General features: G+C 40.0%; 4 protein-coding genes across 8 annotated transcripts in view; 1 reads left to right on the forward strand and 3 right to left on the reverse strand.

Moving 5' to 3' along the window:
• Positions 1-20,977, reverse strand: part of UGT3A2 (UDP glycosyltransferase family 3 member A2) — a 24,709-nt gene extending 3,732 nt beyond the window's left edge. The window contains exons 1-7 of one of the 2 annotated variants that reach the window (XM_004738018.3): positions 20,682-20,977; positions 18,174-18,275; positions 10,080-10,194; positions 6,669-7,200; positions 4,199-4,427; positions 2,460-2,679; positions 1-522 (exon numbers count right to left, since the gene is read on the reverse strand). The exon at positions 1-522 is cut by the window's left edge and continues 3,732 nt beyond it. In XM_004738018.3, coding sequence (XP_004738075.1) covers positions 246-522; positions 2,460-2,679; positions 4,199-4,427; positions 6,669-7,200; positions 10,080-10,194; positions 18,174-18,275; positions 20,682-20,802 — 1,596 coding nt within the window. In that variant the 5' untranslated portion in view covers positions 20,803-20,977 and the 3' untranslated portion in view covers positions 1-245. The remainder of the gene's footprint in view (positions 523-2,459; positions 2,680-4,198; positions 4,428-6,668; positions 7,201-10,079; positions 10,195-18,173; positions 18,276-20,681) is intronic. The other variant, XM_004738019.3, reaches the window with a different exon arrangement.
• Positions 20,978-33,987: 13,010 nt separating this feature from the next.
• LOC101670163 (UDP-glucuronosyltransferase 3A2) lies at positions 33,988-34,652 on the reverse strand (the record flags this gene model as incomplete). The annotated part of the gene is given in 4 exon segments (XM_013045377.2): positions 33,988-34,138; positions 34,141-34,335; positions 34,338-34,463; positions 34,466-34,652. Coding segments are annotated over 4 exon segments (588 nt in total), but the record flags the coding sequence as incomplete, so codon positions are not given.
• An 8,301-nt stretch (positions 34,653-42,953) lies between these two features.
• LMBRD2 (LMBR1 domain containing 2) lies at positions 42,954-86,385 on the reverse strand. Of its 4 annotated transcripts, none has more exons than XM_004738015.3 (18): positions 86,163-86,385; positions 75,918-76,154; positions 75,562-75,659; positions 73,920-74,015; positions 70,638-70,805; positions 69,169-69,379; positions 67,014-67,088; positions 65,887-66,000; positions 65,342-65,525; positions 62,102-62,283; positions 61,426-61,559; positions 59,815-59,920; positions 59,043-59,140; positions 55,327-55,430; positions 53,866-53,912; positions 52,586-52,691; positions 49,471-49,600; positions 42,954-48,573 (listed from the first exon to the last, which is right to left on the reverse strand). In XM_004738015.3, exons 2-18 carry the CDS (start codon positions 76,089-76,091, stop codon positions 48,489-48,491), a joined length of 2,112 nt encoding a protein of 703 aa, XP_004738072.1. In that variant the 5' UTR covers positions 76,092-76,154; positions 86,163-86,385; the 3' UTR covers positions 42,954-48,488. The 4 variants fall into 4 exon arrangements, with proteins under 4 accessions (XP_004738072.1, XP_004738071.1, XP_004738074.1 ...); XM_004738014.3 differs by having other exon boundaries at positions 86,005-86,385; XM_004738017.3 differs by having other exon boundaries at positions 42,954-48,549; positions 86,005-86,384.
• Positions 86,386-86,466: 81 nt separating this feature from the next.
• Positions 86,467-120,186, forward strand: SKP2 (S-phase kinase associated protein 2). The gene is made up of 10 exons (XM_004738013.3): positions 86,467-86,723; positions 87,207-87,478; positions 97,934-98,045; positions 100,425-100,568; positions 102,475-102,609; positions 104,282-104,380; positions 105,485-105,615; positions 112,686-112,737; positions 112,927-113,034; positions 118,306-120,186. Exons 1-10 carry the CDS (start codon positions 86,680-86,682, stop codon positions 118,517-118,519), a joined length of 1,311 nt encoding a protein of 436 aa, XP_004738070.1. The 5' UTR covers positions 86,467-86,679; the 3' UTR covers positions 118,520-120,186.
• Positions 120,187-131,148: the final 10,962 nt, after the last annotated feature.

Consider the following 131,148-nt stretch of genomic DNA (forward strand, 5'->3'; position numbering starts at 1 on the left):
AATGTACTTAATGCCACTAAACACTATACCAAATGGCTAAAATGGTCAATTTCATGTGATGCATATTTTACCACAATTTTTTTGAAAGACCCTCAAGAGTGCTTCACAAGAATTTCTAAAAAGAGGCAGAAAATAGTGTGCCACCTTAAAGTGCCAGTATGGAGAAGACACCAGGGGAGCCCTGTGCTGGGGAAAGCCTCCTATAACCAGTGGCTCTCCAAACACCCATCAAGGCAGCACCTCCATCAAGCCTTCTTCAGCTTCCTGACCCCACACAACCACCTAACCACCATGCCCAACAGCTTCCCACAGAGCCACAGGGTGCCCAGGGTGACCACCAGCAGGAACAAGAAGACGTCCAGCAGGTACTGCTCATGCCACGGCTGCTGCAGGCCATGGACCTTGAGGTGCGCGGCACCCCCTGTCTGGAGGATGTGGTCTATCCACCCCACCAGCCTCTGGGCAGGGGTCAGGGGGTGGGAGCGCCTGATGATGCTGGCGGCCACAGCTGCTGCCTTGTACCTGTTGGCAGAGACAGAGGTTGGGCGTTACTCATGTGGTCTCAAAACTCTTAGAGACCTTGTCTCTCTCTCTCTCTCTCACACACACACACACACACACATTTTCATCCATATGCACAAAAGACTCAGTTTCAAGGAAAGGTTGTTGGCCTGGTCTTGCCACAGTCTAGCTGGGTCCCATGGAAAAGTTCAGATTGAACCCTCCATACGAAGGTCCATGCTTTGTGCTAAAAGTGCTAAACTATAAAAATGACTTAGTCTATAAGGGCTAGTTCTCCCCAAGAAGGCTTATCACATACTATAGAAAATTATATGTATAAGCAGCTATGTTATGCTGGTATCTGGGCTAGATGTCAAACAGGACTGTGGGGACTGGGGCCCAGGACGAGTCTATACTTTCCTACCTCTTCAGAGGTAGGAAATATTGGCCAGATCTGGCTCCATGGACTACCTTCTACACTTTTGCTCAGCACCCCACACTTAGGTCCTATGCTTGCTTTAATTCTCTGCTGCCATTGTCTTAAACTTTATAACGATTGGCCCTACATTTCCATTTTACTTTGAGCCCCACAAATTATATACCCAGCCCTGATGCATAATATGTAGGGACCATCCCAGCCTAAATGATTCCATCATAGGGCCAGCAAATGATGGGCATTTCGGGTCTAGGTCTTTGAATAGCCAATGAAATTCACAAGCTCATTCTTCAGAAAGCAAACATTTGCTATTCATGAGATACCAAACATAATGAAATGTCTGAGGTTATCAGACCCCCAGAGTTTACAGTTTTTCTAGGATTAAGAATCATATGCTGGGGCGCCTGGGTGGCTCAGTGGTTTGGGCTGCTGCCTTTGGCTCGGGTCATGATCTCAGGGTCCTGGGATCGAGCCCCGCATCGGGCTCCCTGCTCCGCAGGAAGCCTGCTTCCCTCTCTCTCTCTCTCTCTCTCTCTCTCTGCCTGCCTCTCTGCCTACTTGTGATCTATGTCTTTCAAATAAATAAATAAAATCTTTAAAAAAAAAAAAAGAATCATATGCTATGTGGTGACTTTTAGTCATCTAACAAGAACACCTTTGGGTCTCCTTTGTGCAAGGTAAAATAAGTCTTGAGGTCTGCATCAGTTTATGCCCTTGAAACTTTAAGTTTTTCAGTTCTTCTTATCTTTGAGGTAGAAAGAATAAATTTTTCTCTTTATATGAGATCTTTGTATTAGGTGGAAATTTACCCAAGAGAATGTAGGCACTTTTACTGACTAACTTAATGGAAATTCATCCAAACTTACTTCAGCAGGCCCTGTGCTAGGCCCTGGAAACACGAGGGAAAACAAGGCTTCCTTTGCTATCCAGGGGAATTAACTCTCTACTTTCTAGTGTGAGGAACACACAATAAATTAAAGCAGAAAGAACTGGGTTAGTTACTGATCCTAAGAAGTGTTAAGAAGGAAAAATGAGTTGTGATTGAAAAGGGTGGGAGAGAGGAACACATTTAGGCATGTCAGACAAAGACCACCTGCCTCTCTGAGGAGAGGATATTGGAGGTAAGTCTGACTGTCATAAAGGAGCCAGCACTGTAAAGAGAAGGGAAGGGTGTTCTAGCAAACAGCACTGATAAAGGGCCTGAGGCAGGAAACACTGTGACATATTGGGGGACAGAAAGGCAACCTCTGACTCATTTGGAATTCCACTATAAGCACCCCCAATACATAAGACCTCTCAGAAACCCTGTGTATGTAGGTCACAGAGTCTTCACAACACTTGTTCTCAACATCTAAATTGCTGAGTCTTGTTCTCAGAGGAAACACGTCATTTGTAAACATCAGCACATATTTTTCTGTGTCTTGGATGTTTTATCTTTTATTGCAAAAAGTGTCAAACATTGCCCTTTGTGTTTGATATCTTCATTCAGTCTAAGTGACCATAAGCTTCAAGAGCTCCATACCTCTTGTCTTCTATGACTTGCTTCATCTTCAGAGCCAATGTCTCTGCCTTGATCTGCTTCAGCTGGATAGAGACACCAAACTTTTTGGCTTCGACATGGTTCAGGTTTTCAGGCTGGTCTCCAAAAAGAGGAATCCCCACCACAGGCACACCATGTTGGATGGCCTCCATTATGCTATTCATCCCACCATGGGTGACAAAGAGACGGATGCGTGGATGAGCTGTTCCAATTAAGAAGTAGAGCAGAATATTTCAGATCGAAAATTTTCAGAGTGAAAAGTTTCAGAAAACCGTGGAAAGCAGAAAAGGCAGAAGAAAATACAAAGGGAATTTCAAAGTCTGTCGGAGTCATTATAAAGATATTTTGCTTGGACACATCCAAGGTGCATGTTATTAACATACAAGATTCCAAACCTTGCCTTTTTATGGAAATTCCTTGACCCAGCCAGAACCCAGCTAAGACTCAAACCCAGAGGACTCTCCAGACAATACTCCTAAGCAAGGTGTATATCCCTCTCCATCCACCCATCCATCTTTCTCTCTATCATCCTAGTAATTCCCTTTGTTTCACTCATCTGTATTTTCTCATTGTGTCTCTCTGTCTCAGTGTCTCTCTCTTTCTCTTTGTCTTGAGCACTCTTCTCACCCGCCAACTTATTTCCCTCTTCTCTGAATTCCTGACCATTCATTAGCATCATAACTCGTGTGTCAATCATAAAAATTATACTATATGCATTTTCTCCTCAAACACATGATTAGCCTCTTGCAAGCAGAGACTAGACCCTACGCTTGAGTATTTCCATTTACAGCATTTCCACCCCACCCTATTTAAAGCTAACTAAGATTATTGTTGAAAATGAAGAGTTTGTCTCAGCCTGTGTCACTCAACTGGGATGTGTGTCAGAATCTCCTTATCTCTTTCTTGAAAGAAGCACCATATGCCCACTCCAGACTTAAAGAATTAAATTTGCAGAAGTAGAGTCAGGAATCTGTTCCTTAATTCCCCAGGTTATTCTGAGTCATTGTCTTAATCATGAGCCTTTGATGCAGTCAGTGGCTATGACAGTAAGGAGTCGGTAAAAAGCAGCACTGAGCATGAAGAAAACCTGTTGGTGGGGGTGAGGGCAAGGAGAGAACTCTCTGGTACCAGAGATGAAATGGACCAAATAACTGACTATGAGCTTGTTCATCTTGGCACTCAGGTATTTTGGCACATCCTAAAAAACACTATTGACATCAAATGCTGTAAAGGTATGAATTGCTCCCTCTTTAATAGCTAAGAAAGGTGTGTTTGTGGGAGAAGTAAGTGTATATATACATGTAAGTGCACGTGGATGAACAGGCACTCTTAAAGCCACTAAATACAGTGGCGACATCCTTCCAGTATGTTTTCTTTAGAATCCATAGGTTTTTTTGGATTGTGTTTGGGTGACCAAGGTGATTTGATGTGGGCTGACATTTGGCCTCAAATAGAAAACAATGAAAGGGAGATGGCTGTTTGGGCACTGATCTCATTAGAAGTAGGGTCTGATGCCCCAAGAACTCCAGCTGGCTGCTCTGTTCCTTTCTTCTGCAGACTTAACTTTAGCTATTAGCAGCTCCTTCTGGTACAAATGGGATTGCCCTACTAGAGTTCAGAGCCTGGTGAGTTTTAAAAATATGTAAATGAGAAGGGTCAGAGCCTGATGAGTTTTAAAAATACATAAATGAAAGGGTGAAGCAGACGTGAGCAGCCCTTACCCAGGAGATCATTCTGAGGAAGCCAGTTCACAATTTTCACATTTGATGACAATCTGATGTCTTTGGGCCAATGAGATGGCTTATATTTCCATATAACTCCTTGAGAGAGACGAGCAAAGGCACTGTTCATCTCCCTGAGAAGATCCACTTGAAAGTTGCTCACCATGGAGCCCATGGCCACAAGGATAAAACCAGAATCTCCAAACTTGTTGATGAAATTCTCAAATTCCTGGAGAAAGGTAAGAAAGGAAAAGGAGTTGAACAAAGTTGTTCATGAAAGCCTAGACAGCCATGAAATGAAAGCCAGATATTACCAAACTTTACCCTCTTGTCCTTCTCTGAGTTCATAGCCCCTGGGACAGTGCCCTGTGCATGGTGCTTATGCCCATGGTGTTGGGGGGAATATCTTTCTTCTTTAAAATCTAGATGTTAGTGTCAGGGTCATCCTAGATCCTCTGTTCATCGTAGGTCAATGGAGAGACATGGTTACTTGGGAATTTTCCAAGGCCACCAGAAAATGGTAGGATAGGAAGAATACTGGTGGGGTGCTAGGGTCCAGCAGAGGGAGGTGCTATACTGGAGAAGTCAGGAGAAAGCCTCTAGTGTAAGAAGTGGAAGAAATGGAGAAAGACTCCTGACCACTCACACTCAATGTACCACATGGAGTGCTTTGCTCTGATACATTGTGATATTCTTATTAACTGATCTTTGTAATTCATCTTCTACCTTAGTGGCTCACCCACATGACTGCAAATTATATCCACATAAGAAGACAAAAAATGGTGGTGCCCAGTACTAACTCTAGACTCATTTTTTTAAATAAGTAAAAATGGTAGTGCCCAGTCCTAACTCCAGCTTATTTTTTAAAATCCTCAGGCAATAGTTAAGAAAGGTTGAGATTTAATGTTGCAGTCTTGGCTTTAACCCCGTTTTAGTGAATCTTGCTTCAAGTATTTCTTCAGACCCTGACTCTGGACTGCTGGAGCCCTCCTCCCCCAGCTTCTAGACTCTCATTCCTAGATTGATTCTGTGCAGCCTAACACTGCCTGATTTACCACCTCAAAGGACCACTTTGACAAAAGCTTTGTTGTTTTTTTTTTAATTTAAAAAGCTACACGACACACTATATAAAAACTAGAAAATAAAGAGAAAAAAATTTTTTTAAAGTCTCTATTATCTCACAGCCATTACAACCCTTACTCCCATTATGTTCCTGCTTGACAATCCCCTCCCCCTACCCTCTAACCAAGGCGTACCCCAACTTGTATCAAGTAAAATCTCCTGCAATCTGGTCTGGCTACATTTATGTAATTGAATCTTCTAGTCTAATCTAGCTAGAGTCACCAAAGGAACCCAGAGTCATGCCTGTCTTACTTTGACTTTGACACATTCAGCTATTTGTTCTTTCTAACTGAAATTCCTTTCCTCCCTAGCTCCATCCATAAAAAATCCTGCCACCAACCTAAAGCCCATCTAGCCCATGGATCAATCTCCCTGCTTACTCATTTCAAGGTCAGTAGATAAAGGATAGACACTAGGGTGCCTGGAAGACCCAGCCAAATCAAGTCTTCCTAAGTCTGAAATAAATGGCAGTGGGAAAGTCACTTGCTCCACCTGAAACTCTGTCTCCTCCTGTATAAAAATGGAGATCATCATACTTCCTTCCAGGTGGTAAGATATTAAATAAGATAAATTCCTTAAAATGTCAACCAGTGCTGATAGGCAACAGGAAGCCAACTCAGCTGAGCTCCTCTCCATTTAAAAACTTCTATTTCAGTAGTTCTGACTTTAAGCCTTCGAACCAACCCAGCAGCTTTCACAATTCACAGTCCTCAAGACTGACCCCAGATCAATCAAATCAGAAGGCCTCGGTGGAATTAAGAACTAAGGCTCTGCAGGCTGGGGATGCTGGTGATGATGCCCACAAGTTCTTACTGTCAGTCCCACCACTCCCACCTCGGTTTCATAGTGTTGTGTGTTTCATTGTGAGTAACTTGTCTTTTCAACAATTCTCGCATATAATGGATGCTTGCCACACAGTTACTACACATATGTTCATGTTCACGGGACATAAAAATATTAACTTACTAAAATGCTTATCCCAGGGCACCTGGCTGGCTCAGTGGAAAGAATGTGCAACTCTCAACCTTGGGTCTTGAGTTTGAGCCCCATGCTGGGTTTAGAGTTTATTAGAAAGAAAACATTTTTTTTTTAATTTAAATCTATCTCACCAGCACCAGAACTGGAGAGGACCCTGGGTATACTATGTAAGGAAGTCCTCAATCTCAGGGTTATACAAGTCCTAACAATCCAATTGCATGACTCTGAAAGTGATTCATCCTTAAAAGGTATGTCTTAGGTGCAGTTGCCTCACCCTACTCTGTCCCAGTTCCCACTGACAGGGGAGCCACCAATTCTGCAGTGCAGAGCTCTGCATGAAGTCCATACTGAGACCTCAGGTTTTACTTACCTGTGGTACTGCTTTAACAGGTCTCACCATTAAACCACCAACATACACAGTGTTGGGAAGCAGGGGCCGAGCAAATTCAAGGGCAAAATCAGAGTTAACAAACCATAGCTCTGCTTTCTTTAGAAGATGACACAAAACTGGCCTAGAGCCTTCTGGGAAATGTTCCTTGATGGTGTTGTCATATGTAGACTGGATTTGCCATTGTCTTATGGAAAAATCAAAGAACATCAGAAAATTCTTCACTCGACCCCAGAAGTCCATGTGGTCACTTAGGAAGGAATGGAATACTGGAACATAAGACAGGGGGTTTGGTAGCCCAATATCTATAGCACCAAACGAGGAAGAAAGAATGGACACAAATGGTTTTCCAAGCTTCTCAGCAACCAGGAAAGGACAGTAGTCAAAATTTTCAACTATCACTAGGTCAAAGTTCTCATTCTTTAAGGTGTCCATGATATCCTTTCTCCTTAGAAAATGACTGCACTGAAGCCCCAGTAGTTCCATAAAGCTTAAAAAATTTCCAAATGTGAATCTGTAAGAAAGAAGATAAATGATTAATATTCACTGGAGGTGTTAACTTCACAATACATAAAGGAGTCTTGGGCTAGAAAGAAAATACCCGATGAGAAAGACCACATCAAGCAGTAGTGTACCTGTCCTACCACTGTCCATAAATACCCTCACAGTCACTCTGAGCACACATTCTGCTCTGGAAAGTGTTCCCTTTCTCCCCTCCTCTTCCCTCTCTCATCCAAATCCCAATGCCACATTATTCAAAAAACTATAACTTTGAGTTATATGCCACATTATTCAAAAAACTATAACTTTGAGTTCTTAATTCTTGAAATCCATGGACACAACTGAACTATGTTAACTGAAAACAAATTGTCACTGTTGGACCTTCTGCTCTGGGAACCTTCTCTGACCATAGCAAATCTCACAGAACTCTTTCTACTTGATAAATTCTGTAATGTTCTCATTACTTTTCTTTTACATACTGACTTTTTATGAGTGATTTTCTTGTTTACTCAACCAAACTGTGGAAGTCCCTAGATGACACAGTTCCATAAATATTGGTCATATAGGCTATTTTTAAAAATCACTGTGTAATCTAGGACACATGATATTATGAGCGCTGAGTGTTATATGCAACTGATAAATTACAGAATACTACAAAAAAATCTACTGAAAAAAATCTACTGAAAAAAAATCACTGTGAATTCTGAATATGATAGATAACGTCACTCAAGGGATTATTTTATCACATTAGAACTCAAATCTCAGCTAAAATGGGAATTCCACATTTCAATGCCCACGAGTTAAGCAATTAAAGAAAAGAAAAGAAAATAGAGAAGAAAGGAAAGCAAAGCAAGGCCTGGTTAATAATAAACATATTACTAGTTTTTCTTTTTTATATATTTTATTTATTTATTTGACAGAAAGAGAGGGAGAGACACAAGTAGGCAGAGTAGCAGAGGGAGAGGGAGAAGCAGGCTCCCCACTGAGCAGGGAACCCGATGTGGGGCTCAATCCCAGGACCCTGGGATCATGACCTGAGCTGAAAGCTGTTGCTTAACCAACTGAGCCATCCAGGCACCCCTAGCTTTTCTACTACAGTAGATTGACATGTCCAGAGAAGATAATAGAAGATAAAGATAATAGAAGATAAAGAATACTAACATGTAATTAAGACTTGGTGCATGGGACTATTCCAGGGACCTATCTCCTTACAATACTTTCCCATCACTGCCTGTATAGAATGTGACTCTGTTCCCTTCCTGTTTGTACACCTATGGGGAAATAGATAAGAATGTCCACCTGCACTTTAAGGTATCAAAGGTAACAAGTGCAAGAACTCAATACATCATTGGCCTGCCGGCTACATGGAGGACCAAGAGAATCAATACCCTGGAACCCTGTAATTGTTCACTACTGTACCATTGCACCCCAGATAAAGAAGGACCAGAAATGAAGAACTTATTAACAATATACAGATCTCTGCCTGGTGTTTAGGAACAACTTCAAGTCATACAATGGATGTGATTGGCAGAAGTCACCCTTGGCTGTGTATTTTTGAAGATTTCATATAACAAAAGAGTGTTATTGTCAGATATTTTAGATAATTTCAGGAGTGCTATAAAAATTCCTAGAATATACCTCATTAATCATATTTAAAATTGAGCTAACAAATAGAAAAATTGTTTAAGAATACATGGTTACCTATGCCTATCTCCAAAACTATTACATTAAGGGAAAAGAGACAAAGCATGTATTTAAAATATGTAACTAACCATGCAAGATAATACAGACTAAGTATCAAATGAATAGGTTACATCAGACTTGACAGGGGGGACTGTGGTTTCCCAATTTGAGTAAGGAAAAAGACTTTCTGAAAACAGGCAAATGTAAGCAAACCTTGACTAGTAAGTAAAAGTTTGAAGGTAAAAAGAAGGCGGGTGCCTGCATAGCACAATTGGTAAAGCATCTGACTCTTGATTTCAGTTCAAGTCATAATCTCAGGGTTATGAGATCCAGCCCTTCATCAGGCTCAGCAGGGAGTCTGCTTGAGATTCCCTCCCTCTCTCTCTCTCTCTCTGCCTCTCATTCCACCCCTTCCTTCACTCTTGCTCTCTCTCTCTCTCTGGGTTGCCCCAGCACATAAATCTTTTTTTTTTTTTTTTGCTTAAGTATTTTTTTTAAAGATTTTATTTATCTATTTAACAGACAGAGATCACAGGTAGGCAGAGAGGCAGGCAGAGAGAGAGACAGGAGGAAGCAGGCTCTCCATGGAGCAGAGAGCCCGATGCAGGGCTCAATCTCAGGACCCTGGGATCATGACCTGAGCCAAAGGCAGAGGCTTTAACCCACTGAGCCATCCAGGCGCCCCATTGCTTAAGTATTTTAAATGACCAAAAATTTAAAAAATAAAATAAAAGAGCTTTACATGGCCAGATGTTCAATTACTACAAAATCAATGTTCATAAGTCTTCCCCCCATTAATAGAATATATGTGAAGAAAAGAAGGAAAATAAATGGAAGAAGGTCACTTTCATTTCCCTATCAACAGTGAGAGATTGAAGTACCTATACTTCTGTGTTAGGGAGGTTATAAATAAAGATGTAAGAGAAGTGTTGAAAGGATGTCCCAGAAGGAACAACCTCTACTTTCTACAAAAATCCATTCATGGAAGAGGGACAGTACAGAACAAAGAAGACTCTCCAGTGACTGAACTGGACAATTTGGTGTGAGTGCTTGTTTCCCCAACCATTCACTCATCATGAATTCCGTCATTTATCCACCCATCCACCCATCCCTTCCTTATGTCTTCAATCCAAACATCCATCCATTCATCCATTCATTTGTATCGCTAAAATAGTGACTCTTTGGTTCAAATAAAAAAATAAGACTTACCTGTCACCCAAAGCTTCTTCCATAAAAAAATCAAAATTTTCCTTTAATTCTTTGTTATAATCTTCGGGTGGAAACCAAGAAATAACTTGGTATGATTTTTCCTTCTCTTTAAAATCTAAAAAACACCCATGGGTTAAAAATGTTAAATATGTCACAAAACATGGATTAATATTAGCGTGAAAAGATCAATATTTGTTTGCTCAAATAATTTTTATTTATTTGAATGTTTGCCTTTTGAACTATTTTTATGTGCTTTGGTTGCGTTCTCATTCATTCCGTCTTTTAAAAATGATAGCATGTATTGAGAACCTTATACTAATTAAGGAGTGCTTCTCAATTTAAAGTTACAGAAGTTTCCTTTTTTTTTTAAGATGTATTTTTTTTTTTTTTTAGATAGAGCACATCGAGAAAGGGAAAGAGCAGAAAGGGAGAGAGAGAGGGAGACAATCTCAAGCAGACTCTTCTGAGCATGGAGACCAATGAGGGGCTCCATCTCAGGACCCCGATATCATGACCTGAGCCTTAAACAAGAGGTCATATGCCTAACTGACTGAGCCACCTAGGCATACTGGAAGCCTCCATTTCAAGTTTCCATAATGGGGCACTTGGGTGGCTCAGTTGGTTAAGCATCCGCCTTTGGCTCAGGTCATGAACTCAGGGTCCTGGAATGGAGTCCCACAACAGGATCTCTGCTCAGCAGGAAGACTGCTTCGCATTCTCCCTCCACTCCTCCCCTCTGCTTGTGCTTTCTCTCTCTTTCTCATTCATACTCTGTCTCAAATAAATAAATAAAATCTTTTTAAAAAGTTAAAAAAAATAAAGCTTTCTTAAGATATAGCTATTTGTCTCATTTTATGGGTGAGAAAACAAAGGCAATTGAAGATACAAAGGTAATTATCTTCAGCAAATTAAGATAATTTGTCAAAATTGCACACATAGGAAGTGATAGAGTCTGGTTGATTCCAGAGCCTCTGCCCTTTTTGTTTTAGAAAAGCTCATTTTCATTATTTAGAGTGATAAATCCAAATAGTTTTTTGATTCAGTAGAAAGTAGGAAAAAGTACTGAGAAGCTTATATAAAATAATAGACCTCTGTACCTCTACTTACCAGCATAGCCTCTCCCACATATCCATGTGTAATGAAAAGTCTGAGTCCATTTCTGATGTATGACTGCTGACAGTTTTCAAACCCTATCTCCCACTCCCTCTTAGTGCTTCACCTGGGCAAACTATTAAGAAAGTCAGCATGCTCCTACCTTTGGCCATAGTGGGAATTTCAAACCATGCAAGTGAAGGCCAGTGACAGGGAACCCTGAACACATCCCAACTCTCCACCCACAATAATAACTCATCCCTCCCTCCTCTGGAAAGCCATTTTTCAGATTTGCTTAGGAAACCCTGTCCAACTCATCTTATATTAAAAAAAAATAAAGCTTTATTATTTGAATAACAAAAATTCCACGCTCTTATACATGTATGCTTTCTTCAGTCATAACCTCCAATCAAATTGTGTGTAAACTGAAGATAGATTAATGCACAGCCTTACATATTAAAACTACCGAGCCCAATCTTAGTGAAATTACTGCTATCCAAGTACGTACTGGCAAATACTTTGCAATCATAGATTTGGCAACTATGTTCTTCTGTACCATGTCAACAGGCTCTCAATGTTAGTTTCTTCACTTTGGAAAGGACACAGTACACATTTAACTAATTGTCCATGGGGTATTTCAACAGTCCTACCATTGGCCAAGATTTTTTTTTTAAGATTTTATTTATTTATTTTTGAAAGAGAGAAAGAGAGAGAGACCATGAGAGGGGAGAGGTCAGAGTGAGAAGCAGACTACCCGCTGAGCAGGGAGCCCGATGTGGGACTCGATCCCAGGACTCCAGGATCATGACCTGAGCCAAAGGCAGTGCCTTAACCCACTGAGCCACCCAGGCGCCCCATTGGCCAGGATCTTTCCTGGCAAGACCTTAACCACATCCGACTTTCACCAGGAGCCCAGGTAAGACGTTGTATTGAAAATAGCCTGCTCTAAGAAGATTCATTTGACATATTCATTCAGGACAGAGAAATCTTCCCAAAAGAGCTCACACAAAGGAATGTGCCATTGCCCAACACAAAGCTCAAGTGATAAGACCTGGTTTAAATTCCTGGGAATTATTTAATCAGTTAAGGCCTCTCTATCCATGACACTATTAAGAAACAACTATTGGGTCACCTGGGTGGTTCAGTCGGGTTAAGCATCTGACTTCAGCTCAGGTTGAGATCTCAGGACCCTGGGAATCCAGCTTCAAGTTGGGCTCCCCTTTGAGGAAGGAGTCTACTTCTTCATCTCCCTCTCCCTCTACCCCTCCCACTGCTTGTGTGTTATCTCTCTCTCTCTCTCTCTCTCTCAAATAAATGAAAAACAAAATCTTTATTTTAAAAAAAAGAAACACCTATTGACTCACAACATCATAATGTCTCAACAAGTCCAACAACTTTTTGCAGTGTATTGGAGGCAATGTATTTCTGATTTATACATTTTCCTTTAACCCATTTATACTTATTTTTTAAATCATCCCACCTTGAATAAGGCCAAATAACAAAAAGTTCTAGAATCTATCCAAATTGCAACATAATAGGCACTGTCATTAGTGCCTCCCACATTTGCATTCATTATGAAGGCTTCAACAACCTCTTCCCGTACTTCCCGGAGTTCTCTAAACCACCTGCTGATAGCAGTATTAAGTCTCCAATTGCTGCTGTAGTAAATTACTATAAACTTAGTTGCTTAGAACAGAACAAATCTATTATCTTACATTTCTGGAGATCATAAGTCTGAAATGGGTCTCACTAGGACAAAAACAAGTTGTGGGCAGGCCAGCATTCTTTTTGGAGGCTCTGAAAGATATTTCTTGCCTTTTCCTTCTTTTAGTGATTACCTTCATCCCTTGGCTCATGGTCTTCTTTTAACTGGCATTGACATCATCTAGCATCTACTTTCCTTCCATTATCACATTTCCTTCTCTTATTCTCCTGCCAACTCTTTTTGTTAATCAGTTAATTAACATATAGTGTATTATTAGTTTAAGACACAGAGTTTAGTGATTCATCAGTTGCATATCACACCCAGTGCTCATGACATCAAGTGCCCTCCTTAATGCCCATCACACAGTTACCTTACCCCCTCCACCTACCTCCTCAATCTCCTTTTTTGTAGAAGGACTCTTGTAATTATATAGAGCTTAAATTAATAATCCAAGACAACCTTCCCATCTCAAAATCCTTATTTAATCACATCTACAAAGTCCTTTTGCCATGTTAGGTAGAATATTTATTGGTTCTAGAAATTACAGCATATCTTTGAATGGGGCCATTATCTTCTACCCATGTTCTGCTCCCCAGACCTCAAATACTCATGTCCATATCACATAAAAAATACAATCCCTCCATCCCAACACTCCCACAAGTCTCAAACTATCACATCATCAACTCATAGTTCAAAATTTCATCTAAATATCATTGGCTCAAATGTTCCAAATTATATTATCCAAATAATTCAATCAAGTATGGGTGGGAGAGTCCAGATATGATCCATCTGTGGACCTATGAAAATTAGGAAACAAGTTTATCTAGTTCCAGGAAACATTAAAATACCAGTTATAGATATTATCGTTCAAAGTGGAAAAAAAATGGAAGCAAGTTATGAATTTCTGGTCCTAAGAAATGTTGACATTCATCTGGGCAGACAATGTTAGGTTTCAAAAACTGGAAATAATCTGCCATGACTTGACGCTCAGCCCTGTAAGCTTGAAGTTCTACCCTTTATGTGCACTGCTTCACACTCAGACTTTTCATTTGTTCTTCATGAAAGGTCGCATGAGTTTACAACTAACTAGTTTATGAGCATGTTTCTTACTTTGGCAGAGTCCAATAGCCTTCTTTTATGTCACTCTTTCTCTGTCCTTTTAGTCCAAATTGGAAGTATTTATCCTGTATAAGATGCTCAAGTACCTTATAGATCTTCTGGGTATGTCATGGGGATTCAGTGTGCTAGACAAGACTGCTACACAGATGTTTAAAATGATTTCATCTCTACTTTTGGCTTCAGCCAACAAGGCTGAAGGGACTCATGATTCACATACCCAATATTTAAAGAGTTCTGTGAGACTGAATATTCTGAGCTATTCAGAGACAACAGCAAGAGGTAAACCAGCCACGCCACTAGTTTTATCTTTCCTGGCAGCAAATACCCTAGTTTTAGAATCTTTTGCAATATGGATAGGCTGAGAATTTCCCAAATCATGAAGTCTTCATTTCTTCATGCTTAATGGTTCTTCCTTCAATTTATCTCTTTCCTCTCACATTTTACTATAAGAAGCAAGAAGTCCTTACTACCTGTATTTTTACCAGAAGTGTGTTTATGATGATTTACATATTGTCTCAGACAATAAAGATTTTTCTCTACCATGTTCCTTACTTCCTTCTTAGTCCTCATTAGCAGAGTTCTTATATTTTTTATTAAGACACAAATGACATGTAACATTATATTAGCTTCAAGTGTAAAACACAAAGATTTGATGTTTTTATAAATTGCAACAGAGTTCTTAAGAACCACATTTCTAGCAATAGTCCCTTCAAGACAATCTAGACTTATTCTATCATGCTCCTTAATATTTTTCCAGCCCCTATCAATAACCCAATTATAAAGCTAGATATTGTTTGGAGCAATAGTTTATGAGAATATTAAAAATCTTTGCTTCTTCAATCTGATACCATTTCTTTATTAAAGTAGTAAGTAAATGAACAAGATGGGAAAGTGTATCCAAACAAGGAGTTAATAAATGTTACAATATACAGAAATGGGCATCAGGTCAGAAATAATAACTACATCATGTGTTTTCCCCATTTGCAGACATCTAGTCAGGCTCTATTTCTAAGGTAATGAATTAAAATGCTGTTTCAAAGCCTTGGAAATCCCTGTGATTGGGGAGTATTGGAAGAAACTCTAGACTTTTGAGCCTGGAAACAAAGGATAAAACCGAAAAGATCCAAAAGAAGACACTCAAATAGCCAACAGACACATGAAAAAGTATTGAACATTACTCAATATCAGGGAAATACAAAGAAAATACAAAGAAAAACCACAATGAGATACCACCTCACACCAGTTAGAATGGCTAAAATTAACAAGTCAGGAAACAACAGATGTTGGCAAGGATACAGAAGGAGAACCCTCCTACACTGTTGGTGGGAATGCAAACTGGTGCAGCCACTCTGGAAAACAGTATGGAGGTTCCTCAAAAAGTTAAATTAGAGTTACCTATGACCCAGCAATTGCACTACTAGGTATTTATCCGAAGAATACAAACATAGTGATTCATAGGGGCACATGTACCCCAATGTTTATAGCAGCAATGTCCATAATAGCCAAACTATGGAAAGAGCCCATATGTCCATCAATAGATGAATGTATAAAGAAAACGTGGTATACACACACACACACACACACACACACACACACATATACACAATGGAATATTACACAGCCATCAAAAATTTGAGATCTTGCCATCTGCAAAGATGTGGATGGAACTAGAGGGTATTATGCTAAGTGAAAAAGTCAGTTAGAGGAAGACAAATACTATATGAATTTACTCATATGAGGAATTTAAGAGACAAAACAGATGAACACAGGGGAAAGGAAGGAAAAATAAAATAAAATGAAAATAGAGAGGGAGGCAAACCATAAGAGATACTGAATTCCAGAAAACAAAATGAGGATTGCTGGAGGAAAAGTGGGAGGGGGAAGGAATAATTGGGGGTTGAGCAGTAAGGAGGGCACTTGAAGTAATGAGCACTGGGTGTTATATGCAACTTATGAATCACTAAATTCTATCCCTGAAACTAATTATAAAAAAAAAAAAAAAAACTGATGGGAACCATGAACTACCCAAATTGTTTATAGATTTTTATGTATATATATTAAAGGGGTAGAAGATCTGTGGCTTTTATTATTTTCTCAAAATCCATGGAAACTACCAAAATTATTTTCAATCAATCTAAAATTTTAATACAACTTAATTTTATTAAGAATTTTAATTAAATTTAATTGCAATTTCAAAATTAATAATAACTACTTGAAAATTAATGCACTGCAGCTATTTAATCATGTCTGTGGTCAACACAGATTCAAAACGATATGTGTATAAATAATATTCAATGAAAAATGGGGAACCTAATCTGGAAGGTGATTAAAATGATTTTAAGCAGAGATTCAAATAAATATTTGTACACCAGTTTTCATAGCAGCATTATTCACAATATCCAAAAGGTGAAAACAACCTAAATGTCCATGGACAGATGACTGAGTTAACAAATGTGGTATACACTTACGATGAAACATCATTCAGTCTTTAAAAAGGAAAGAAATTGTAATCTACACTACAGTGTGGATAAGCCTTGAAGACATTATGCAATGTGAAATAAACTAGACACAAAAAGACAAATATTGTATGTTTCTACTTAATGAGGTATCTCCAAATTATTAGAGAAATAAAGTAGAATAATGGTTACCAAGGGCTGTAGGCAAAGGAAAATTGGCAGTCACCATATAACCAGTACAGAGTTCCCATTTGTGATGATCAAGAGCCATGATGGTTACATAACAATATGAATGTACTTAAAGTCACTAAACTGACAAAACAAATGTGTAAGAGATCAATTTTATGCTGTATATATTTTACCACAATAAAAATCGTAAAAGAAATTTTCACAGAAAAAATTATTTTAATAAAATCTGAACAATAACAAAGCCTGATTACCTTCAAAGTTTTATAGTTTTTCAGAATTTTATTCCTCAAAAATGCTGCTTAAAATTGCATCTTTTTTAATACCAAAGGCTAAGATAACTTCAGATTGAGCAATCCAGAGCTTAAAGTCCTAAATCCTCCCAAAACTCTTATTAACCTGCCACATCATCTTGTGCAAACCATTTCAGTACTCTGGGCTGTTTTCTTGTCTGTCAACAGAAAAGAGCTGATAAGGTTTATTTGCTCGTGTCAGCTGAAATACACTGGATTTGATGATTCAGTTAAGATTGTCCAACATCATTATACACAAACTGTTGGTCAGGCATTGATTTTTCTAGAGAATAAAATCATCTCAGGGACGCCTGGGTGGCTCAGTTGGTTAAGCCGCTGCCTTTGGCTCAGGTCATGATCCCAGGGTCCTAGGATTTTGTCCCGCATCAGGCTCCTTGCTCTGTAGGGAGCCTGTTTCTCTCTCCACCTCTGCCTGCCACTCTGCCTGCTTGTGCATGTGCTCTCTCTCGCTCTCGCTCTCTCTGACAAATAAATAAATAAAATGTTTTAAAATCATCTCAGTGATAGATTCTGATCTTAGCTAGATAAATAACAGACTTCCTAAGAAAGATTTCTTTCTTAGATTTCAGATATCAAAAAAGGAGAAAGTAACCTATGATATATAAAAAAAAGTAATCTGTGATATAAGAAAAGAAAATGGTATATTTGGCTGAACACTTCTGTTCACATGTTTTCAAGCTGCTATGAAGTACTGATGAAGTCCCAGAACCTAAGTCAGGTTCTTCTTTGTTGTGATCTGAAGGACATTTGCAAACCAAGGAAGACTCCTGCCTTGCAGGATTGTGATCTCAGCAAGTTAACTATTTATCATTTTATGGCAGTCAAGGGTGCCTGAGGAATGCTACACCTATGGAGGGGAGCGGATGAAGGGGGGGGTGCAAGGCGTCAGCTCTTGCTTTGTCCTCAGCCAGCCTCCTGCTCCCTCATCAGTACCATGTACCAAAATAATCTGTAATATATGGAGGGTTGCTGGGGATGAAGTGGAAGGCAAGGTAAGGGAGGAAAATATGGGACTACAGAGTGTGGAGTGGCACACTTGGCAGACAGAGCCAAGAAATGTTCCAACACCTTACATTAACACACACACACACACACACACACACACTTTTCATTCTTTCACTCCAATTAGATTTTGAAAACAGTTTTCTAAGCAAAAGACATTGTTGCTTCACTTTACCCTTTGCATAGGTAGAAGAAATAAAGAATTAGTGAGAAAAGATACCTGATATAAATGAATTTCCTCTCTGGTGAAGCATGGTGACATTGTGACCATGATCTTGAAGAATCTGAGACACCTGGTCCAGCAGCAGATGATGGCTTCCACCTAGGAACAATGTACAACTTCACTTCTGTAATGATGATAATAGAGCCCCTGAAGCTGATACGCGGAGAGATCCAGGAGATGAGAATTAGCAAGCAGAAAGCTGACGGTGAGGAGAGGAAGATGAGCTTCATCAATCGGTCTGTCCATCTCCATTTGGATAAGCCCCAGCCACTCACTCAGAGCCCATGGCCCCAAATCTTGACTTTGGCAAACCTCCATCACGTCCTCTTTGTGACTCTGATCACAAAAGTGACCAAACATCAGTGTGATGGGCTTCTCTGCTTATGCCTTAAGGAATTCCTGATCTTAAAGATATGCTAAGTTTAGCCAGACCTCGTGGAGACAGTGTAACCTAAAGAAATAACTGTAACTGGAAGAGATTATGCTGAGTGAAATAAGTGAAGCAGAGAGAGTCAATTACCAGATGGTTTCACTTAGTTGTGGAGCATAACAAATAGCATGGAGGACATGGGGAGTTAGAGAGGAGAAGGGAGTTGGGGGAAATTGGAAGGGGAGGTGAATCATGAGAGACTATGGACACTGAAAAACAATCTGAGGGGTTTGAAGTGGCCAGGGAGTGGGAGGTTAGGGTATGGATTGCATGGAGCACTGGGTGTGGTGAAAAAATAATGAATACTGTTATGCTGAAAAGAAATAAATTTAATTAAAAAATAAAATAAAATAAAGAAGAATTAATTCCTATTCTCCTGAAACTTTTGTAAAAAATAGAAATGGAAGGAATACTTCCAAACTCATTTTATGAGGCCAGCAGTGCCTTGATCCCAAAACCAGACAAGGATCCCATCAAAAAAGAGAATTATAGACTAACATCTTTGATGAAGGAGAAGGTAGTTGGGGGAAATTGGAAGGGGAGGTGAACCATGAGAGACTATGGACTCTGAAAAACAATCTGAGGGTTTTGAAGGGGCAGAGGGTGGGAGGTTGGGGGAACCAGGTGGTGGGTATTAGAGAGGGCACGGATTGCATGGAGCACTGGGTGTGGTGCAAAAATAATGAATACTGTTATGCTGAAAATAAATAAAAAATAAATTTTAAAAAAAAGAACTGTACTGGTGGGAAGAGTGACACAGTGCTCTCTATGAGCGTGAAGGGTTCCCGATGGATGATCACTCAGAGTTCGTTCTGGAGTCCTACTCTTGGAAATTTAAGCTAGTGTAGGAGCCAGAAATATGGAAACTTGAGTATCAGTCCAAGAAAGAGCCACTGGAGCAGAAGGAAGCTGAGCCATGACTTAGAACCAAGAAATTCAAATATACATATACTTGGCAGGGTATTTCTCAGTTAGGGTCTGCATCTTGCTGAACATCAAATTAAGGCATTCAGAACAATGCCTTAATTTGTGCACCCTTGGGGTGGAACTACAGGATCCTGTATGCATGAGAAGACATCACCCATCCTAGGAAAATCCTGGGATCCTAAGGAAACAGAAGCATGATCATCTGGGGAGGTACAGGTTCTATTTCACTAAATCTTATCCAAAACCATATGCTCGGGAAATCCCTTGGGGGGTGGGGGGTGGGGAGAGGGCTAAATGAGATTACTTATGGTACCTTCCAGCTCACGATTCCCAGTGTGATCTACACACAGTAAGTGACCTCAAAGAGCCCACTGTGGGTGGAAATACAATCTTGGGAAAGCTGCATCTTATGATGATCCTTTCATCCTGATCCTTTTCCCTTTATCCCTTTTCCTTTTCATTTTCTATTCCCTTCGGTGGAAAAGTAAAGGAACTAAAACTGAGGCCACGAAATGCAGAATTAACAGTTCCCCGAATCCTTCAAATATTTCCAGTCGCACGGGTGACAGGAGCCGGCATAGGCAAGACCGGAATTTCCAGGATCCAGTCTCCAGCCCTGGCCAGTTCTCCGGGTTTCCTCTGGATAAGAGCACTCCACCCCCACCCCCAGGTGTCACTGAAATACTTTCCCTGCTCTACCTTGGCTCCCATGCAGTGTCAGAAAACTAGTGCTTTTGCCCCCCACCCCACACACACATAAGCTCTTTTCCCTGGTCTCCAAGAGCCTGCAAACGCTCCCACAGCCTCTACTGGAAATTGCTGCACACCACCCAGAAGTTTAGGGTGAGCCTCTGAATTTGCAGCCCACTCCCCGGAGGGAGGAGGCAGCCCGGGGTCTCCAGCACTGGGAGGGATCCCAAACCTTGTGGACCCATTCCGCGCCTAGGAGAGCAAATCTGAGCAGGCAGAGGGAGGAAAAGGTATTCTATTTTCTCAAGAAGTTTCTTCACCTCTCGGTGGTAGGGTCTCCTCATTCCCCCACACCCCCATCCTGCCTCTCCCCACCCCCTAGCCTGGGACCCAAGCCCAGTAGTGCTCCCCTGACCCAGAGCTGTCTGACAGCCTTCCCGCGGATGTTGGAACTGTACCTATCTGGTTCTTCCGCAAGCACTCACCCACCAAAGACAGAGTTAGAATTTTGGCGGCCTCTGAGAGCAGGAACCCAGGCAGAAGGAAGCCAGCTAGCAGAAGCGCCCGCTGCCCCGCCATGCTTGCTTGGGTTTGAGCTGGGAAGCCCAGCCCAGCGCGCAGAACCCTGCGTCCCGCGCCCGGCAGAGCGCAGCGACCTGTGCGCCCTGGGGACGCCCTCCGCTTGCAGCCAAGAGTGGACCCCGCCTGTTGTCTTTTGTTTGCGGTTTCTTGCCCTTCTGCTACACCTCCCAAGGTAACCTGCTCCACTGGCTAATTTGTCCTCACCCTCCCTAACCCCGAACTTCGGGAAGGAGGGGGTTACTGAGCTCTCCTTGACCCCTCTCTGTCCCTGTCCTGACCGCACTCTCCGCAGAGAAGGTGCTCTGAGCCAGGAAGGCAGGGAGCTTAGGAAGTTGCTTCCAAGATAGTTCCACCTGCAGGTGACCCACGCCCATTCCCGTTTTAGGGACCCCTCCATGAATTTCCCCACCTCCTGTTGATCTCATACCGTCATCCGCATGCTCCATTTCCCTAGGTATTTGCTTAAAATCTCTGAGACACTACTCCGGGGAAGGAATGTCTACACCCTGGGAGTAGCTTGTTTCTAGAGTTAGGTATTTGCTTAAAATCTCTGAGACACTACTCCGGGGAAGGAATGTCTACACCCTGGGAGTAGCTTGTGTCTATTCTCTAGAAGCAAACCCCCAAGAGAAGTAGACCCACCCTTCCTGGATTGTGTTCCGAAGACCTCTGAGGGAGGTCATTTATTCATGAAGAGATGCTCGAGTCCTAACTCCAGAAGTCCAAGTGTTTGCGGAGGTTTGAACTTCTAAAGCCGAGACCAGAATTCTGAATGAGAATCATAAACTAGGACTGGGAATCTTTCCACTGTCTCCTCAGGCACAAACGGAGGACATCTTGTAATTCTGCCTCTTTGTAATGTCGGCCCTGACGGCGGCATCTTTGCACACTCTATCCTCCAAGCAAGACTGCTACTGTAAACGTTTTCAGTTCAGCTTTCCTTACAGCCTGTTACAGGTAACAGAATTCTGGGGCAATGAGGACAGAGTCACTTTTCCAGGAGGAGGGGGAGGATAATTCTGTGAAAACTTTTACTTTCCTGATCAAGAGCTATATTTCTTTGAATGCTTATATAGCTTTCAGAGCTTTGACAAGAGTTTACAGGAAAGGCAAATAGAAAACAAAGGGATATGTAAAGTAACCATTTTAGGGGTGATTCCAAGTGGTAGAAGCAGGAGTGAGGGAAACAGGCTGAGAAGATACTGGACATGGAGGTTGGAATGGTTCAGGTCCATTGCCTCAAAGAGGGGCATGACAAGGAAAGTGTCCTCAAGGCTTAAAATATGAAGGTCATTGGTCCAAATTACCCTGGGACAGAATCACAGAACAGCCCATGCTGACTGGCAAATGAAGAAGTCCATAAGGGCTGAATAAAGAATTCCAATTTTAGGAAGAAGCCAATGAGCAGGAACTTGCAACAAAATTAGCAAGTAGATATGATGTGGGGAATAGGAATTGCCAGAATTCCTATTCAGTGGGAATTTCTTAAGAAATGGTAACACCGCACCCCTCCCCCCATTCTCTGTTTCCTAAGATACACTTGGCATCAGGCCTTCTTCAGCTTCCTGGCCCACACAGCCAGCTGACCACCACACTCAATTGTTTCACATATTGCCAGACATGGTCCAGGGTGACCACCAGCAGGAACAAGATGTTGAGAAGGTACTCTTCATGCCACAGCTGCTGGGAGGTGCAGGGGCTTGAGGTGTGCTGTGCCCCATCTAGAGGATGTGGTAGATCCAGCCCACCAACCCCTGGGTGGGCCAGGGGGTGTCAGGGGTAGAAGTGTCTATCTGATGATGCTGGTGGCCACTACTACTGATCTATACCTAATAGCAGAGACAGGAGGTGACAACATTGGATGACAGGTTCTCAGCAGCTTACACAGGACAGAGAAGACTGGTTTTCAAGTAATTAAAATCTGGTCCTGAAATTTACCAGCTGGATGCCTATAAACAGTTTAATTTTATAAAGATTCTTGTATGCACAGAATCCAAATTAATGCCGAAAGGTGAAGTTGTGCCTAAGTCAGTCCCTGGACTCATGGAGCTCATGACCTACTAGACCGAAAGATACCTGTGTATCTTTTGGCTAGGTGTGCTTTGGTGGCTAGGTGTGCTCATTGCTAACAAAGCACCACTGTTTATAGTCCTTTCAGTGGACAGAGCTAGGAAGTATTTGGTTATAGACATAGATATCGAGATCCCATACTTGTTTCCCTAATTATAGATGCTGTAGCTGTCTATTACCTAGTGACAAAAAATCAATTTATAATTTATACTGGTATCTCAATTCAATAATCACAGAGGTTGTTCCAATTGTCCCCACTTCCACATTTGTAATTTTCTTTTCCAAAAGTAAGAAACAACATCAATACATTTACTCATTTGCTTGGTCCTATCATGCATAGAAAGTGAAGTCAAATATACTAACCCAAAAAACTGTAAAGAACCTACTCAATAAATAAGCTTTGTTTGCAGTTCTTTTTATCTTTATATTGGATATACATAGCTGATCCTTGAACAAATGGGTTTGAATTGTACAGGTCCACTTATATGTGTATTTTTTTTTCAATAAATATGGTACAGTACTGTAAATATATTTTCATTTATTTTCTTAATAACATTTTCTTTTCTCTAGTTTATTTATGGTATATAATACATATAAAATATACATGTAGTATATGTAATACATGTAATAGTAATACATATATATCTAGTATATAATACATATAACATACAAAGTATATGTTAATCAACTCTTTATGTTATTAGTAAGGCTGTTGGTCAACAGTAGGATATTAGTAGTTAAATTGTGGGAGAGTCAAAATATATGCAGATTTTTTACTATGTGAGGGATTAGCACTCCTAATCCCATGCTCTTAAAAGGTCAACAGTACTAGCAAAACAAATTCAGCAGCATATAAAGTTGATTACACACCAATACCAAGAAGGATTTATCCTGAAATGCAAAGAGGGTTCAACATATGGAAACTGATCAATGTAATACACCACATTAACAGAATGAAAGAAAAAAACTACATGATCACCTTAATTGATTCAGAAAAAGCATTTGACAAAATTCAACACCCTTCCATGATAAAAAAACATTCAACATAATAAAAGCCATTAACTAAAAACCTACAGCAAACATCATACTCGATGATAAAAGACAAAGCTTTCTCTAAGATCAGGAACAAAGCAAAGATGGTTGTTTTTATCACTTCTCTTCCACATAGCACTAGAAGTTCTATCCTGAGCAATTAAGCAAGAAAAAGAAATAAAAGGCACCCAAGTTAGAAAGGAAGAAGTACAATTATCTCTATTCACATGTGACATGATCTTACATGTAGAAAATTCTAAAGATTACACACACACACACACACACACACACCTGTTAGAATTAATAAACGAATTCATCAATAGAGCAAGAGTACAAAATAAGCCAAAAAAATCAGTCACATTTCTATACTGACAGTAAACAATCTGAAAAGAAATCTACATAACAATTCCATTTACAATAGCATTAAAAAAGAATAAAATACTTGGGAATTAACTTGGTCAAGGAGGTGAAAGACTTGCACAATGAAAACTGCAAAACATTGCTGAGAGAAATTAAAGAAGTTACAAATGGAAACATACCGCATACTGGTGTGGATCCATAGCACTGATCCTGTAGCTCCTTCCCTCTTCTCTGAGCCCTGGGACAGTGCACATGCAGCTCTGTGATAAAGAAGCCAACTTCTCTTATAGGTCTCCTGGGGCATTGAGACTGGAGGTATGAGAGACATACATGGGTTTTAGTCCTCTCACAAGTCCTAGTCATCCTTGCCAGCTCTAGTTTATTTCTGCTTTCATTCTCTTCTACTTTATTTTTCCTCACAGCCAGTCTAGCTGACTTAAATTTCAAGAGTAGAACCTTACATGGGCTGTTGCACCAGCTGCCACAAATATGTTAAGGTCTAGACCCAATGATAATTCTTTTTTTCTACATAATTCATATTCATATGATCAAAGCCTGACCCAATATTCCTTCTCCTATTCTGCTTTACTAACCAAACCTCAATTTTATTTGTAATAAAACTTACAAACAAAAGGAAAGCCTCTACATTTTCCAACCTCTATTGTAGATAGGAGTCATCGTGTGACATAGTTCTGATTAATGAAAGTTAAATGGGAGCCACTGAATAGTTACGCTTTCAAGGGGGACATGCTCTATTAGGTTTCTATTTTCTGTTGTAAATAATTACCATAAACTTGGTGGCTTAAAGCAACATGACTTTATTATCTCACACTTTCGTAAGTTAGAAATCTGTTGTTGGTTTTTTGGGCTAAAATCAAGGTGTTGGCCTGGCTGTTCCTTTTGAGGACCCTAAGGATGGATTCATTTCCTTGCCTCTTCAATTTCTAGAGGTCCACCTTCCTTGGTTCAGAGTTCCTCTTCTGTCTTCAAGGCCAGCTACATAGCATCTCTCTCGCCATTCTTCCATGGCCACATCTCTCTCTCTGCCTCTCCTCTCCTTCAACTACAAAGAGCCTTTGTGACTGTATCAGGCTCATCTGATAATGCATGATAATTTCCCTATTTTAAGGTTAGCTGATTAGCAACCTGAATTCTATCTGCAATCTTAATCACTTTTGCCATGTAATGTAATGTATTTACCTGTTCCAGGTATTAAGACATGGACATTTGTGGGGAGCCATTATTCTGCCTGTATCACATATAATTCTTTTTTCCTCCTTCTTCCTTGCCTAGAGCACATATATCCTGGCTCCAGCTACAGCAAGCATATAGCACCCATGAAAATATCTTGTGATGGAAGCAACTGGCAAGAGTGACTAGCCAGAGAGGAAAGAGGGGACTGGAGAACTGTTGACATTAGAGAAGTGCCATTCTAATCCCACATTTCCACTCTAGCCATCTTTCATGTGAGAAGGAAATAGACCTATTATATATTTAAGGCATTATTTTTTGAACTTCTATGACTGATCGTCAATTTAATTTCCAGTGATACATAACATATAGGAAGGTCCATTGCAATGAAATGAAAAGGGGATGGAATTCTTTTCCTGAATCAAAGTAGTCTTAGAAATCACCACATATCCATTGGGGATGGTATGTGCTATGGTGAGTGCTGTGAAGTGTGTAAACCTGGTGATTCACAGATCTGTACCCCCAGGGCTAAAAGTACATTATATGTTTATTAAAAAATTAAATAAATAAAATAAAAAATAGAATTAAAAATAAAAAAAAAGAAATCACCACATATCTTGCTGCCTGACTCACAAAAACATATTAAGGCTAAACACAACTTTCATGGTCCTGTTTGACTTTCTCATAACCCCATGTTAGAAAGCAGGTGTCATGGAAAGATTTCATGAAAGAAAAAACTGTAGAACAACCTGTGAGCCCTATGTGTAGTCAGCAGAGATTGTGCTCCCTGCAGGAGGGGATATTGTAGCTGCAGTGGAGTTCTGGGAGGGAAGATTATGGGAGGGAGGGTCTGCACATATTTAGGGGGTTGCTTTCTGGAACCAGAACTTTGAAGGGAGTTCAGAAAAAGAGGCAATTTGGGTTTGTCTTACTCAGTTCTGGCTACTATATCAAAATACCATAAATCTAGTGGCCTATAGACAAGAAATTTGGAATACCTTGGTGGCTCAGTCAGTTAAGCATCTCCCTTTGGCCCAGGTTATGATCGCAGGATCTTGGGACCAAGTCTTACATCGGGCTCCCTGCTCAAGGGGAGTCTGCTTCTCCCTCTCCCTCTATCCCCATCTCATGGTCTATCTCTCTCTCACACACATTCCCATTCTCTCAAATAAAGTCTTCAAATTTAAAAATTTTTTTAAAAAACGAAATTTATTTCTTACAGTTCCAGAGGCTGGGTAGTCTGAGATCAGTGTGCCAACATGGTTGGCTTTGGGTGCGGACTCTTCCTGGCTTGTAAACAGCTGACTCCTCATTGTATCCTCACATGGTAGAGTGGACTAAAGAACTAGCTAGTTCTCTGGCCTCTTCCTATAAGGGCATTAATATTCATGGAGACTCTACGCTCATTACTTAATTGCCTCTCAAAGGCCTCACCCCCAAATACCATCACACTGGAGTATGGTTTTCAACGTATGAATTTAGGGGAATCATTCTACTGCAGTCCCAGTCTACTGCAGTCCCAGAAGCAGACCCTGAGATAAAGACTTGAGTACAAATAGTTCATTTGGAAAATGCTTAGGAACACTGGTATGAAAATGGGAAACTGATACAGAGAAGGGAAGTAAGCCAAAAAAGTGTGACTCAATAAGCCAGTTACCATAGTTTAATTCCATAGGAAAACTGAAAAACAGTGCAAAGACATGACTTAGAATTATCCCACAAGAGAAAAAAGGGAATTGGGCTATTTACATGCTAAAGTTCAAGACCATTGGTTGAGGGTTGTTCCCAAGGGTGTTAATTAACAGGAACTTCCATACTGTTTTATACGTGGGCAGCACAGCCTCCCACAATTCTGGGGAGAAGATCACACATGCTTAGAGTTGCAGGTATGGACCTCTGGCACTTGTAAGAGCACACTGGAAAGTCCACAGCAAGAAGCAGGATTTGATAGCATCTCCTACTGGGATGGAGGCAAGAGTGGGAGAAAGAGACTGAGAAAGTGGCTGAATCAGAAGACTGGAATCATCAGAGCAAAGTGCCTAGGAGAGAAGAGTGATAAGCTAGGGACAAGGTTTTAAATCTGAGAAGTCGGTCAAATCACACACAGGCAGAAACACAACATAGCCCCAGCTATTCAGTAAGCCAAAAAGCCAAAGAGCTCTGGCAAGACAATGTTAATAGAGAAGGAAGCACCCATGGGTGATATATGCAGCTAATGAATCATTGAATACTACATCAAAAATATTGATGTACTAATGATCACTATAGTGGCTAAATGAACCAAATTTAAAAAAAAAAAAAGAAGAAGAAGAAGCAGAAGCAGGTTGTGCTAATATAAACAAGAGGAGTTGAGATAAAGGGAGCCAAGGTAGTGGGAGACCAGTATGGTCTATGCAAGTGTGAGGCATACCAAGAAGCAGTGACTTCCCAATACACCCAGACCTAGGATGCATCCGTGTCACATCTGCTTCAGCTTCCTGGCCCTACAAAGGCCCCTGACCATGTCTAGCAGCTTCTCATACAGCCAAATAGTACCCAAGGTGACCACCAGCAGGAACAAGAAGACGTTCAGCAGGTACTGCTCATGCCACAGCTACTGCAGGCCATGGGGCTTGAGGTGGGCCACACCCCTTGTCATGCTGAACACCATACAGTAATTACTCCAGGCATGGAATGACTCCTCCAAGCAGCAGTTCGTGGCCCTGCTGGGTTTTAGATCCCATTAACAGTCTGAGGAACATCATAAAAATACATTCTAAGAAATGTAGATATGCAAACACATACCCTTCACAATTTTACCTTTCTAGGGGTTCATGAGGCCCAGGAGCATCACTGTGTTGCTGAGCCAAGAACCCCTGATGTAGAGGACTAGTATTTAGTTATTCTTTACTTGTTCAACAATTACTTATGGAGTGCCTACTGTGTGCAAAGCAGTGAGAGAAGCCAGGATAAATAAGAAAGATATGAACATACTATCATGAAGCTTACATTCTAGTTGGAGGAAATAGTCAATAAACTATAAACTAATGAAGAGTAATTACAAAGTATGACACGTGTTGTGAAGGAAATTATGTGGAATGGCTGGCAATGATCAGAGAAGGCCTCTCTGAAGTGATGACATTGGAGCTAAATGGAAAGAATGTTCCAGAACAGCCAAAGGCAAAGACCTCTAGAGGAAAGAATGACATGTTTGAAGAAGTAAAAGGACAGGACGCCTGGGTGGCTCAGTTGGTTAAGCAGCTGCCTTCGGCTCAGGTCATGATCCCAGCATCCTGGGATCGAGTCCCACATCGGGCTACTTGCTCCACCGGGAGCCTGCTTCTCCCTCTGACTCTGCCTGCTCCTCTGTGCCTGTGCTCGCTCTCGCTCGCTCTCTCTCTGACAAATAAATAAATAAAATCTTTAAAAAAAAAAAAAGAAGCAAAAGGACACCCCTGTACCTGTCCAGAACCTTTTTAAACCTCTCAAGAGAAATAAAAACTCTAAAAAGAGAAACTTGTAGAAGTTTCTTCTAAAGACACAAAGTTCTTCCTATCATCTGCCTTGAATTTGTCTTACTGAAATATAAGACTCATTCTTTAACTTGATATTCAGTAAAAATAGGTCAGCTGATATCTTAGTTTAGCTGAGTTTTAGCTTATATGGGGGTGGAGGGGAGAGACCTTCCAGCCAGTTCCCCTAGTGCTACTCTGAGGCCTACATACATATCTTTTGTCTCCCATGACTTGCTTCATCTTTGGAGCTAGGGCTCCTTTGGAGCTGCCCTATCAGAATGGAGATACCCAGGTCTTTGGCTTCTACTTGGAGTAGGTTTCCAGGCTGGTCTGTGAGGAAAGGAATCCCCACCACAGGCACACCATGATGAATAGATTCCATCATGCTATTCTGCCCTCCGTGAGAGACAAATAGGTGAATACTGGGGTGAGCTTGGACAAAGGAGAAAGAAAGAGAGAGAGAGAGAGAGAGAGAGAGAAGGAAGGAGAAAGAGAAAGAAAGGAAAGAAAAAGAAAGAAAGAAAGAAAGAAAGAGAGAGAGAGAGAGAAGGGAAGGAAGGAAAGAAGGAAGGGGATGCTCGAGAAAGGATTTGGTGAATCTGGAAAAACAGCAATGTCAGGAAGACATGCAGGGGATTCTAGAGGTGTTTAGGAACAATTTAAAGAGTCAGTTACTTGGAAGACACTCTGTGAGCACTCTCAGAAATATGGATCTAACACCTGAACCAAAGAACAGCTAAAGCTAAGAATGCAGAGAGAGCACTAAGTTCAGCATATACCACCATTCATCCATTGATTCCTTCATTGTGTCTCTATGTCGTTTTAAAGCAGGGCTTATGCCTTATACTTTAACACTGCCAGATCCTGTCATACTGTCTCTCCCTTATTTGTAGCAAAATAAAATGTTGAGGAGGAGCTTATCCAGCCCAAGGACCTAGAAACCCTTAAAGTACTTTTGGTAAATGCAATTTGCTGGCTCTACGTCTGGCTACTGAAATACATTTGCAGGGACAGAATCAAAAATGTGTATCTCCAATTCACTGAGTGGTTCTGATCCAGTCTGCAGCTACGCACAAGGAGCATCCCCAGAATGCAGCAGGGGCCAGAGAGAGAAACCCTCTTGGAGATGTGGTAGGACAGCTCAGACAGAAAAATGAGGAATTTTAATCACATTAGGAAGACACCATGGCCCCTAGGTCTCTCGCACTCCTGGTGAGAAGGAACTGGGCCAGTGCCTGTAGGGGTCTGTGTGTAACCAGCGGGTGGCTTCAGGCCACTGCACAGCAGCGACATCCTTTCTGCTCTGCATACTTATGTCTCAGAACATTTATAGGCATTTCTTGGAAGGTGTCTGATCCTGATCACCTACCAATTGCAAGAGGCCACAGTAACCCCTCTTGACTATCACTTGTGGCTACAGATAACGGGTCTGGGTTACAAATGAATGAAATGACCCCAAAGTGACAAGCTCTTCTGGTGCTTTGACTTCCGCTCACAGATGCTTTCGTTTTCAAGGGTGGTGTAGTGCCCAGGTAGGGGTGACCGCTGCAATCAATGCTAAAGAAAAAGTAACTGGAGAGAGAGGGGGTCAGAACGGCTGCTGCCTGTAGAAGCAGGAAGTCCTTACCCACAAGGTCACTCTGAGGAAGTCAGTCTACAGTTTTCACACTGGCTGCCAATTTGACACTTCCAAATCACCCCTGGGGAAGGTGGGCAAAGATAGTATTCATCTTCTCTAGGACTTCCTTCACCTTTTGGTGTGTACCATGGAGCTCAGTGTCACAAGAACAAAACCTACATCTGCAACTTGGCAGTGAAGCTCTCAAATTCTTGAGAGAACAGAAAAAAAGAGTCATACCATTCATGCAGCACATCTCTGAACTCTCTGGGCTTCCCTTGTTTAGGATAAATTAAAACCTTTCTTTTCCCTAGGATAACATGTGCTGGATGGCCTGGAAGAAAGTGATTTTTCTGAGCCTTGATTTATCCTTTTTCTCCAGGATCACAGCATTGGTGTTTCCTTTCCCTGCAGGCTCTACAGCTGGATGAACTGTATTTCAATTTCCTCTCTTGTGGGTTAGGAGGGAAGACAGGGACAGTTTTTGATAGTATCCTCCAGAGGACTCAGTGAACACCTTCCCGCATCCGGTACTATGGGCTTTCCCCAGAGAAGAATGGGAGGCAGGCAGGATTCCCAAATGCTCAGGAGCTGGATCTCCTCCACCCTTGTGAGGGAGGCAGCTAGAAGATGGTCAAAGAGATGCATGTCTTCAAGTGATACAATATCGTCTCAAATTCTCAGCTTTCTTTTTTTTTTTTTAAGATTTTTATTTATTTATTTGACAGAGAGATCACAAGTAGGCAGAGAGGCAGGCAGAGAGAGAGGAAGGGAAGCAGGCTCCCCACTATGCAGAAAGCCTGATGTGGGGCTCAATCCCAGGACCTTGGGATCATGACCTGAGCTGAATGCAGAGGCTTTAACCCACTGAGCCACCCGGGCACCCCTCAAATTCTCAGTTTTCTAAAGGTTTACAGTGACCTATGTGGGCTTGGCCACCAGGCAACCTAAGTTCATGGGTATGTGTGCCCCTCCCAGCTTCCAGTCTCTCCATGATGTTCTGTGGGTACACTTTTGAGAGGGTCTGTAATCTCTGCTTTCTCCTTTTTCTGTGCTTCCGAAGTCAGCCACTCCTCATGCACTTGAGCTCCTTGCTTTCCCCCATGGTAGTGGTTGCTATAGGATCAGGGAGGACTTAATGAAAAAGATGGTGGTAAATCTCTCAAGAATGCATAGAAAGCTATAAGCCAGACTGAAATGTAGAGCATCAAAAATACAGAAGGAGCTGGATCTTTGCCTCCCAGTTAACACTAGCCAAGAGGCATGTGTCTGGTTTTTCAGTACTTGTTAACTGAGATGTAACGATAATAATAAAAAAGACCCGGGGTGCCCAGGTGGCTTAGTCGTTGGGTATCTGCCTTATGCTCAGGTCATGATCCCAGCATCCTGGGATCAAGCCACACATCAGGCTTCCTGCTCAGCCGGAAGCCTACTTCTCCCTCTCCCACTCCCTCTGTTTGTGTTCCCTCTCTTGATGCCTCTCTCTGTCAAATCAGCAAATAAAATCTTAAAAAAAAAAAAAAAAAAAGACCCATTCAGTCATGCCTAACATGTGTCAGACACTGCAATGGAACTCTTAAAAACATATATCCAATCCTGTCAACAATCCTGAGTGCCAAGTGCTCTTTCACACCCCCAGAAACTGAGGCTGAGACCCAAAACACTTGTTGGAGAGAATATATGAAATAAATGGCAGAATCAGGATTGAATTCAGACTGGGTCTGACCCTAAAGTCCAAGTTTTTTCTATTACACAACATCAAAATGGACTAACATTCGGAGAAAAAGATGATTTCCATATATTGCTTTTAGAATATTCATAGGTGGACTCATAATGAAAATATCTTTCCTTTTGCTGTCTCACTTTGGGGTTTAGCACAGACTGTGGAGGGAAAGAGTTAAAAATAGAGGTTGCCTCACAGTTTTATAGACTCAGTCAAATATTGAGTCAGTATAAATACAGTTTGGATGTGCTGAAAATGCAAATTATGAGGATTCAAACCTAGAGATCCTGATTCAGTAGGTCTAGGGTGGGGCCTGGAATCTGTATTTTCTATAAGTATCTCAGGTGAACCTGACAAAGATAAACTAAGAACCACACTTTGAGGAAGACTAATCCAGAGCATGGCTGGCATAATCCTGAAGCACCAGGGTAAAAGGGTACAGCTCCCTAGAGCTCTCTATATCTCCTGGGGCTGGACTGGGAAAGGCTCTGACAAGGCAGCATGTATGACTGATAAGATGCCTATAGTGGAGAACCAATTGTTTCAGAGCACCCAGTGCCCATGTGTCTCCTTGTTTCTATGAAAAATGAAATATCCAGTTGTCAGATATGTGAATTGAGCAAATTATTTGGACAAACACAACTTATCAAAACTGGCACTAGAAAAATTAGAAATTTTAAATATCTCTAAATAGCTTTAGATTCAATTTTTTTTTTACAAAAATTGATTTCCGAACCAAAAAGCTTTCCGAAAAGAATCTTCTAGAAACATAACCTCTTAAAATACAAGAAGAGGGTACAATTCCAATGGAGTTTTATGAGGCCAACCTATCCTTCAAAATATTTTTAAATGGAATCCAGCAATAAATAGAAAACGTAGTACATCGTGTCCAATTCTTCTATCCAAAGATGCAAGGTCAATTTAAGTCAAAAATTATCATTATAATTCACCTCAATAACAGAGTAAAAAGGAAGTTTCATATGATCTCCTCAATAGATGCAGAACAAAACTTTAGCAAAATTCAACGCCATTTTATCATAAAACTCTCAATATGGCTAGGTATAGAAAGTAATTTCTTTGGTGTGATAAAATGCATATATTGAAAAAATTCTTGATCTATAATAATACTTTAATGGAAAATACTGAACTCTTCCCACCTAAGATAGGAACAAAGTAGAGAGGTCTGCTCTCACCACTTTTATTTAACATCATGGTATAAACTCTAGCCAGAACAATAAAACAAGAAAAATAAGTAAAATAAATAATGATTAGAAAGGCAAAAGAGAGAGTTGTTAGTTGTATGAGACACCATCATCTATATAACCCTGTGTGTCAGGTTCTGCACTCGGTGCAGAATCTGCTTGAGATTCCCTTTCCCTCTCTCTCTCTCTGCCCCTCCCCCTGTTTGTTCTCTTGCTCTCTCTGTCAAATAAATAAATAATAAATTCTTTAAAAAAAACCCCACCCAGGGGCACCTGGGTGGCTCAGTGGGTTAAAGCCTCTGCCTTCGGCTCAGGTCATGATCTTAGGGTCTTGGGATTGAGCCCCACATCGGGCTCTCTGCTCAGGAGGGAGCCTGCTTCCCTTCCTCTCTCTCTGCCTGCCTCTCTGCCTACTTGTGATCTCTCTCTGTCAAATAAATAATAAAAACCTTTAAAAAAAATCCACCTAGATTTAACCTTTGTCTGAGCAATTTCTATCTGTGCACTAATGGCACCATCATGAGAGAGATTCCTTACATCCAAATGGAACACAAAGGTTTTACTCACCTGAGTATTGGTTCAACAGGTTTGACCATTAAGCTTGCAATATAAACAATGTAGAGAAGCAGGGGCCGGGCAAAATAAAGGCAAAGTCAGAATTAACAAACCATAGTTCTGCTTTCAGTTAAAGATAAAATAGGTCTGGCCTAGAGCCTTCGGGGAAACATTCCCTGATAGAGTCATCAAACTGAGCATGAATATACAATTCTCTCAAGGTCAAAATGAAGAACATCAGAAAGTTTTTCTCTTGGCCTCAGAAATCCATGTGATCTGTCAGGGAGAGTAGAATGCTGGAACCTAAGACACAGGCCCAGGCAGACCAAAATTCATAATTTCAAATGTGCTAGCAAGGATGGTCACAAATGGCCTTCCAAGTTTCTCAACAACCAGGAAAGTGCAGCAGTCCGTAGCATAACCAGCCCTAGGTCGAAACTCTTGTTCTTTAGGGAGCCCATCCTGTCTGTCCTTCCTAACACATGACTACACTGAGTTGCATGTAGAGCTTCATGACCTTTAAAAGCTTCGTAAATGAGCTCCTGTGGAAAAGGGAAGGAAAGAAGGAAGGGAGGGAGGAAGGAGTGAGAGATACTCGATATTCATGGACAGCGTTAATCTTGAAACATATGAAGGAATCTTGGCACCAGAATTGAATACCTTGAAAGCACTTTTGGTAATAACCTGTCCTATTGGTCTCTCCTGAGAGCTTTCTGCTCGAGATGCTGGTTTTTTCTTGATCTTCATATCTACCATGGCATTTTCTTGTTTTTTTCTTTGCTACAATTCTTCCTGATGCTTAGAATGTCCCTGTTTTCCTCCCTCTTCCTTTCTTTCCCTCATAGAAATCCTATCCATCTTTTTTTTTTTTTTCAAATTTATTTCACAGACAGAGATCACAAGTAGGCAGAGACACAGGCAGAGAGAGGAAGGAAAGCAGGCTCCCTGCTGAGCAGAGAGCCCGATGCAGGGCTTGATCCCAGGACCCTGGGATCATGACCTGAGCTGAAAGCAGAGGCTTTAACCCACTGAGCCACCCAGGTGCCCCAATCCTATCCATCTTTTGATGCTCTTCCTTCCCCAGAAGATGTTACCAGCTATAGCTGGTGCATATGATCTCTCTCCACTGGCTGAATGCTGGAGCTCATCCGTGATGCTCTGTATGACCTGCAATTATATGTGAACTTTGCTCTCAAATGTACATGTGTGTAGGATTTATTTTCCCAGGGCTGTAAGCATCTTGATGTCAGTGTCCCATGAACATAAGTGGAAAACCACACTTTCCATTGGAGAAACCACTGTAGAAGCTGTGTGCCTGTGATGGCTGCTGGCTTGCTTTCAACTACTGGGCCAATGGATGTCTTCACACTCCACTGGCAACAAATCGTTCAAAAAGATCACTGTTGCTTGGGCTTCCCACGTAAGGGTCAGTGAATAAGGACTTTGAACTTTTATCTGCCTCTAAGGGCCTCTTCTTTGATACAAATTCTGAAATCTTGCTGAATATCAATGTTCCGTGTTAGTTTTTTGTTTTTTTTTTTTTTTTTTTAGATTTTATTTATTTATTTGTCAGAGAGAGAGAGTGAGAGCGAGCACAGGCAGAGTCAGCGGGAGAAGCAAGCCCCCCACGGAGCAAGGAGCCCAATGTGGGACTCAATCCCAGGACACTGGGACCTGAGCCAAAGGCAGCTGCTTAACCAACTGAGCCACCCAGGCGTCCCTCCATGTTAGCTTTTACTTGAGCATTTACTGTATTTTATTGAAGATTCATTTACTTTTCTTCTAATAATATTTGAACATTTGCTAAGGTGATTCTGTACTGGTGATTCAGGATCCACAAAGTGAGCTAAAAAATGAGATTCCAATGAGGATACAGGCAGTTGACTTATAAATTGAAGATCAGTCATCAGCTGCTTGATTTCCTTTTGTTAAAGTGAAGACCAAATACTTAAGGAGAACCCATAGCCCTGCCCTATGCCCTCTGGTAAGCGGTGAAGGGAGAGAGAAACATGGCTCCACAGGGAAGGTCTCTACCCTGATTGTGTACTATAATTCCTGGGGAGTTTACATAATTTATGTATAATTTACACAAGACTTTCTGAAAGTGGGACCCAAACATAAGTATTTGTTCAAAGTTCCTCAGGTGATTCTAATCACCTAATCTTTTCAGCCAGGGTTGAAAAGTGCCAACCTGAGAGAGAGAGAGAAAGCAAATACGCATTTATCATAACATAAGGACACAGGGTATACCACTATTCATGTATATTTAAATGGTTCAACTATTTTTAAAAAAATATTTAATTAATTTATTTATTTGAGAAAGAGAGAGTGGTGGGAGGGGCAGAGGGGTTGGGAGGGGGTGAGAGAGAGAATTTCAACTGATCTCTGTGCTAAGCACTGAGCCTGACTTGGGGCTCAGTTTCACGACTCTGAGATCATGACCCGAGCTGAAACCAAGAGTTAGACCCCCTTTTTTAAATTTAATTTTACTTTATTTTGTGTGTGTGTGTTCCAAAATTCATTGTTTACGCACCTCACCCAGTTCTTCATGCAATATGTGCCCTCCTTAATACCCACCACCGGGCTCACCCAACCCCCCACCACATTCCCTCCAAAACCCTCAGTTTGTTTCTCAGAGTCCAGTCTCTCATGATTTGTCTCCCCCTCTGATTTCCCCCAAGTGAGTCAAGAGTCAGAACCTTAATGAACTTAACCATCCAGGTGACCCTGGTTCAACTATTTTTAAAAATTTGTTCAGGACAAAGAAGAAGATGTAAAGAACTAATGTTGGGACTAATGTTGTTAAAAGTTCACTTCCAATAGAGAAAATTCTTTCCCTGAGGATAATTTCTAACAATTACTGGGGACAAGAGAGAGGAAGTTGTTTTGTCATTTCAGCAGTGCAATGGGCAGGGCAGGCTTCTTCCAAAAGGACAAGATTATGAGGAGAAAATCAATGGGATCAAATGGGCAGTCGATTTAGTAAGTTTGACAGGGTGTTCTGATTAAATCGGAGAGCAGGCAGACAACTACTTTAAGCCAGAGAGGAAGCCAAGGAGGCTTCTTGAATTCAATGATCAGGATAATCTTCCTAATTACATCTGAGGCAATAGCAAAAGTTTCAGTAACTATAAAAAACTAGTCAAGTAAGATGTAACTTATTATTTGACCTAGTCTTTTCATAAATCTTCACCTTTCAGTAATAAATGTTTACCTTCTGTCTTCTATGTGCTATATACTCTAATAGATTCAGTGGATCCAGTAGTGTGCAAGGAAAACATGATCTTTGCCCTGATGGAGCCTACGGTTTGCCAGGAGCAGCAGATATTGAGCAAATCATTACAAGTAAAAAATTATCAGTGTGTTAAGTGCTTCAAAAGAAAGAGCTAGGCATTTGAAAGTGTACAAAAAACTACGTACTTAACTTAGCAATTAGTACCATGATTCTCTCTGTGTGCTACGACCAATTACCCACATACATCAGAGGGGATATATTTTAAAAATTAAGAATTTTTTAAAAAATGTTTAAAGGAGCACTGGCTGACTCAGTTGGTAGAGCATGTGACTCTTGATCTCAGTGCCATGAGTTCAAGCCCCACATTGGGCGTGGAGCTTAGTTAAAAAAAAAAAAAAAAAAAAATTAAGGTAATACATGGAATAGCTTTGAAAAATTCAATTCATCTGGTATAAACTTTTGAAAATTAGCCAATGAAAATATAAACATCAACTTAATATGAGAGAGAAAAGACTTGCAGAAACACACTGCTAAGACTTGAAGGTCACACTCTGAAAGTGTATGTTCCCATCTAGTTGGAAGACGAGAGAACAGAGGGAAGACTTGAAGATTTTTTGTTTGTTTTTCCAATAGCTTTCATTCTCTGCCCTGTCTCTAACCCCTACATTGCCTGGCACATATTAAGTCCTCAGTAGATCTTTTTAATGAAAAAGAGAAAGCACAAAAGTAAGTGCTAAGTCAGCTGTATAGATAAGCTTAAAGGAAGAAATGAGGTAGATAAAATAGATTTTATGGAGGAGGCAGTATTTAAGAAATGTGACTAGTGAGTCACATCTTTTCTCAGAAATAAGGGAGGAGCAAGGGCATGCTACTTAACAGAGAGCATGATTTTCCTCTCTGTGATTTCATACTTAAGATAAGTACTTTCTTGTCATTTTGAGTTTCAGAGGAGTGGAATTTCCAAGAGTCAGTCTCATGACTTACAGTCTGCAAGGCTGAAAACGAGTCTTAAATAGCCAGATTCCAGTTCCACTGTGAATGAATCTTAATGGCCATCTTGAAGTTCTGCAAAAAGAAATCTTTGTAAGTGACCCCCATCAACAGAAAATTTATGAAAAGAGAAAGGAAGAGAAAGAAGTGAAACTGAGTGACTAACTTTATCCAACAATGAAATGGTGAGCTGTCCATCACTGTCCCTAAGCTGGAGACAATAAAGGCAATCAATTGAGGGGAGTTTCGTAAGGTGAGATTCATCCCAATTTCTAAGAGTAATATCTGCTCATCAGGTTTGGAAGCTGAACAAGCTAGGAATGTTTGCAAGCATACCATCTCCACAGGACTGTCTGGTGTGATCAGTGCAGAGATGAATGAAATTGTTTGATTGATTCATTCATTCATTCATTCACTTACTCACTCATATTTCTCAAAAAATGATTGCTTTATTTTTGTTTTAAAAAAAACCTACTACATCCCAAGCAAGGCTTCCTTTAAAAGGTAATCAGAATTAATCTTGAATTCCTATTTATAGTCTTCTGGAGGAGACCAACTGAAAATTTGGTATTTTTTTTCTCTTTCTTTTTAAAATCAAAGAGACAGAAGAGAAAAACTAATCAAATATATCACAAACCTAGATTAAAAGAAATGTTAAGGGACCCAATTTTAGTTCTTTCCCTTATTTATAACTCAGAATTTTTTTTCTTTTCTCTCTTTAATAACATCTCTATTGAGTGATAATTCACATATCCTAAATTTATTCTTTAAAAGTATACAGTTTAGTGGGTTTTAGGATATCTGCAGAGTTGTACAGCCAACATTTCCTCACCCCCAAAAGAAACTTCATATCTATTAATAGTCACTCTCATTGTTCTCTTACTATCACTTAGTTCTTTAGACACAACTGCCTTTAATTCTTTGAATACATTTCTAATCACAGACTTAAAGTAGCTGGATATAAAAATCAATGCCCAGAAGTCAGTTGCATTTCTATATAGCAACAATAAGACAGAAGAAAGAGAAATTAAGGAGTTGATCCTATTTACAATTGTACCCCAAACCATAAGATATCTAGGAATAAATCTAACCGAAGAAGCAAAGGATCTGTACTCAGAAAACTATAGAATACTCATGAAAGAAAGAGGAAGACATGAAGAAATGGAAAAATGTTCATGCTCATAGATTAGAAGAATAAATATTGTGAAAATGTCTATGCTGTGTAGAGCAATCTGCATAGTCAATGCAATCCTTATCAAAATACCATCAACTTTTTCCACAGAACTTGAATAATCCTAAAATTAAATGGAACCAGAAAAGACTCCAAATAGTCAAAGGAATGTTGAAAAAGAAAAGCAAAGCTAGTGGCATCACAATTCCAGACTTCAAGCTCCATTACAAAGCTGTCATCATCAAGACAGTATGGTACTGGCATAAAAACAGACATATAGATCAACGCCAGAATAGAGAACCCAAAAATGGACCTTCAACTCTATGGTCAACTAATCTTTGACATAACAGGAAAGAATATCCAGTGGAAAAAAGGCAGTCTCTTCAACAAATGGTGTTGAAAAAATTGGACAGCCACATGCAGAAGAAAGAAACTGGACATACCTTTACACCACATACAAAAATAGACCCAAAATGGATGAAAGACCTTATTGTGAGACAGGAATCCATCAAAATCCTTGAGATGAACACAGGCAGCAACCTCTTCAACCTCAGCTGCAGCAACTTCTTGCTAGACACGTTTCCAAAGGCAAGGGAAACAAAGGCAAAAATGAACAACTGGGACTTCATCAAGATCAAAAGCTTTTGCACAGCAAAGGAAACAGTTAACAAAACCAAAAGACAACTGACAGAATGCGAGAAGATATTTGCAAATGACAAATAAAGGGCTAGTATCCAAAATCTATAAAGAACTTCTCAAACTCAACACCCAAAGAACAAATAATCCAATCAAGAAATGGGAGAAGACATGAACAGACATTTCTCCAAAGAAGACATACAAACAGCCAACAGATACATGAAAAAGTGCTCAAAATCACTCAGCATCAGGGAAACACAAATCAAAACTGCAATGAGTTACCACGTCATACCAGTCAGAATGGCTAAAATTAACAAGTCAGGAAATGACAGATGTTGGCGAGGATGCAGAGAAATGGGAACCCTCCTACACTGTTGGCAGGAATGCAAACTGGTGCAGCCACTTTGGAAAACAGTATAGAGGTTCCTCAAAACTTGAAAATAGAGCTACCCTAAGACCCAGAAATTGCACTGCTGGGTATTTACCCCAAAGATACCAATGTAGTGATTTGAAAGGTCACGTGCACCCCAATGTTTACAGCAGCAATGTCCATAGTAGCCAAACTATGGAAAGAGCCCAGATGTCCATAGATGAATTGATAAAGATGTGTTACACACACACACACATACATACATATATATACATAAAGAAGATTCACAACACACACACACACACAGAGGATGGCTTGTTACACAGCCATCAAAAAACAAACAAACAAAAAAGAAATCTTGCCACTTGCAACAATGTGGATAGAACTAGAGGGTAATATGCTAAGCGAAATATATCAATCAGAGAAAGACAATTATCATATATGGAATTTAAGACACATACAGAGGATCATAGGGAAAGAAAGGGAAAAAATAAAATAAGACAAAACCAGAGAGGGAGAAAAACCATAAGAGACTCTTAATCTCAGGAAACAAACAGGGTTGCTGGAGGGGAAGAGCGTGGGAGGATGGGTAGACTGGGTGATGGACATTGGTGAGGGTATTTGTTGTGGTGAGAGTGTGTTCAGACTGGTGGAATCACAGACCTGTACCCCTGAAACAAGTAATACCTGATATGTTAATAATAATAATAAAAAAATAACAACAACAAAGTCTTTGTCTAGTAGAGCCACTATCTGGGCTTCCTCAAAGATCATCTTTGTTGCATAGCTGCAATTAACTCATTTTCGTTTAGTTTTTCATGTATATATCCATCATGTTGGATAAATAAATCTATTGTTTATTGAATTGTTTATGGTTGAGGCTATTATGAATAATGTGGCTATGAGCATTCTTATATGTATTCTTGTCCACATAAACACATTCTTGTGATATATTCATTGCTAAGCCCAAAGTCTATTTTTCTACGTTATCTTCTAGAAGTTTTATAGTTTGGTGCTATAGTTTAAGCCTTATGATTCATTTGGAGTTAACTTTTGTAAAAGGTGCAGTGAGCAGTGTCTAGATTTTTTTTTTTCTTTTGGCATGTGGCTGTTCAGTTGTTCAGTTCATTTGTTGAAAAGACTATCCTTTCTCCATTGAGTTGCCTTTGTTCCTTTGTCAAAGATCAATTGACTATATGTGGGTCTATTTCTGGACTTTCTGTTCTGTTTCACTGCTCTGTCTACTCTTTTGTCAATCTCACAATGTTTTGATTACCGTAGTTGTATAGTGAGTTTTGAAGTATAAATTCTCTTTGTTCTTCTCCCTCAATATTGTGTTAACTCTTCCAGGTCTTTGGCTTTGCCATATAAACTTTGGAATATTTGTCAATATCCACAAAATAACTTATTGGAATTTTGATTGGGATTGCATTGACTCTATAGATCAAGTTGCAAACAACTGACATCTTGACAGTGTCAGGACCTTCTGTGAACATGGAATTTATTTAGTTCTCTAATTTCTTCCATCAGTTTTGTGCTTCTCATACACATTTTATACATATATATGTATATATAGATAGATATATTTATTTTATATATATTGTTACGTTTATACCTAAGTATTTCACTGTTGGAGCTACTAATGTAAATGGCATTGTGTTTTTAATTTCAAATTTCACTTGTCCATTTGTTATATACGAAAGTGATAGACATTTGTATATTAATCTTGTACCCTGCAACCTTAGTATACTTGCATACTCCTTGAGTTTTTTTGGTCAGTTCTTTCAGATTTTCTACATAGACCATCGTGTCATCTGCTAACAAAGAGTTTTAATTCATCCTTCTAAATCTGCATCTCTTTTATTTCTTTTTCTTGTCTTAAATTGCATTAGCTAGGACTAATATAAATGGTACTGTGTTGTGTGTGTGTGTGTGTGTGTGTTTAATTTCAAACTTCCATGGTTGCTTTTGGTATAAAGGAAAGCAACTCTATCTTCTTAGCCTGGCTAGGATTTAACCAATTTTATTGATATTTTCAAGCACGCAGCTTTTGGTTTTGCTGACTTTTATTGTTGTTCTGCTTTAAATGTCATTGATCTCTAATTTTTGCAACAGTTACTTGTTTTAATTATAAACACTGGATAAAGTAATATAGAACCTAAAGTACACACATTTAATTATTTATCTTAAAACATTTTGTTTGGGGTGCCTGGGTGGCTCAGTGGCTTAAAGCCTCTGCCTTCAGCTCAGGTGATGATCCCAGGGTCCTGGGTTCAAGCCCCATATCGAGCTCTCTGTTCAGTGGGGAGCCCGCTTCCCCCCCCCCCATGTGTCTGCCTCTCTGCCTACTTGTGATCTCTGTCTGTCAAATAAATAAATAAAATCTTTTTAAAAAATTTTTGCTTCTAATGTCCACTATTTGTAAGGAACAAAGAAAGCCTCAGGGTCCTTAGGTGTTTAATCTCAAAGATGGTATGAAATGAAACACATAATCAGCAAAATTCTTAGGAACTTGTAGAAATGTACTTTATTTCATGCAAAGCCACATAATTTCCTATATTTTAATAGCTAATCAAATAAACATTTCAAAAAATCCATTACATCACAATAAGTTAAAATACTACAAAGCAACTGCAATTCCACAAGTTTATCAAAACCAAACCGAGAGAACATTATGCACAGATAAGGCCAAAGATGCTAACTTACTTATAGGTAGCACTTTGCAGCTTTTTCCTATTTGAAAATGTAGTGAGAATCTGCAGAAAACAATAGTTAAATCTAAAACCCATTGGTCAGATACGAAAACATTTGTCATTACGTATCAGGTAGTAATGGCTGATTAAAGATAAATTTGGCATCATGCACCAAAGACGAATATAATGAACATGTAGAAAAATTATGATCAGATGCACATTTGAAGACAATCTTCTATTTCATCTAATCCACTGAATTAGATAAATAACAAGTACTTTATTAATGCAACACAGAAATTGAGCTTTTGGTATACTTCTCTTGGGTACTGACATATAATATATAAAAAGACACTGAAGGGGTGAAGGAATATTTCAAATTCACACTGCACTATTCAATTTTAGAGTATTGCCCTAAGGAAACACAATGTGGGCAGAACTTATCTGAGAATGATTTTTAAACTATTATAAGCACTACAATTAGTTACTACAAAAACATTTTATAGAAATTAAATATCAGAAAGCAATATCAATATTAGAGTTCTTTTTTCAATACTATAATTTATAAATATATATTAGATTACAGTAATTTAAAAGACATGTCCACATGTTCTCTACTTTCTAAAATGAGAAAAATCCTTTTAGGCTGTTTTTAAAGTATGGACAAAAACAAATCCATTGGATTGCTTTTAATAAAATAAATACAAGTCTCTCCCCTACAACTTGGTGTACTAAGTAGGGAAGATGCTAGCCAGCATTCTTTTGAGAAATTCAGCTCTAAATGACTAGGTTGATACGATTTATATCAATAATATTGACTCAAAATGGTGTTGTACAGTCAGAGTAATAAATTAGGATTTTATATATGTCTGCCGTAGTAAACCACTTTTTCTATTCTTTTGCACTAAGTACAGAAAAAAAAAAACTTTTATAAAATGATTTGAGATCAAGATACTTACTCACCAAAGAAAAGATTTTTGGAGAAAAAAGTTAATTCTCCCCAGGGAGTGTATTAAAAACAAATGTCTTTTAGGTTATCAGTAAGAAGAGGAACATGTCAATATTCTTGCTTTATTAACAAATTTAAAAATTAGAGCAAGGCTTCAATTAACATCAACAGACAAATCTTTTGACAATGATAATAAAATTTTAGGAAGACCAGGCTGAGTGTGAGAGGAATTAGAGGTGAGGTCATGTTCCCATTGATGGGGCTGAGGATGGGGCAGGGCTAGTGCCTGCTTTGCTGGGGAAAATGATCACAGGGCCTGGTCTCCAGCCGTTGGGATAGGGGAAGATACAGCTTTGTCTTTAAGCTCTGAGCACGAAAAAGTCCACTAGGAAAAAGAATCCTACATGGATGGAGGGAATTCGTATTTTAGAAGGCCTCCTGTAACCCTCTTGTATTGTTCTAACCTCTCCTAATGAAAACTTTGATAATCATGTAGGTTATTTACAAATTCCTTCTCATAAAACGGTATCTGAAAGTTCTTAATCTTTCTGGTTTGGTTTTGTTTTTAACAATCACTGTTTTTGGAAATCCATTTTTATGCCAAAACCTTACACTGAGAGTAATTCATTTTAATGAAGTGCCCTCTTAAGTAACCTAAAGCCAAGACACTGAGCCAGCATATGTCACATTTACATTCAGATATTGCTTCCTTGTCTAGAAAAATCTGTTTCACTACTTTAGGTGCACTATTGTTATTCAAGCAGTGGAATATGAAATCAGAACTAGTTCCTTTTGAGTGTACTGATCAGCAGAAACAACTGTGTACACACAACAGGAAAAATCTGTCAGCACATTAAAAGTCGTACTGTGAAGAGAGGCTTCAGAAAGGAAGGAAGGTGTAAAAGGAATGAGGAAGGAAGAAAAGAAAGGAGTTTTAGATAAAACTCTAAATCCATTTATTCCTTAACATTTAGAATTTAATGTAATGTGATCCATTACATTTTGGAGATTCAAGTATGTTAAGATTTTTCAGGGACATGTTTTGCCTCTTTAGTGCAAATATCCTTGTGATTTTCACGCACAGTCCACTCAAATCACAAGTATAAAACTCACATTACTGAACAGTGTGAACTATAATTATGGAGAGTTTACTTTCCTTTAAGATGGTAATCAACACACCATTAAGAACATTCCCTGACTCTATTACAAGATAAAAAATGAGGTTTGTTATTGTACATAAATGAAATTTTTTCATCCATACACTGCAGTATACTTAAAAAACACACACACAAATTAATGTCCTATCCACACTTAATTTCGTTTGGGTACACGACCAGTGTAAATTTAAGAACTGATACTCTAATAAACAGTAGAGCCCAAAATAAATCAATTTGTAGTATTTACTTTTGATGGCATGGATTGTCCAATTTTCTGATCTATTTTTTATAAATGGAAAACCCTTGATTTTCTGATTTAGCTCTTACCACTCTTGTGAAATGAGGACCTCTTGTGTGTTGAAAGTACCCGAAAGCCCTGTATTCAAATGGTAAGAGAGCGAATTCTAATAATTAGGCTTATACCTTATTTCTTATTTTAATAATGATGTTTATAAAAAAGCTCCACTGATAAGAACAAGTTATTGATGTAGCAACAAAAGTTAATTAGCAACGTACAGGTGATTAGTAAAATTAACAGATTATTAATAATTACTTTCTGCAATGGTTATTTTTTAATTATTGGCTTACTGAATATCCTTACCTAACAATTATTTAGAAAAATAATTTAGAAAATTTAATCAGAGACCTATTATTACATAAGAAAAACATCAAAAGCAAATTATCAGAAGTAATTCTTTAGGAAATTACTTTGCATTTAAGGTATATGAATTTAGTAGTAATGTTTTACAGTAGATGTCATTATATTTTAATAAGCTTCCCCAAACAGAAAACTTCTGTTCTTACTCCACCGTTTTTTTACACAAGGTGGCTTAAAAATTTTTAATTTCATTCCCCCCACCAATAAACTCTTTTTTTTCATGGGTTAAGCCATTACCTTATGAGCTCAAATTTGCCCAGCCAGGTAACCTTCCTATATGATCATCTATTCTGCTTAAAAAGTTGCACTCTAGACTTAAACAACTAAAAATTATTTTGCAAATAACTCAGAAGTCACAAAAGGAGCTATGTTATTTGTACTACCTATACTTCAATTATTATAACCATAAAAATTTCAATAATAAAGTCAAGTAGTACATTCCCTTACATTGTCCTATCAGTTTATTTTAGGGCATTATAAGTTATAAAAGTGACTGGATAATCTCTTTTTCTGCTTCTATTTCTTCTACAGCATCTGGGTTTCATGACAAAACCTGATAAGAAACAACATTATACTTAAGGAAAATATTCTAAGTTAAACCCCAAGACCAAATACACAACAATATACTCTTTTCAAAGGATTTTTGATTAATCAGTCCAAAAACAGTTTTTGCTTTGGGGACTTAAAGTCTTCTCTGTAATTATAAGAAACTGAACCCCTCTCTGGGCTGATCATTTCTCCATCCACCACCTTCAAGTGCTACCAGGAAAAGTAGCACAGGTGACTGTTTTTTGTTGTTTGTTTGTTTGTTTTTTAAACTCTGGCCTATCAACATCAACTCAATGCCCTCACAATAGTTTTGTGAGGTAGATCAGTAGGTAAATAGCAAGTATCATCTTCATTTCACGAATGAAGAAACTGAGGCACTGAGAGGTTACATAATTTGCCGGAGATATTCAATGGTCAATCATAAAATTACAAAGAGTACCAAATGATTTCTGCGTCTGGCCTACAGTTCTCTAACCACACGTTAGAGTGAAAGGCTGTGTGTATGTGCTCAAATGGGCAGCCTGTATAACCTTTGACAGACAATAAAGTCTATCCATTTATTATTATTTTAAAGGGGATCTAACCTCAAAGATCATAAAACTGAACAAAATCAGCTATTTAGGATGATGCACCATTCCTTTCGGTATCTGCATAGAACTGTCTCTTAAAAATGTGCGTGATAATACTAAGTAAAAAGCAAAATAAAAAATTTGAAATTATGATTCAAGGGAAGATTGACTTCAAGAAACATACAATCATATTGTTAGGGTAACCAGATAATTCATTTTCAAACTGGGACACTTCAGAGTGGAAGCCAGCACTAATAAAAGTTACACAGAAGAGCAGGTTAAGCTAATCTGAGACTGTTGGGACAAACTCACCGAGAGTCACCACAGCGGGGATTCTCTGAGCTGCAAACATTTTGGGGACATAAAAAACTCTCTGCAATCATGCTGTGCTCAACTGTGCAGTATTCACTGTGCAATAAAACACTGATGATTTAACATATACCCAACTTTGGTTTCAACACAAAAGTTTAAAAAACCCATTTTAAAATCATAAGCATGTTTAACAAAATTATTACACATAAACCACAATTTGAGTGTTAACAGTAACAGTAAGTGGATTCACATTTTACCTTTAAATAACCAAATGTTATTTGCCACAAAGCATCAACAGTCACCTTTAAAAATCAGAGAATTTCATGGGGACTCTTTGGCTGCTTAAAAAAAAAAAAAAGGCATTATTTACCATTAATGCTTTGGATTCTCTTTGAGTGGAATGATCAATACTTAAATCAATATACTGAATGATAAAGGTGAACATTTCTCCCTGAAATGAAAATTTTTACAAAGCAATACCAAAAGCGTAAAGCAATTTCCAGCTACTAGCCAAGACTGAAAGAATAACACATCACCCGATTATAGTACACATGCCAAAGATACTAACGTTATCACTTGAAGTATAATCTTAATTATACATGCAAAAACCGCACTAATTTGCATACAGAGTTGAAAAAGAGCTTTCTACATTCAGTTATGTCTGGTAAGTAAGCCTTGTTTTAAGACATGGGTTCTGTAAATACCATCGTTATTTGAGGTCTCCATCTCTTGGCGAAATACAGAATTAACATATTGTTTAGAAAGAGCAAAAATGTAAATCACAAAAATAAAACTGTATGATGTTATTTTGGCTTTCTTGGATCTGTAAAACAACTTTCCTGAAAAAAATTAACCTCAAACAAACCAAACTACATGTTCTCAATCTATACTGATCTTTCTCATGAACTGAGTCCTTCCACTACACTCTAACTTCTAAGGCAGACGCTTCAGGAATCGTGTATAATAAAAATGATGACACTCTATTCGATGGCCAATAAACTATTATTACTAAGATGTGAGTAACTTCCAGTGCCTTTTTTGTCCTGACACTTTTTACTAAGAGTACATATAAATTCTAGGGCATACATATGTTCGTAAAGACTGGATTGATGTGTTGATCTTGGTCAGTTGTTCCAAAAATTCTCTCCGACTTTACACATCATCAAATATTCCGGTTCGAGACATGGAAAGGTATCGTCCCCCAGGCTGATACCTGAAAGGTGGATAAAGAAATGATCTGAGGTGTCAAAAATAACAAAGGAGGAGAGAAAAACAAGGACACATTAAAAGGAAGTGGCTACATAATTTGTAAGCATAATTTGTAACATCTATTCAGTAGCTGGAAGTGGAAACTTACAAAGATATTATCCCAAGGGGACTTACTTAACTATAAATTAATCAATAGCTTTTTTAGAGCCTAGAAGACACGTATGACAAGGAGAGAGATAAAAAGAAAGGGACAGGGAGATGCAAACACATCATGGAACTGAAGATTTCATAATCACTCTTAATTGTTCAACAGAAATAGAATGTTCTAGGGTTTTTGCTGTTTACAGAAAATACTGCAGAGATTTCATCATGCATTTGATATTTCGTTTTTGCTTAATTATTTTCACAGAGCACAGTGGCTAAAAGCACAGACTCTACCGCCAGAGTCCTGGGGTTTGAATGCCTGACTTTACCATTTGCAAGCTGTGTTACTCTGGGTAAGTTATTAAGCCTCTCTGGATTCAAATCTGATTGGATTTACAACCATAAAATATAGTATTGTTAGTGATGTGCTTAGAATAGTGTCTGACACCCAGTCACGGCTATGCAGCTATTGCTAAATATGATAAATTTCATAAATGGGTTCATTAGAAACAGGCAAGAGTAAGATCCTTACTCTCAATTTCAATTTTTCTTATTTAGAATACCACTAGTAGTTTATGGAGATAGCAATTTCAATTATCACCATAGGATGATATAATTTTTGAAATATAAAAGCATCAGCAGATATAAAAAGTTACCAAAGTTGATTAATATGGTGAATATTAGCAATAAAAATGAATATTTTCCTTATGTTTATCTCATCAAGTTGTATGCTAGTAAAATTTCAGAATGCTGGAGCCAAAATGCCCCAGCCAGAGCTTACCTTTCTGCTTTAGATTCAAGAGGATCATCAGTAAATGTTTCTGCATTAAAATCCAAAGGTTCTACATCTTGGAGGAGTTCTATTCGGTCTCTTTCAGTCCTATTATTGGCCCTGGTATATTTGGATGTTGCTGTGAATGGAGGAGAAAATGTATATCTACTTTTCTATTGTCTTTATGGGTCAGTCTATGGACTCATGAAAAAAAGTCAAGATTATAAACAATCTGAATTTTAATTGTGAAGACAACAATAAGAAAAGATAACTACTTGATTCCTTTAAAATCAGATTAAAATGAAAAATAGTATGATAGGAAATAACACAGAAAAGTTTCTCCCTTGTAGCTAGTCTAAGCTCAGAAGCAGGTACAACGTAAAGATTCAATTATTATGAATCAGAATCAACATTTAACATATAAATTATTTCATTCTCAAGTTTCAACTGGTTTCATGGTGAATCCAGTCCTGTATCTCAGCTCTCGGCTAGAATTTCTTTAACATGTACTCAACTCAAGCTCTTCAAGAAAGGCCTGAGTCTTCTTCCCAGGAAACAAGAGTTTAGGCAAGCTAAGTCCAACAGAAATAAAATGCAAACACAATATTTACTTATAAATTTTCTAGTAGCTATATGAAAAAAATAAAAGGGAACAGGTGAAATTAATTTTAACAGACTTAATTTAGTTCAATATATCCAATACATTATCATTTCAACATGGGGCACCAGCCTCATTGTAATTGCTCAATGGCCACCTGTAGGTAATACCGATCATCCTTGTCAGTACAGATCTACTGAATTCTCCATTCTCTCTATGTGGATGGGCTGGGTTTTCTTCATAAACAAACCAAATTTTCAGGAAGTTCTTCTGAGCAGTCCAATAGCTTCAAAAGAACTTTGTGATATAGCTCTTTTTGAAAACTTGAGACAAGCCAATTCAATTCTTACACTTTCGTCATCTTGGACTCTGACCTTCATCTCTTCTCTCATTCATTCAGCAAATATTGGTTGCCTCCCACATTCCAGGTTCTCTTCAAGTCAGCATCCTAAGGCATTGTGTTTCCTTTTCTCTTGAAGATTCTCCCACACTCCCACATCTTCCTACCATGTTAACCTCTACTTAAACTTCCAAATCTTTGTAGAGTCCCCTTTTTTCCTAGTTTTTTTTTTTTTCCCCAAAGATCTTATTCATTTATTTGACAGAGATCACAAGTAGGCGGAGAGGCAGGCAGAGAGAGAGGGGGAAGCAGTTTCTCCGCTGAGCAGAGAGCCCGATGCGGGGCCTGATCCCAGTACCCTAGGATCAATGATCCAAGCCAAAGGCAGAGGCCTTAACACATTGAGCCACCCAGGTGCCCCCCCTCCTTTTTAAGATGTTATCTGAAAGAGAGAGAAAGAGAGGGAGAAGCAGGCTCCCCACCGAGCAGGGAGCCCGACACAGGGCTCGATCCCAAGGCCCCGGGATCATGACCTAAGTGGAAGGCAGACACTTAACTGGCTGAGCCATAAGGCGCCCCTCTTCCCTCGTTTTAACTAAACCTTTAGCGCTCTCCCATGTCTTCTACCCTAAATCTCATTCAAACACATCCTTTCCTCCTCATCTCCAGGATCGCTGGTTATCTTGGGCCCTCATTTCCTTTTTTTTTTTTTTTTTTTTAAGATTTTATTTATTTATTTGACAGAAAGATAGAGAAAGCACAAGTAAGCAGAGTGGCAGGCAGAGAGGAGAGAGAAGCAGGCTCTCAGCTGAGCAGGGAGCCCAATGCAGGGCTTGATCCCAGGACACTGGAATCCTGACCTGAGTCGAAGGCAGCCAACTGGGCCATCCAGGCGCCCCAGGCCTTACTTATAGATCGCATTACCAAAACAGACATTAAATTGATTCCTTTGTCTCACTTCCCTGGAAATCATGCTTGATGTTCAAATTCACCTTCTGAAACCAAAGATCTGAGCATGCTCCTTTCCCGAATGAAATCTTAACTTGATTTGAAAGGCTTCACTCTGAGCACGGTAATAGCTACTGCCCAGCTGTCCCTGCAGCTTCCCCCTCATCAGGCCCCACATACTAAATTTAGGATCTTGTGACAGAAACAAACCTGCATTCTCCCCAAGGTTCTCTTAAGTCACTCATTCATCTTTCTGCCTAAAACCCCTTCACCCGGCAAAGTACCATTCACTCCCAAATGCTGAGTTAGTATTACTCTATCACAAAAATCCTTTCCCTATAAAGAACTCTTTTTCGGGGCACCTGGGTGGCTCAGTTGGTTGGACGACTGCCTTCGGCTGAGGTCATGATCCTGGAGTCCCAGGATCGAGTCCCGCATCGGGCTCCCAGCTCCATGGGGAGTCTGCTTCTCCCTCTGACCTTCTCCTCGCTCATGCTCTCTCTCACTGTCTTTCTCTCAAATAAATAAAGAAAATCTTAAAAAAAAATAAAAATAAAAATAAAGAACTCTTTTTCTATTCCCTCGGTTGAGTTCCCTCAGCATTGGGAGTGTACCCTTCTACTCTCTCAGCATTCCTGCATCTCCCCCAAAGTCAAACCTCCTTTGCCATCTACTCTGGGCAGAGTCATGGGCAAAAACAGGTTTCTTACCACCCTCCCAGGGGCAGATGGCAGGGTCAAGGGATATGGGGGGGGAGGTATCTTAACCCACTGGCAAATGTCTTCTACTTGGTTATCAGTCCCTCACAAAATTAATTGGCATCCCAAGGACAGGAAATTTATCTTCGCTATATCCCTTATACCTGGGAAAGTATCTGACATAAGGGTCAGTCAGAAAATGCTTAAAAAATGACTGAATCGCCTACATCTACTACCAGAAAAGTAAAGAACAACAACTAGATAAATCGTAGAAATCAACATCTGCCTACAACATGCCTGGGATAAGTACTGGTATTATTTAGGGTCGTAAGATTACAACTATTCATGCGTTGTCCCAATTCTCCATATCTTATCAGAAACGCATACTTGAGTTTCCCTTTCCTTCTATACACTGAGGGATGAAAAAGGAAAGACCATGCAGAACCACCTCTACAGCTCTGCATGGATGCCTTCTCAGTCTCTATGCAAGCAAGTATTAGGAAAACAACTTCTAAGGGAACTAGAAAAGAAATGACTTACATCGGGTGGTACTAAGATCTGAGAGGCTTGACTCTTTCGGGTCAACATGAACATTTCTGTTTCTGGTAGAATCTTCTCTACTGTGTCCATAACGTTCTTTCCACTCCTAAGACAGAAATGCAAATAAATATGTAACAGAGGAACTCACAGGCAGAAAGTAATTCATCAGTGCCAACAGACCATAGACCAATTTTATCAGAAATTCACCAGATAATCAATATGATTAGCACAGTACTGTGAAAATTTTCAAAAATAATTTTTGTCTCCGAACTTTTTTCCAAATGAAAATTTATAGACATGTTTGCTAGCTATAATTCACCTCTTTAGTTCTTCTGTTTAAAATGTCAAAACAACATGACAGCTACAACTGGCTTACCTTGACCACATAAAAGTTATGCGAATTAATAATTTATGAGATAACAAAATTCTCTCCAATATAAATAAACTACAAATATCAGAGACTTGAAAAATCACTTTCAAAAGCAAAAATTAAAGTTGTGTAAAAACATGGTTAGATAGGTATAATCAAACCATATGAAGTGGGATGCTACTCAGTCAATTCTTAGAACTGAAAGGAATCTTAGAGGGCACCTTGTTCAACCTCTCCTGACATGTAGGGTTTCATTCTAAAACAGCCATGCCATTGGCTCTCTTATTAGATGACATGGAAGTTTCTATTGCAAGCAGCCCATCACAGTTCTGATAAACTGAGGAAGATAGAAATTTTCACCGAGAGGTGAAATCTATCTCCAGTAACTTCCACTCTCTGGTTCTAATTATGTCTTCTGAAATAAAGAACAAAGCTCCTTTTTACACTGACATATATGAACACAACTATCATGTCTCCTTCTCTGAGTCTTCATTTCTCCAGTATAGATATACCCCAGTGTTGAAAATTTGTAGTAACTGTTGACTAAATTTTTCTAATTTTCTGCCTTTTCACTCTCTAGGAGGAAAGGACTGAAGAAAAATTGAAGAGGAATACAATTAATGTCATATGACCAAAAAAGTGTAACAATTTCAAAGCAATCAAAATGACTTTAATAGCAAGATTGCATGAATTTATTAATTCTCTTATTAAGTATTCACACAGCACTGACCTTAGGCAAGAAACTGCTAGATGATGGACACAAAGTAATTTAATACTAATGACTTTTTAGAACAGGTCTACACTGTTCCCACTGTTCTTTGGTCTTTAGCCAATTCTAAATGAGTAAAATTCTTATAATTACTTCACATTAGTCTTTAGGTTACAGCAAATTAACAAGTACTATACTTACTCTTCTTCGATTTTCACCTTCTTCTTGCCTTTGCCTTTTTCTCTTCTCTAGAGAGAGAAAAGTGATCTCAAATTTGGTATAACATGGTTTAATTAATTATGGAGTAACTGCAGTAAAGATATAGGCTATGACCAATTTCCTTTAAATTACTACAGTCAAAAGTAATAGGTTATTGTTGGAAAGGACCTTAGAGGTGAACTAATCCACAGAGAATACCTCCCATATTTTTGTTGGAGATGACCTTTAGGCCTTGTCTAACAATTTTAGTGAGGAAAAAGTTATTCCTCATGGTGATCTCAAATTCTGGATAACTTATTTTTCTCCGCCTTACCTTCAAAATGAAGTTGAGACTTCTTTCTGCATAAAAGTCCTTTCCCTTATTCTCTTCAGGCTAAAAACTCAGTTTTGTTTTTGGGGGGGGTTGTTTGTTTTTGTTTTTATTTTTGAATAAGATACATTCTACGACTGCATAGTTCTGGCTGTCCTTCTCTAAATACCTTCTAACTTATAAGTTCTACTCTTGAAATCTTACCCAGGACTGAATATGATACTTCAGATGAGATCTAATTAATGTTAAAGGCAGTAGAACCATTATATCAACTAGACCACACCTTTCTAGGATAGAATTTGAAGGATACAACAGCTTCTATTGAAGCTACAACATATTTTGGCTTACATTTAACTAATGATCACACAAAAGCTCCAGACCTACGTAGGGGAATGTCTAGGAACCAATGTCCCCACACTTGAGTTTTGTTTTCTTTTTTCCCTGCCATCACTCAAACACCAGGAATTTTGATACATTCAGGGATTTTGATACAATCAGGATTAGATTCTAGTGGAGGGCCATGTATTCTAACAGGATGTTAATGTTCATCACATTCTCAAACCCAGCCTTGGCCTGAATGATTTCCTGTGCAGTATCAAACCGATAATTCTTTCAACTCATGAATTTTATAGTTGTACTGAGCCTGGCAAAGCTCTTTCCACAAAAACACCAAAATGACTCCAATGCCATCCAAGAGCATTATTTAGTTAAGGATAGACTAAATTTCTGCTGCAGTATTTCTTAAAGAAGGCTGAAACCCCCATTTGTTTTCAAATTATTTTTGCTATGAAGATTGTACATAGATTTTTAGCTAAAAAACATTAATTTCTCTTTCTTTTAATATTTTTATTTATTTGACAGAGAGAGAGCATGCACCCAAGCAGGGGGAGCAACTGAGGGAGAGAGAGAAGCAGGCTTTCCATTGAACAGGGAGCCTGATATGGGGCTCGATCCCAGAACCCTGGGATCATGACCTGAGCCAAAGGCAGATGCTTAACCAACTGAGCCGCCCAAATGCCCCCCAAAACATTAATTTCTTAAGAGAGATTAAAAATTACAAATTATACAAACACTAATGTTGTATTTTGAGTCTTAGTGCTTTCCTTTCATTAATTTTAAAAGACAAATCTTACCTCGTCTGATTAATTCTTTTCCTTCATCAACCAAGTCTGATGTCATATCATTATCTCCCATGAACTGCTGGAAACCAAGTAGATTCAAACAACGGGTTCCCAAACTAATAAAAGTAGATTTTTTAAAAGACATGCATTATTTCTCATTGTAAATGTTTAGATAAAACATTCTTTAGTACTGTCACCCCAAAGAAGCCTATATTTTATTATTAGTTATCATAGCAAGTTACATAGTTATTCTTGTCTTTCTTCAAGAAGGACTTACTTCTCTTTCTAACTTTATATAGCAGGTACTTCCCTGACATGGTGTGCACCATACCCAGATTTCTTCCAAAAATAAACTGATTTGGGCCATTAGTATACCTTCAGAAAATTATTACACAATACAAAACAATGGCTATAATACAAATGCAACAGATTCTTCTCTTATATTCGAACAATTTTAATGCTGAAAATACACAGACAACCAGTATTCCCAAGTGTAAAATAATCTGGTTTAGAAAATATCAATTATGCAAGTTGATTTTCATGTTCAATTTTTTTTAATAACCTGAGAGCTAGTCAATTCCATTTAAATAACTTTAATTACACATTCAGAATTTATCACTGTATCTTATCTTATTATTTTATAATCACTATATCTTATCTTATTATTTTATATTATTTGGTATTTACTTTAAACCTCACTGTTGTATAGGACAAGAATACTCTGAAAATATGACGTGCAAGGAAAGAAGCAATGGCTGGATGGGCAGTATTCGTATTTGTTAAGGTCCTACTATATACATCAGCCAATTTACAGATACTCTCTTATTTTATTCTTACTGTAATCCTAAGAAATAATCACTTTACAGATAAGGAAACAAATGCCCAAGGGGTTAATTACTTGCTAATGATCATTTAGTAAGTTTTAAAGCTGGGATTTAAATCCAAGACAAAACAAAGACCAAGCTCTTTTTATTGCCTTAGTTTTCAGATGTTTTCACTGATGTACTCCTAATGGTATAAGCCTGAACATACACGTGGAGCAAGAGGGGGAGAGAGGAAGAAAGAGAAAGCAGGGAACGAATGTGTGTGGTTGTTGGGGTGGGTGGAGCTTGGGGTGGGCGCACGCTGGGAGGAAAGAAAACAATACAGCAGCTACAAGAAAGTGAAGGTCTTCCATTTTACATGACCAATATGTAAAAAATCTGACTGTGTAAATCTGATGATGTGGAAAAAAATCATAATGTATCTCCATGCTTTAATATACCATTTACCACTGAGCAACACTGGGGTTTGGGTAGATGGTCATGCCAATTCAGTGACTTTAAAAATTCCCTTACTATTTTCATCCTTGTGGGAATATGATACCCCAGGGTGAGAAACCCCAAACTGGATCCTTGACTGTGCGATGGTCATAACTTTTTCTAAAGTGTCAGAAAACAGCCTTATACTCTCCAGGCAGTTAAATCTGGATATTAACTCTGGGAATGGCTGCGTTGTTAGTAACATGGAATTAGTAGGGTGCCTGGGTGGCTCAGTTGGTTAAGAATCCAACTGACTCTTGATTTCAGCTCAGGTCACAACCGTAGGGTGGTGGGACCGAACCCCTCGCTGGGCTCTGTGCTCAGCAGGGGGTCTGCTCATGATTCTCTCCCTCCTCTCTCTCTCAGCCCCTCCCCCACCGTGAGTGTGTGCAAGCGCTCCCACTTTCTCTCTCTCTCAAAAAATGAATAAATAAATCTTAAAAACAAAACAAAACACGGGAATTGTCTAATTATGGTGGCATTTCAAAAGAAAATGAAACCTATGAAGAAAAGAAACCTATGAAGCAAGTTACCATTAAAGTGTCACTAAGGCAATTGCTTCATATGTCTCTATTAGAGTATCTATTTTGGGACATAATTTGAAAATTAAAGAATCTGGCCTTTCTTTTCCTGAAAGACAAACTGGCCCTCAAAGTTTATCCCATTTAACTCTAAAACAAAACCTTTAATGGATTAATAATTTTCCTTTTAGACGTAATAAATCTTTATATTTAAGATTTTATAGTTGATAAAGCACAATCCCACCCATCTATCCCTTGATCCATATAATAATCTACTAATGTAAGCAGAGATGCTAATCTTGCAAACATAACTACTAACATGTTAAGTCCTAAATCACACATCACAAGCACCTAATGTTTCATTACTAGTTTTGTAAACTTTAAAAATAAACTAAGTTTTGGACATGTGAAATACGGTCTCTTCCTTTACTACATCATTTTCACAATGATGACACATTTTCACAAACCTGTTGTCTTTTCTATCTTCAGAAAAAAACTTGAAAGTTAGATGTACTATCATCAGTTCATATTAACAGTTTTATTTTTTTTTTAAAGATTTTATTTATTTATTTGACAGAGAGAAATCACAAGTAGACGGAGAGGCAGGCAGAGAGAGAGAGAAGGAAGCAGGCTCCCCGCTGAGCAGAGAGCCCGATGCGGGACTCGATCCCAGGACCCTGAGATCATGACCTGAGCCGAAGGCAGCGGCTTAACCCACTGAGCCACCCAGGCGCCCCAACAGTTTTATTTTTAAATGTAATCTTTTATTTTACTCACAAGAAGGTAAATTATCTTATTATTTTATAATCAGAAAAAAATATTCAATAAAGAATTTATTTCAAATAATACTTGTCTGTTTACTCAATAGCTTCTTATTGAGTATACATATATTATCTGTAATAACTATATAACAGTATTAGAAGATATAAATGAAAAGTGATGAAAATCACTTTGATGAAACATTTTCATCAGAAAAACATACTGACTAACATCAACAAATTAATTTTTAGGGGCACCTGGATGGCTCAGCTGGTGAAGTGTCTGACTCTTGGTTTCTTTCAGTTCAGGTTGTGATCTCATGGGTCATGGGATCCAGCCCTGCCTCAGGCTCCACATTCAATGTCGAGTCTGCTTGGGATTCTCTCTTTCCTCTCCCTCTGCCCCTCCCCTACTCGCAGATGCTTGCACACTCTCTCTCTCTCTCAAATACATAAATAAATAAATATTTTTTTGAGTGGTCTTTCTGGCGTGTCACGGAGCACTGAAGCAGTCAGTGAAGAGGGCACACCCAGCACAGGATAAGGGCCCCTGACATGTGCAAGGAAGGAAGACAGGGTGTTAGAAACTAAGCACATCTGTCTTTACCTGCTTTTGAGTCAGACCCTAGCCAACAGTCAATCACTTTTTTCTAATCCTATAAAAAATAGTAGCCTGTGTCCTTTTCAGCCTTGTATGTACGGCCTAATTACAATTGCTCCCCATCTGATGTTTGGTGCTGGCGAAGGTCTGAGGCCCCTAGAAACCCAGCAATGACTACGGGGAAAACCCTAAGGCTCATTTATATTACTGGATAAAAGATGGGCATGGGGGTATTTTATAAGCTACACTGCCTGTCAGTGTTGAAGGCCAGGTCTTAGAGTTAACATTCTGTAATCAATCCTACCACTTTGTAGCCTAAATACTTGTAAAAGAATGACTATACTTCTCTTAAAAATACCTTCAGAAGGAGAGCCTGACTTCATCACTTAAACAAATCCTTTAAACTACATCTAGTACCCCCAAAGCCACAATAAAACAAACAACAGCCAAAACCTAACCAGTAAATATTTTTAAAAGTTTTAAGGAGAAAGGATATCCAGATTGGACAAGAGTAAGAGAAAAAAAAAAGTGATGTTAAGCTTCTTACCTAAAGTAAGTAGCAATGCAGAGAATTACCACCAACATGGGATAATATATGTAGAATCCATCTGCAATAAAGGATAAAACTTTCATGGAACCCATAATCTAAAGAGAAAAAAAAGAAGAAGAAGAAGAAGAAGAAGTTAAAGTCATATAGTTCTTTATTTTTCATTCCTTTCCACCATTAGAAAATTCACTCATAGGCAACCATATTAACAAATTTGGACTTCTCACAAAGTAGAAATAAAGCACTAACTGGACTGATTTTTAAGCTCTCATCACAAGAAAAAAAAACTTGGAAGTATATGAGGTAATGGATGTCAACTAAAGATACCGTGGCAATCATTTCAAGATAGATACGTATATCAAATCATTCTGCTGCACACCTTAAACTAATACAATGTTATACGTCAATTACATCTGAATTTGCTTATGTATTAAGGTTTTTACCTAATTAATATTTTGTGAATATTATTGAAAATTATCGAGTACTGAAGATGATAAATATAAAAGCTAATAATGAGGTCTACTGATACTGCTCGGCTGTACAACCTATGTGAACCAAAAAACTATTTTTTATAATAAAAGAGAGCAAAGTAATTTTTATCGTGTCATTAGTATTACATATACAACTTTTAAAAGAAAGTGTGATATTTAAAAAAAAAAAAGATCCTAATCACACTATAGAACTTCTCCGTTGGGATTTAAAAAAAATTCCACAATAATACATCTCATAGAGACAACGACTCTAAAAAAAACTGTGTTCTGACTGTACTTACAGATGTATAAGCAGTTGGCTGTGTATTCTGGTGAGAGATGGACGAGTCCATATGAGTCAAACCCAAGAAATTAAGACACAAAGGAGGAGTCAGGCGGCAAAATAACCTGTAGTAAGCGTTGATAAACAGAGTATATTAAAAATATGGTAGCAAAATTCATTTTATTATATTGAAATATAACTATTGTTTTCATCCTTCTGTATTGTATTTATCTTGAATTCTTAACGTGAACTGTCCTTACTTGAGAGATATTCTGAAAATCCTATTAATTGCATCTCCCTAAAACATCAACACCTAATGGCAAAGTTCCGGCTTGAGACTGCCTCCTTCGGTGGTGTTTACCACTGCTTTAGCCTCGGAACTTCTGGATGCACTTCTTCCAAGTCTTTCATCTGTGTAATCTGTCTCAGTATGACAAGGACAGCAATATCCTCAAGGGGAACTATACTCACAAAACAAAAGACCTGAAGTTGTATCAAAGTACACCACTCTGACAAGTTCAGGTACAAAGAACTGCGAGAGCTCAGTTTTGTCCAGCCTCTCAGTACTAGACTTGGAGAGTGGGGGGGAGAGGAAAATGGAGGATGTGAATACAAAGAGGCAGTATGAGGAGTTATTTTGTGTGATTGAACAATTCTGTATCTAGATTGTGGTGGTGGGTACATGAATCTACACAAGCACACACACACACACAGATGAAGGATAAAAATGGTGAGAACTGGGCGTCTGGGTGGCTCAGTGGGTTAAGCCTCTGCTTTTGGCTCAGGTCATGACCTCAGGGTCCTGGGATTGAGTCCCACACCGGGCTCTCTGCTTGGCGGGAGCCTGCTTCTTCCTCTATCTCTCTGCCTGCCTCTCTGCCTACTTGTGATCTCTCTCTGTCAAATAAATAAATAAAATATTTTTTTTAAATGGTGAGAACTAAATAAGGTGTATAATCTAATTAACAGTAACCTCTCGGTGTAAAATCCCTGCTTTTGATATTGTACAATGGTTATATAAAATGACTCCATTTGGGAAAGCTGGGTGAAGGTTAATAAGACTCTTTGTACTATACTTGCAACTTCCTATGACTCTATAATTATTTGGAGTAAAATGTAAAAGAAAAAAACCTTCAAGATGCTTCAGACATGGATTCCTCTGTGAACTTCTCAAGGTCCACCCTTTATAAATACCGTTATGACTGATTAAACAATAGGGACAAACAATAGCCCAAACTAGAGCTGTCACTCTACTCTCTTGCTAAATCTCTTAGCAAAGACTATTCTTGTTTATTTTCGTAAGCCCTTCATGATGCAGTTTGTTGCCATGGGATCTCGGAACTCTCTAGGTCTCACTTCACCTCTAAACTCTCAGATGGTCCTAGTATTTACTCATCTATTTATTGAATCTCTCATCTGCAAATCCAGGCTGTCTTTCCTTTCCTCCCTAACCTAGTAAGCCTGGATTTAGCTAGTAACCAGACATCTAACTAATGCTTAAACCTAATCAACGAGCTCACATAAACACAGGTGTCAGTGGAACACCCGTAAAGGACAAGAAATAAATGAGAGATCCAAAGAATGCGTGCAACGGAGTCAGTCCCATGTATCCAAATACCATTCCACTTACATGCCACTGAAAAGAAGGCTGTAAGCATCAGTCTGGTGATGTGAGGCCAAGTAATAATAGTTAAATACACGAATCCTGAACACAGTAGAATAAACACAGATGCTGAGAAAGAAGATGGAAAGGAAGCAAGCAATCTGAAAAACAAGCAAAACCAGTTTAAGACGAATGGACTCGAGCACTTTTGTATGTCCCCAAGCATTATCCTTTATTTCCAGCTAACATTTATTGACAGTCTAAAATTTAAACACAGTAACAGTTTTTCTTAACCACATAAGAAAATGAATTTATGAAAAAAAAAAATCTGCATCTCAACCCATTCAACATCCTGTTCATGAGTTTCAAATCTACCTCCTGAAGTGCGCCCGTTCTCCCTCTCCCTCGGCCATTCTCCCCATGAAGACTCTAAGTTATGTAGCTTCACTGGCATAAACAGGATCAAAGTATTCTTAGAAAAGAATTTTGCACTATTTTGTACCCTATCATCTCTCCTCAAACACAGTTGTAAGTTTTCATAGTCTGGGTAAATGGATGAAGCTTATTTTTGAAAGTCTGAATAGTAACACTGCAGGGAACTTCGCTGCTTTCCTCATTACTATAATATATAAAGAAAAAGACAATAGTTAAAAACTATACTATGAACTGACACACATTTATGACAGACATAAAATCAACTGACCTCGATATAAATATAGTTGTAAGTTTTTTCCGCCAGCTGTATGAAGACTGCAAAGAGGGATAAGACAGGTGTCGTGCTAAAGAATGTGCATTCTGACCACACAACAATCACAGAGAAGACGGACAAAACCACGGCAAGTATCCTATAAAACCATGGTCGCAAGAGACATTCCCAGTACCATTCTAGAAGAGAAAAGAAAAAGATGATTAGGAAAACTATAAAGAGGAACACAGTATTCATCCTGTTTCAAAATATTCCGTACAAGATACATAACTGCAAAGAGGAAAATACTAAGTTCATAGGGTAGGAACCCGGCAGATCTCCTCGTCACCCAATAATCACCAGGAATGCGACAAACTGACATCACGTGCCTCCGGTCATGGAACACTGAGAAGAACGCCATATAACTGCAGCAGTATTCCCACCAAAAAGGCAAAACTTGCATCCAACCAGAGGAAGTATCACACTCACATTCCGGGACACCCCATAAAACACAGGCCTAGAGTCTCCAAAAATACCAATGTCATAAAACAGAAAGAGGCACTGAGACTTTGGTCCAGATGAAAGGAAATTAAGGGAACATGACACCTGAATGCAATGCATGATCTGGGATTTTCAAGAAAGAATATTTTGGGACCACTTGCAAAATCTGATTAAGGTCTATAGATAACAGTTGTTATCAAAGTTCTTTTCCTGATTTGGTCATTGTATTTGGTTATAGAGGGAAATGTCTCTTATTTTAGAACATAGATGCTGAAACATTTAGGAGCAAAAAGTCATCATATTTGGATTCAACTCTGAAAAGATTAAGGAAAAATATATACACAGAGAGAAAGATAAAGCAAATGAATATGGTAAACCATTAACATATGGAGAATGTGGGTGAAGGATATACAAGAATTCTTTTTACTATTCTGGCAACTTTCAGTTCAGTCTGACTTTAGGTAAAAAATAAGACAAGAAAAAAAAGTTCCCCAAATTGAAAAGCTGTATTTTCAGTTCATTCACGGAGGTGTGGAGCTCTTGGCTCACACTCTAATAAATCTTTCAACCCTACTCTCCGCACAGTTCCTGGTGAGTTCAAGGTCCACACTGGTGATCCTTTTTTTCAGTACCCTGGGGGTCTTCTTTCACATCCTTGCCCTCCTGTCCTCCTGTGATCTCATCCTCCACTGTACCTTCACAGCTCAGTCCCACGGCCATCCCTAAACCTCTTACCGCCAATAACTCCTGCCCTTTTAATCTCATTACAGTGGTCCTGTTTCCAGGCAATATCTTCACCTAATATTCCAATTCCACTGACTGACCTTACCTGAACTAATACTCTATTCCTTCTCCACCTTTTGTATTGCCGCCTTAACACCTGGTATCCTATTGCTTTCTTTACCAGCTCCGATTCCACAATCTTTGAGGATAATTACTCTCCAACATTCCAATTTCTTTGCCCTCTCTTCTTCTCTGCCCTTGCTAGGTGAAACCACACCCTGGTTAGATCCAACCTTCTGGCTGCTCTGGGAGCTGCATCCTGCAGAAGACTGTTTTCACTCTAAATGTTTAATCCCCAGCTTCAGGTGGACCCCGAGCACTGGCAGACTAGCTTACTACAATTCACCAATCCTCTCCCACACCTTCTCTCCTTAGCAACTATTTTGGACCTTTTCTTCTTTCTTCAAATCTCCAAAATTTCTTCCCCTACACTCATTCTCAGCATTTCACTGAGAAGCTGGCAGAAGGGAGCTCCCCAAGTCCTCACCACTACCTCTTTTTACCTGCTCAGGTACATTTGTGCCTTACTTCCTAATCGAAGGGCATTCTCTGCGCTGTTCACTATTTTCCATTTCATCTCTCCTCCTCATGGACATCATCCCAGCCATTCTCTTCTCTCATTACATTTCCTCTAAGGTATCATTCCCAAATCATACGCTATAATTGATCTTGACCCTGCCATCCTCCTTCAGCTACCACCTCTTTTCTCTACTCCCATTTGTAAGCAAAACATTTTGAGAGTTTTCTATTCTCCCAGCTTCTAATGGCTCTTTAAACTCCAACTGGGCTTTCTTATTCCCTCCGCCTCCACATCACTTCTCTGAAATCTAGCAGTCAAGGCTTCATGGGCATGACAGTAGACCCATCCACATCTGGAAAGGTACTTTACATACCCCTTGCCGCAAGACACCCCACCATCCCGCTTTTCCTCCTACTTCACTGGCCACTTCCCATTTAGCCTTTTCCTGGTTCCTCTTCATGAAGCTGGAGTCTACCTTATGTTGTGCCTCAGCTTGGTCTTCAGAGTTTGTCTTCTCTCTCCCAATCACTTTGTTGATTTTATTCTGACCCAAGGCTCACCGATACACTGATGACACCCTGATTTATACTTGTAGACCAGACTTCTCCCCTGAACTCCCATTTCTACAGCCAACTACCTACTCAGCACCTTCTTCACACCTTTATGATTACATTACCTGTTTTTCTCACTCCATAAAGAGGAAGTTGTCTTTACATTTATTGACATATACCAAGTGCCCAACAACAGATAGCATATATGTTCTCAAATATTTGTTAAATGAATGAAAACAAGTATTTCTTTTATCCAATTAGAAAAGATCCTTGCTGAAGTTTTCCAAGATATGTTATGACCATTATGTCTTTGTACTCAAAACCAAACATGAGAAAGAGAATCAGGTGAACATAATTGTTATTTAGATAAATAAGGTAAATGGAAGTTCTAATACTATGACACTTTGGTATGTTTTCATTAAATTCTTCATATTAAATCTGATAATGTTTGAAGAGTGTCATAAATAATCATTAAAGAAAATGAAATAATTATGTCTACTTAGTGCAGGTCATGTAAATAGACCAACAGATACAAATAAAGAGGACTTCTTAGGGGAATAGTTTAGTAGTATATAAAGACTGAAGAAGGGACCCAAGCTTGTGATGTAAAATTGCTTAAAATTCTATTTTAAGTATATATTATGAATACATAATATTCCTGATGTATGCATATATTTTTGCATAGAATTTTGACTAACTTTGAAGTAAGAGTGCAAACTGACAGATTATCTGTTAATATAACCAATAATTTTAGAGGGGGATGTTTATCAGATATATAATATTACCACATGATATATGTCAAATAATACAAATACAATTTAACTCTGCACTGGTGAAAATATATACTTTTTTCCTTTAGAAAAAATTACCATTAAATTTTGAAATTTATGTCAAATTACATACCAACTGTAGGATTATAAAAATACTGGATAAATTTATTTTCTGGCTCTGGTGACTGGAAGGTGTGAACAAACTGATGAGTAGCACTAGTTTCATTTTTTGCTACATCTTCTAGATAAAACGCTTGCTCTAAAAGAATCCGCCACTGTACTTGCGTTCGACGGTGCCTCTGAACTGAATAAATCACCTATAAAAGAGAACGGAGGCGGGGGGAAGGGGGCAGGATATATCGGTCAGTGTTCTGATCCAACAGTGTTTCAGGAAGATGCTGGTTATCGCAACAATGGCAACGTGTTAGTGGCATTTGCTGGGTTGGGCCAAGGATGTTAATATTCTAGGATATATGTAACAATTCTGCCCAGTGAATAATTCTCCCTCCCCAAATACCAAGAGTACCCCTGTTGAGAAATACACAGTTAAAACACAGGATCAAAGCACAGAATCAAAGAAAGTTTCAAATATACATTTATTCCAAATTCCCTTTTTGTGGGCAGTAATCACAAAACTAAGATCTTAGCAAGCAAAAAAGCTATTAATAATAAAGTTACCTGCTTATGTAGTTTTACCAGACTCTTTTCACTTGGGTAGGTATTATGCTTTTCATCAAAATCTTCATAATCATCCATGTTCCTACCCATTTTTTCCTGATACTCTGTAGGGCACTAAAAGGGACAAGCAGATTTTAAAATTTCATTTGCAAAAAACTTAAAATTTTATTTTTACTATAAAATCTTCCAGTCCTGGGCATAGCTAATTTACTCAAAAACATATTCCTCCCTTACTGGCATCTCTAAACAGCCGGATTTTTAGTTGCTGACATTTCCTTCAAAATATTTCCGATGTATTGAGTATCTTCTTACCCCTATTAATATTAACCTTTATGATCAGATATACTTGCTATGGTAGGGTAAGGGAGCTAACCTACATGAAGCAACTAGTATTTGAAAGGATTAGGCTATGTAGGCATCTGATTAATTATTTTCCTACCTAAAATGAAGACAAATCACAACAAATCCAAGATGCTGAATGTTTAAAAGTGTGGTACAGAAAAACAAACACATATATGATTTGGAGTCATCTGCCCTATCAGTCATTCATTACTTACCTGAACTTGGGCAAGTTACTTAATCTCCCTGAATTGATCTCAAAAGATAGCAATGTAAGAGAAATGATGAGAGAACTTATTCTCATGACCATTATCTTAGCTGAAGGGAACACTAGCTAGTAATAGTATAATAGATTTAATGAGCAGCCCATTTTGGAATAATCATTTTGGAAATATATAAATAGCCCTAATTCAACCCCAATGCAGCAGAACCTTAATTGCATTGTTTCCTGTTAAATATCTGGGTTAAATATCTCATAGGGTCATTCAGTTTACAAAGTACCTCATATGTCATAAAATGGCACAAAGGAAGTGAGTGAAAGAGAACATTGAGGCCCTAGTTTATTAAGGAGATATGCCTGTAGTGACCACATTCAATGACACTTAGAAACTGTAAAGGTCCATCTCCATTGCTGAGTCATAGCAATTACTACACATCATTTACCATAACCTCTACATCTACATTTCAATGACAAATATTGCCAATAATTAAATGTCAAACTTATAATAACAACTGGAACAAATTCTAAGTGCAAATTACTACCGGTTTATGAGGATATGCTTAATTACCTTTTTAAGTATTGTATCCACACATTTTCTCAATGGGTGATTATACTTGATGCTTTCATTCACTTTGCGAACCTCCTATAAAAACAGTAAGAGGAGTAAAAATATTTCCATTTCTATACATCATACATTTCAAATGAGACTATTCTAGGTACTATATATGTTCTCACAAGTTTAATTCTAACCCAGACTACTCAGCATATACATGAAGCTCCATTCACTGAATAAAAGTTCTTAAGAACATAAGTAAAAATACATAGTTCTAGAATAGCAATACCTATACCCTGAGGTTTTTACTACTTTCTAAGATTTATTCCCTTATCATTTGCTTACTTGGCACACAAAGATGAGTAAACGTTATAAAAAAGTCATGAAGGACCAGAAAAACTGTGATGCTGTGCCCCTCCACCTTGCTTAGGAAGTTCAAATATCTCATTATCTAAAACACACTGAAGAAACCAGAGGAAGCAACAGGCAACAAATGTCACAAAACACCTCCTCCTTTCCAACGACTTATTTGTTCCACACTTGTTTATTAAGAACACGCTAGATGCCAGCAGTCACCACAATCCATGCGGGAGGGTGCGGTAGGAAGACATGATATTACAGGTCTTTAAAGACTGTCTGCTGGTGGTGTGGTAATAAGCAATTTAGTGAGTATGAAAGCTATAAAGGTATAAAGGGGGGGGTCGGGAGGGGAATCTTTAGAACCAGTAGTTCCCAAAGAAGAACAATATTCTATAATAGTAATGAATTTTTTTACACAAAGTGAGCACCACTGTTTTAGACAAAAGAAATGGCATGTTCAAGGGCTGGGAGGCAAGAGAACTGACCAGGGTATTAAAAAAAACATTCTGATTGTAGAGGAGAGAATGGCCCTATGGGATACAAAACTGGAGGTAGGGAACCCATCTGGCATATAGACAAAATTATGAAAAAAAAAATACACAGATAACAAAAAAAAATCACCTCCCTTAATATATGGAAAGTGCTTACAAATCAAGCGAAAATTAGGAAGACACATAAGAAATACTATTGGTCAATAAATGTCTGGAAAGCTAGTCAAGCTCACTAAAAACAACCACAAATTTTAAAAATAAGAACAGTTTTCTGGCAAAATTATATAGCCTCTTTGAGTGGTAAATTAGCAATACCCACCAAAATTTAAAATACGTAGACCTTATGAATAATCTGTACCAGTAGACATTGCTCCTGTTGAGAGCTTAGCTTAATGAGGAAAACAGACATTATTCATAAAGAAACGGTATGGAAAGCGCTGTGTAATCTAGCAGCGGAGGCCTTCTGATAAACTGATGACTTAAGCTGAGATACAAAGCAGGAGGAGTAAGGTCAGCCAACCAAAAGAGGGAGCAAGAATAATCCAAACGGCCTGTCTAAGGCTCCAAGCAGAAGTGCACAGGGAGTTTCAAGGAACCGAAACAAGTACAGTGTGACCGCGGGAAAGGAGGGTGAGCGCCTGAGCAGCACCCGATCAAGCCGAAGAAAAGCAAAGTGCTCCAGATGGCCTTAGTAACAGTTTACCGGAGGTCAGTGAGTGAGGCCTAAATGTGGGAATGACAGGAGAAGACCTGGGTTTTTAAAAGACGCTTGAATCATCACTGCATTACAGTTTTCTAGTATGAAATTGCCTTGAAGTTTTGTTGACTTGTTAGCACAACTCTGAATAGGAACCACATAGTCTGGTTATACATTGTACACAAAAATACTGTATCTTTCCTTAAAATTCTTAAGCTATATTATATAAAATTAAGTACTGAAATAGTTAACTATTGATATTTACTATACCTGTTATAAATTTAAGGTTCCTTTAAAAGTTCCTAACTTCTATGAAGTGTACAAAGTATTTGAAATATTGCTTATTTTCTTCATGTACCTTTAAGAGTAAAAGAGGGGAGCTAGTCAAAGTTCCCTAGATGACAATCATAATGTTGCACTGTTGAACAGATTCGCACCGAATCTTTGGTGGTTGGAAGATGGAGGGGACATCTCATGAAGCTGAACAGCCAACAGGAAGTCGTGCTAATCGTCTGGAAATTCTGATGGACCAACACATGACCACAGGGTAAAGCCCACCAATGTGCTAACAGCAGCAGCAACCAACCAACCATGACTGGCCGTAAGGTTTAAACTTGCATACCTCCATGACATCTTCTAAATTCTCTTCTGCATCTGCTTTCTCTGTCATCAGTTTGGCAGCCTTAAAATACGTTTTCATAAGTAGATAACCTCTTTTTGCTCCATTCCAGTAAGACCGAGGAATTTCTACCAAACCATACCCTAGCAACAACACGAGAAGGAACAGGCCCCACGTATTTGCAGCAGCTATCCCAATTGTCTGAAGCTGGTTCCTAAGAGAAAACATACACAGATAGTGTGACAGATAAATTTTTCCAACAAAATGTAACATAAGACTAACCAGCATTAAATGATTTTTTGAGAAAACGGCCCTAAAGGATGGCTAGGGTTTGATATGAAAAAAATTGTATCTTCCAAGCCTCAGCTACTCTTTTAGCAACAGCCAAAAGATAATCTGTGTGTTTTAAGGGGAAGTAAGAGCGTGACTGCAGAAATAGACTTTAACACAGGAAACTCTGCTTCCATTATAGTTAAAATTAGAATGTAGGATAATTCCTGGCAAAAAATATATGTATTTTGTTCAAAGAAAAGATACTTTTTTTCATTAGGGGCTACCTTATTCACCATTAAACAATAGAAGGCTGAAAAAATTTTAAAGCCTAAAAATTTTTTAACTTGCTTTGAGGCACACCTACACAAACCTCAGGAATGCAATAGTGAGAATTATCACTTCTGCTCTATTCCTAATTTCTGAGATCTCTTCATATGTATTATATAGATCACAAGCATAATATAGATTTCAATTTTATTATTATGTCTGAATCTAAGGTCAGAGAGAAATATGCCCTCAAACTACAGTCAGAACAAAAGAAAAAAATATTCTCAAGTTCTGAGGCACTTAGGTGGCTTAGGCAGTTAGCGTCTGACTCTTGGTTTCTGCTCAGGTCATGATCTCAGGGTTGTAAGATCGGGCTCCACATGGGGCTCTGGCTCAGCATGGAGTCAGCTTGAGATTCTGTCTGAAGTCAGTTTGAGATTCTGTCTTTCCCTCTCCCTCTGCCCACCTCCCTCTCAAGTTTCTGTGCGTACTTGCTCACTCGCTCTCTAAAATAAATCAATAAATCTTAAAAAAGAAATACTCATAAGTTCCAATGAAAAAGAAAACTAGTTATTTTGTCATATACAAAATCATACACCTGAACCTATATATTGCATACACCATACACCTGAACACTGTATGTTAACTAACTGGAATTTAAATAAAAACTTTAAAAAATTCATAAGGGTTAACACAGAGCTATTAGATAAAGCATTAGTTCTTCATCCAATAGCTATATTTAAATATATTATTCCATTTTTTCTTCTTAGTAATAGAGATTACTTAGATTTTCTTTTTGGGGAATCTATAAAACACATGACTTAATATGTTTATCAATGAAATGTCTGTTTATCAGCATATGTGAGATAAAAATAAATTATAAAAAATGCAAATACACACAGAAACAATGTTAAGAAGACAACTTTTCTTACCATTCTAAGTGTAAATGTGGGTTTACAGCTACATAAATTAAAAATGCTCCAAAAATCAGCAAATAGGTGCCATAATAGATTGCATTCTCGATCAGTGCAGTTTTGATCTTTCCAGTGATGGAAAACCCTCCTGATCTTGCATATGACTGCATGAAAGGCAACAGAATCCTAGATAGTTGGAAAAAATATGATTAAAGAAACAGCTGATATGTCTGTTTAACCTCAAAATAGCAGGATTATGTGAACCTCAATTTCAATGCGCAGTTTTCATAAATAGGTATGATTTTTAATAATCATTAATAACATGAACTCTAATAGATGACTGAATATTTTTGTAATATTAAATTTTGGAGAAAGCAAAGCACATTTCTGGGAGCAAAACAGGTCATAATATACAGTACAACAGTATAAGGGACTTACAATGAATCTTTAAAAAAAAGGCTTTGAAGTCTTGACTTTGGACTATTCAGACAATGAGGAATCTTTTTCTTTATAGGGGACATGATCAAATTGAAGTCTTCTATAAACTGATAAGGCTTCGGCAGGAAGAATGGATTGAAAGGGAACAAAACGAGGACTATGTGGGAGAGGGTAAGGGGTGGAGATGTGATAAGAACCAGAAGGGGCGAAGACTGGCTGTGAATACACGGATTTGAAGTACTTAGGACACATCTCAAAGGAGCTGAAAAACAATCTGAGGGTTTTGAAGGGGCAGGGGGTGGGAAGTTGGGCCAGGCTGGTGGTGGGTATTGCGGAGGACATGTATTGCAAGAAGCACTGGGTGTGGTGCATAAATAATGAATTCTAGTACACTGAAAAGTAATTTAAAAAATTAAAAACATTTTTTAAAAAGGAGCTACACAGGAAGTAGTTGGCTATCCAGCTTCAGAATTCAGGAGAGAAGAGTGGAAACACAGATAAATTCAGGAGTCCTCACCACATCAGTGGTACTGACATGACACTTGTAGATGACATTTAGAAGGGTGAATATGTAGAAGGAGAAGGAAAGAGCTGAGGCTGAGCCCGGAGAAAAATTATCTTTTAAAGGACAGGGAGAGAAACAGGAGGAGAAGAAGCCAGCAAGGGAGACAGAAAGAACAGCCGAGAAGGATGGAGAAAACAAAGCATATGGAGGAGAAAACAGGAGAAGGAAGTATTTCGAAGTAGAGAGAGAAAACAATAATTAAATGCTGCCAAGAGGTCAAGTCAATGAAGACTTGTGTGTGAGAGGGAAGTGGGGCTAGAAAACAGGCTTCAATGGGTTGAAGAAAGAGTGAACAATGGGTAAACGAAGACAGTACATGTAGACAATTCATTTGAGAAGTTTGGCTGGATAGGATAAACTGTGGCACGGTCATATCAAAGAAGATTTTTCAGAAATGAAAAAGAATACTGATACACACAATACAACACAGAGGAAACTTCCAAATTTGTGAGCCCCAAAAGAGATGCAGAAAAACACATACCATACAACTCTGCATTTACAAAGCCCCAATTGGCAAAGCTAACCTATAGGGATGGATGTCAGAATCATGGCTACACATGGGAGGATATGCCTGGGAGAGGCTATGAGGGAAGCTTCTAGATGTAGCATAAACATTGTTAATGTTCTATAATATCATCTGAGTGCTGGCTATCCAGGTGTATTCACTTTGAAAAAAGTGAAACTAAACACAACCTGTCACCTTTCTGTACCAATTTTTACTTCAATAAAGTCTCCCTCCAAAAATTAAGCTGTGATGAGTAGATCGATGAGGTTAGAAGCCAGGAAGTTGGAAAGGGTTGCATTTGAGAGATTTTTTTGGCTTTTTCTTTCTTTTTCTAAAAGGATGAGAGAACTCTGTATTCTTTTTGAAATGGGACGCTGCGAGTATAGGTAACAAGAGCTGAAGGAGATGGGTCCATTTCAGGAAGATGGATTTCACTCTGAAGTCACTTTGAGAGTGACTCATTCTTTGAGAGGAAGGGAAGAGGTTGGGTTGGTAGGTGTGCTGGTGAGAGGCTGAAAGAGCTGGCATCCGATGACTTCTAATTTCACTGTGAAGTAGAAAGCAAAGTTCTCTGCAAAGGGAACAGGTGATTGATTCTAGGACATAAAGCAGAGAGAAAGAGCCACAAAGAGAATAGCAGAGGTCTAAAGTCTTACTATAGAGAAGGAAGAGCAAGAGGACTAGAGACACAAAGGAGGAAAGTCGGGCAATGCTGAGGGCCCAGATGAGTTCAATGAACATGAATTTACAGGGGCACTACTCTACTCTACTGTGTGATTTTTCTCTTGTGATGTTCAGTAGCTTCAGTTTTAGAGCTTAGTTGCCTGCAGACTATCTGAAATGCTCAGTACATAGTGAATAATGTGCTTGGAGCACAGCAGAAAGACAAAGTTTCGGTGCACCTGGGTGGCTCAGTTGGTTAAGCCTCTAACTCTTGATTTTGGCTCAAGTCATGATCTTGGGGTCATGAGATGAGGCCCCACCATAGGCTCCATGCTGGGAATCTTAGGATTCTCTCTCTCCCTGTCCCTCTGCTTCACCCACCACCCCCTCTCTTAAACAAGCAAACAAAAAGACAAAGCTGTAATGGGTGGAAACACTGGGAATACATCGGTGGCTACAGCTAAAATTAGAGCTATACAGGAAGGGTCAGGTAACAAGATGACCAAAGATGAGATCCTAGGGAACACCAACATTTAGGAAATGGGCCACAAAAATAGAACCCGTGAAGAGAATTCAGCAGGTTGGGCTAAGCAGACAGAAAACCGGGAGACAATGATGACCTTAGCAAGAGCAGATTCATATAAAACTGGGAAGAAGACTGAATTGAAGAAGGTCAAGAGAGAAGGCAATAACTAGAGAGGAATGGTGGCAGCAAAAATTTTTTCTTTCTGTTCTCTAGTTCTTGTTTGTCTGGTTTTTTTTCCTTTTCTTTCAAGATGGGAGAGAACCAAATGAGCAGAAAATAGAATATACAAATTTAAGCGGCCCCTGGGTGGCTCAGTGGATTAAAGCCTCTGCCTCTGGCTCAGGTCATCAGGCTCTCTGCTCAGCAGGGAGTCTGCTTCCCCCCCCCCCCCCATCACTGCTAGCCTCTCTGCCTACTTGGGATCTCTGTCAAATAAATAAATAAAATCTTAAAAAAAAAAAAAAAGAATACACAGATTTAAGAAAAAAATAAGTAACATTTGAATAAATTCTAAAATATGAGGATTCATGAAGAAAACATAATCTTTTTTTTTAACTTTAGCCAAAATTTTAAACATTTTTTTAATCCTTCACTGCCACTTACCATGTCAAAAATTGTGATGTCCAATACACTACCCTCCAGAAAATTGGCATGATTCCATCAGGAATGTAACTCCATGGCTTGAAACATGGATGTTGGCTGTTTAATAACAATTTAAAGCCAATTAATAAATGATGACTACTGAAATTACACAATTAATTTGTGCATGGCAAAGTTCATTTACATTAGATGTTAAATTACTGATTCTAACTTTTAAAATTTCATAGAAAACTTGTAATTCAAAGCTGACTATCAAACTAAAAAAACACACAGAAAGGAAACAAAACAGTTTGTTCTAGAAGAGGAATGCCATTTATATTTTCAACTTTCAGTATATTTTTAATTCTTGAGCAATAAGAAGACATAATGTTCACCTAATAGAAAATGTGACGGTCTTTAAAAGTGACAGTCTTTAAAAGTGAATGCATCATGAAACTAAATCTCTGATTTGATTGCCTTTAAAATACATACCCCCTAAAAAAAAGAAAAACAAAATAAAATAAAGAAAAAATAAATAAATAAAATACACACCCCATTTGTGGGTTGGTTATTTCTTAGGGAGGAGGGAAAAGGGAGGCCAAAGACATTAGGTGATTAACTTCTGAAACTAGAGCCCTAAAAATCAGTCACTGTAGCATAGCTCCTATGGAGAGAGATACCAGCATTTGTATAATTCTGTTTGAATTTTCTGAAGATATGTGTATCTGACCATAGATTCTTTCATTAATATCGTAAGGATATCATTTAGTCCAGGAACTTCCAGCAATTCACAATTGTTACTGATCTATATCCAATTTTTAATGTGCTTTAAAGGATAGTAACATCTACATTTCAAATTTACCCTTATTCAGGTTCAAAAAATAATAATAATAAAAGATGCATGAAGAAAAATGCACATATCACTTAAAGCACTGGTAAAATGATAAAATAGTCAACATTTCTCAAACTTTTTTACTTGGAAGTTTGATATGAATTTAACATAACCTTTCATAATTTAGCTTTGTTTATTCTCAGTTTAAAACTATAAATGATTTTGGGGTGCCTGGCTGGGTCAGCTGGTAGTGCCACTCTTGATCTTCAGGCTGTGAGTTTGAGTCCTATGTTGGGTATAGAGATTATTTAAAAATAAAATCTTTAAGAAAGTAAAAATTAAAAAAAGCAATAATGATTTCAAAGGGTGCACAATATGAAAGGAACATCCTACATACAGAATAATCTCCCTACCCTTTATTCAACCTTGTAAATAAGGCAAAAGAGAAAATGAATGTCCCGTTTTTTCAGACCAGAGAGTGGCTGACAAGAAAAATAGCCCCTGGAAGTCACATTCTTAGTAAGAGCTAGAACGAGGGCTATCTCTTAGTAAGAGGTCTTCTAGAACTTTCTCCTTAACATCTACTAAAAGGCCTTGTGTACCAATAAATACTCAAAATGTATTTAAGATTTAAATTTAGATAGAACACAATGTAATTAAAAGTCTATTAGCACAGGACAGAACTGGAGTAACTGGAGTAGGGGGGATGAGCAGAGAATGAGGATCAACTTTTATAAAATCCAAATGGTAAGAACTGACAATGTTAAAGCAATTTTTCTCATCTACCCTAGTTTTAAAAACAAACAAACAAACAAACAAACAGGAAGCAAATACCTGGGACCTGGGGTAGCAGTTGCGTATAAGCCCGTGATGTTGCTATTCTCAGGAGGGCTGGAGTTTGCAGCAGCATGCTTGCACCGGTTGTATATGGTCTAAATCAATGAACACATGGTTTAAAAATGAAAACCAGAAGGTTGTCAAGTACTTAAGGGATATGGGAAGGTATCAACCCACCCACCAATTACCTTCCTGGCTGTAATTTTTAATGATCAAATTCCTATAGTAAGATTGAAATACAAAATATTCAGTATAACCTTATATACTTTAGCTATCTTAAGAACTAACATATCTCAAATATGCTATATGATTACAGTTGCCTCTGGATTGCAAAACTCAGTTTCACCTCTTACCGTACTAACATCCAGAGGCAGTATGAAGACGATAAGAAAGCAGAGATACCAAGCTAGCAGTGTTCCGACAATTACAAGTCTGTGCTGTTTCTTGAAATCTCCATATCGATGAAGTAGGAATAATGCCAGAAAAAAGACAAAAACAATCTCGAGTCCCAGAGCTGCACCACTCATTATTGAATGTTCACTCTGACTAACCGAAGTCACTCATGTACAGATCTGGGTCATATCTGTAAACTGGAAAAGAAAAAAAAAAAAAGGCAGCATTAACAAAGGAAATAACCACTTGGAAGTGTCCTAAAAATTTGCTTATTAATGTATTAATAAGTTCTTTGGAAAATTGTTAGGCTTTTACATTGAACTACAAATAAAAGGAAAAGGATAATTCCTATTCTCAAATACACATCTTATTTTTTTAAAGCCGATTTTAAAACTTTCACGTAAACTATATCTTCAGGAAAAAAGTTAACTTAATGAAAATTACACTACTTCTAAAAATATTATAATATAAGTATACTATATGAGAATAGTTTTAATGGTGTCATTTGGAGTTTGTTCCTTAGGTTATAAGTCCCAACAGAGATTTTATATAAATACACTACTGACTAGATCCTAGAAAATTAGGTATTTTTAAAATAAAGTTTTCTAAGTCATCCATAACCCATTACTTAAAATATTCCAAAGGAGGGAGAGAAAGCATGAAAAAGAGCATTTGAAAGTAACATTTCCTTTGTTTGAAACAGTTTTATTTTTTGGTGATAATCTTGTCTAACAAATGTAACAACTTGAAATTCTGATTTATTTACTGCTTCACAAAATACAGTTGACCCTTGAACAACATAGGTTTGAACTATGTGGGTCTGCTTCTATGTGGATTTTTTTGATAGAGTACTATAAATGTGTTTTCTCTTCCTTATGATTTTCTTAGTAACATTTTCTTTTCTGTAGCTTACTTTATTGTGAGTATACAATATATATACAATGTATATTGAATCATTATGTTGTATACCTGAAATATAGCACTGAATATTATTATATTTCAAAAATACTCATATTACAAAATAAATATCAAGTTCATCCAGTAAAACACACACACACACACACACACACACACACACACACACATACACACAGAGTTAATCAGCTGTTCTTGTTATGGCAAGGCTTCTGGTCGACTGTAGGCTATTAATAGTTAAGTTTCCAGGGAGTCAAAAGTTATACACAGATTTTCACCTGGACAGAGGATTGTCACCTCTAACTCCTGCATTGTCAAGGGTCAATTGCATACTTACCACTTTCCATTTATCTATCTAAATCTTATTTTCTTTAAAGAAAGTTACCATTAAATGCAGAAGAATTTATCAATGATTATTGAATAAAGTCATACATGAGAATATTTTTAATTATAAATGCCAATAATACATCAGCAATGGTTTATCTCTCTACTCCTATAAAGTAATTTACATTTTTTTAAAGATTTTATTTGTTTGTCAGAGAGAGAGAGAGGGCACAAGCAGAGGGAGCAGCACAAGCACAAGCAGCAGGCAGAGGGAGAAGCAGGCTCCCCGCTGAGCAGGGAGCCCCATGCAGAACTTGATCCCACAACCCTGGGATCATAACCCAAGCCAAAGGCAGACACTTAACCGACTAAGCCACCCAGGCAACCCTAAAATAATTTACCTTTACTAACTGAATGCAATATGTTCTTTTCACCTTTGTAAAATCAAACTTAGGCATTTTTGTTTGTCTATGGACTAACTACAATATTCCAAGGAATTAATATCTCAACAGAGAAACAAGGCTGTGATGCAGAGTAAAAGGTGTAATCAATAAAATACTTCAAATCCACATCTCCAACCAAAACCAGTTATAAAACAAAGAAAGTTTGGGGTTTTAACTGGCTAAATTTAAATTCATGTAAGAAATATCCTTACATGGAATATCACAAACAAAAAACATATATAATAAACTATTTTCTTATTTCTTTATATTGTTGAAGTACTTTCTATTCCTCTGTGCATTTCAACCAATATTTTCATATTTTTTAAATATCTAAAATTGACCTCCTCTCATCACTAATGACCACATCCTGCCATTTTTCTTCAAAGCACTTATCCACCTAATATAATGTATGTTTACATTTTTGTCTCCCTGAAACCCCTTCCTCCCCACCTCCACCCACCTCACGAAAGCAGACTTACTCTTCAGTACTATATCCCCAGTCTCTAATATAGTGTCTAGCATAGAGTAGATATTTAAAAAATATTTGTTGAATGAATAAATGAATAAAAAACTTACTCTATACTTTGGTACACACACTATTTTTATTAATGCTGACTACAAAGGCAACATAAAATTCCTGCTATGATCTCCAAAATTGATAACACAAATACTTATTACAACTCAAAGACTTATTAAAACTGTCATTATTACTACTCAAAATTTTGAATTTCATATTCTATGAAAAATATCTATACTATCACAGTAAGAGTAAGTCAAATCTTCTTCGTAAGCCAAGAAAAGATTAAGTGGATAGCTCAATGTAGAATGTGCTGATAAGAACCATTACCTCTTTCAAGATCCAGCTTTTGAAAAAACATAATTCAATGTGAATTTAAATGTAAGGCAGTTATTGTTTGAAAATCCCTTCATGGTTTGACCTAGATATTTATTTTCCTGAAATCGTCCAGTCCAAGGAATATGATAATCATTAAAAAAAGGAGTATCAGAAATTACCAAGGAAATGCTAAAATATGGCAGAAGCAGATGATGGAATATTATTGAAGTGTAAGAAATGATATTTGTTAAGATTATTTCATAATGTTAGAAAATTACTATAATATTAACTGAAAAAACCCTCAATCCATATATTTTACATGTATTATAATACACATGAAGAAAACTAAGATAAAAGTGAAATATATGAAGACAAAAACAGATGGCAAGTCATGGGCATAAGAAAACAACAAAATCAGTTATGAACTTGCTACTAGCTACTAATATTCTTTTACAATGGCCGTCAATTTTTTGGTCTGATTCATAGTGCTTTAAAATCTTGTAGAAGAATAAACAGAATTATGGATCCTTTATTCTAGTAATAAAGAAATGATTTGGTTACATCTCTTCCCATTCTCAGTGTAACAGTCTCCTATTCCTGCTATAAACAATTTCTATAAACTTAGAGGCTTATAACAACACTCTTATATCATAGTTTCTGTGGGTCAGGTATCCAGGTACAACTTGGTTCAACTAAATTCCTCAAGATGGAAATCAAGGTGTCAACAAGTTTGTGTTCATGTCTGGAGACTTTGGGGGAAAATGTACTTCTAAGTTCATTCAGGCTGTTGGCAAAATTCAGTTTGTTGTGTTTATGGGACCAGGACTCCGATTTCCTTGCAGACTGTCGGCTGGCAATTACCCTTAACTCCAGAGGCCTCTTTCCAGTCTTTGCATGTGGCCCAGTGTATCTCAGAGCTAGCAATGGATTGTTGAATCCTTCTCAGCCTTGGAATCTCAGATTTTCTTTTCTACCCTTAGCTGGGAGAAAATGTTTTAAAGAGCTCATCTGACCTCACTAGGAAAATCGGAATAATCTAGTTATATCAGTAACCAAAGCTGTAGAAAAATAATTCCTCACTTGATTAAGGCATAGATATCCATGAGGGTCTATTATTCTGTTTATCAAACCATCTATTTCTGTTCAAGCTGAACTCAAGTTATCTTGTTATGACACAAGGTTAAGCCTGGGGTCCCATTAAATTGGAGATGAAAATTGGGGTTTCCCTAATCTGAGATGAGAAAATAATAGTTTTAAAGTCTATATCTTTGACCTTGTACCTAAATACAAGTGAGGAATTATTTTTTTACAGTCCAAAATGATAGGTTCTTTGTGAATCTTATATCCTATAGCTTGTTTTGATTATTTCAACTGAAAAACTTTGTGTCCAAAGCTAAGTGCACCTTATCCTCCACCTGATCTAATTACTTCGATCTTAAATTCATAAAAGTCACTGTTAATTAAAATCTAATAAAAATAAACCAACCAACTCAGGTTTGGTTTATTGAAAAAATTCACCACAGGGAATACAGCAATTTGGCAATATATATCAAAGACCTTAAAACAGGTACATATCTTTTGTCCTAGGAATTCCTCTTCAAAGAACTTAAAGAAAACCCAAAATGTGAACAAAGATTTATCTATAATGTTACTTTTCATGGCAGCATTACTTAAACATGAAAACATAGAAACAACATTGTTTGTACTAAATAGTCCAGGAAGTCTTAAAAATGTCCTCCAGTCATATTGTTGTCCATTCCCTTTTTGCAAAAAGCAGCCAAGGGCTTCATAAATCACTAATCCTGTTAACCTGTCCATGACTCATGGGAGCAGGGATCTGCGCTGAGTCTCCTGCACGTTGAGTCAAGGGCTACGTAACAGCAAAACTCAATTGCAGGCAGTGATTCAAGGAGGCTACCAGATTCCCCCAGCCTAGAGGAAAGGTGAGATCCACAGGGACTTTAGAGATGTCAAAAGGGACATGGTTGGGGTCTAACGGAGTACACATATGAAACACATGCAACAAATATACTCCAAAATGCTAACAGTGGTTGTCATAAAATAGTAAAGAGATTATTTCTATTTTCTTTTTGTGCTTTTGTGTTTGTGTGGGCTTTTAATTTTAAATAATGGACATTTACTATTTTGTAATTTTAAAATTACTTAAAAATCAATGTAGTAATATGAAAGTGAAATGAGGAAATGAGAAATTCTGCTGCTGGTGTTAAACGCCTAAACTTACAACTATTTTAAAATACAAATGTTTTGTTATAATGTGGTAAACCCGGGTTCCAAATCCCAATGTATAATTTTATGCAACTTAAGCAGTTAAGTGAGGATAAGTAATCATCTCACACAGGTTGCTATGAAGATCAAATGAGACACAAAAGTAAAACACCAAATAGGAGTTCAAGAAACAGAGCAGGTCCTCAAAAATGCTAGCTGTTCATCTCTACCTCCTTCATATCATGTGCTTCTAGAAGATAACTAGTTGCTTCAATAGTCTCAAAGCAAAGCTTTACACTAAACAGTTTCCTCTCCCACTATCCTCCCAAAATATGAATGGATACCAAATGCCTTTTGCTTCTCATTCTCTGTGGTTACCACAGCTTGGGCCCACCCTGATTCTTATAAAACAAAAAATGATCTTTGCTCCAAGAAACCGCTCCCCTAGCTTCTCTTGACAAATTGGGATTACCTCTTTAGGTCTACAAGGTAGCCCAAACACCCCTTCAACTCTTTTGTAAAGGGACAGAACATATCTAAGAGCCATGTTAAGAAGGTGTGTTAGATACACCAATGTCATGTAGAAAGACAATGCCATTCTTCTAGGCACGTGACAAAATGGCGGTGGATTAAAATGGATCATTTGCTGACCTGCAACCATGCACAGCTGTGCAAAAATATTCTCAAGGGCAAAAGAGGAAATATGCCTCTGACTACAAAAGTGGTCCTTCTAGTAATATTCCTCAAATATTAAAATAACGTGTTTAGGCTAACTGGCAAAAATCAAAGAAGAATATGCAAAATTTGAGGGCAAATCAAAATTCGGTTCCATGTGATTAGAAATTGAAAGAGAAATTCAAAGCTATCATAGGTTGACCTTAACACCACAGCAGCAAAAGTAGATTTTACTCAAAATCAAAATGCCAGTTCATTCATTATAATTTTAGTGTCTGATGTCCAGACCTAGTCTACCTTTCAGAATACTAGTTCTGAAAGTCCTTAAACACCATAAAATCCAATTTAGCCCCCTACCAATTATTAAGTTACCGTACAATGCCTTTCAAATGCTTTTCAGGGGCGCCTGGGTGGCTCAGTGGGTTAAGCCGCTGCTTTCGGCTCAGGTCATGATCTCAGGGTCCTGGGATCGAGCCCCATATCGGGCTCTCTGCTCAGCAGGGAGCCTGCTTCTCTCTCTCTCTGCCTGCCTCTCTGTCTACTTGTGATCTCTCTGTCAAATAAATAAATAAATAAATAAATCTTCAAATGCTTTTCATAATTAGCTCATTAATATCACTGCCTTGGGGTACTGTTTACCAAGTACTTTTTTTAGGCTAAACACACTTTAACTGGAAAATTTACAGGTTAAGATAATTTTGGAACTTGAAGCATCCCCCACGTATCTTGAAAAAGACAAGGAAGGATGAAAGGAAAGACTTGTGGTAGCAACTGAACAAAAGAACACAGACAAAACTTTTGTCCAAAACTAAGGTTCTGAAGGTGAACGAAAAATTTCTAGCCAGAACCTCATGACATATGAGAGTCAGACTATGCTAACTTAAGTAGGTATCTTTATTCAGATATGTGAAATAATAAAAACTAGCAGACAACTCAAGATCTTAATAATGAAAAACCAAAAGTATCACAACTACATGTGAGTGCTGTGAAAGTCAACAATTGTCTACTACTACCAAAAGAAAGTGAAATCTTCTGAATATAACCACCATCAGTCCCTGTTTAAGGATTCCAAGTAAAAGGAGGATTCAGCTTGGGATATACACAGAATACACAAGAGAATGTGGTGCCCAGTCTAAAAATACAAAATAGTTGTAATATTTTTTGAAGCCACGCTCCAAAAATGAGCTGAGTTGCTAAACCAACCAGGTAAACTGAATTCCAAAGTGTGACAAGCCCTTCTGAAGAAAGACATGTACAAAGTGCTTAACCTTTGGTAAGACAGAGAGAGAGAAAGGGAGCAACCACGTAAGCAAGTAAGCAGAAAACAATTGGAATTGTAATGGTTTCTTAAAGATTTCACATAAAGAGATTACAAGACTTATTTTGATAGTTAAAGGATAATCCTTAGAACCCTTCTTAATAAAACAATTTTTTAAAAAAGAACAGCTACCATTTAGTATGAGTTTACTAGATGCCAAGCATTACCCGAGCTCTTAACATACTTTATCAGATTAGACCGCACAAATCAGTAAGAAAGGACTATCAGTATCCTTGTTTAATAGAGGGGAAAAGGGTACAGAGGGAGCCAGTAGTTTGTCCACATTCCCACACGGCCGATGAGTGGCAAAGTTGGGATTCAAACCTATTCATCCTAACTACTACTGGGATACTACAGTCTTTTTTCAAATCCAGACATACCTTCTTAATGCAATTTAAATTGTTTAAATTTCTTCTGTTTGGCTTTCACAGTGAATAAATTAGAAACATTCTATTAGGGACGCCTGGGTGGCTCAGTTGGTTAAGCAGCTGCCTTCGGCTCAGGTCATGATCCCAGCATCCTGGGATCGAGTCCCACATCGGGCTCCTTGCTCCGCAGGGAGCCTGCTTCTCCCTCTGACTCTGCCTTCCACTCTGTCTGCCTGTGCTCGCTCTCTCTCTCTCTCTCTCACATAAATAAATAAATAAATAAAATCTTTAAAAAAAATACTTAAAAAAAAAAGAAGAAAAGAAAAAAAAAGAAACATTCTATTAGTTAGAATATCAATAGACATATCAAGATAGAATGACATATCAAGATAGAATGCTAGAAAAGTCATGTTTAATACAGAATTTAGTGAAGTCTTTTCACCTCCCAGGTAAGAATGCTATATTACTTACAGGTAATATATGACTCTAATTTACATGGGGAAGATAGAAAAGAAAACACAGAGCAAATTAGAATAGGGAAAGTACCCTTCTGTTCTTGCTCCAATCTGTCCATCACAGATCGCAATAAACTACAGAGATATAAAGGTCTACCTTAATAATAATGTAGGAAAGATACTTTTGAAATTTGACTGGCAGGTAGAAACTTCTTGCTATATAATCGTTGTTGGTCTTTTGTTCCCCCAAGCTAACTAACAGGTAAAATTAAATAAATAAATAAATAGAAAATAAAGAAATCTATAAGATTTATTTCATGCTTTGATGGAACTAAAGAGAGAAGCACATCACTCTTATATTTAAATACAATCTCTTTTGTTGTATTTGATTTTCAAAAAGAACACTAATATACTGCAAAATAGACACATAGCTTACAGTGAAATATAGTTTCCAGTCCTTTTTGGCTCCTCCTGTGCCCTTGTAATATTGACCATTTTGTCTCTTTGACAACAAACACTTTCCCAATTTACAAAGTTGCTCTGTATTCTACCTCAAGCTTCCAAAGAGTACTAAAAACTTCTCTAATGTCATTTGCAGAGATTAAAAAAAAAATCGTAATTCATTTGTCCTAGATACTGATCTAGTAATTCTAGTTTCAGAAATTTAAGTTACACCTCTCACTAAATGGAAGGTGGGTATGCTTAACCTTGCTTCTTGAGAGCAAGATTAAATAAATGAAATTAACCAGGGGAAAAAAAAATCCGTATCAGTAGGAAACACAATTTAATTCTTGAAGAGACCAGACTGCAATATCTATGTAGCTGGTAATCTCATCTCTTCAACAGACACAATTCCTTATATCAGACTCCCATGTACCAATTTAAACTTTTATTTACTGTATAAAGAGAACAGCCATGATTAGAATAATGCAGGGGGAAAAAAAGTATTCCTATTTCAGCAAGCTAAAGTATTTTTGTTACCAGGGCAAACTGTTAGTAAAATATCTTTTCTAGAATTTGAAGACTGATTTTCAAAGTTGACAGGCTTTCTCTGAAGTCCTATAGAGGGCTTCCTGTCCATCAATTCAGCTATTTCAAGTATTCTGAGAACTAGAAATGTTACCTGGTTCCTAGGAAACTACTTGCTGAAACCTACTACCAGGATATTTCTCATCTTTAAGTTTAAAACCATCCCATTAGATTTTCCTATAATTAAGATCTACTTTATATATCAAAACTTTGTTTATTGTCATCATGGCATTTAAAATATTTTCTTCCTTGTTTCTTTCTCCTCCATTAGTGTATACATTCTGTCTTACTTTAAGACTATAACTTTTTAAAATATACAATGACGATCTCCGATCAGTTGCAATTTTAAGGAAAAGGATGCAGATTTCAAAGGAAGGCAACTGCTTTCTCCTTAGCCAAAGTAACATAAAGGTAACTTTATATAAAAAGTCAGAATACTGCACTTAACAGCATTTCCCTTAACATCAGTTTAATGAATTGTGAACACTGAGCCTAGTCTTTTTACCTAGTTTAAATCAACTTGTGAGCATATCCCTTCCTTACACCAATTTCACTTATTTTCAAGAAAAAACCCCTAAAGATTCGTGAATACCTTAATCAAGAAGTGGTCCCTTCTCAAGCTAAGCACCGAGCCTGAAACCAACACATACCCCGGCAAGAGAGGTTTAATTCCAGCACACAGCGAAATCATTTCTTAATGGTATGTCATACTGTTTGTTTGTTTTTTTTTTAAGGCATGTCGTACTGCCTACTGAAGTAATAACTCTTAATATTTTTGTGATGACGTGGGTCTGCTTACTTCTGAACTTAATAAATCCTCTCCGCTTTTATGAGGGTTGGAATTTATTCCCCTCCTCTCTTCCACTGTTTCCCAGGGGTCACGGTTATGGTACAGGGTGCACAATGGATTTCGCATGGTCATCCTACCTCAGAACATGGCACACGCCCTCCTCTAACCGCCTCCAAACTCTTCCCGGAGGAGACGGGCTAAAAAGCAGCTCGCTCTTAGACGGCGACGCCACCAGACGCAGCCGGTTGAACGCAGGTGACCGAATGGCTTCGCCGGTGGCCCGCAGCGCTGCGCTTTTGCAAACACACGGCCACCTTATTTGTTCCCGTGCTGGCACTTGTGAAGCTCGTCACGGCTGCGAGGGGATGCGCCGCTTTCCCTCCGCGCACAGGAACCCCTGTGTTCTCCCGCTCGCCTAAAATCAAACCCCCGCCTCTCGCTCGAACTGCGCTCCACTTTACACTACGCTTCCACAAGCGTTATCTGGCTTGACCCTCACGCCAAGCGTGTTCTCAAGATAAGCCTCGAAGCCGCGGTGCCTATTTTACTGTTGAGGAAGGAATCCTGTGCACGGACCCAGTGCTAAGGGTCACTCTCTCCCCGATGGAGGAAGCAGCTTCCCGGCGGAGGGGACAGCGAGTGTGACGCCCGCGGCCCGCATCCTCTCACCTGGCCGGCGGACCCGGCTACCGCCTCCTACCAGTGGCCGGGAACGTAGGCCCGCGGTAGCGGCTGCTCGGGGTCTCCGAGGTCTTCTCGATCTCCGCCTGCGCTCGGCCTCAGACCCCAGACCCCAAAGTGCCTCACGCTCTCGCCATCAGGCTGACCTTCCGATCTTGCCAGACAGCGTCTGGAAGGACCGGGAAACTCCGCGCTCGCCACAACCGTCCAGGATCTGGGACCTACAGTCCGAGGCCACGGCGGGGACGATCGCTAAAAGGCCTGCAGGCTCCGGGGGGGATGAGGAAAACCCGTCCCCAGTCAAGCGGCTGACATTTCCCAGCCAGCCGGAGCACCGCCCACTTCCGCTTCCCCGCCTACCCCTGTGGGTAGCCCAGCCTCGCAGCCGCGGGGGGTTGTGGGTATCTCGAAGGCGGGTAAAGTAGCGAGGAAGGAAGCAGAGGAGAGCCTGCCGGCCTAGGCAGAGCCGAAACTACAGTTCCCAGCAGGCAGCGAGGCCGCAGACGGCTGCGGCGGAGCAGAGCGAGTAGAAGAGCCCTGCGCGCGCGGCGAAGATGGAACGTTGCTAGAGTTCGCGGGTCTTGCTGCTGGGGGTCGGAGCTGCACGCCGTGAGCCGCCGCGCGCCAAAGCGGGAATCCCGGAGGCTAGCAGTTCTGCAGTTAATGCACGCATTTAAAACTCCAGAACCTGTGGACGCCATGCACAGGTAACCCGATTGCAAAAGGGGGCGGCGAGTGAGTGAACCATCTCAATTCTTTTAGGCCGCGAACATTGCTGCTTGCTGATATTGTTACAAATGCTGTAACGTGAATAGTTGCTTAGCTCCTTCTTTGGGAAGGCGTGGATGGCTGGGTGCTTTAGTGCGGTGATCAGCGTGCGGTTTTATTTGCCTTCCTTGTTGAGCTTTCCTGCTGCCGTTTTCATCGTTGTGCCCTCCCGCTCGTGTGTTCCCTCCACTTTAAGACATTCTTGAGGCCTTCCCCGTGATCGTAAATCCAAAAGCCTTTTTGATTTTCGGTTATTTTCTCTTTCCTTCTTAGAAACTCGCCGCCGGCACTTAAAAAGCGATTCCATGAGACGCTGTGAAATTTCCGTGCATTCATTGCATAATTTGCAGTTTCATTTAGGCCTTTCAATTACTTATGGGTATGCTTTTGAAAGAAACCGGGGCTGTTGTGCATTTTTCCAGGAAACACCTCCAGGAGATTCCCGACCAGAGTAGCAACGTTACCACCAGCTTCACGTGGGGATGGGATTCTAGCAAGACTTCTGAACTGCTCTCAGGCATGGGGGTCTCGGCCCTGGAGAAGGAGGAGGTGGACAGTGAGAATATCCCCCAGGAACTGCTTTCCAACCTGGCCCACCCTCAGAGCCCTCCCCGAAAACGGCTGAAAAGCAAGGGGAATGAAAAGGACTTCGTGATAGTCCGCAGACCTAAGCTAAATCGAGACAGCTTTCCAGGTGAGGTATGAGGGTAAAACTGTCGGTCACATAAGAGGTGGATTGAAGTATTTTATTGGTAATCTTTGTTCAGCGATCTTTAGGAAGGCACGCTTTTAAAATTGCCTACTTCTGAAGTCGTTTTTCAAAGAAATGGGACAACTGGTCACTGAAATCTGAAGGAATCTTGGTAGGTTATATTTTCAGGTGCACAGTTGACTTTTAACCCATGTGAAATTTTAACCCAGAAGACATTCCTGCCTCTTTCCTTTGAAGGGAATCTGCGTGTTCAAAGACCAGCTCGGTGCCACTGATAAATGGGGACATAAGCAGTAATCTTGCAGGACTTTGTTGTTGTTGTTGTTTATATTCTGCTGCTGTATAGCCTTGACTGAGTTTGTTGCCATAATTGCTTTAGTTATTTCTCAAAGGACTGCTAAAGCGAGTGTTAAACTTAGTGTAGGGACTTATATCTCCAGGATCCTCCCAAATGGATTTTTCTGGTATGCTCTGTCTACATTACTGCCAGCATTATCTGTTTAGTCACCCAACCAGAAACCTAAGGATCAATCCCTTCCAGCATCCAACCAGTCATTAAATCTTTCCGTCTTGTCTCCTAGATGTTTTTCAAACTCTCATTATCTCTTGCCTGAATACTGGAATGGACTCATAATTCCAGTCTTATCCTCCCCAGACCCACTCCCAGAGTAGAGTGGACTGACTGACATGTAGAACTCACCATATCATTTCCCTCTTTGATAGCTCCCCATCCCCAGCCTTCTGGGGATGAGTGCCTCTCAGAGTGGAACAGAGCCCCAAAAGTACAAAAAGCCATAGAGTGATAGGGTAAACACAGTGCAATGACTTGGGGTTATCAGCTTTTCTTGCCAGTAAATCATCTAAAACAGTCCTGCAAATATTTGCTGAGCACATGCTATGTGGGGGCATTGTTTTTGATCTTGGGGATAAGGCAGCAAACAAAATCTAAACATTCCTGCCCTCGTGAAATTTCTGTTCAAGGGAGAGGATGCAAGGAACATAATAAAGGTGGTTTGTAGTATGTTAGAATGTGATAAATGCTGTGGCCAAAATCAAGTACAGAATAAGCCAAGAGGGATTGGAAGTTCTGGGGGTGGGAAGATGGATTGCAACCTTAAGTAGGGTATGGAGGGAAGGCCTCACTTAGACACAAGCTTTTTAATCAAAAGCATAAAGGAAGTGTGAGGAATGTGCCATGCAGATATCTAGGAGAAGAGGGCTCCAAGCAGAGGACAAAGTCAGTGCAAAAACCCTGGGGCAGAAGCATGTCATGTCTGATTAATTAAGAAGGAAGCCATATATGGAATGAGCAAAGGGGAGAGTAGTGGGAGATGGGGCTGGAGGTGGTGGTGAACAGAGTTGTGATAGGACGTTTTAAAAGGGCACACTGATGTGTTGGGATTAAACTGTAGGCGGGGTCAAGCGTAGAAGCTTAGAGCTTTGTTAAGAGGTGTGGAAATGGTGATAACTGTGCTCAGATTCTGGATGAATTCTGACATTAGAGTTGACAAAATTAGGAGGCTATTAAAGTAGTCTGTAGAGGAGGTGATTAAAGCCTAGACAGGAATTGAGTGGGTGATAGGGGAGAAGAGACAGAGTAAAGAAATGAAGTCGTGCAGAGCCACGGTAAATAAGTATATTCCTCAGTTCTCCCATCTGACCTTTGAAGAAGGGTTGGTTGGTTGCTTTGCTTTAAAAAAACAGAAACAAAAAACTGTTGTTTGGGGGTTTTGACTTTCATTGGGAAAGAGAACCTACAGATTAAGGTCTGGAAATCTACATCGGGAAGGGGTGAATTAATTAGAAAGGCAATAAGGAATTGTGAAGTCAGACAGATCTGACTTGACATTCTAATTCTGCTGTTTACCAACCTTGGGAAGTTATTTAAGCTCCCTGTACCTTTGTTTCTTTGTAAAATGGAATAATAATACCCACGTCATATGTTGGTGTGAAGATTAAGTGAGAGAGTGCACATAGAGCTCTTAGCATGCTGTGTGCATGTAACACACGGTAAGTGACCCCAGTTAATCTGGTCAAAATTTCTGACACTCATTTTGAAGCCACTTCACTTTTTCTTTTGTCCTTAATCCTGTTAACCTGACTTTGTTAGTGTAAGAATTTTTTTTTCCTCAAAGTCTAATGCTCATGTTATTTTTAGTGCCTCGAGTGCAGCACTGGCAGTTTGGTTCTTGACCAACTAAATGTGGTGAAAGACACTTTCTGCTTAGATAAGCAGGTTTTGATTCATTTGCCCAGTGCCCGTGGCTTTTAGACATTGAGCGTGATTACTGTGTGTCCTTCCACAGTCATACCCGGATAAAGACGTATAAATAAAAGTCATTTTTTCATCCAGGCACAACAGAAGATGAAGGGATGGTTGCTGGTTTGTAGAAAATTCTTGGTAAAGCTGAGGAGACAAGACAATACATACTAAGAGAAGCTCACAGCAAAAGATGGCGGCTAAAACAGTAGCATTCAATGAGGCTTTCAGATAGTCAGTGCTCTAGGAGGCCAGAGGAAAGAAATCCCTTTGGCCAAATTGAGCCAGGTGCGGCTTCCCAGATGCAGAAGGGCTTCCAAGGTGATTCCCAGTAGATGTGAACCAGCTTTCTCCTCCTCCTCCTTAGCACATGTGGAGGCTCTGGGGAAAGAAAGATCTGGAAATGGTCCAATCAGTAAGTCTAGATTGTTAAAATTGACCTCAAATATACATGTCTGAAGTGAGAGGAGGAAAGAGAAATAAAGTTTTTGTGTTTGTTACTACCTAAGAGAGAGGCAGAGAGGGAAACTAATTGCATACGTCATATGTGCATGGTATTACCCAAAATATGGCTTGGTTAATTGGTGTGGGGAGGTAGATTCACTGATGCAGGAGGGACAGCTGGGCTAAAGGACTCCCAGTGGGCCTCCAGTGTATCTGGATCATGATCGACTTGGGGGGTGGGGGGGAGGGTGTCTGCAGTTGTCAAGACAGGTGGCTAAGAGCTCTGCCAGGATCAGGGTAGAAGAGGCCACACCTGCTTTATGCAGTGATCTGATGACAGGGGCCCTGGGCTATGAGTTTTTCCTGGTTCTTCACTCATCAGTCTCCCTGCAGGCCCCATGCGAGACTCACACACATTTGGCGACTAAATCCTCATCATCATTTTATTTGGGAAGATAAAAAACTGTGTGGCAAAACCATACGAGGACAGGTCTATGTGACCCTCTGGGTGAGTGGATGGAAGGAACTGGCAGTAGGTGACTCAGTCATGAGGTTAGTAAGAGGCACAGGGAGGACATTAAATGCTGTCTTGGTCCCTTTTCTCCCTATCCCCTCCCCCGCCAACCAACAAGAGGGCCATGAAAACACTGGTGAACTAATTTGTTGATTAGCTTTTTCATGGCTGTTAACCCGCTTGACATTCTAGACCCTGAAATGGTTCTCAGTGGAGACTCTGAAGTTTAGTGTCTGCTGATATCCCCGAAGAAACTTGCTCAAAGTGCAAAATTCCTGAGATTCTGATCCAAGAAGTCATCATGCCTGGTTCCTGAGAATCTGCTTTTTAATGTCCCCAGGCAAACATTTTTCCTCCAGTTTTTTTTTCTTCCAACCAGTAATAAATGTATTTTACGTTGTAATCCTGGGCATGTGCCAGAAACAGAAATTTCACAAAACTATATTTCCCCTTACTAAGATAATATCCTGTTCCATTCCATTCTTTCCAAACAGTGCTGTTCAAACTAAATTGATTTCATGAGTCACCAGTGAATCTTAGCCCGCAGCTCCCAAAGCTCAGCCCTGTGAGAGCCATATTTATGGGGCCCTGGGAGGCATCTTTTCTTTGCCCTGTAGCTTCCTTCCATTTGTTCGTTCAACAAGTATTTATTGAGCATTCCTAGAGATTAGGAATTCAGCAGTGACCATAACAGACCAAAGACCTGGCTCTCAGATCCCATATAGAGCATTTATATTATACCTTGTTCTCTAAAGTCACAATTTCCATAGTTTCTCCGTCGCTGTTCGCACAGCACATTTCAGGGTTGAGCTAGTCTCTTACGGATATAGAGGACTGGATGGAAGGGTCATCGAGGACCCTGTTTTTGTTTTGCTTTTTGAAGTTCTGCCCACTTAGACAAAACAAAAACCAAAAATAATCAATTTTTTTATGGTCTGGTGTTTTTATGATTTGTGGGCAGAAGAAGGAAGACTCATCCCAGCATGACAGAACATTTGTGTTTTCCCAGAAAGGAAGCCTAGGTTAATACTTCAAACAAGCTAGCACAAGCAAACATTAAGTGTTTAAGTGTTTAAACATAAAAAAAAAAATTAAAAAAAAAAAAAGGTAAGTGTGAACACAAGTGCCTGCTTTTTCTTCAAGTATAGTTTGTTTATCCATGTTTAAGGAGAGGAGCAGTTTTCAAGAGTCAACGTTTTGTTTATGATTAAGATTTGGAATTTTAACTTGAATCTGAGTGTAGGTGATATTCCAAGAAATAAATAAGCCAAGTAAGATGAGTAACCTAGACTGCGAAGATCTCATGCATAGAAAATTCTTCCCTAAGCCGCTCTCCCCAGAGGATTTGAGGCATGGGCAGCAGTAAGGTTACAGACGTGGACAGCTGGTTTGCACGTGAGGGAGAAGTGGAAATGATGGTGGCTAAGGATGATGACCAGCAGTTTGCTTAATCCGGCCAGTTTTCGCCCCGTTCGTGGCTCTGAAGTAGGTTTAACTGCCTTCACGTAGTTGAATACTTGAGCTTGAATAATTTTTTCCTTTACTGCATGGGGCTGGTGTGCAGCCCTGGGGGGTTTAAAAGAGGCGAGCGGAAGTAAGCCCTGCTCTGGACTTTTCCATCCGTGCGGGCAAACAGACCAGACAGCAGAGTAGTCAGGCATCCAGGAAGCAGATGGTTGATGTTTTGAGAATTCAATATGGCGAGTAAAATTAGATTAAGCATATCACAAGCCTGGATCCCAGCCACTGGGGGTGGAGAACAGACTTTTGCTCCATCTGCTTGGACAGCAGCCATTCTCAGACTTCAGCCCTCCAGCCAGGAGCCCTGCAGTCAGTGGCCTGTGGTCAAACTGAGGGAGCCCTGGGCACTTGGCTGCCCTCTGAGGCTGTGCATTTTCTCGGCCATTGTTCCTCCCCGTGGGAAGCCCACTTGATAGCTCTTGATCTTTGTTTGATGTCCTCTTCCGGCCAGCCCTCCCTCCCTCACCCTGATTGAGTTCGTTTTCCATAGCAAGTCATTGTAGAAAACATGAAGAACTCAGGATGGGGGGGACGTAGAATACTTGAGCCTCCTGTGGTTGAAAGGGCATCATTTGGAGTCAGACGTGGGGTTGAATCCCCAGCCTGACACTTACTGGTTGTGTGACCTTGTCCTCTTGTCACAGTGGCATCTTCTTTTGAAGCCCCTCCCCCCATCTCAAAGACAACTCCTGTACTGATATGGGGACCTTACGTTTGTGTGCTGGGTTTTGGTCTCCAGCCTCCATCCCTGGACACCAACAGTGCTTTGTTGTTCCTTTGCAGATACAGTCCCTGTCCTGTTCCCCACCCTCCCCCCACACCCATGGCCAACCTCCTGACATCCACCTCCTCTGTCTGCACCTGCACCTCGGGGCGTGGCCTTTTGACCTGCTCAAAGCCTCCTGGCTCTTTGCCTCCTGGCTCTGCCACCTGGTCATTGAGGTCACCTGGGTGAGGTGATTCCACTCTGCTGAGACCAGTTTCCTCCTGGGTAAAAAGGCCCTACCGAGTGCCCAGGGTTGCTGTGTTTAAGTCCGTGTGCTGGAATAGATGCTTGAGACATTTTTAGGGTTTTCAAGTAAATGGCAGTTTTGAAGTGTTAGGTTTTGTGTTTGTTGAGTAGTTTGTCTCCAGGCAGGGCTGTTGGGCAAGGATCCGTGGCTCACACCCAGCTCCAAGCTCTGGTGCATTGATTAGGCACCCAGGAATGCTAGTAGAGTGGAGCCATAGGCCGGCCTTATCATTTCACAGATGAGGAGACTAACTGGTCTTAATAGGCAGCAGTGGTCTTGCCCGTCTCTAAAATAAAGCTGGCATCCTTCTTTTGGGGGTCAGTCATTCCTTTGTGAAGTGTCACCTGAGTACTTTCTGGCACTTTCATGACACCAGGCGTGTGGTCATGATTTGGTTAGCAAAGGTTGACCAGTCGCACAAATACAAAATCAGCGCATTCACAGCCATATTTATGGGGCAAAGATTTACTGGATGCCTGTGGGCTGGGTATAGCGCTGTGTGCTGGGAGTGCCGGTCTGGATTTGGTGGGGGGTGGTTGGGAGGGCTGCAGTGGAGCCCTGGGAGTGCTCCTCTGAGGGGGTGACATTTAAGCTGAGATCCAGAGGATGAATGAGTAGGAGTTCTAGTGTTATTACTGGTGTGGCTTCGGTGACTGGCTTTGGTGTCCTCTGCAAACCTCTGCCTTCGTTGCTGGGGCTAGTTTTCCTTCTAGCATTTTCATTACTTAGCTCCTATTGTTCCAGCTGTTTGGATTTCTTATGTGTTCCCAATAAAATAAGCACTAAGTTCATTAATTTATTTCTCCCTCCCTCCCTCCCCTTCACCACAAGCCTCCCTAATTTCCTTTCCCACCGTCTGCATGCAGATGTGCCTGCTTGACGCCTCCCTCCCTTGGCAGACCTCTGGGAGGTTAATTTGCCTTCCTGGTCCCTGAACCACCCCCAATCCAGTGACTGACTGCCGTTGGTGGATTAATACTGCAGCACCCATGCCCTCAGCTGGGACAGCTCTGGGGCAGGAGCTGGAGGGTCTCTTGGAGTCCCCAGCGGACTTGAACTCCACTTGGCCATGGTGATAACCTGCTTTTTAACATACCCTACATTGGCTTCCTTCCCTCCCATATCTCTTCACTTCCCAGTGCTTCCTGGAATTACTTGCCAAATAAACTACTTGAATTCAGGTCCCCCAGATCTGCTTCTGGGGATCCCAAACTTCGGTAGAGCACTGTTTGAGGCCTTGGTAAATCGTACCATGTAGCTCTTGTCCAAGTAAAACCTCGTGTGTTTCCAAGCACCTGAAAATTCTAAGCAGCATTGAAAAGAAAAGGTCCTCATGGAAGGCAAGTGCACAGATTTAACGGTGAGAGGAGAGAGAGTCAAGACGGAGAAAAGAAGTGTGACTCCGCTGCTTGATCTCTTCCCTTACATTATTTAATCCTCATAGGGAACTGCTTTGCAAAATAAATCCCTTTATTCCCATTCCTACAGATGAGGAAACTAAGCCTGAGAGATTGGTTAATTTGCCCAAGCTTCATAGACTTGGGCATCAGAGGTGTGTTCCCATGGTTCTCAAAAATGGGGATGCCGAGCACCTGGTGCCCCGAAGGGCTGAGGGGTCATTGTGAGTCTAACATACTAGATTCGAAATATCTAAGTGTGTCATCTCTTGCCAAATCACCTGTTAGAATCTGATCTACAGGGGCAAGAGGCAGCAGAGGTCAGGGAGTTAAGAGTTAATGGGAGGAAAACTTAAAATGCTGTGTGTCAACTTTTTCCCAATTTGGGAGGCAGAGCAGGAGCCCTGTTTGAGACCCTCTGTCCTCTGTCCATGCTGAGCTTAGAAGAGCCTTGTGGTGATGATGGAGGATTGCTGCCACACTGAGGAGATTCCGGGTCCTCTCCAGCTACTTCCCCAGGTTGTGATCCAGGGTCAGTAGGGATAGGCTGCCTTCTATTTACCCCTGGTTGCAGGGCTATAGTGATTCATTTTGTCCTCCAGAGAGGGATGGTAGGCATTTATGAGCAACTGCATATCTCCTCATTTTTCAGTAGAGGCCACTTCCTCCAGGACGGCTTCCCTGATCACTGCTCTACCACCACACACTGCACAGCACTGCACCATGAACCCCACTGAGCCCATTGTGATACTTCACTGAAATTTCCTGTTTGTGTCTCGAACCCTGAGCTGGCCATCCCTTATGCCTCTTTGTAGGCATACAAAGAGGCATACATAGTATGTGCAGACACCTGCACATACTATCTGTTCAGTAAATTTGTGCATGGACAGATGTATCAGACATTGCTCTAGTTCCTGGAAATAAAAAAGATTTTTTTTTTTTAAAGTCATTTTTTTGCTCTCCAGAACTCACAGCCCAGCAGGGGCAGAAGCTAAACAGATGAGTAAGTACATAATAAAATTGTGGTTAAGAAACAAAGTGACTTGTTCTTGGTGATGTCACAGGAAGCCTTCCATAGGCATTGGGGTTTTAATAGCAACTTGATTTTAAATCAGTAGCCATCGGGGGCAGGCACAGTGTACACAGGGCTATGGAGCTGTGGCATGGAATGACTCATTCTAAGAATTACAAATAGGTCCAAATGCCTGGAGCACATATCTACATAATGAACCGAGACGAATGAGTGGGGACTTGACGTAAGGCTTTGAATTTCACACCCAGCAGTTTGGACTTCAGGCTACATACATGGGGGGCACCACTGAAAGGTTCTAATTGAGGGAAGGTCCTGGTAGTTTTAGAAAGATTAACCAAGGGTCCCACCCGGAGGCAGCAGGTGCATCCTCCTCCTCAAGGCTTTTCTCCATCAAGTCCTCCGCAGAGTGGCCCACTGTGCTGGTGCAGTAAATACTGACACCTTTTAGATGGGGAGGGCCGGTGTGTTAGTCATCAGGGTTCTGCAGCAATGCTGAATGAGTAGGAGACATAGGGAGATTTACTATAAGGGATTGGTCATGCAGTGATGGAAGCTGGAAAGCCCCAAGGTCTGTGGTCCAAAGGCCTAGGAACCAGGAGAGGAGATGGTTAAATTCCAGTCCAGCTCTGAGGGCAGGAGGAGAGCCATGTCCTGGCTCAAAGGCCAAGACGAAACCTGCTCTCCCTTCGTCAGTTGTTCTTAACAGCCTTGGACTGGATGAGCCCTGTGCGTATTGGGGAAGGGAATCTGCATTTCTTAGTGGATGGACTCAGATGTTCATCTCATGCAGGAACACCTCACAGAAACACCCAGAGTAGTGTGGAACTAAACCGCTGGATACCTCTTGACCCAGTCAAGTTGACACACAGAGTGAACCATCACACAGGGAAGAGGATAGGCTCAGTGTACAAGAGCCATTGGGGGAAGAGGGAGACGGGGGAGGCCAGTTACTGAACTAACCTCAGCACTCAGCTGCTTCAGTGCCTACTCATTCTCTTCTTGACCATTGTCCTGTTGTCCTGATCTTGTTATTCTGTATGTTCATATGTAAGAGTTCTGTTTAAAAATTGTTTTTATAAGACAAAACTTAAAGTATCTAACTTTTTTCCTTCCGGTTTGTTTGTTTGTTTGTTTGAACGAACACAGAACCCGAGCAATCCTTTTAGAACATTCTATGCTCAGAACCCTCTAGTTGTTCCTCCTGACGTTCAGAGTCACAGCCAGAGCCCTCATCATGGTGTAGAAAGTTCTGGATGACCTGGCCTCTCTCACTTCTCTACCTTATCCTCTATCACTGCCCCCTCCCTGCTTTTCCTGCTGTTCCTCAAAGCAGACATGCTGTTCCCTGTATCTAGAACATACCCTGGGTACTCACAGGGCTAACTCCCTCACTTTGTTCAATCCTTTGCTCAGTGATCCTTGTCTCCATCAGGCCTTCCTTGGCTGAAATTTGTTGAGATTTTTGAACACTGGTCCTGCACCTTCTGTCCTTTACCCTGCTTAATTTTTCTGCGTAGCACAAATCCAGTCTTTACATATGATTTAATTTACTTATTTTTTTTATGTGTGATTATTTCTTCCCACTAGAATGTAAGCACCATGAAGCTAAAAGTGGTTTGTCTATCTGATTTCCTCCCCTCTCCCCAGCACCTGAAATGCTTCCTGCCCCCATAGGAAGCAGAGAGGTACTTGAGACCACCATTTGGATATTGCACTTGTAGGCAAATTGACTTCTAAATGCTTTCTGTAAATCTGAAAGAAGGAGGAGACTTCATTTGCCTTTTAGATAAGATCACTACTCAGTAAATCCACCACAAATCCATTTCTGAGAGAAACAAGGCATTTCTTAGCGACCAGAGGCATCATGTCTTAGACATCGCTGTGCACTCTCTGAGGGGGCGGGGCCTGTCCTGTCTGAGGGGGCAGTCCTGGCCTAAAGTTGGCCAACAGGTGCTGAAGGCAAAAACAGTATGAAAAGTATTCTTGGTTTTGTCTTTTCTCCTTTATGGAGAAAGTGTGGCGCTTACCGCTGGGTACAGAGACCACAAGTAACAAGAAAAACAATTGTGGAATGAGTAATTCGATTTGTGTTAAATTCCCCTTTTAAGTTCAGTATTTGTGTGTATCCTGGTGTGTGAGGATATTCTTGTGTTTAAGTTCAGTATTGTGTGTATCCTTGATGAGCATGGACTCAGTGAACTTGATTGGGTAAAAGAATGGTGATGAGAAAACACCTCTTTTTTGCTCCCTTAAAGGTGTTTCATGGGACTCACTTCCTGATGAGCTGCTCTTAGGAATCTTCTCCTGTTTGTGCCTCCCTGAACTCCTAAAGGTCTCCAGTGTTTGTAAGAGGTGGTATCACCTAGCGTAAGTATTTTTCAGCCCTCCCAGTATATGTGTGGGGAAAGGGGAGGGTTATTTATTTATTCATTGGGGCCTGGTGAAACTAAAAACCAAGAAAAATGTAGTAGCAGAAAGAATACTAGGTATCTTTGTATTTTTATTAATGATTAGTGTCTTTGTTTCACAATGAAAGGGAGGGGAGGAGTCTCCTGGAGGTATAAACTTACCCATCTCAGAAAACTTTTTTGGGTATTCATGTGTTATTGGATCCTGACTGTGGACCAGGTGATGCACTAGGAGTGGGGGGCCGCAGGAAGGCCTGGCCACTCCCCACACAGGGGGCTGGGCAGTGAGAGCAGTGGGGAGAGCAGTATTAGGACTCCGTGTGAACCCCCCATTTCTGACACTCAACACTCTGTGGGGGGGACGTACTTGACACTTCTGAGCCTTAGCGCCCCCCCCCCCGCCCGTATATACAATGAGGTCATAGTACCTTCCAGACAGGAAGAATCTCAATATGCCGGCGCAGTGCCTGGCTCGTGGAAGCGTGGGGCATGTGGTCACTGATAGTCATGGATGTCTTTGTTGGTTTGGGGGCACACCTTCAGGTTTGCACAGTGAGCTGCACCTGGAAAGTCTCAGTGTGCTAGAAGCAGTAACAGGCTAGAAGGGTCGGGGTGCGGGGAGGCTTTGCTTTTCAGTTGGAACTTCTTCCACTTATTCCACTTGTCCTCTCCAGCCAACCAACCACTAGCCATCCTGGGCACTTGAAGGCCGTCTGTGTTTCATCTCCCTCCATGTATCTGTGGCTCTCACTGTGAGATGGCAAGAGCCCCTTACCCTCCATTCAGGGCTCTGGAGGCAATAAGACATTACAGGCATTTCCAGCGGTGGGCTCCTTGCTTAGAAGACCCTGGGGGGGTGGAAGGGTGTGCGTACCCGGAATGCTGGAGCGCGTGGTGGTGGAGTTGCACTGACGTGCTGACCCCTCCCCAGGTGACCCCATAGTGATTTTCTTGTTCTTCCAGGTGTGCTCTTCAGGCAGGGTCTATAAATCCTCACCTCAGTTGTCATATGAGTAACAGGTGGCATCTAGGAAGCATTGCCTTCTTAATCATAGAGGTCACATGATGCCTTGACAATTTCATCACGCAGAACTATTTCAGTTCCAGCCAGTGGTCTGCCTATTTCAAGCAGTATTAAAAAATACAATTCTAGTAGGCATTTAAAATGTTCCCTCCTGTGCTTGAGCTCATGTTTTCTTTTTTTTTTTTCTTGCTAAATTGAATTAATCTGTGGCTGTTAAAGCTCCCTTATTGTACTGTTCTGTACATTTTATTACTTAATTTTTGCTTTAGAAAAACTATCCAAACTCTAAGTAATGTTTTTCCTCTCACATTAGTTCATACATATACATATATTTCTGTGCACACATGCGCTTTTTTTTTTTTAAGCTTAAAGGGTATTGTAAAACACCCAAGTGCCTTTGTAGGGTTCCTTATTCCTTGTAGATATTTGATATCTCTTAATCAAGTGTAGTTGACCCTTAAGCAACATGGAGGTTAGGGGCACTGACCCTCCTGCCCACTCAAAAAATCTCCGTGACTTTTAACTCCCCAAATACTTACTACTAATAGACTGGTGTTCACCAGAAGCCTTACCCATGGCATGAACAGTCCATCAACACCTATCTTGTAAGTTACATGTATTGTATATTCTTATTCTAACAATAAAGGATGCTAGAAAAAAGAAAATGTTATTAAGAAAATCATAAGGAAGAAAAAATACATTTACAGTACTGGAAAAAATCTGCATATAAGTGAACCTGCTCAGTTCAAGCCCATCTGCAAAAATCAGCTGTGGGGCTAACTTTCTTCCTTTTAGTTCTATTTCCGTGTTACTTAGGGTAATTGTGGTAACTCATGTATGCTTTACAAAAACACCAAGTGGGATCGTTGAGGCCATTTTGAACCTACCTACCTATTCAGTAATCAATTAAGTGATTGGAGCAATCATTTTTTAAGTTACTAAATTGTATCGAACATTAACATTTTATTCTGTGGTTCCAGATCATTCATTACATGGCTATAATAGCATTGAACCATCTGAAGGAAAAACATACGGAGATATATGTATGTATGTGTGTCTCTGTCTCAGTATGTGTGTGTGTGTTTGTGTATGTGTGTGCAAATGAAGACAGAAGCTTATCCATGATACAAGCAAGAAATACTCATTTGTGTCTGAAAAAATACCATAACTAGTTAATATAGTCAGCCCCAAACCGAAGCTTCCTTCAGAATCTGCTCCAGGGTGATTCAGTGGCCAGAGCCTCCTTGTTGCAGAGTGGGGGGGCCCTCCGGTATCCAGTGCCCTCAGCTTATTAAGGCCCCCCCTCTTTTCCAGGTTTGACGAGTCTCTGTGGCAGACTTTAGACCTCACAGGTAGAAACCTACACCCGGATGTGATCGGTCGGTTGCTGTCTCGAGGAGTGGTTGCCTTCCGCTGCCCACGATCATTTATGGATCAACCATTGGGGGAACATTTCAGGTAAAAAAAGGAAAGCCCCCAGAAAAGGCTGTTTGTAAATCTTAAAGTGGAAACAGATCAAAACTTTGTTTCTTTCCTGTAACTTACGACCTGTGACAAGCCTATGCAGTGGAAGGCTAATAGAATTTTGCTGTGCGTCTTTGTGTTGAAACACGGCACAGCTTTCAGTGATGCCGTTTCTGCTCTTGGGCTCTTGTGGGGGGTCCAGGAGGCACATCTTGCTTCCCTCAGTTGGGGTTCTTGGAGGATGGGCCCCATGGGCCCCGTGAGGCAGGAGCCGTGCAGCACACTCACTTCCACATGCAAGGCAGCCTCACTCTTCCCACACTGCCCGTTTCTGACAGAGTACAAGGAGTCTTCTCAGATTATGAAGCTCTGGGCATCTGATCTTACAGTGGACAAATGTGCAACCTGAGCAAGAATGCCCTCTTTTTGTTCATTTCGTGGAGGATTTTGAAGAACGACTTCTCTTACTGATAGTTCAGCAGTATGATGATTTAGAGCCATGGAGTGGAATAACTAGATACTGAACAGAAAAATAAGCTAAGAACAGCAGACTTAAGGACAAAACCTACATCCCAACTCTGGTACTTTCCTCTTCCTCCAGGGTTATATGGCAGCACCCTTTTCTGCTGCTGGTTACCCTTGTCCCGTGGCTCTTCCTTCTGGGTCTCCTTCACGTGAGCACTTTCCTTGGCCACTCTGGGCTCTGTCCCTGGTCCCTGGCTGCCTTCTCTTGATCCACACACTGGCCTCGGACACTCTGTCTTAGAGACCCACCATAGTGCTGGAACTTCCAGGTCCTCTTCCCCAGTTCAGCCCTCTCTTTCAAACAAACGCCTAGGCCCAGTTACCTAGAAACCTCCATCCCTGCATTTCCTGCAGGTACCTCAGTGTTAGCCCCTTATAGCTGGCTCTTCCATTGTCTTTTTTGTTTTAGTCATTTACTCACTCATCTTTGCCTACAGGATTCATAGGCATAACTTTGTCACCCGCATTCAGCTCCTTCTCATGATGCCCACGAATTAACTTCCTAAGTGGGACTGTATAAGCAGCACCATCTTGACTTGGCAGAAATCCTCCTGAATTTAATCAATTTTTTTTTAAGATTTTATTTGACAGGCAGAGATCACAAGTAGGCAGAGAGGTAGGCAGAGAGAGAGAGAGGGGGAAACAGGCTCCCCGCTCAGCGGGGAACCCGATGCGGGGCTCTATCCCAGGACCCTGAGACCACGACCTGAGCTGAAGGCAGAGGCCTTAACCCACTGAGCCACCCAGGCGCCCCGAATTTAATTAATTTTTTTAAAGACTTTATTTATTTGAGTGCGCGCACATGTGATAAAGCAAGGGGAAAGTGGAGGGAGAGGGAGAAGCAGACTCCCCGCTGAGGAAAGAGCCCAAAGTGGGGCTCGATTCCAGGACTCTGGGAACATGAGCTGAGCCAAAAGCAAATTCTTAATTAACTGAGCCACCCAGGCGCCCCCTGAAATCCTCCTGAATTTTAAAATGAATGAGGGGAGAAGTTATCTAGTAGCAGTTTATTTTAAGACTGAAACTGTGGGGCACCTGGGTGGCTCGGTGGGTTAGGGCCTCTGCCTTCAGCTCGGGTCATGATCTCAGGGTCCTGGATCGAGCCCCACATTGGGCTCTGTGCTCAGTGGGGAGCCTGGTCCCCCCCACCCACCCCGCCTGCCTCTCTGCCTACTTGTGATCTCTGTCTGTCAAATAAATAAATAAAATCTTAAAAAAAAAAAAAAAGACTGAAACTGTACTACTTAAATGTGTATTTGGGGGTCGTGTTTGTGATTGGCCGCTCATCTGGGGAGGAGATGGGCTTGGATTTGATTTGGAGGTATGTGTGTAAGCCCCTTTAACAGAGCCTCTCTTTTCCCTCCTCTGTGCCCAGCCCTTTCCGTGTGCAGCACATGGATCTGTCCAACTCTGTAATTGACGTGTCTACCCTCCATGGCATTCTGTCCCAGTGCTCCAAGTTGCAGAACCTAAGCCTGGAAGGCCTGCAGCTGTCAGATCCCATCGTCAAGTGAGTGGCCATCAGGAACACATGACAAAGGCAGTTGTTTTGATGTGTGTTAACTTCGTTTTCTGAATGTGATCTGGGTGCCCTTCTGTCCATGTCCAGATGGACTCAGAAAAGAGCCATGGGGTGCCCCGGCTTCTGCAGGACTCATCCAGGCCACCCAAGTTCACATGCTAACTATATGCCGGGCCTTAGGCCAGGTTCCAGACATACAGGGCCGATGAGTGAAGGCAAGGTCCCTGCCTCATTCGTGGGAGAGACGGATAATTACAGTGCAGTGTGTTTGTTACATGCGTTGGTGAACACGAGGCATCACCCCGGAGAGACCTAGTTAAAATGAGGGAGGGCAGCCGCCTTAGAGGGAGTGACTCCTCAGCTGAGGATGGAAGGCATTCAGGGTGGAGATCACCGGGTGATGAGGTGAAGGAGCCCACGAGGTAAAGCTGCCTGTGTGGTTCTAACCGGGATGGCAGGCGGGAACTTGCGGAGCACGGGGTGCAGTGAGGAGACCCAGGGAGGGGGGAAGCAGCTCGGAACGGGCCCCTATCATGCTGTAGGAAGTCTGGGCTCCGGAGCAAAGGGCAGCGTGCCAAGGAGAGTGGTCCTGAGAATGGAGGGAACGTGCGGAGTGGAAGTTTAGATAAAGAATCTGCTGGGCACCTGGGAGGGCTAACCAGCTGTGGAAAAAACTAGACTATCGAGATGCTGTTGTGTTCATTCAGGTGAGAAATGATGAAACCTGATGTAAAAAAAATAGCAGTAGTAGCGTTAGAATAAGTTTCTTGAACACAAAGTGCCAGATACTCGGTTCTTCAAAGGTCACCCCTAACATAAGTTCTGATTGTTGTCCCCCTTTTTACAAATACAGAAACTGAGGCACGGAGAGGCTGAGTAACTTGTCTGAGCTCACATAGTTTGTAGGTGGCAGAACCAAGATTTGAATTTGGCTGTAGACTATGATTCCAGAACCCTCGCTCTTAACCATGGAGTTCCACTAACACAGGCTTTTGGGAGTGTAGAGAAGGCAAATCTGAGAGATGTTTACTTGGAAGAACCTGGAGACTCAACATGTAGTAGTGTGGCTATAAGCTAATGCTAATTATGGGTAAAATAGAGATGATATTTATTCAAGCACTCTTTTTTCTATTTAAAACCTACATTGCTTGGTGTTTGGGGTTTTTTTGGGTTAGACTTTGTTTATTTGACAGATAGAGATCACAAGTAGGCAGAGAGGCAGGCAGAGAGAGAGAGAGAGGAGGAAGCAGGCTCCCTACTCAGCCGAGAGCCTCATGTGGGGCTCGATCCTAGGACCCTGGGATCACGACCTGAGCCGGAGGCAGAGGCTTAACCCAATGAGCCACTGAGGCGCCCCTGTTTGGTGTTTCTTGTGTGGTTCCTTTGTGCCAGGCATTGTGCTGAGTCCCTTATCACATTCTATAACTTAATCTTGACACTACTAAGAAGGTACTGATTCTGCCATTCCACAGATGAGTAAACTGAGGCAAAGCATCCTGCTTGCTTTCCTACAGAGTGAGACGTGAACTGAAACTCACTTCTGGCTTTAAGGCCTATGTGCTTAGCTGCTGACTCCTCTAACCTGCTTTCCTCAGAGTGCTTATTAATTGAGTAGCAGTGTCTTACTGGTATTCCTCTGACATTTGCCTTTTTTTCCCAGTAATCTTGCGCAAAACTCGAATTTAGTGCGACTGAATCTTTCTGGGTGTTCTGGATTCTCCGAATCTGCCCTGAAGACCTTGCTGAGCAGCTGTTCCAGGTAGAAAAGATTGGAGACTTGGTTATACAACTGTTTTTGCAAATATACGATTATCCTTCCCATGAGCAAGGCATTGGATCTATTCCTTGAGCTCTTCCGAACTCCGAACTCTTGGTGATACGTAATATCCTTTACCCTCTAAACTTCCTTTTCAACCTGAGGAGCCAAATCAGTCAGGCTGGCAGAGGCTACTTGTGTAGTAATCCCTGCCTATTTCTTCACTTGAAAGTAAGAAAAATTTGGTAATGTGTTTATCGAAATTAATCTCTTTATACCTGACTGTACAGTCAGGCTTTTTCCCTATAATATCTGTAGACCTAACTTAGCGGATATCATAGGTTTGGGTGACTCCATTAAAAACATCTTTATATCGTGTAATAATGTCAGTATATAAAGAAAGGTACAGTGACAGCCATTTCTAAGTGAGAGGGAGGACGTGGCTCACAGAATACTTAGTGTGTGTGCTTTTTAGTAGCCCTTGATCTTTCCTCTCTGGCATTGTATGTGTGTCTCTGTAATGGACTGCTGAAAGTAGATTGCCTTAGGATAAGAGTGTTACCATGAGAGAGAAATGTACAACCCTCCATTCGTTCTGCAGTGTCAGGAACGGGGGGTCTGGCTTAATTGGTGGATATTGTCTTTGAATTCATTGGCTCAGTCAGCACAAGCCAGATAAGATGAAGTGGGCTTTTGCAATGTCTGTCTCTTTATTGGGAATCCCCGGTAAAACCCATCAACTTTTTAAAGCCTCTGGAGTGTTTGCTGAGAAAGAAAACGAGGCTGGAGCTGCTCCACTTGGTCCTGTAACCTGTGGGAGCCCTCAGGAGCAGCAGAGAGTGTTCCCTCCATTTCCAGGAGGGGGCAGCACTCACTAAGGTTTGGGCTCAGTTCCGCTGGGGCACACCAGGGCAGGGGAGCTTCGCAGGAGGGGAGAAGGCAGTCTCAGGTGAGCAGAGGCAGCTGGCTAGAGAAGCAGAGGTTCTCTGCGTGAAATGGTTAGGAATCTATGGCTTCGTGTTTTCTCTGCAGCTCTGAGTCCAGGGCTTTCCTAGAGCTCATTCCTGGGTCCCAGTTTCATGCTTTCCGTATTTCTCTTCTGTGCAGGTTGGATGAGCTGAACCTGTCCTGGTGTTACGACTTCACCGAAAAGCACGTGCAGGTGGCTGTCGCGCATGTGTCTGAGACCATCACCCAGCTCAATCTCAGCGGCTATCGGAAGAATCTGCAGAGATCAGGTAAGCCCCTCCGGGCCCTGGACCCTGCCCGGCAACGAGGGCCGCAGCAGGTTGGATTTCTTGGAGAGCGCCTCTAAGTGCTGCCCTGCATCGTTTGGCTCCTTGGATCCAGCGCTCCTGTTCTTAGTCGCGTGCTTCAGGTGTGGTGGCGGCTGATCTGAAAGCATGGGTAAAGGCAAATCGCTGGTGGGGCGGCATCGAGATCGGAATCCAGAGTCTCCAAACCTTCCTACTTGAAACCAATTTATTTCTAAGCAGCACTTCTTTTAATCTGCTAGATGAGTGGGTAAGACCTGCAGCAGGAAATAGATGAATGCCGTGTTTGATCAGTATTCGGTGGTTCTCAGCCAGTGCCATTTTGCCTGCAAGGGGACATTGAGGGAGGTCTGGAGACGGTTCTTAGGGCCACAGCCGCGGGGGTGTTCCCGGAAGCTGGTGGGCAGAAGCCAGGAATGCTGGTAAGCAGAGTGCCCAGGACAGCAGAATAACACAAAAGATAATCTGATCCAAAATGTCAGTAGTGCCAAGGTTGAAGCCCTATTATAAACTCTGTGAGTTCATGTTTAAAACTCTTTTTAATTCAATCTAAGACGATGATGAGGTGGTTTAGTTGAACACGGACATTTGAAGTGAGGGGTAATGTGTGATCGTTAGCCGTCTGTATAAGCCTCCATGTTCAGTTATGCTTTAATTGTCTAATATTGACAGAATCCTGATCAGCAGAGATACATGTTTGCAAATGGGATAGATTATTTTTTTTCATTACCATATAATGTGTCATTTGCTTCAGGGGTACAGGTCTGTGATGCATCAGTCTTACACGCTTCACAGCACGCACCGTAGCATGTACCCTCCCCAACATCCCTCACCCCGCCGCCCCCCCCCCAGCCCTCCCACCCACCTCCCCTCCAGCAACCCTCAGTTTGTTTCCTGAGATTAAGAGTCTCTTATGATTTGACTCCCTCTCTGGTTTCGCCATGTTTCGTTTTTTTCTCCCCTCCCATATGATCCTCTGTCTTGTTTCTCAGGTTCCTCATATCAGGGAGATCATATGATAAATTGTCTTTCTCTGATTGACTTACTTCACTTAGCATAATGCCCTCTAGTTCCATGTATGTCATTGCAAATGGCAAGATTTCATTTCTTTTCATGGCTGCATAGTATTGCATTGTATATATACACCACATCTTCTCTATCCATTCATTTGTTGATGGACATCTAGGTTCTTTCCACAGTTTGGCTATTGTGGACATTGCTGCTATAAACATTTGGGTGCACGTGCCCCTTTGGATCACTACATTTGTATCTTTGGGGTAAATGCCCAGTAGTGCAATTGCTGGGTCGTAGCATAGCTCTATTTTCAACTTTTTGAGGAACCTCCATGCTGTTTTCCAGAGTGGCTGCACCAGCTTGCATTCCCACCAACAGTGTAGGGGGTTCCCCTTTCTCTGCATCCTCGCCAGCATCTGTCATGTCCTGACTTGTTAATTTTAGCCATTCTGACCAGTGTGTGGTATCTCACTGTGGTTTGGATCAGTTGCACAGCTTGTTTGAATGGCTTCCCCTCACGATCCCAGGCCATGGGCCATGCAGAGCCTCGCCGAGCTAGCAGCACACCTCAGCTGTGTCTTCAGGACTCGGTGTTGGCTCATGAAAGTGCTTTGTTTTTATGGTTTTTGTGATACTCTAAAAGATTTGAGTCAAACAATTGCAGAGTGTGTCTTCCTAGAATGTAAGTAGTATTTGTAAACTGCTTCACTAGGACAAGATGCCCGTCTGCCAAGTTCAGTGTATCAGGGTATCGCGAAGAGGACCTGGGTTCTTGAGCATAGTGGGGGCTTGAGGCCTTTGCTGGGCTCCAGTCCGGATGCCTGCAACTGCAGACAGGGGAACATTTTCTTCAGACAGCTGTGAGAGCAGCAGTGTGTCTGTCTTCCCGCTCTCCCCTACACATAGCATTTGTGTTCTACATTTTTTCCCCCTTAAACAGTATTTGGAATCTGATGTCAGTCCTATATAGTCATTCTCAAAAAGACATAAAATATGGGGAAAATCATCCATAATCTCAGTAACCTCTTGCTGGTCTTTTTCCTGCATATTTATCAAAGCGGGACATAGTGCATGAAATACTTTGCAGTATGCTTTCCCCCCCAGATAATCCCATGTTAGTTGCTGCACCCCATCATTTTCGGTGGCTGTGTGGTAATCCGTCAAGTAGATATGGAATAATTTGTACCAATTGAATAGTAATTTCTTCACTTGATCTCCTTATAATGGACTTTTAGAGTCTTTCCAGTTATTTCCTTTTTTAACAACCTTGTCACGGACAGAGACAAATCTGGAGTGCCTTTCTAAGGGTGGATTCTTCTAAATGAGTTAAGGATTAGGATCTCTTCTTAAGCTTGGGTCGTTCTTGCCAAATGACCTTCCAAGGAAGTTAAGCTCCCACCAGCGAGCAGCCTCTTCACATTGAATCCCACCACCAGGTCTTTCCTGTTCATCCCCGCGCCAAGAAAAGGCAGTGCCTCATTGGCATTTCCTTCCCATATCTGAATTTCCCGTTTCTTTAATTGAATGAAAGAAGGTTCTTGGTGCAAGGTTGAGAAACTCTGCCGTAGGCAAGCTGCTGTTAATCTAGCCACGTTGGGCCTAAAACTCTTCTCTTTGTTCCTCCAGAAAAGGAGAGCGAGCCTATTTACCAAGCTCTGGCCAGAATAATAGGTAATAAAATCCTGCTTGCTGGACACATTCAGGGCAAGGACAAAGATCTGGAGTTGAAGTTGAAGTGTGTGTGTTCTTAGTTACACAGTGGGAATCGGAGATTTTTTTTAACAGTGGCACCCAGTACTTCACCATTTAGAAGATAGTATGAATGTCCTTTTAGCTCCTACACTGGCGCCAGTCCACCCAGGTTCCAGTTCCTGCTCTGCTGTTTACTGGGTAGTCTGAAGCAAGTTGCTGAACTTCCCTGTTCCTCAGTTTCCTCATCCATAAAACGGAGGTAGTAGTGGAAGCCATCTCTTAGGATCATAGTAAGGAGTAAATGGGTGAATCCCACAGAGGCGTTAACCCTAGTGAGTGTGCAGTGATCGTTGCTGTTATTTTTGCCACCCCCGTGGAGGTGGTGGAGGACCAGTTCTTGGTCTTGGATTTGACCTTGACTTCTCTACATGAAATCATCTCCCTCCTTGAATTGACAGGTCAGATTTGGGGGTTAGTAAGATGCCTTCTCGCGCAAGTGGATCTCCAGCTCGTGGCGAAATGAAGGGGACAGCGTGTAGAGGGGATCTTAGCAGTGACTACTGTTTATGATCCCTTTCCACGGAGGGATGCCAGGGCTTAAGTGAGGGCTGGAGAGTACCAGTTCTACCCATCCACACCCCCCCCCCCGCCAAGGTTTTGTTCTTTCCTAGGTGGCATCAAATGAGATTGGATCTAATTGGGGATTTGGGGGATGCCTAGTGGGCTGGCTGGGTGATGGGTCTCTCAAAATTGTACTGTGCCCTTCTTCATCTTTTTAGTCACTCATTAGACAAATGTTTATTGAGCACTGCTGATGCACTGTTCCTGACTTGGGAGCTGTGACCTTGAACAGAACTGAGGAAGTCACCCCTGTGCACGTTACATACTGGCAGGGGAGCCAGGCAACCCACAGACAACGAAATGTGGTGAAAAGTGGGGAGCAGAGTGTCAGCCAGAGGGGGCTGTTTTCAGATGGAATGGCCAAAGAGAGGGCCTCTGCCCGGAAGTGACACCTAAGCAGAAGCCTGATTGGGTGAAGGCAGGACCTGTATAGATAAGTGAGGAAAGAACATTCTGGAACAGCAAATGCAAAGCCTCAATATGGAAACCAGTGTTAGAGGGAGCAAAGAGCACAATGATAGGAGGTAAGATAGCCCAGGGTTCTCTAAGCCAAGGCAGAAGCTTTGTTTGGATTTTCTCTGAGTGAGATGGGAAGCCCCCGTAGCATTTTGAGCAGGAAACGATAGGGTCTGACTCCCCTTCAAATGTCGTCTTCTAGTGCTGTGTGGAGAAAAGGCTGTAAGAGACGGGGTGGGGGGGGTGACGTGAGACATGGTAAGAAATGATCAGACATTAAAAAGCCGACAGACTGGATGTGGGATGCGAGAGAACAGGTGAGCGTGCCTCCTGGGGTTTCGGCCCGAGCAGCCGGATTGGTGACGCTAGCACTTTCCCAGAGACAGGGAAGACTTTAGGGAAGGACCAGATTTAGAGGAGAAATAACTATTGGCTTTTAGGCCTGCATTTGAAATGCCTGTCCCACATCGCAGTGGATCTATCAAGACAGTTTAAAAGATTTTATTTATTTGTGAGACAGAGAGAGAGAGAGAGCATGAGAAGAGGGAGGGTCAGCGGGAGAAGCAGACTCCCCACTGAGCAGGGATCCCGATGCCAGACTTGATCCAGACTCCAGGATCATGACCTGAGCAGAAGGCAGTCACTTAACCAACTGAGCCACCCAGGCGCCCTATCGAGACAGTTTAAAATGCAAGTCTAAGATTCAGGGGAGGGAATGGGACTGAAGACAGAACCGTGGGAAGAAAAAGCCCCAACCGTGAATGAAGCTTACTTACTTTTAAAAATAAATAACATATATTGATTGATTTTCTTTTTCTTTTTCTTTTTTTAAGATAGAGTGAGGAGGGGGAGGGGGCAGAGGAGAAGCAGCGGGAGAATCCTGAGCAGAACCTGATGCTGGGGTGGGGAGTGGTGTGAGGCATGGGTTTCGATCTCACGAGCCCAAGATCCTGACCTGAGCTGAAATCAAGAGTCAGACGCTCAACCAACTGAGCCGCCCAGGCACCCCTATTGATTCATTTTCTGAATACAAAATAACACATGTGACTCTCTTCCAAGTTTTGAAAAGTTACCTGTAATCCCACCATCTTTGGGTGTATTTCCTTCCAGCCTTCCGCTCCTATCCCCAACCCCATGAACTTTTTTCTCTCTGTGAATTTGTGTATAAATATGAGTTTGGGGGGATTCCTGGGTGGCTCGGTCAGTTAAGCTTCTGCCTTGGGCTCAGGTCCTTGGGATCAAGCCCTGCATCAGGCTCCCTGCTCAGAGGAGAACACGCTTCTTCCTCTGCCTGCCACTGCCCCGGCTTGTGCTTTCTCTCTCTCTTCCTCTCTGATGAATAAATAAAATCTTTAAAAATAAATATGAGTTTTTGCATGTGTTATTACTAAATTGAGATTATAATGCATTATACGTATTTTGTTTTCACTATACAATATATCTTGAGTATATTTTCATGTCATGAAGTGCTATCTAAAAGCTTTTGAGTGACTGCCATTAGCATTGTGTTCCACAAAATGGATGGAGGTTAATGAATTAAAATAATTGGGGAAGGGACTATTAACAACTATTGCTGAAATGAACGTCTTCATGCATACCTCATTGTTTTTCTAAAAATGGAATTACTGAGCCAAAGAGCCAAGTGTATAATGCTCAAAACACCAAAAACCCAGTTCACTCTAAAGAAAGTGAGTTTGCTCCCCTGAACGGCTGCATAAAATTAAAATTAAATATCCACTTGTATATGTGAGACCTGCTTTATTATATTTCATCAATTCTGGATATTATGATAGAATTTTTTTTTTCATTTGATAGCTGAAAAGCAGTATTTTAGGAGCGCCTGGGTGGCTCAGTGGGTTAAAGCCTCTGCCTTTGGCTCAGGTCATGATCCCTGGGTCCTGGGATTGAGCCCCACATCGGGCTCTCTGCTCAGCAAGGAGCCTGCTTCCTCCTCTCTCTCTGTCTGCCTCTCTGCCTACTTATGATCTCTGTCTGTCAAATAAATAAATAAAAACTTAAAAAAAGGGGGGGAATATTTTAATTTTATTTTTACTTTTTTGCACCATTTTTCTCTGTCTGGCCAAGTATCACTTCCATATTTTTTGCCCATTTTCTATGTTTATCTTTCTTTACTCTTTATATAAGACCATTAACATTCTGTTTAATGTTGGAAACATTCCCAGTTTTCTGATACTTTTTAAATTTTGTGTTTTGTTTTGCTTTAACATGGTAGACTTAAAACTTTTATGTAGTAAATTACCGCTTTCCTTTATGTTTTCCTTGGTGTTTAGAAAATCTAAGATCCAATGAATAATTACCCTATATTTATGCATTTTAGGACCTTTTCATATATGTGGGATTTATTTGGATATATTATTTGAGTTGGAGAAATAAGTTTTTTTCTGCTTGTAGTAGCAGTGTCATTTTTAAAAATAATCCATGATGTCCCCCATTGATTTAAAGTGCTACTTTGTTTTTTTTTTAGATTTATTAATTTATTTGACAGAGATCACAAGCAGGCAGAGAGGCAGGCAGAGGGAGAGAGAGAAGCAGGCTCTCTTCTGAGGAGGGAGCCTGATTCAGGGCTCGATCCCAGGACCCTAGGATCATGACCTGAGCCAAAGGCAGCCATTTAACCGACTGAGTCACCAGGCACCCCTTAAGTGCTACTTTTTTTTTTTTTTTAAGATTTTATTTATTTATTTGACAGAGAGAAATCACAAGTAGACAGAGAGGCAGGCAGAGAGAGAGAGAGGGAAGCAGGCTCCCTGCTGAGCAGAGAGCCCGATGCGGGACTCGATCCCAGCACTCTGAGATCACGACCTGAGCCGAAGGCAGCGGCTTAACCCACTGAGCCACCCAGGCGCCCCTTAAGTGCTACTTTTATTATACATTATTTGTTTATAGATGATGGTGTTTGGTTTTGCATTTTGCTAGTGTAAGTGGGATTTTTTTTTTTCTTTTTTCCCCACCTAGGTATTGCAGATACATAGCTAAGCTGTGGATTGTTACTAACTTACCATATTACATAGTTCTCTTACTATTTCTAGTTGATTCTCTTGGATTTTCTGGATTCAAAATCTTACATACCAAGATGATGATTTGGTGTTTTCTTTCTCATAGTGTGACTCTAATTGCATTCATTGTTCCAAGCTTCTAGCACCAAGATAAATGATAGTGTTGATAACAAATATCCTTGTCTTATTCCTCATTTAATAGTGACCATCGTTTTTTGGTTTTTTTTCCCCTAGATGTCTCTACCTTAGTTGGAAGATGCCCCAATCTTGTCCATCTAGACTTAAGGTATTTTTGTTTTCATTGATTTATTTTAAAACAAAAATTGAAAAATCATGACTGCTCATTGAAGGTGGAAAGGATCTTAACTTGTTGAATTGAATGAACCAAACAGTTGGTTATTTCCGTTTTCTCCATCTGAACTGATACGTAGTTCAGTTTGAATCAGTTTGAATCTTCTCTTCTGCTCTGTTCCAGCGATAGTGTCATGCTGAAGAATGACTGCTTTCCGGAATTTTACCAGCTCAACTACCTCCAACATCTCTCACTCAGTCGGTGCTATGATATTGTACCTGAAACTTTACTGTAAGTATTTCATTTTCTAAAAGTAGGAGAAGACAGGGATCAAGAGATGCCACTTGGGGTAGTATTTGTTATTATTAATAGCAGGTGCTTCAAACTTGAACATCTGGAGGGGAGGCAGGTGGGAGGGATGGGGTAACTGCGTGACAGGCATTAAGGAGGGCATGTGATGTGATGAGTACTGGGTGTTGAACGACTGAACTCCACATCGGAAACCAATGATGTACTATGTGTTGACTAATGGAATTTAAATTAAAAAATAAATAAAACTTGAACATCGATATGGGTGTACCACAAATAGGTTAGGGAATTCCAGCAAAACAGAAAAACCAAGACAAAATTTTTTCCTTAAAAAATCTTGGAAAGTTGACTGGGATAGTTTACTGAACATTTATTATTTAGTTAGAAGCAGGTTTAAATATTAGAATACCATACTCTAGTATTTGGAAGACTTGAAAAAGGAAAAATCCTTCTCACCTCCAGGGAGCTCAGAGTATGGGGGCTTCCCCCCCCCCAACATTTTTCAAATCAACTCCCATTGACTCTGACAGACTCCCTCTGGGCTAGAGGAAAGTTCTGTAATCTTCTAGTGATGTCTGTCCTGGCCGGTGGTCAAAGAATGGAAAGAATAGCATCACGTAAATGGTAAATGTCATGAGTCCAGTGCTATCTTGGAATGGGGGAGACTGAAGTCCAAAAGAGTGAAGTGACTTAACCTGAAGCTATAAAGCGAGTTAAAGGCTAAGTGAGATCTGCATGCTAGGTTTTCTAGATCGATGAAAATAGTCTAATAGTCTAATCCAGTGGCTCTTATGAGAGTTAATTTTGTGTCTGCTCAGCAACTTACACAAATCAAGGGAGAGCAAAAATTGCTGGTCTTTCTTTTAGAAGGTGCTATTCTCAAGTCATCTTAGGAATAACATTGTCTTTTTATTTTTTAAAAGTTAACTTTTTATCCCCAAAGGACTGGAAAATCCTTCCTCATGTAGGATGTAAATGTATAGCAGTTTTATTGAAAACCACAAGAAGTCAGTGCCATGAATTTGGTCAGGCGCCCTTCTTATTCTAGCCGGGAGACCTTGATTGAAGCCACTGCCCCACGTAGCTCACTGTCCCAGAGAAGGTCGTTTCGCTTCTGGTTCCTACCCAAGAAGCATGGGGAGTTTGAACAAAGAATTTATGTAGTTCAAAAATGATTGGTTTGCATCTTCTAAGTTAAGTTGCAAGAATTAATAAATGATACTTCAGCTATATAGGGTTAACTAGTAGAATTAGAAAATCCAGTAATTAGGGATGCCTGGGTGGCTCAGTTGGTTAAGTGGCTGCTTTCAGCTCAGGTCATGATCCTAGCATCCTGGGATCAAGTCCCACATCGGGCTCCTTGCTCCGCAGGGAGCCTGCTTCTCTCTCTTTCTCTTCCTGCCACTCTGCATGTGCTTGCTTGCTCTCTCTCTCTGAGGAATAAATAAATAAAATATTAAAAAAAAAAAAAAAGAAAGTCCAGTAATTGTATTTTTAATTAATCACTTTAATTAATCTTGGGGCTCAGGGGCTCAGCCAGTATCTTGTTTGAAAAAGCACTGCCTAAAAGGGATGGCAATCTTTACTTCCATGTGTCTCAGACAGTAGGGTGTGAACTCGTGTACAAGGAAGCCTTGTTGAAATCTTGTGCCCCGTGGTAACCAGAACTCCTGGGAGCCTCTAGTTTCCACCCAGAAAAGCGTCCCTGTCACCCGTCTCTCCTGTCTTGCCCTCTGGGTGTCAGCATCTTTGCCCGTGCAGCCCCTGGGGACGACAGTGATCAGTCTTTTTTGGTTGCTTTTCTCAAGAGAATCTGTTCCCATGTCTCACTTCTGTACTTTTTCTCCAGAGAAAGAAGCTAAGCAGGTAATCCCCAGATGCTTTTTCTCAAGCAGAGGCTAAGGGAAGGCTGTGAGCTCTCACAGTTTAGTATTTTTATCCAGTAGGATAAGAACACCTGCGGAGGGGCGCCTGGGTGGCTCAGTGGGTTAAAAGCCTTCGGCTCGGGTCATGATCCCAGGGTCCTGGGATCGAGCCCCACATCGGGCTTTCTGCTCAGCGGGGAGCCTGCTTCCCGCTCTCTCTGTCTCTGCCTGCCTCTCTGTCTACTTGTGGTCTCTGTCAAATTAAAAAAAAAAAAAAAAGAACACCTGCCTCGGAGTCCTGCGTGCAGGCAGTGTGAGTTGCTGCTTAAGGGCACAGACCTCAAGTCACAGACCTACATTTGAACCCTCACTGCCTTGTGACTTGTCCTAACCTTATCTTGAAATAAGAGAAACGGGCGTTGGGAGTTCGGTTACAAATCAGATCACCAAAAAAAAAAAATGAGGACAGAGAGAAAAAAGATGCTCTCCTTGTACTTCAAGGTAAAAGAGTATGTTTCTTCAGGCATTATGTAAATAGTATGCTGGTTAACCTCATGAATCCATTAAATGAGTTTGCCTATAACCTATCCTTAGAAGTTTCTTAAGATAGACTGTTCTTTTCTCTAATTTCATTCTGGCAGCTGATGTACTCAAAATTCACAGTAAGAATTCCAGGATCCTCAATAGTAATTTTGAGAAAGCCATTTATGCTAAAGAATTTTTATTTCTTAGAAGTGGGAAAATAAAATTTGATTGACTTTCTTCTGTATTGCTAGTGCTTTAGACTACTTGGGAAACTAGGTTTTTCTTCTACAGGGTATGTCCGCATTGTGTATAGTCCTTTCCGCCTGAATTGATTTTATTCCAACTATGTCCAGACTTTCTTCTGATCATTCTGTATTTCTCACCCAAGTAAGAAAGGCACACTGGAGCTAGTGAACTGATCTGAGATTGGGAGAGACTAAGTAGAAAGTCTGTGTAGGAGAATTTGTAGTTAGGCATTGATTAATTGCATATGGTTACATACTAACTAATAGTTACAAATATAGTTACTAAATAATATTGTTACATACTTACTAATAGATTTTATAAGGAAAATAGGAATGTGTATTTGAGGTAAAGTGTAAACCTATGAAAGGGTCTGTAAGTATCTTTTGTTTACTCAGATGAAACAAAGATACACAAGACATTATCAAACAATGACACACAAAGGTACACGAGACACAGGGACGCCTGTGGCTCTGTTGGTTGGGTGTCTGCCTTCAGCTCAGGTCATGATCCCAGGGTCCTGGGACTGAGTCGATTCGGTTTCCTTGTTTGTTCAACAGGGATCCTGCTTCTCCCTCTGCCTGCCTCTCCCCCTGCTTGTTCTCTCTCTCTCTGACAAATAAATAAACAAAATCTTAAAAAAAAAAAAAAAGGCATTATCAGTGTTCTTTTATACTTCTTAAAATTGGAAATAATGGCTCTTCATTGCTATTTACTGTCCTTCGGTTGCTTATAAATTTGTTCTGTTGTGTTGTAGATGACACGTGAATTAAGGGGCTTTTGATGCTTATTTTGTTTCATCCCCTTAAAATTTTAAAAGACTTTCTGGCTTTTCGATTTGGATCATCCCCCGTCCCATGAGATGCAGTTCACTCCTTTCTCACTTAGGATACCTGCATGTCTCTGAGAGTCTGCTGTCATTTCCTTACGCCCACCAAGGCTCCTTCCCAGTGCTGTTGCGAGAACATTCTTCTCCTGCCATCTGCTGCGCACCCTTTGCTCACTCGCTCCCGCAGTGTCTGCTTACGACTCTAATTCGGTCCACTGTGGAAGGGCTTACAGTTTGGCTAATTCGGATATCCCAGCACCCAGATTCTCATTACAAAGTTCTCAAATGCTTGGATTTCACATAAGAGGGATTTAAGATTTAAGGTCGGGGCAGAATTGCTGTCATCTTAAGGGATATTGTGTATAAACGTCTGTGTGCTGTGACCTTTCTTTGCACTCCTGCTTCTGTATTCCAGAGGTTAGTTTACTTTAAGAAGAATGGTACTTCACTATTCCTGATTTTCTTTTTTGGCTGTTGTAACCTCCAGATCGTATGGTCCTTTTATAAACACCAAGCATGTTTATTTTACTTAGATAGTACTTTCATTTTCTAAATTAGCCTTCATCTTTATTCAGCTAATATGTATTAAACATCTGTGGTGTTTAATACACTTGTTGAGTGTAGAACAAATACATTTAGCGGGTAGTGGGTTGAACGTGGAAAGTCCTAAGGCCGGCAGAACAGTTTGAGTTCCGTAAACAAGAGGGCAGCATCAAAGGCTTGGGGAATGGGGGGGGGGTGGAAGGGTGACATCATCTTAGCTGAGCTTTAGGAAGATGCCTTGGACATTGGCATGTAGAATAGACTGGAAGGAAGAAAGAGAGGAGGACAGGTGACAATTACTATGAAAAAAGTTTGTGATTTTTAGTAATTATCGTCAATATGAAGATAGAAAGGATGCTGCTGCCACTATGTGCATTGATCAATGTGTTCATTGATCTGCAGTGGGATTTTGTTGATATTCCTAACTAAATATTCCCTTTCCTAAGACTTTGTACTCTGTGTCCCAACCTGGAGCAAATACAGATCAGAGAGATGAATTTCTAAGTACAGAGATCGGAGTTAAAGAAGAAAGAATCATTACCTAAAAGTATTTACTTTGGGGAAACAGACTGCCTTTTTTGTGACCAGAATGTCACTGTTGACAGACTTGTATTTCACTTAATGGGAAAGCTGAGAAGAGGATTGGCATATATGCAGCCAAAAAAAAAGTAATATGTAGGGAAGTCAGATGGCTTTCTTTTCCCTCTCATAGAAAAGGTGTGACCAGTTACTCCTTTTCTCCATCTGCAGCCAACTACATAGCCTTGTTTCTAGTACTTTTGCAAAGTCGCTGTTAGATTTTATCACGGGTAATGGACTTACTAAGAAGTTACCGTAACTTCTGCTGCTCATCTTTTGAGAGGAGGAGACTAGTTCAAATAAAGGTCAAGTCCATGCTTAGAAATCACATATAACCTGAGGTGATTCAGTAAATCCTCTCAATTGAAATCAAGAATAGAGAAGGGAAACAACTATGGTTGGATTTTCAATAAACCTCAGTGGTTAGGTTGTGAGAAAACATCTAATTAAATACACCTGCGTAGGCCCTAAGGCCATGTTGTCCAGGCTGTGATCCACGCTCTCTGGTTTCACTCACCTTTGCTGTGTTCTCGGATCATGGATGGCACGTGGGGTTTTCAGTGGGCGCTGTATAGACTGTGATACAAATGGTAAAAATTGGGTCATATACCTCGAGTGGATCAGTCACCATAGATCCTGCTACTCTGAAAGGTCTCTCTTCCTTTCCAGTGAACTTGGAGAAATCCCCACACTGAAAACACTACAAGTGTTTGGAATCGTGCCAGACGGTACCCTTCAGCTGTTAAAAGAAGCCCTTCCTCATCTACAGATTAATAGTGCCCATTTCACCACCATCGCCAGGCCGACCACTGGCAACAAGAAGAACCAGGAGATCTGGGGCATCAGATGCCGGCTGACGCTGCAGAAGCCCAGTTGCCTGTGAAGTATCTATGGCAGGGTGGTGTCCCCTCTTTTCTTTGGAACAGGGAAAATGGGCAAGAAGCCCGCCTGCTGAAGCGCTCGGCTCTTTTTATTCTTGGTCTTCCCTTTGCCTGCCTTCTACAAGTGTATTAGACAACCGATTGAGAGTGAAAACGATGAAGTTTTGCTTTTTCTCAATAACCAGAAGAGCTTCGGTCACTGCTTCTGTGCACTTACGAGCCCAAGTTTAAGGCCCTTTTAGGAGAGCCTGTAATTTCAGGATAAGGTTAAGCAGCAAGATTTGAGCCACCTCTTTCAAGTGCCCTCTTGTTCCGTCTGTTTAGAATCAAGCGTAAGAATCACCACCAGCAAATCATTTTCACGATCTGTGTGGTAACTTTCTTCTATTTAATTTCTCAGTATTGCCTTATGCGACGTAGATTGGTAGAAGTGTTTGTATTGTGAACGGAACAAAAGGAGAATCGGAGGAGGGTCGCATTCGTGGCACTCTCTTCCGGAGATTGCAGAACAGACCTTTCAGCTTTGCCTTTAGATTTGAAATTAGGTTCATGGAAACAGAGCCCTGGGCAATTCATCTTGAAACCTCAACGAGAAACAGCTAGCCATCAGAGGCAAAGAGTTGGTCCAGCATCTGAAGGCTCAAGAGGCTGTTTTCCGTGCTGGGTTGATGTGGACTGTCCTCTAATGAATAGCCGTGAAGTTTCCTTCCTGTGTTGTGTTCCCAGAATGCCGAATCGTGGCCTTCTAACTTTATGATCAAATGATGTTAACGTGCGTTCTTTAGCTTTTAAGATGACTCACTGTGTTTTAGAAAGGTGATAGTAGCCAGTCTTTATTCTTGAAATGTTGGTTGAAATGCCAAACTGAAACTGCCTGCCATTTTCCTCTATTGCCAAGGTTCTTCAGGTTATTTTTATATGACTCTGGAATCAAGTATTTTAAATTGCCTTTAAAAAAAAAAATTTATCTCCCACAATAATTGTTGGAAAGTCCTTGTTGTCTAAAGTTCCTGGACCTTAGTTCCTTTAGTTCTGGGAGAACTACGTGTTTGTTCACCCAGAAATAGATGCTCGAAGTAGGTGTGGGCTTCATGCGGTTTCAAAGCAGTAAGACAACTTGAAACTACATTAAAGTTAAGATTTGGGTGTGGAATCTTTGGATGGCAACAGTGATTTTTTTTTTTAATGGTGTCTAGAAGAAAAAAGATTAAATTCTACCTAAAAAAACAACAACAACCAAAAAAAAAAACCACTACTTTCTTTGAATTGATGACCTTCCCATATGTTTGAAATGGAACAAAAGGAGCTAAAACCTGTTACTTGTAGTATCATTAATTGTTTTTAAATCAGACTTTTCAAATGTTGGAAACAACAATATGAAGTGCCCTTATCTGCTCAGACCTAAGGAAGAACATTTTAAAGTGGCCTTGTTCGGGAAATGATTATGTTTCAATTTTGTACTCGTTAAAAAGTGCTAAATATACTACATGAAATTATTGTTTACAGATTAGTGACAAGGGCAGATGATAGGATCCATTTGGACTGTGATTTCCAGATGCCCTCAAACATACAGTACTTCCAAACTCAAGTCCAGCCATAAGCTATTTTTGTATGTGATTTCTACTTTTATAGACCTGTTTTAAAATAAAACACATTTTTATAAAAATGAGTACTTTCGCTAAGTTGCATTCCTTTGTTCTTTCTCTTTTTTTTTTTTTAAGTTCTCTAGTTAGAAAGTCCTTGGTGTGATGTGTCCTTGCTATAGTGTGCTCTGGGTCATAGCCTCTAGTTAAAGACCTACAAAACTAGCCTAAGTGGACCTCTTTGTTCCATCTGCTTCATATTTTTTTGTCAAATTAAAATGATAGTGTATTATGCTTTCTGAGAAGGTTAAGTAAGGCTTATTCTTAACCTTTAAAGTGCTTCTAAAATAGTAATATTTATAAAACATTTGAAGTTCAGATGACTAATGTGATACTCAAGTACTAATAAAAGGCAGCAAGTGGCACTTTTAAAATTTAGACTGGACCAGCTAACACTGTATATTTTACTCTCGTTAGGAAACTGACTATTAGGAAACTGACTGGTTCACTCTATACCTAAGAGGTCTTGGGAATTCAGTTCCCTCTGAACCATCCATTCAAATGGTAGAATAGTGATTCTTGCTGAACATCACCTTTTTTTTTTTTTTTTTTTTTTTTTTTTTTTTTTTTTTTGCTGTTTTTGGTTATGCTCTTATCACTTTTAGGCTTTCTTAATTATGAAAAATGTCAAATACATGCAGAAATTAGAGACTGTTATGAACTTCATCACTTCTGTCATTAACTTACAGCCTATCTCATTTTAGTCATCATTCCAACCCCCCCCCACACCCCCACCTGCTCAAATTACTTTGAAGCAGAATTATATTTTAGTATATACGTCGGAATTTAGTATATACATATACTAAGTACAAAAATTTAGTATATACATCAGAAAGAGATTAATTCTGCAACATTAAATGTCAAGATGCTGTAGAAAATTCCCTAGTGGGTCTCAAGTGCTTTCCTTACACGGGTTTATTTTGATGAGGCCTCAGACGTAAGGCATGATCTACACGTGCACTTGATTGACACTCTCTTGGGTCTCTTTGGATCCTCCCTACCCCCCCCCCCAAAGCTTTTTTTCCTTACAGTTTGTTTACTGAAAAAAGAGGTTGTCCTGAGTTCAACATTGTGACTGTTGACGTGATCCCTGGAGTGATATGTACAAGTTCATCTGCCCCCTATTTCCATAAATTGGTGATTAGATTCAGCAGCAAAAAACCCTAAACCAAGGGGGATTTTGCCACCCAGGAGACATTTAGTACTATCTGAAAACATTTTTGGTTGTCCCAAGCAGAGAGGTGCTGTTGGCGTCTAGCAGGTAAGAGACCATGAGTGCTGCTAACTAACCATCTTACAATACACAAGACAGCTCCCCACCACAAAGTATTTTCTGGTTCAAAATATCGGCAGTGCTGGGGTTATGAAACCCCAATCCCAAGGCTGATCTTACAAGTTCCTTTCTCAGTGAATCAATTCTTGCTAGGTGGTATTGTGTTCTTCAGTCAAGAAGCACCTAACATCTGGCTGTCATTCTTTGCATGTTTCTAACATCTGCCTGTGGCCCTTGATCCCTCCCCTCTCCCATACCCACAAGTTCCAGAGATCTGAATTTCTGGGTAAGGTAACTTGTATCTCTTCCATCCTGGTGAACTTGATTTCAGTCCAACATTTACTGAAGACCTACAATGTGGAAGATACTGTGCCTCCAAGGTATCTGGGAGGGTGCAGAGCGTCTGAGGAAAGGCACAATACCCAGAGACTGGGAAGAACTAGAAAGAAACCCCTTTCCACTGGCTACCCTAACTTGCCCAGAACAAGCAAGAAGGCAGCCGCCTCTTTTGTCTTCTTCCCAAACGAGCCGAATATCCAAGGAAGTCAAAAAAAGACTTTTCATCTTGAGGCCAACCCTTGTGAAAGGGTTGGCAATATTTTACACTGCTGTTAGAATGAATAATCTACAATAATCCATTTAAAATCCTCATGGAACTATTTAAAAATCAATACAATGATTTTGTGAGAAATCATTCCACAAAGAGATGTTTGAAGAGAAGATCTGAGGCAAGAGGAAATAGCTATATAATCAAAATGCAATTACCAAAGATATTTTAAATAGATTGTTTTCCTGTGAAAGCCAAGAAGACCCAGCCTAATGTGACATCATTCAAGCCCTCTTCATCCATTTGAAGACCGTAAGTGTGGAAAATAAACAGCATTTGTAGTTGGGGGAAATGTCTATTTAGATGGACAGTTTGTAAAAACCTTGTTCTCAAATACTGTCCTACTTATTTCAGATACCCATATCAGATCCCCCCTACACACACACCATAAGGAAAGAATGTTAAATTTAAGTATGTTAAAACTATTGTTTAGTATTGTAATTAGCAGTTTCTTCCCTAGCTGTTATCAGTCTTTATTCATTGTGCAGAAGTACAGATGAGAACTTATTGTCCCTACTCCTGAGGAATTCACAATTAAATGGTATCAAAAGTTGTATCTTATTCAGATCTCTTCTGTAGTTTTTTCAGGATCTCAAATTTTTATTTTTTTAGCTATTATTATTCGGTTTTTAGAAAGGGAGAAATGGGGGCTCCTGGGTGGCATGGTCGATTAAGCATCTAACTCTTGATTTTGGCTCAGGTCATGATCTCACGGTGGTGAGATCGAGTCCCACATTGGGCTCTGTGCTCAGTGAGGAGCCTGCTGGGGACTCTGTCTCTCCCTCTGCCCTTCCCCACCACGTTCTCTCTCTCACTAATAAATAAATCAATGTTTTTATGAATAAAATTAGTTTTAACCCATGCCTTTACTATCCTATAAAATACTCAAAATACTTTTTCTAATTTTCTCTTTAATTCCCCTTGTTTAGTCCATAATTTTCTTTTAAAAAAATATATCTTAAAGCCCACGACACTTAAAATTAAGTACTCTTCATATTTTCCCTTAATGTAGAAAACTTAATAAGCCTTCTCACTGACTTGTGTCCTAATCCCCTCATGCTTATTTTTAATGTTAAAAGTCAAGAGCACACTACATTTGAAGTAAATTCCTCCTTGTAGCTCAGTAATTCATCAGTATATTTATTCCTATCTCTTCCCTCTCATATATCTAGTTCTTTTCATTATATCATTTATATGTCATGATATCCTGGGGATCTTTCTGCATAATTATCTTGGAAGATACTATCCCTACATATAATGACACGTATATTATGTTACATTGGCACAATGGAATGGATTTTTTAGTAATTTAAATCCTGAATTACCTCTTGTTTTTAAAGCCTTTTTTGGGTGTTTTTTTTTTTAATTTTTTTTTAAGATTTTATTTATTTATTTGTCAGAGAGAGAGAGAGAGTGCACAAGCAGGCGACGTGGCAGGGAGAGGCAGAAGGAGAAGCAGGCTCCCCACGGAGCAAGGAGCCAGATGTGCGACTCTTACCCCAGGATGGCGGGACCATGACCTGAGCTGAAGGCAACAGCCCAACCCACTGAGCCACCCAGGCGCCCTTTAAGTCCTTTTTTAAAATTGAAGTACAGTTGACATAAGTTTCGGGTGTGCATCAGGTTGATTTGACAATTATACGTTACAAGCATTCACGGTGGTTAAGTATAGTCACCATCCGTCACCATAGAACCTTATTACAGAATTAGTGGCTATATTCCCTATGCTGTACTTTTCATCTCTATGACTTATTTTATGACTGAAATTTGTACCTCTTAGTCCCCTTCACCTATTGTGCCCAACCCCCTATCCCTTCTCCCCTGTGGCAATCTAGCAGTTTCTTCTCTGTATTTGTGAGTCTGTTTCTGTTTTGTTTGTTCATTTTCTTTTTTAGATGACACATTTAAGTGAAATCATATGATACTTGTCATTCTCTGTCTGACTTCTTTCCCTTGGAGTAATACCCTTTAGGTCTGTCTGTGTTGTCACAAATGGCAAGATTTAACTTCTGTAAGTAAATAATATTTCTTTGTCTACCATATCTTTACCCATTCATCTATCGATGGACACAGGTTGCTTCCATATTCTGGCTATTGTAGATAATGCTGCAGGGAACACAAGGGTGCATACATCTTTTTGAAATAGTGTTTTTATTTTCTTCAGTAAATATTCAGAAGTGGTATGGCTGCATTATATGGCTGTTTTATTTTTAATTTTTTAAGGAGCCTTCACATTCTTTTACATAGTGACTACATCAATTTACATTCCCACCAACAGTGTACAAGGGTTCCCTTTTCTCCATGTCCTTGCCAACACTTGGCTTTTTTTTTTTTAAGATTTTATTTATTTGACAGATCACTAGTTGGTGGAGAGGCAGGCAGAGAGAGAGAAGGAAGCAGGCTCCCTGCTGAGCAGAGAGCCCGATGCGGGCCTCGATCCCAGGACCCTGAGATCATGACCTGAGCCGAAGGCAGAGACTTTAACCCACTGAGCCACCCAGATGCCCCAGCACTTGGCTTTTTTAAAATAACCACTCTGACAGGTGTGAGGTGATACAGATTGTGATTTTAATTTGCATTTCCCTGATGAGTGATGTTGAGCCTCTTTTCATGTGTCTGTTGAGCATCTGTATGTCTTTGGAAAAATGTCTGTTTGGGTCCTCTACCCATTTAATCAGATTATTTTTGGTATTGAGTTCTATGAGTTCTTTCTTTATTTTGGATAATATCCCCTTATTGGATATGTCATTTGCAAATATCTTCTCCCATTTACTACCTTTTTTTTTTTTTTTTTTTTGGTGGTTTCCTTTGCTATACAAAAGCTTTTTATATTGATGCAGTTCCTTTTTTTTTGCTTTTGTTGCCCTTGTTTGAGGAAACACATCCAAACAAATACCGCTAAAACTGGTAATAAAGTGTTTACCGCCTATGTTTTCTTTTAGGAGTTTTGTGCTTTCAGGTCTTTCTTACATTTTAGTCATTCCGTTTTCGAGCTAATTTTTGTCTCAAGTGCAAGAAAGTGCTGTGTTTCATTCTTGCACATGGGGCTGTCTGGCTTTCCCTCACTATTTATTGAAGAGGCTATCTTTTCCCCAATGCATATTGCTGCCTCCTTTGTCAGGGATTATAGTGGATCCTTGAACCAAATGGCTTTGAACTTTATGGGACCACTTATATGCATAGTTTTTGAATAAATATATTGGAAAATTTTTTTAGAGATTTGTGACAATTTGAAGAAATTCTCAGATGTAGCCTAGAAATATCAAACAAAATTTTAGGACGTTAAATATGTCACAAGTGCATAAAAATATGTAGATATTAGTCTATTTAATCAATTACTACTATAAAATAAACACAAATGTATTACAAAATGTTAAATTTTATCAAAACTTACATAAGCACACACAGACTATACATGGTGCAGTTGAAAGAAATGTAAACAATGTGAAGATGCGGTTTTAAACCTTAATTATAAAATTAACTGTAGTTTGGACTGTGCCAATGTGGTAAATTTATAGCCACCTGCTGCTGCTACTGCTCTGAGCTCAAGGGTTGTGAGTATTCACGTAAACGACCACGTGAGGCTAATAATCTCATGGGCAGTGCATCTTCAGCAAGTTGCATATTGCTTTGAAAAAGTAATTTCTCACAGTTCTTACATATTTTTCATCATGCTTAGTACAATACTGTCAACCTTGAATAATGCCTGAGGACCCATATGAAGTGCCACTAGTGATACAGGAATTGGCCCCAGGAAGCAAAGTCACGAAATTTCAAAAAAAACTTGAATGGCTTGATAGGTACCATAGCTTGGGGTCTGTGGTTGCTGTTGTCCATCATTCCAAGGTAAGGGAATCCAGTGTAAGAACTATTATTAAAAAGGGGGGGGGGGTGCCTGGTTGGCTCACTGGGTTAAACCTCTGCCTTCAGCTCAGGTCATGATCTCAGGGTCCTGGGATCGAGCCCCACATCAGGCTCTCTGCTCCACGGGGAGCCTGCTTCCTCCTCTCTCTCTGCCTGCCTTTCTGCCTACCTGTGATCTCGCTCTGTCAAATAAATAAAAATCTTAAAAAAAAAAAAAAAAAGGAAAGGAAATGTATGAAGCTGTTGGTGCAATCACACCAGCAGGCATGAATACCATATGCTTTGTATAAAATATCTTTTTATCATGTATTGAAAATGCAGGTTTTATATGGGTTCTGGATTACTATAAGAAAGGTATACTATAGACTAATACAATTTGAGAAAAGACAAGGTCATTATATGACAACTTGAAGCAAAAGGAAGGTGAAGCATTTTAAACTGAAGAATTTAATGCCAGCAAAGGATGGTTTGATAATTTTATAAAGAGGTTTGGCTTAAAAAAATGCCAAGATAACAGGAGAAGCACCTACTACCAACAAACAAGTTCCCAGACCCCATTAAGAAAATCATTGAGGAGAATGAATATCTCCCTGAACAGGTTTTAATGCAGCTGAAAGAGGGCAATTCTGGGGAGAAAATTTAAAAAACAAACAAAAACAAACAAACAAACAAAAAACATGAAATACGTTTATTGGTGAGGAAGTGAAGAAAGTACCAGTATGGAAGGCAGGAAGAGACTGGCTACTTTTTTACTTTATTTATGATCAACACTGCTCATTGCTAACTCCCAAGCCTTGAAGGGAAAAGAAAACACCAACTGCCAGGCTTTTCACTGAGAAGGCCCAGATAATAAGAACTCTTTCTAAGTTGGTTCCATCACTGCATTGTCCCTGAAGTCAAGAAGTACCTTGCCTGGAGGGGACTATTTTTTAACATTCTTTTGATATTAAACAATGCCTCTGGCTATCCAGAACCTTGTGAGTTTACCAGAGTGGTCTATTAGCCCCACACACAATGTCTCTAATTGAGACTCTTGATCAGGGGGTCATAATGACCTTAAAGGCTTATTACACACAGTATTCTATGGGAAGGTTGTCAATGCTACGTGAGAGAACCCTGACAGAACATCATGGAAGCCTGGTAGAATTTTGCCATGGAAGATGGCATGGTTATAGAAAAAGTTGTGAAAGCTATCAAGCCCTGAACGAATTCTGGCTGGAGAAAACCATGCCCAAATGTTGTGCCTGACTTCACAGGATTTATGACAGAGCCAATCAAGGATATCATGAAAGAGATTGTCGATATGGAAAAAAAAAAAAGTGGGGGATGAAGACTTTCAAGATATGGTTTTTGGGGTGCCTGGGAGGCTCAGTGGGTTAAGCCGCTGCCTTCAGCTCGGGTCATGATCTCAGGGTTCTGGGATCGAGTCAGGCTCTCTGCTCGGCGGGGAGCCTGCTTCCTCCTCTCTCTCTCTCCGCCTGCCTCTCTGCCTACTTGTGATCTCTCTCTATCAAATGAATAAATAAAATCTTTAAAAAATAAAAATAAAAATAAAAAAAATTTTAAAACGATATGGTTTTTGGAGAAATTCAAGAGCTAAAGGACACCACACCAGAGGAATTAATTAAGGATGACTTGATGGAGACAGTGCTGAACCAATGCCAGATGATGATGAGGACAACAAAGAAGCAGCGCCAGCAAACTGGTGTTAAAGACAGGCAGAAGGGTTCGGATTCCTCAAGACTGCTTTTGATTTCTACTACCTGGACCCTTCTAGGATGTGGCCACTGGAATGAAACAAATGGTGGGAGGAAAACTGGTACTGGGTAGAAATATTTTTAAAACAATAAAAAAAAGAGCAAAAAGGACAGAAATTACGATGTATTTCCACGCAGTTCCTGAGTTTGCCTGCCTCTCCTGCCTCCCCTTCCTCTCCTCCCCTTCTTCACTTCTGCCACCGTTTCTCTGTGCAAAACCGGCCCCCCCTTCCTCCTCCTCAACCTACTCAACATGAAGACAGTGAGGAGGAAGACGTGTATGATGATCCATTAATGAATAGTAAATAATCCTCCTGTACTCTTATATACAGTAACTTACCTGCTGTATATATGAGCGTCTTCGAGTGAAATCGAACCGTGCGGCGAGAACAGATAGGTCTTTGTGTCACCATCATCATCACCTCAGTATTCCTAGGGCAGGACGTCATATGCAAAGCGTGTGTGGAAGTAGATAGCCTGTCCTTACATAGGCTTAAGGTGAGCGATATTTAATATAAAATTAATTAAAAATTTTAATTTTTTAATTAATTAAATTTAAATTTAAATTTTTATTTAATAAAATAAATATTTTTATAACTGCTTTGAAAAATTACATTACAGTATGCCTCTTGCTTGTGATTGGAGAAACCGTATCAGCCCATTAACAAGGTAAGTGGTTTTACAAAAAAAAAAAAAAAATGTAACAGTGTTTCTAATACTGTGTAATGAATATGACGGCAATACTCTATGCCATAAGTATTTTAAAATTAATGATTCATTCATTGGTGTACAGGCTAGGCACTGTGAAAGCATAGGCTACTATAAAGCAGTGATATTGCTGCTATGTAATCGAAGCATGAATTGTTATACCTATAAATATGAATTTGTTTTTCACATTATCTTTTCATTTTTCATATTTAGTGTTAATATTTGTAACATTTAGTGTCTTGTGTAAGGCAGTATTGATGTTAGTAATGACATCTGATTAATCTTATAAACAGATGATGTAAACTTGTGGGATTGATAAATATAGTAAGTATAATACTGTAAATGTATTTTCCTCATGATTTTCTTAATATTTTCTGCAGCTCCCTTTATTGTGAGAATACAATATGTAGTACATACACAAAATGTGTTAATCAACTATTGTTCTCACTAAGGCTTTCAGCCAACAGTAGGCTACTAGTAGTTAAATTCTGGAGGAATGAGAATCCTTTGGAGGATTAACTGTGTTGGCAGGGGCCCCTAAACCCCGCATTGTTCAACGGTCAACTGTAATTGACATTCTAAGTATGGGTTTATTTCTGGGCTCTTACCCTATTTCATTGGTCTGTGTGTCTGTATCTGTGCCAGTACCATATTGCTTTGATTACTATAGCTTGAAATCAGGGAGCGATACCTGCAGCTTTGTTGCTCTTTCTCTAAGATTGTGCTCAAGTCTTTTGTGGTTCTATATGAATTTTAGGATTATTTATTCTAGTTCCATGAAAAATGCCACTGGTATTTTGATAGAGATTACAATGAATCTGTAGGTTGCTTTGGGAAGTATGTACTTCTTAACAGTATCATCTTCTAATCCTTGAGCAAAAAATGTCTCAGTTTGTGTCATCTTTATAGTATCTTATAGTTTTCATAGTTTTTCTTTCATTGCCTTGGCTATATCTATTTCTAGGTATTTTATTCTTTTTGACAGAATTATAAGTAGGATTGTTTTCTTAATTTCTTTTAAACAGCTTGTTTTAAGTTTATAGAAACACAACAGATTTCTGTATATTGTGTATTATGCAACTTTCCCAAGTTCACTTATTCAGATAGTTTTTTGGTGGTCTTTAGGGTTTTCTATGTATAATATCATGTAATTGGCAAATAGTGACGGTTTTACTTCTTCCTTTTCAATATGGGTGCTTTTTTTTCTCATTTGATTCTATGACTAGGATTTCCAATATTACATTGAGTAAAAGTGGTGAGAGTGGGCAGCCTTGTCTTGAAATCCTAATCTTAGAAGAAAAGCTTTCGGTTTTTCACTGTGGATTATGATGATAGTTGTGGGTTTGTCATATATGGCCTTTATTATGTTGATGTTTCTTTCCTCTATACAAACTTCGTTAAGAGGTTTTATCATAAATGGATATTGAATTTTATCATCTATTAAAGTGATCTTATGATTTTTATCTTTTTTTTAAAGATTTTATTTATTTGACAGAGCACAGCAGGGGGAGTGGCAGGCAGAAAAAAAGGGAGAAGGCGGCTCCCTGCTGAGTAAGGAGCCCAATGCAGGGCTTGATCCCAAGACCCTGGGATCATGACCTGAGCCAAAGGCAGATGTTTAACCAACTGAGCCACCCAGGTGCCCCTATTTTTATCTTTTGTTATTGTGGTATATCATGTTGATTGATTAGTGGATATTAAGTCGCTTGCACTTCTAGAGTAAACACTGTAATGGATTTATGATCTTTTTAATATATTTTGAATTCAATGTGCTAATATTTTGTTGAGGATTTTTGCATCTATGTTTGTCAGGGATATTAACCTGTAATTTTTGTTTGGTTGCTAGTGTCTTTGTCTAGTTTTGTTATCAGGTTAATGCCGGCCTTGTAGAATGAGACTGGAAGTTAAGTGTTCCTTCCACTTCAATTTCTTAGAATAGTTTGAGAAGGATGAGTATTAACTTTAAAAAAATGTTTTTGCTAAACTTTATCTGACTCCATCTGGTCCTGCACTTTCATTTGCTGGCAATTTTTTAAATTACAGACTCAATTTCTTTACTAGTAAGTGGTCCGTTAAGGTTTTCTCTTTCTTCCTGATTCTGTCTTGGAAGATTATATGCTTATAGGAATTTATCATTTTTTTCAAGGCTGTCCAATTTATTGGTGTAAAACTATTCATAGTAGTCTCATAATTTGCAGTGGCAGTTCTAAATTCACTTTGAATTCTGATTTTATTTAGGCCCTCTCTTTTTCTTGAGTCTAAAGCTTTGTCAATTCTGTTTATTGCTTTAAAGAATCTTTTCTTTCGGTGTCTTTGTTTTTTTTTACTCTTTATTTCATTTATTTCTGCTCTTAACTTTATTATTGCTTTCCTTCTGCTAACTTTGGGTTTTGTTTATTCTTCTTTTTTAGCTCCTTTAGTTACAAGGGTAGATTGAGATTCTTGCTGGCTCTTGAGGTAGGCCTATATCACTACAAACTTTCCTTAGAAGTGCTTTTGCTGCATCCCACAGATTTTGGAGTATTGTGCAACCAATTTCATTTACCTTTAGGTATTTTTTAAATTTCCTCTTTGCTTTCCTCATTAGCCCCTTGGCTACTGATTAGCCTCCACATGCTTGAATTTTTTCCATTTTTTCCCCCTTGTAATTAATACCTTTGTTCAAACTGTTGTGGTCAGAGAATTCGCTTGCTAGGATTTCACTCTTCTTAAATTTATTGAAACTTGTTTTGTAGCCTAACATGTGATCCGTTCTGGGAAATGTTCCATGTGCACATGA

This window comes from Mustela putorius, unplaced genomic scaffold (genome assembly GCF_011764305.1).
Source record: "Mustela putorius furo isolate JIRA1106 unplaced genomic scaffold, ASM1176430v1.1 tig00000407_pilon_pilon_pilon, whole genome shotgun sequence".
In the NCBI taxonomy this organism is placed as follows: domain Eukaryota; kingdom Metazoa; phylum Chordata; class Mammalia; order Carnivora; family Mustelidae; genus Mustela; species Mustela putorius.

What these genes read in the sequence shown, in the direction of transcription:
- SKP2 (XM_004738013.3), top strand. Translation starts at nt 86,680, where the DNA reads ATGCACGCATTTAAAACTCCAGAACCTGTGGACGCCATGCACAG. An exon ending in AAATCGAGACAGCTTTCCAG is followed by an intron (nt 87,479 to 97,933) that starts GTGAGGTATGAG and finishes GCTCCCTTAAAG; the next exon opens with GTGTTTCATGGGACTCACTT. An exon ending in CTGTCAGATCCCATCGTCAA is followed by an intron (nt 102,610 to 104,281) that starts GTGAGTGGCCAT and finishes TTTTTTTCCCAG; the next exon opens with TAATCTTGCGCAAAACTCGA.
- LMBRD2 (XM_004738015.3), bottom strand. Translation starts at nt 76,091, where the DNA reads ATGAGTGGTGCAGCTCTGGGACTCGAGATTGTTTTTGTCTTTTTTCTG. An exon ending in TGCCTCTGGATGTTAGTACG is followed by an intron (nt 75,660 to 75,917) that starts GTAAGAGGTGAA and finishes TCATTGATTTAG; the next exon opens with ACCATATACAACCGGTGCAA. An exon ending in AGCCAACTGCTTATACATCT is followed by an intron (nt 59,141 to 59,814) that starts GTAAGTACAGTC and finishes TTTTCTCTTTAG; the next exon opens with ATTATGGGTTCCATGAAAGT.